Source organism: Glandiceps talaboti, chromosome 2, assembly GCF_964340395.1.
Source record: "Glandiceps talaboti chromosome 2, keGlaTala1.1, whole genome shotgun sequence".
Classification (NCBI taxonomy): Eukaryota; Metazoa; Hemichordata; class Enteropneusta; family Spengelidae; genus Glandiceps; species Glandiceps talaboti.
In genome coordinates this window covers 18,699,176-18,804,175 of record NC_135550.1, presented here as the reverse complement: position 1 = coordinate 18,804,175, position 105,000 = coordinate 18,699,176, and the positions used below count along the sequence as shown (strand labels likewise).

Sequence of the window (105,000 nt, the reverse complement as noted above, 5' to 3'; positions counted from 1 at the left end):
ATGATGATAACAAGGCGATAGAAGCTGGTTTAGGTTGATATGTAATACAGCAGGTCGACGTCAACATGTGCACTCGCACAAGAAGTAGTACCTGACCTGACTGACCCATTGGAAATACGCGTTCGTTTTCCTCGCGTTTTTGTTCCTAAAGCTGTTATGCTCACGCTCACATTATAGTGTACCATCTTATTTCAATTCTGGTCAGTTTCACAATAATGAATGTAATTGTTATTGATGCAACAAACTTTAGTTGTTTTAGATTAACTACCATTACCCTTTGCACATGGATCGTGTCGTGTCCTACGTACTACATGATCATGTAATATCATACATGCGGTCATAACCTTAACGTAACGGTGTACACATGTATGTACGCGGCTGAAGTCGCGGTTGTTGGAAAAAACAGATACTATCACACGTAAATTAACAGTTTTGAGATCTAATATAATGTTTGAGTGACCAATTTCGAAGGTAATGAGAAGGTGTATTTGACGCCGAAACACGTCGTAATGGATGTCGAAGGACATGCCTGTCACGAGCACGACGTACTCGTGACAGGCGCTGGTCATCAGACTCGGCCAAAAAAAAAAGTTGGGAAGAAAAAAAAAAAAAAAGTTGAAATTTTTTTTTTTAAATTAAAAAATAAAATAAAAAACTTTAACAAAAAATATATATTTTTATATAATTCTGGTTTGACGAAAAATAAAACAATATTCTCAAATAAATGCAAACTTATTTCAATTCAAATAATGTGAACATGGAATAAAAGTACATAAACTGTTAAAATTAGTTTGTAAGTACGAAAAATATAAAATACTATAGCAAAAATAAAAAAATACTTTTGGCCTGAACGGCTTCCCATAGCCTTTGTGCTATCACAGAACTAAAGTATTTTTCACTCTTCAATATGTATTTGCCTAAACACGTCTATATTATCGACATTTTACTGTATTCTGATAAAAAAAATACTCCACGGCATATCTCGAGAACCTTGTCCCTGTGGACACCTGACCCACCGCGTCACGACGACTAATATAACGCGACCCAGCGTTCATGAATTGTAATAATAATCAGACAATGTAGTCATGCAAGTAAACTCAGGGCAGCTTGATATATTGTGGAATTTTGCTGGAAATAAAATACATGCCAACACGGCTTTATTATAGCGATGATCTTGACGACATTATCTTATACAGCCATGATTATATGTACGCGTACCAGGATGTGATGATGCACTGCAGCCTAAAAATGGAAAATTTACCATATGATCGCACGTCAAGTATCGAAGTCTATGAATTCGGAGAGGGGTATGTGTTGAACTATTTAGCGAGCTGGGCATTTGCTAACGTTCCTTCCACAAATATTTGTAATCTATTGATAATTGAAAGTGAATTTGGTTGTGTTCAGAGGCAAAACTTGTTTATACAGTGATTTTTCCCGAGTTGAGCCACTTTCTCCTGATAACGAGATAACGATCGGTACCATCGTCAAAATGAACGCATGACATGTCACTAAAGAGAAGCACAGTGAGGTCTACGTCTGCCATGCATTATCGTTGTACAATGTATCACGCCGTCGTGTTTCATTGCATGCCCTTGAATACGTGTAAATACCATCGCCAGTCGCACATTGAGCAGTTTATATTATATAGTCGCCTGCTGAGAGGTACATTTTTGTGGGATCGTCTGTCGACATTGAAGTGAAGTAGGTATAAATGTAGATGGGTAACTGATCACTCGATGTGACATTCACGCTCATCAGAACAAACATTACTGCCAAGATAGCCCTGTTTGCAGACGGTGTACGGTAACTTCCGTTGGTTTTAGTGAAGTCGCGTCCCAAATTCTCGCGTGATCTCGTCTCTTAAATGACGTGGCAATGGTGTCCAATCCATGACAAAATTACAACTCCTCATTTTGCTATTCTTATTTCAATTTTACAACTCAAATATCTATTTTTCTGTTCTATATTCCATTTTACAATTCGTCATTCCAAAACTGAATGCAATTAACCAACTGAACTTTCATTTCTGAATGAAATTTTACAACTCAACTTTAATTTTGTATTCTATTTTCCATGTTTAATTCTGTATTCTAATTGTACAGTTCGACATTCGATTACTATGCTTCCTGTTTCATTCGACTACTCATTCTTCTAAACCCAATTTCACAGTTACACATTTGATTTCAGGATTCCACAATTCGACATTCTATTTCTCAGTTCAACATTGTATTTCACAGTTCAACATTCAGACACACCTTCCCCTTTTAATACCTCCCGTACCCTTACGGGAGGTAAAAATGGAAAGTTGAGTTGAAAAATGTCATTCAGAAATGAAAGTTTGAGTTCGAAATTTTACTGCGAGGCAGTCAATGTTTTTTATGAACATTAACAATGTGTTGAGAACAATGGAATTTGACACTGATTGATGGGCAGTATGGCTTCGTGAGCATCCGTCAATAGGGAACTTCCAATCCAGACTGACCATGCTCAGATGCAAATGACTTTGGGCTTATCCGTGGTTATCGTAATACCTAATCTGGAGCTACCGATAAAAAAAACCTCCCACAATGGTCAGGGTTATGGATTATTTGTGGTTACAAACAATGTATCAACATTGTTTATAATGCTAATTGATGAGTATTTATTATCACATTTCCCATGATGCAACATTCAACATGGCGGGTTTGCAAATTCGCTATTCATGCTATTACAGTCCTCTATTGTTGCAACTGCGAAATTAACACACTGTAACAGTGGTGATTTGTGACAAATGTATTGTTGGTGTTAATTTGTACAATTTAAGTAGACAAGTTACCATATGACAAAATACGAAAGTTTGGAAGCAGTCAAAGCTCACCCTCAAAGCAGGAGCAGTCAACAAACAGGCGTCAATGTGCTACAGTCACACGTTTGGGGAAAAGATCATCAAATCACATCAGTGTCTCTGTTATGCATCTTTTGGGAATAGAATAGAAACTCCAGTTGGCTACAAAACAATTGATTTGACGAAACTTTTGGCGACAAGTTTTCACTGAGATGAATTTACGTGAGATGACTGACATACTCACAATATTCACAGTAACAGTAGTAACATCGTATGAAAATGATGTTACAAGGCTGACTTTCGTCTCAAAATAAAATACAAGCATGCAGTTTTAATATCCTGTTCACGATCAAGCGCGAAATTGCGCGAAATTCAAAATGCGCGAATAATTTCTGGGTATCACTATCTGTTTTCTGTCACAAGCTAAGATGTAAGCGAAATGACAAATAAAGTGAGTAGTTGGACATTGATATTCAATGATTGAGTCATCATTCACTAGAATATTGGAGAAACAAAATTGATTAACTATGTGGCCATGGCACTCAAGGTATTTTCCAATCAGAAATTAGGACTCCTTAGGATGTGTTAAAGTGTTTCAAAAATTATGTCGTGGGCACGAGATACTATCTCGTATTTCTGTACTTTTTGGTATTTTGAATAACTTGACGACCCTTGAATCCGCATTATGCCTGACCATTGTGGGAGGTTTATCATTCACACAAATGGACAGAGAGTCGTCATTTTGCAATATCATTCATCTTATTGTATATTTCTATAACTTAATTATATATAAATTACAGAATCAGTTGTATATGTGGCATTTTAGACTCCTTATACGCAGTCAGTTTCGGAGTACGTAGGATCTGTCAAGAAGAGCAATCCTGCTTTCAGACCTTCATAATTCTCAGTTACTGTTGGGAATATCTCTTCCTCTGGTAATAAGAAGCCATAATCACCGTCGTCACGGAGTTCGATGGTGTATGCGTTTCGTATTCCTTGTTGACCAAATGCCCAATCTCTGCTACCTCCAGAAACAATGTCTGTTGAAAAGAACAAAGAAAATCAATCAAAAGATTTCTATGTGTAAAGATGTTTTAATCAGTTGTAGAGTAAAACAGTGCCCATGTCATGTTAGTGTTCTTGTCTGCCTCTATTTGAGGTATGTTGCGATCGTGGTATCTTGATTTCGGTTTGGTTGTATCAAACAAAGCTAGTAAACACTGACATGGAGTGGGATTCACGTACTCGCAGAGCGACATACATACGAATACATACACACGTCAATCATTCATACTACTTTTTTGACATTTTACAATTTCGTAACTAGTTTATAGCTGCTTTGGAAACAGTTGCAATTTGATAACCTTTTCGTGACATATAAACACTTGTCTCCCAAGAAGTCCAGTGAGGGCCATCCCTCATGCGTTCAGTGTTAATACAGAGGAAACCAGAGTACCGGGGGGGGGGGGGAAACCTGCATTGTCGGTAGAGTCAAACTGAATGACACTCTTCTTACTTACAACATGGTAAAATTTAATCAAATCCTGAATGGGTTCAAACCCCGACTGCCGTCGTAAGGGGCAAGTGGTTTAACCACTCGGACACAGACAAATGCTACGTTGTGCAAAAGTTAGTTCGTACACGTAAGTCAATATGAACCTCAAAGTCTGTGTATACTGTATTCTCACCCATTGAAGGCACTGCTGTACGATCACTGTCTCTTTTCAATCGTGATTAAACCAACCTCTTTCTCGTGCATGCATATCTCTACCTGTCAATCGATATACTTACACAGAACATGGGAACCAGGACCATATTCATATTGCACTCCATATACTTCACGGATAGCATCAGTATGTACTGTCATGTGAGCATGCTGTGTAGAAAAAGAAAATATACAGACTTACTTTCTAAACAATGACAGAACATTGCAATTTACAAAAAAAATATGAGTGACCTACATTCTATATTTCTGTATTTTTAGTAATTTGATACATATTGAATCGTAATAACGCCAACTGCGTATCATAATCTCGTAAGATATGTCCGAATGATGGTCATTTTGTCGTAAATGTCCACAATTGACTTCTTTCGAGACTTCTTTCGTCGTAGCTGCTTTAGTTGATGTCGAGTAAGTCATAAAAAGTCTATTTCACCAACTCAACATGCACAACTTTTATGACAAAATTTATGAAAATTCTTCAAAGTACGCATGAACTGGCTGTACACTAAGGTAGGGAATTCTGGGATTGGTGCCCGGTTAATTATGCTGGTGTTCAGTGTCCCCATTACGCCGATCAGTTTGTCTATTGTTTCAACCTTATCGAAACCCGTAAGGTAAAAACAATGGGTACATACACTATAATGCTGTTGGTGACATCAGCATAGGTAATATTGCGAACCAATCCCAGAAGCAGATCTATGTGTGTGTGTGTGTGTGTGTGTGTGTGTGAGCGCGTGCGTGTGGTTTGTCACCCGTGATACTCCAAATGCGACTTTTACATTTGTCCAACAAATGTTATGACTTTTGACAATAATATATCTGATCATCTTGTGACAATCCGCTTTCTACTTTTTATCACAACTTTATTGTCCACTTACCATGAGGCCGTAGTCCAAGGGATCGGGGCAGTCTTGGGTGTATCCCCATGGTGACAACATCATTTGGCCGTAACTATGGTAGTCGATATATAAATCAAATGTTTGTTCTTGAGCTTGCTGTTCTATGAACTCTACAACAGACCTGACCTCAATCTCGGACAGTGGATCAGGACCACGGTACGTAGAAGCACAGGAAATATCACTGGAACCTTCTCCTATAACAAGTGAGACATAACCAGATTTAAACTGAATGCCTTCTGTAAGGGAATCACTAATTATGGAAATTACTCATTAAAACTAAAAATCTATGGTAACAGGCTTTTTTTGGACAAGTTTGGTTTCTTAGGTTAATGTTTATGCCAAATATGTAGTAAATTATATTGAAATTTAAGTATACAGTCTTAAGATATAGCCTAATTACCGAAAATAATCAATTATGCAAATTATTCACCAAATCTTTAAGCGAAAACAACAACTTTTATAGGACATATGCACTCTATTATGTTTAACTTATTTACTAAATTGTATTAAAATTGAAGTGTGCAGTCTTAAGATATAGCCTAATTACCGAAAATAATTAATTATGCAAATTTTATAGGACAAATGCACTTTGTTATTTTTAACAAATACACTAAATTACATTGAAATTGAAGTATGCTATATTGCTTAATTAGTTGATTTCATTAATATGCAAATTTCCCTTATTAACATGAACAGATCTCGCTCTAAAACTAATCAAACCCAACTATATGTACCAAATTTCATTTTAATTGAGTCAGCCGTTTTAAAGAAAATGATGACACAGACAGACACACACACACACACACACACTGACGGACGGACACATGGACAGACATCGCCATTTTATTACCTTCCCCCTTACGGGAGGTAAAAACAAATTGCAAGTTAATCGCGATGGGATGTCTAGTCAGTCTCTTCATCAGCCATATGACCCTGCTGTCTATTGAACATTTCGATCCCAATTGACTTTGACATTTCATTACACCAATCGCAGAGGTCATATGTTTATCTGTTGTTTTACTTACAAGACTTTAGTTACAACAAACCAAGCACGCGACCAAGAAACAGAAACATGCCTGCATTTATAAGCATGACAGGCACGAACAACATAGTGCAATGCATTAATGCAATATCAATGTCAGCCTTTCTATGTAAAGAATACTATCACGAACTCAACGTCCTATGCATTATGCATACATGTAAGATGACGGGTTTGATAATAAAGGAGAGGAGGTAGAATTTATTTCAATACAACTATATATATATATATATATATATATATATATATATATATATATATATATATATATATATATATATATATATATATATATATATATATATATATATATATATATATAACTCGGTGAGTATCAATCTGCTATAAGACAGTGCTCTATACCGCAGTGGCAGAGCGTAATAGTTTTGGTCGTACTGGAACTCTTTCTTGGGTGTAACTCGGAGTTTCACGCATATTGCGATCATCAGACACTCAGTGTGTGATGATCGCAATATGCGTGAAACTCCGAGTTACACCCAAGAAAGAGTTCCAGTACTACCAAAACTATATATATATATATATATATATATATATATATATATATATATATATATATACATATACATATATATATATATATATACATATACATATATATATATATATATATATATATATATATATATATATTACTATACAATATTTAACTTTACATTGAGGTTCTGTCTATAAATAATACCGTGAATCATACGGTTCTAACCCAAATATTTCATAGAGACTGAGTTCCTCTTACAATATTTTATATACTTACATTTAATTGTTTCCCCTCATTTTGTAGTTGTCTTGTTTTCTGAATCATTTATCAACTCCCATTCCCCCGTGAACAGACAACAAAAGATGAGATGTCATACATACAGACACTTACCTCCCCACATATATGGGAAATTTCTGTTGCCATCAGTACCTATGCACACGTCATCATCGTGATGGCTTCTTGTTTTACGCCACATGCGATCCTACAAATAACGGAAGTGAAGTAAATGAACTGTCAAACGACCGAAGGAAGGAAGGAACACATAAAAAATCTGGTTGTCGGCACTCATATTTTAAATGTACATTCATTTTTTCTATACTTTGTCTGGTGAAATTTGAATAATGCCCCATTTTTATATGTAGACCTTACTGTTACTCAGTTATTGATTATAACATCTCAATCAATAGTTAGACGATACAACCCGTTAATCAACCATCCAAAATGTTGACGGTTCTTCATCCATGACTGGCCACCTTCAACATGTTGAAGATTTTGGCCAGTAGGCGCACAACAAAAATGAGGATGATCAAAGCAGATGTGACTCGAAGTCAAGAAAGAAAGAAAGAAAGAAAGAAAGAAAGAAAGAAAGAAAGAAAGAAAGAAAGAAAGAAAGAAAGAAAGAAAGAGGTAGTTATTGTATTTAGTTGTACAAGTGTGATGCCACTTGAGACTTGAAAGCATCGCAACGTCACACTACTTACATCAGTCCAGGAGTACTCGTATCCATCTGGATTCATGACAACTAAGATATAGAAGTCGTAGTACTCCATCAAGAATGTCACATCGGGATCACTTCCATCAGTGTAATCAGCCATCAACTACAATATGAGCATGAGACACGCGTCATTGTAAATGTTCTACACTAAATGCATCATGTTACTATGGATTCTGCCAATGCTAGAGGCATTGTATATCAAATCTACTTAGTTTCTCCTAGTTTGTTAGAAAACGTTAGATCTTTCTGTAACAAGTCACTCTGACTGGTTTATACTATGTCAAATGTTGGATTTGTCTCTTACAGAGCCGATGACTATTATAGTATTCCCCATTTTAATTTGCAAGGTCATGCAACTCCTCGTATTGTACTGCGACAGCTCAGTTCTAAACATACTAATGCAACAAATATAAGCATATCTCAGAAAACTCACTGCCTAAAGTTAGAGATTGTATATTTTATTGTCAACATTTATAGGATATCATATTCCACACTTATAGCGGGTGTATTCGAACAATATTTTATATCTGTAATTCTTACAGTTTTGCATGTGACCTAAACAAAACCTTGTGCAAAACTTCCGCGTTGTCTACGGACTAAAGGCTGCCGATAGCTTGGGCTTAGGATATGATACCCATTCACTGCATCTTCCAGTCAGACACAGTGTGTTTCTCCTTGCCAACATCTTATTGAGGAAATAGAAAAATAGACGTTGAGAGTCGTGCTTTAGTGAAGTGAAGTGAAGTGAAGTGAAGTGAAGTGAAGTGAAGTGAAGTGAAGTGAAGAAATATAATCCCACCCATCCCAACCTCGCTACCATCCCTATCCCTACCAGCATTTTGCTGTCCAAACTGAGAATTGCAAACATACCTGATTAGTCATCCAGATAACTGTGGCTGGGGATACCCATTCACGTGCATGGATTGCACTATTCAGCCAGATGGCGTGCTTCTCCTTGCCTTCTTCTACAGGAGCACCAACCTAATAAGATTGTCATATAGTTCAAAGAATCATATCTGTATAATATACCCCTACACTCAGGGCATGTCAATATGGTCATCCTTATCAACCTTTACCAGAATTGCAACTATTTTGGGGTAATTTGCATATAGTAGTCGTCTTGGTGAAAACAGTTATTTTTCCCAACCTGCAATATTGTATTTGGCATATTCAGGCCTTTCATTTAAATAGTAAATTGCAACATCGCCAAACGCACTAATGATACAGGTTTCTAAATTTCTTTAATTTTTACCTTTTCTGAAAGTTACGTGTTCATAGATGGGAAAAACTGGGAATATCGTTTTTAAAAAATACACATTTCCTGTGGAGCTTTTATTAATTACGAGGGATAGGAGGACGGGAAGGGCTATATTTTAGAAAATTGGATTAATGGGGTCACATTTTTGGCATTATTCTTTTTTAATTGTTGGCATCCCACTGCAGCAACCAGTTCCACATCGTACTATACTGCCACATTGGTTACGGTTAGGGTTGGAGCTAGGGTTAGGTACTGTAATACCAGACCAAGTCAATCAAATTGCTACTGATAACAACGCAATGAATCAATAGTCAATTATGATGTAAGGAGAGGAGTGGGTCTCAAAGGAGTAAAACGGGAACAGTTGGGAGGGCCGCGTAATAGCACGACGGGCGGGAAGGGTCATATTGTACGCAACAGACTCCCCCATGTAATTACTGAAAGCTCCCTTAGAGTGATAATGACTTTGAGGTTCACCTCTCTGATGCCCCTGACTAACTCTCTCCTTTACTAACAATTTCTGTTAACTAGCTTACATGTCCTCTGTAAAGCAGCTGACATGGGATTTCTCTGATGCCATCTCAGACTTTGACGCTATAACAACCTTATTGGAAATTTAGCTGTTATGGACAATATAACCAGTTAAAGCTGGATCTAAATTGTAAATACTTTGTAAATTAGATGACTCGATTATTTAAAACAATATATGACGGTAGCTTTTTAATTTCTCTTGATTTGTTGCTCCATTCCAAAATCTTACCTTATCACTGGTCTTAAAACTGATTTGCGCTGTAACACACTTCCCCCGCTCGATATATTTATGAATACTTAATCAAAAATGTGCTTTTTCCAAGATTAAGAAATTGCCGGAAGCTGATTTTGAGGCATCAGAGAAATGACCCGTAAGCTATTTTAGAGGCATCAGAAAAATGTTCATGCTGTTAAACTTTTTATAGACTACTATCCATAGCCATAGAGCATAACTATGCAATTACCTTCATTAATTTCAGATCCCGACCTTCAGTGGATTCCCCAATACTGAAGGATCCTGCTAGTGTTGGGTAAGTTGCAACTGCAGCATCGATCCATTCCATCAACTAGGGAATCAAAGTAAAGGCGAAAGGTCAATTTCATTGCCAATTTGAGCAGAGGACATTCGATGAATCAGAACGATTTAATTTGTATATATGTTCAATCAACTTTGGTAAATTAAATATTCATCCTTGTTTGGTCATTCATAATAAAAGTTTACCTCATGTTGATGAAAAGGTTCAGGTGTGGTAATGATATGCAAAAGAACAAATACCAGATTTAAACTGAATGCCTCCCGTAAGGGAATCACTAATTATGCAAATGACTCATTAAACTAAAAAAATATGGTAACAGGCTTTGTTTTTTGGACAAGCATGCTTTCTTAGGTTAATGTATGTAAGAGTGTATGATACTGCTTAATTACTGAATATCGTTCATTATTCAAAATACTCATTAAAGGAAAAAAGTTGTAGCAACAAACTTCATAGGACAGGTGCGTATTATTATGGTTGATGTACGTATCATATTGTACGAAATTTTTAAGATACAACCTAGTTTCCTAAAATCATTAATTATGCAAATTTGTCATTAAAACTAAGCTATATAAAAGATTTTATAGGACATATCCGCTTTGTTATGGTTAACGTATGTACTAAATTGTATTGAAATTGAAGTATGCAGTCTTAAGATATAGCCTAATTACCGAAAATCATTAATTATGCAAATTATTCATTAACATTGTAAGGTACATCAACTAACTACTTTATGGGACATACACAATTTGTTATGGTTAATGTATGTACTGAATTGTATTGAAATTGAAGTATGCAGTCGTAAGATATAGCCTAATTACCAAGAATCATGAATTATGCAAATTATTCATTAACACTGAAAGGTAAACCAACAAGCTTTACAGGATATATGTGATTGTTATGGTTAACGTGTGTACTGAATTATATTGGAATTCAAGTATGTATTCTTAAGATATAGCCTAATTACCGAAAATCATTAATTATGCAAATTATTCATTAACACTGTAAGATACATCAACGAATTTTATAGGACAAATGTATGTTGTTATGTTTAATCAATATACTAAATTATATTGAAATTGAAGTGTGCAGTCTTAAGATATTGCCTAATTAGTTGATTTCATTAATATGCAAATTTCTCTAATTAAACATTAACTCATCTGGCTCAAAACCTAATCAGGTCTAGCTATTACCCTAAAGATTATATATCCCAAATTTCATTACAATTGAGCCAGCCGATTTTTAGAAAATGATGACACAGACAGACAGACAGACAGACAGACAGACAGACAGACAGACAGACAGACAGACAGACAGACAGACAGACAGACAGACAGACAAAAGCATAACATAACCCTTCCTTACGGAAGGTAAAAACTACCTGTAAAATAATTAAAGCAAATGAAGAATAGCTCATGACTGCATGAGTGACATCTTCATTAAGCCTACCTCATCGTAAGTATGGTACACATAGTAATCAAATCCTTCCACGTCAGTTTTTGGCTTACTAGCAACATTGTCTATCCTTGTCTGTACGTCCTCGATCCAGACTTTATATTCAATATTGTTGGCTTTCAGTTGTAAGTCTATCTGATCCATAAGTTCGGGTGAGACCATCAAATCATTTGGGAAATCCCAGAAGTCCAGCTGAGTGGCAACCAATTCAACACAGATACATTAATTCAAGTGAACGCACACAAGTACGACATAGTCTTTGAAAATATAACTTAGACATAAATATCAGTGTCGGGTAGGATAAAGTGAAAAAAATTTTTTTTAAGACTTTTGATATTCTTCAGAGTAAAATTTGTAATCGAAAGTAAATTCCTGTGATAGAGTTTCCTGGTCATGTTCTCCATAAACAACGACTGAATAGTCAAGTGTTTATATTCTTGTAAAGGATGGCGTCTTCGACTGAATAATCGGATCTGGGAAAATGCATATCCGTGAAGGAACTCTTAACAACGCCATGCCTAATAGTTCCTTGAAATGTGGTAAAAAACTTCAATAAAAAAAAAAAAATATGTATTAGCACAGACATACCAACAAACTTTCCTCCATAGAAGCAAGCACCTGTACTTGCTGCTGATTTAGATTGTCCATACGAAGAACTTTGTGGCTGCAAATGAGAATTAATATTAATTTCTCTGAAATAAATATACCGAAGTAAGTTCTGTTGGTAGAACATATATGTTACACTTTCATTAATAACAATGGTGGTAGTCAGTGATTCGATGTTGGCAATGTTTTGAACAGCAAACAATCTTAGCATTGCTTCTTTGATATGTAAGGACTCAGACCAATTTTAATAGTTTGAGGTAAACAGGACAATGTACAACCATTTCAATTTCATGAAAATATAATTTTGAAAAAGTGAGACAACAATCGCGTCAAAAGTTGTCGTCACTTCACGACCCCGTCACACATACTACTTTGTAGTATAACTCCTGAAGTTCTTAGTTCTTGTATTGTAATGAATGGAGCTTGAGCATTTTTCGTGTACAAAAAAGTTTTCGTTTTTTAGCTTTTTCGAAATGTTTCAAAATTGTTGAATAGTACAGTTCAACTGAGCGATAATTGAGTCAAACTATCACAATATAAGCACATACAATGATATTGTTTTAGCTAGGCCATTAGTAGTGAGATCTGATTAATGTTTTGGGTGGGTGACATGACGTATTACCCTTTTCACGCCATCTATTGCATATCCTCTTTTCTTGGGCAGAATACTTTATTATTCAATTCTTATATATGCGAAAAACAGTATCATTGAAAGGAAGATTTCTATTTAAAAAAAGATGGTGGAAATGTCATTTGTAGTAGAAACTAACTTATTCATCTTTCTGCTTTCAAACGATCTTTTATGAGCATAGCGAATTATCAGGTGTAAGTGGATTTTTAGAAAGTTATGTATTGTACATATGCTGTCAGACAGTTGTTAAAATGTTTCGTGAATAGACGAATGTCTTCTATTTTTCTCTTCATTTAGTTTTCTTGGTTGAATGACTCAAATATATCAGTGTTGTAAATGAAATCTGATTTTTTTTTCAATGGACAAGAAATTGGCTCATGCATTTTTAACATTGCATTTAATACATTTAATACATTCCAGTATCGGGAGACGGTATGGGACCTTGCATTTAATACATTTAATACATTCTAGAGTTGCACGAAATACATTCTAGTATCGGGAGACGGTACGGGACCTTGCATTTAATACATTTAATACATTCTAGAGTTGCATGAAATACATTCTAGTATCGGGAGACGGTACGGGACCTTGCATTTAATACATTTAATACATTCTAGAGTTGCATGAAATACATTCTAGTATCGGGAGACGGTACGGGACCTTGCATTTAATACATTTAATACATTCTACAGTTGCACGAAATACATTCTGGTATCGGGAGACGGTACGGGACCTTGCATTTAATACATTTAATACATTCTAGAGTTGCACGAAATACATTCCAGTATTCGGAGACGGTACGGGACCTTCTATTTAATACATTTAATACATTCTAGAGTTACCCGGAGCTACCCGGATCATCACCGAGAAATAGAATGTATTTCGTGCACATCTAGAATTTATTAAATGCATTAAATGTATTAAATATTAAATGTATTAAATGCAAGCTACCCGGACCATCGCCGAGAAATATAATGCATTTCGTGCACCTCTAGAATGTATTAAATGTATTAAATGCATTAAATGTATTAAAGGCAAGCTACCCGGACCATCGCCGAGAAATAGAATGTATTTCGTGCACCTCTAGAATGTATTAAATGCATGAAATGTATTAAATGTATTAAATGCAAGCTACCCGGACCATCGCCAAGAAATAGAATGTATTTCGTGCACCTCCAGAATGTATTAAATGTATTAAATGCATTTCGTGCAGCCTTAGAAGGTAAAAATGTATTAAATGTAAAATAGTAAAGTAATGGCCATAGCTCAAGATTTTATTGTGTGATTACTGGCGTCACTGTGAAAATATTGAACTATCACAGATGGCAATATGTCAAACTAAACAAATTGATAACATATTTGATAAAGTAACATTATCGACGAAAATTGGAAATCACGCGATCGTCCATGTTATGGGGATAAGAGAGGGACTGTGCGCAAATGGTTGGACAAATTCAAGATATGCGATCATACCTACCACCTACATACAGTAAGTAGCGTGCCATTGTTATCTTATCCATGTGTGAAGCTACGAAACGTGTACAGGTGGAATGATAATAAAGCGATAAATCAAACCACCTGTAGGATTATAGCAACGTTTTATATATCACGATGGAAATTTGCCAATTTTTCTCAACTTTGACACTACAGGCTTGGCGTCATCATCTGTTTGAAACCCCCGTAAACCATGTGCTATAAACTTTAGAGTATTTCTGACGAGGAGAATTAGATTTTTTTTTATAATATGAAGTAGATATATGTTGATAAAGAACAGACTATAACCAAAATTTAAGTCGTTTTAGCGGGTCGTATATTAAACGAGGTTGACAATGTATATATGCACATCGAAAACCTTCGTTTTCATTGATAATGTTAGAATATGTGGAATGGAAGAATAGACGGGTGATGATTTGCGTCGAGTATACAGTGCATAAATGCAGTAACGTTTGAATTGTAATGAAACGGGAGAAACTCTCCACTTACCCATCATAACTTTTCATGGGCATACAAGCGCCAATACAGAGGCACAAAAACAGCAGAGTCAGCATCTTGATCTGTATCATCAACTGTGTCAGTTCCGATACCAATAGAACAGGTTGTGGTAATTAAACTGTTTGGTACGAAATTTATACTTACTGTTGGCACTCCCTTACATTTTGTACAGTAACATCAATAGCTGTCCTTAAACGACTGTCCCCCGGTATAGTATATATGATGTCCCCCGGACACGTCAGTGAAGCGTGCCAATGTCGGTACGGTGTAGTGTGAACATTTACATGAAAATGAATGTCCACGAAGCTATTTGTGTGACGAGAAGCATCAACAGTAAAGCTATTCTCTTCAGTACACTTAACAGTAAACATGTCTATCTACCTAATTAATGCCAGTTTTAGTAGACCTTGGAAGCTTCAAACTTTTCTCAAACAAGCAGGGAATTTCCAGGCTTCTTTTCATTACAAAGAAATACATTTCAGACAAATGATCAATGACTGTCGGCAAGACGTAGCTTCAAAAAAGTCCTTGAATAAGTCATTACTGGTACCATTAAAAACCTGAGTCAGTCAGATATGATAACTCCCAATAAAACAAAACAATGATAGTGGTTCCCATTGTTAGAACCTGACCGTACACTATATCTACTATATACTATATACTGTATACTTTATCCGTACACTGATTCTAAACCACGGTTATTCATTTAACGTCTGCACTCACATATTTTGGGCCCAAAACAAATCTGTCCTTTGTGTTTTGCCTAAATTATTTCATCTAAAACTAGGAGTTGGCCTGTTTGCTTATGTAGTGGTTGATATGGTGTTTTATGGCGTCTAGACTCACTGGGCTTATCTGTGAATATGTCGGGAAGATCTCTAACCTTTCAAAGATTTGAAATACTGTCGTCATATTATTCCATCCGTCCACTTGAGTGGTGGCGATATTTATGTTTAGTGAAAAATAATTTACACATTCGAGCAAATTAATTTCTCTCCCATTTACAACTAATAATTCAACGTCTGCGTGCCCAATGGCATTTCACAGGCGGTTCTCGATGCTAACACTCTAGGCCAAAACATAGCCCCATTGAATTTCTATGTATTACATGTAAAGTTCTCTTTGGCACATAACTATGCTCCAGTTTTATGAGTTTCCGTGTGATTAGTAAGCGATTGTCTGTGATTTGATGTATTACTTTTACTGTTAAAGGATGGCTTTTATTAACTTGCAAGGGTGCGTTTTGAAGGAGATCAATTCTTCAAGGGATGGGAAGAGTGGTAACAAACCATGCCACTATTCCTTGAAAAAACAACATTATTATTATTATTATATTGACAGTCTATTGTCGCTCTTCTGCTACAACCCGTGAAAAAACATGGGTTTGTTTGCTCGTGGTAAGTCTGAATAAGACAAGTTTCATGCAAAGACATACAATATAATGTAATTAGCCTTGGTAACTTATCAAAGTATAAGTACCACAGGAGCCAGGATCCAATAACAATAACTGTTTACTGATAGAATGCTACATGTTATAACAATCTAAAACGACTGTTAGTGTTATATTATAACTTTCACAGATAAAAAAAAACTCGCCTGAATCATCTACATCAAAGGCACCCTGTTATTTTTTCTATCAGTTGTATTGTTTTGAAATCCCCCATTGACCATTTCTTACTGAATAACAAACATAGCTGAAATACATGAAATATTTCAGACATATTATTACACTTGAATGATACACTTTTTTTATTCTGATCGGCATTAAATGTTTATATGTATCATGCTACTTTCTATCTATCCAATTTCCCTTGGGTGGTAACCAGCTTAACTTAAGTTATATATTTAGCATTTTACGGTATATGTTTATACATCTGGTGGAATTAATACACTGTCATTTAGATAAGAGAATGCAGATAAGTGTTGTGAATTATATCTAATGGACAGGAAAGATGGGTGGGTGTCACTTAATTATCTGATATCGTGATATTGGTGATGTCGGCCTAACAATGAAACATGATAACCCACATCCAATATGTTTACACTTAAGAAATGATCACCTGCTGTGAATCACACGATGTCAGATAACTGGGTGACATCTATCCTTCCTGTCCAGTGGATACTGTCATAGACGTTGATTCAAAAGATGATACACAAATCCTATCAGTGACGTTAGAAAGAAGGTCGATAGTATATGCTCTTCAGACAGGGACAGATGGAGAACACATGAACTGGGTCGGTTTAGATTCATATATCTATGTGTTCCTTGCATGTATCCTATAAGAATGTGTTTTACCTTTACTGTCTAACGTTTAAGTGGCATAAGTTGAGTTTGAACACTTTTACTCGAATGAAAATATTGACATAAACCCTCAATCAAACTATCCTGGTATAATATCGATGCATGCCTTCTAGAAGAGTTACATTACAATTGTCTGCGGGTATTGTTCAAACAGTGTATTGCATAGTAAGGATTTCAATCCAATTTTTTAATGCGTATGATAAATTACGTCATCGGTTCGTTTACAAGTTAGACTTTAACACCAGAATTGAGTTAAGTCAATTACGAGTGGTGGTGGTTAAGTATTTGTTATTAAGTAGGATATAGTCAGTACCTTTTAGATATACAGCAAATCTTACGACCAAAAACGCATAAACTCAGCTTCTGCCCATTTTAATTGGTAAAAAGTCTTATTGTTTAGTTTGAGAGCGTCCAGGTTTAGTAGTCTTGTTTATTGTCGTATTTTTATTGTTGTATATGAAATTGATTTTAATCAAACAATCAAATAATGTATGCTAATACATACCAAGTATACAATTACAACTCAGCAAACAAACACCCAACCTGACAAACAGCCAGACAAGCACAACAGGCAAACAAACAAACAAACAAACAAACAAACAAACAAACAAACAAATAACCAACCAACCACAGAGACATAATTAAAACACATACAAACGAACGAACGAACAAACGTACACACACACACACAAACATACACACACATACATACATACACACATACATACATACACACATACATACATACATACATACATACATACATACATACATACGTACATACGTACATACATACATACATACATACATACATACATACATACATACATACATACATACATACATAAATGTATTTTATTTTATTTATTTGTGATCTACACCGTTTCTAGCGTTGACCACAAAAGTGGATTTTCTAGATAGTTTACAACTGCTGACAGCAGACAGTGTTCAAACGGAATCTGTTATACACAAACAGGCAAAGTAAGCAACTGAATTCGATTAATATCACTTGACTCAGCATGTTGGATGTACAGAGACTTATATTACATTTCATCCTTTGATAAGAACACCTGTATGGCCGCTTTACATAATAGTTCTCGTTCACAAATTAGAAGTTCCCCTGGCATTTCTTAAACACATAAAGAGGCCATAAAACTATTCTCATCAAACCATATAATGTAATACAAGCCGAACCTGATGTGCCAAGTGTTATTAAACCCAATTCATTTGTTTGTTTTCTTGTTTGTAACAGCTTCTGTTTGTCCACAGTCTGATGTCAACAGTTGTAATATAAAGCCATCTTTGACATATTGAAGCTTATTCTTGATCATTTTGAATTGATTTTAGAAATTTGAGGGTCCACCATCTTGCTTTCAGTGAAATTGACTGGTCTTTTATCTCCTATAGAGTGAAAGTTGGTATAACTGCAATTGGCCCATGGCACGTTTTTTGGGAAATGTTTAGTTAGGTACAATAACTTACTCGTAAAATCGTACACCCTGATCAGTATTGCATCACCTGTGGGTAAGCGTATTTCTGTGGCTGTTTACACGATAAATCAAATCGAATTGATTTTTCGGTCCTCACCCAAAAACAAACGCCCTCAACGGCGCTCATGAATTCATCCATCCTATTTCAGTACTACATACACCCACTAATTAAAATGTACAATGTCTAATTATTGGTATTTTGACAATTTTCAGCTAATTATTGTGGTTTTCTGATCGAACAATTATACTCCAGTTACAACCTAGTGCAGTTTTCACGTGGCGACATATTCAAAACCATTGGAAGCTTTTTGCTCAAGATTTAGATTGTCACTTACTTGATGAAAAAAATGTCCAAGTTGCAGCTTTTTTGGATTCTGAAATTGGTTAGGGTTAGGGTTTAGAGTTATTTTGACTTGTAATAAAAACATGGCGTGGTGACTCCTCATTGTTTCTTGATTTCAAGTGAAAATATAATTATTGGGGGTTTTTCTTGAACAAAGTAACAGCAAAAGTTTACAAGTTTTATTTCCGAGACACACATCATGTTAATTGCTAGAACAATGAGACGGTACACACTATGACAAGTGAGAAAGAGACATTATGCTTTGATACGCAGTCTGTATGATCACTTTATTTAGTACTTCAGTGTCAAAGACAGACACATTTACAATTTCCACAATATCAAGAGAGATATGGTCATTATGATATTTAGAGTAATAATTGTACTTGAAAATCTACGGATTATTCATTAAGTATCGGATAGCTGCTTTGAGACCTTGGTAGGTTTCCTCCGAGGTTGGCACGATCTGATCTTCAGGGAGGACGAAACCGTACTCTCCAGTATCGCGAAGTTCTATAGTGTAGGAATACGTAATACCTGCTTTATCATAGCCCCAATCCTGTGCTGTTCCTGATCCTGCATCTGGAATTTAGCAACACAGGAGAATAAGTACATTTAATGAACAGATTGTTATGGTATTATACAGATGATATGATTTGCAAGAATTAAGTTTGGTTTATATTGTCCTTTTAAGTTGATTTCGGTTTCTGCGTCCACTATTTCTGGCGAGACTTCACACAATTTTCATGATTTTGTTATTTTTCTTTCGAATATGTAAAAAAAAAACTAGGTGGGGTAGGGTAACCGGAACCAAACAGTTATTATTATTTTGGGCCTTATTGATACATCAATGACGAATAATGTACTCTAATACTTTATTACCATAAGTTAGGAACATTTGACTCTCCAGTAAGGTTTAACAAAGATTGCCTTATCAAACTTCTGATATGGAAAGACAATGATTGGTACTCACATAAGAGTGCATAGAAAGTATCAACAAGGTAACTTGTTCCATAAACTAATCCAATAGCTGCGGCACCATCATTGGCAAGTGCAATCTGTAAGATGGAGCGAAACAGGGATACAGTGATATAGTGTTGTGTGATCTTATGTGGTGTGGTGTGATGATGTTATGTGTATTTATGTTGTATGGTCGCAATAATAGTAATAATTAAATAATAATAGTAATGTTTTTTATCCAAATAAATTCGGACATTCTTTAATGATTGCCACAGCAGTAATAATGTAATGTGATGTAATGTAGTGTGATGTAAAGTACTGTAATCGGGCTGGCACTCTTTACCAAGCCTTTGGCTTGGACATCATCAAAATTTTGGTAAAGAGTGCCAACCCTTGTGCAGGCACTAAATTGTGATATTGCCCTCGCTGGCATGTGTTATTAATATTATTTAATTATCAATCTTGCCATACCATGAACATATTAAAGAAGATTACTCACTCTTTATCAAGGGCACATGAACATTTTTTTTTAAATTGACATACATTTGCTTACCTGTGTACCATGATCAACACACCACTCTGGCTGGTAGCCATACGGGTTTAACCAAAACTGACTATAACTGTGCATATCTATGAACATTCGAAACGTCTGCTGTAGCGATGCTTGTTCAATGAATGCAACAGCGCCTTTCACTTCTGGCTCCGAGTGTGCACTGTCTCCGTGATAAGTACTTGCACAGGGATTGGAGCTGGCACCCTCTTCTGTACATATAAATATACATACCGAAATTTTCTTCGATAAGTCAAACAAAGAAACGTGTATTGTTTATATTTAAATGCTTGTATTTGAAGTCGATAGCAACTTCTATGTGAATACAGCTAGATTGTAAACCCGTGACCACACCTCCGGTTAACCTTGAAACGTCGTACGCAAGACACCCTAGCCTTTACCCGTTTTGGCTTAATTTGTGATTTCGGATATACCCTCTCTTGTGTAACGTAAAACTATGAGGAGTGAATTGCATCCTACCCAAACCATTGTATTCATCAGATCAGAGCATCAGATCACGTGATAAAATGCAACGTGTGCTTATATTTGATTAGTCAGTGATCAAACTTGCGAGTCTCACAAGACAAAACGCCGTGACACTGAGACCAATTACATCCATCTCTTTAACAAATTAACACACAGAGAGAGAGAGAGTGTGTGTGTGTGTGTGTGTGTGTGTGTGCGTGCGTGCGTGTGTGTGTGTGTGTGTGTGTGTGTGTGTGTGTGTGTGTGTGTGTGTGTGTGTGCGTGTCCCAATCCGTGACAATCGCTATCAACTATTTTGATATTGCAGTGTTCATAACAAGCTGGTTAATCTTGTTATATTGACGATTCACTGCTCGAGCAACGGTCGTAAATAATTAGTCTAGCAGAACTGAATAAACGTTTGTACCTCCCCACATGACATCCCAGTTCCTATTTGCGTCTGTACCAATGCAAGGTGAACCTTCATTCGGGGAGCGAGTTTTCCGCCACAGTCTGTCCTAGAGGAAGATATCAACAGACAGATACTTCGATGGCATATTTCGATCAAAACTTATCTACGATGTGGTTCCATGTGGTAAATGTGCTATGCTCTTTCCATATATTCATGAATCAAGCCATAGCTTGTTTGACCACCGCTACTATTGTTGCTATGCTCTTTCTTTTATGATTTCGAATAACGAGTTAACCCGACCCTCTACTCGCTCATAACAACATTTCATTGTCAGCCAAATTTCTTTCCTACACAAGATTTTATTTCAAGGTTATTTGGGATAATACGCAGCAGCCAAGCATTCAGGTAGAACAGTCGAAATCAATACACATGGGGTGACCCTAAAACGAATGACAATCCGAATGACGGAAAACGATTGACAGCATTTCCAGTATGTAAACAGTGGAATGACACCCTTTTCTGCATTCAGTTAGTTGAATGACACCCTCTGAACTTTAAAACAAGTGGAATGACAACTGCCACTCTATAAAATAAGTGGAATGACAGCATTTTCAATGCTTTGGAACTGGAATGACAGCATTTCCAGAATGTAAACAGTAGAATGACACCCTTTTCTGCATTCAGTTAGTTGAATGACACCCTCTGCACTGTAAAACAAGAGGAATGACAGCCGCCACTCTATAAAATACATGGAATGACAGCATGTCCAATGCTTTGGAACTGGAATGACAGCATTCACAGTGGGTAAACAGTGGAATGACACCCTTTTCTACATTCAGTTAGTTGAATGACACTCTCTGAACTTTAAAACAAGTGGAATGACAGCCGCCACTCTATAAATTAAGTGGAATGACAGCATTTTCAATGCTTTGGAACTGGAATGACAGCATGTCCAGAATGTAAACAGTGGAATGGCACCCTTTTCTACATTCAGTTAGTTGAATGACACCATCTGCACTATAAAACAAATGGAATGACAGCCGCTACTGTATAAATAGGTGGAATGACAGCATTTCCAATGCCTTGGAACTGGAATGACAGCATTTCCAGAATGTAAACAGTTGAATGACACCCTTTTCTGCAATTACTTAGTTGACTTACACCCTACAGTATTTCACTCACCTCCAACGTATGGCTATAGCCATCAGTGTTGAAAACTGGAAGTACATAAATATCATACTGGTCCAACATTGCCCTCACTTCTTCATCCGTAAGATAATCTTCAAGCAACTGTGGGAATTGAAAAGAGGATAACTGAGTTACTAGTTAGTTCACATCATTCACACCGAAGACATTTTTTTCAAGTTATGTCAAGAAAGCTTGGCTAATATAACAGTCTTTAGTTAGTCCACAAATGTTTTGACGAATTACATGCAATATAATAACCGAATTTACATATTTTACTCATATATGATTTGGTAAAATATTTTACTCATACATGTTTTGGTATATCAGTCAACGGTAAGCATTTCTGCTTCTACGAAACACTACAAAAATAGATCTACACTCAACTTGTATCTCTCACCAATAACATCTTCACCAATAACATCTTCATACGAATGTTTTCTTTTCAAAAACATTCTTCCAGCCCCACCCACCGTAAATTCTGCTCGTTCCTATAGGGTAAAGACCGGACATTTCGCAACTTCTTCTGTATGCTAAGGAATAGGCTTGTTAGTAGTTATATTCGTGTCAGTAAATAAAAACATTTTGTGTAATAGACTGACCTGATTGGTCATCCACATAACGGTGGCTGGTGAAATCCATTCACGAGCGTGAATACCACCCTGGATCCATATGGCTTCTTTTGGCGTCTCCGAGTCAGTTCCGACCTAAACGGAAAACATATATTTTAGCAGCAAATGTTTACACAAAACTGAAACGCTCTAATCTTTGCAGTTTTCACCATAGGTGATATTTAATGAAAGGCAACAAGCGTTCTAGACTATATATATTGCTGAGTATACTCATGGTTGTTTGTTGAAAGTCATGGCTGTTTTTTTAAAAGACTGCACGTGAGTTATAATTAGTGAAATTACCTCTCCTGTTTTCATGTTTATGTCGAAGAGATGTGGTAAAACTACCAGTCTGTTTACGGCAACAATGCGACATCCGCTAACAGATGAACTATTTCTGCGAGAGCGGAAAAATTCTCCGACTTGAGTCTGAGAGAATTGTTCGTCGTTGTACAAGGTCATGAAGAGAAAAGCCACTTTATCAAAAACTTTACATCAAAAGCCACATAATTCAGGAAAATTGAATACAGCAATTCACAATTTCACAACGCAGCAAAAAATTAAATGAGCGCACAGACATTTTAAGAGTCTCGTACAATCTTACCTGTAGTGCATTTAATTCTCTCCCTTCATAGCTGTTTGTCACTAAAAAGTGTTTTGCCCGATCTGGAAATCTGTCGGCAGTATCAAACACCCATTGTTGAATCTAAAACAAAAATTGTGTTAATAAATTATAGGAAGTGCGGTTAAGTCATGTTTATAAACCTATCAAGTTCAATGTCATAAACTGCAATGACATATATTTCAGCTTACCTCTTCATAAGTATGATACACTGAATAGTCGAACTCTTCAACTTGACCTTGACGACGTGGTGAGAACTGGTTGTCAATCAAGTCCTGTACATTACTTATCCATGTATGATATTGTATGTTGTTTGTACGGAGAAGATCTTTGATTTGTTTCTGACTTGATGGTGATACCATGACGTCACGAGGAAAGTCCCAAAAGTCAACCACTGTCTGTTGAGAGAAGGTATGTTGGAGTGAAGGAGTGAGTGGGCATAAATACTAGTGTAATGTTGTCTTGTCCCCTTCTTACTTCGACCAAAACATATTAAATGCATTTTCTGTTATTGTAGAAGGGCAATTGATGGCGTTTGTTTGTTTGTTTGTTTGTTTGTTTGTTTGTTTGTTTGTTTGAGTATATGTGTTTATGTGTGTGTGTGTGTGTGTGTGTGTGTGAGAGAGTATGTGTGGGGGTTCATGTGTGTCGTGTTAGTTTGATGTTTTGAGTCAGCCTAATATCATTTCTTTGTCATTTATAGTCCCTTACAATGTGTCCACTTTACGTCAACTAAATACAAACATAAAAAAAGAAGAAAGGTATCTGCTCAATACACTGACTAAATGCAAATACTATAGTCTGCATATCAGTATAGTCCTTGTCCGTTCTCTACACTGAACGGACGTGGATGGATGGATGGAAACCAGCTATGCTATGCTTAGTCAATGATTAGTCTAGTAAGCAACTTATCCCGTGACCTGGTCAGTTCTGTAAAATACTGTAAAATCATATAAAGAAAGAAACTATTTATTTATACGTGTCTCACCTCGTCCATATCAAGCAAGCCTTTCAGGATCCGAACGTCGCCATCTTTCTTAACGTCGACCCGTAGGACTTCATATCTACAACATGTATTAGTCACATAGATTTTGGTCAATAGTTATTTTGAATGAATGGAAGTCTGGAAGGTTGATACGATGTTTACCAGCCCTGGGGGTAAATGTGATGCGCATCTGAATATATCACGCACTCGCCGCTTTGACACACAACGTATTTATGAGAACCAGCAAAGCAACCACCCCCACCCCCACCCCCGCACCCTCATCACACCCATCCCGAACAAAAGTCTAACGTGATAATACAAACTGTACTTTTCATCTCAAATATTTTTGTTGAATGTTCTCGCAAGTAAACTATTCGAATAACTGCGCTTCACTGCTGTATTGCACGATTAAGTATAAATATTTGTTAACACGGATTTTTTTCTGGCAGAAATTTGAATGGAGGTGTCTGGATACATTTTCACAAAAGAGCACAAAATAAACGCACCCATCATATCGTTTCACTCCGATACAGGAGCCGGCAACAAGTAGTAGAAACAGAATATTCAGCATGTTTCTTGCTTGCTGGACAGTCGTAATCTGTTACTATCGGGTCAGTTCTACCTGACCAACTTCAACTTACGAACTCAGGTGTGACTATGTTCTCCATATCGCTAGAAAGACACGCAATTCATCAAATTGATTTATTGGAGATTTGGTTAAGATAGATTTGGGATTTTCATTGAAGTGCGCCACCTGTGGTTGGCCAGATGAAGTTGCGTTAAAACATCTATCGATGGAATATGTGAGACATACAGTCACTTGTGCGCTATTCCAGGATGATACTTTACGATACCAGTATTTTTTGAATATCGTAAATACCTAATAACGTCATTATTTTGTATCATAATCATCCTAAAATAGAATATTATCATCATGGAAAAGAATATTAGCTCACGAGTGACTGTGGTAAAGACAGACCTATCAATTAGAAATAATGAGAAATAATGAGAAAAAAACTAGATACATATACAAATTATGTATTTAGTAATTATTTTCTAAATATCAAATGAAATATTCGCCAGTTTTTTTATATTTGAACATTCTTTTATCATAATAATATTGAACTCTTCAACTTAACTTTGACGACGGGATGAGAATTGGTTGTCAATCAAGTCATATACATTACTTATCCAGGTATTATATTGTATGTCAATTTGTTTGTATGGAAAAGATCTTTGATTTGTTTCTGGCTTGGTGGTGATATCATGGCGTCATGAGGAAAGTCCCAAAAGTCAACCGCTGTCTGTTGTGAGATCTCAGGGAGGGGAGGGGGGTATGTGTTGGAATGAAGGAGTGGGGAAGATAAATTGTAGTATTATATCCTCACCTGGGATTTAAAAAAACCCTCAAATCCAACACAACCCGGCCTACCTATCTCAATTTAAGTAAGCTTGCATTTCAAGTCAATATTCGACATAAAAACCAGCATAACAGAATGTAATGAATCTAAATACGATCCGACCTCACCAGACAAGACCTACAAAACATAGTATACTGCATTGGTATACACGTTCTAATGAAAATCTACTAATTTAAAAGTTGTATGTGTCTCACCTCGTCCATATCAAGCAAGCCTTTCAGGATCCGAACGTCGCCATCTTTCTTAACGTCAACTCGTACGACTTCATATCTACAACATGTATTATAATTAGTCACATAGATTTTGGTCAATAGTTAATATTTTGAATGAATGGAAGTCTAGAAGGTTGATGCGATGTTTACCAGCCCTGGGGGTAAATGCGCATTCGATTATTGACCATTATTAGTAGCGAAAGTGATAATGACTTCATTTTTGCAGGTTCGCTATGACGTGTGAAGGTATAACACGTAAGGAGACGGTGTACTATTATTATATTATTGATTAATTGATTGATTGATTGGTTGGTTGGTTGGTTGGTTGGTTGGTTGGTTGGTTGGTTGGTTGGTTGGTTGGTTGGTTGGTTGGTTGATTGGTTGGTTGGTTGGTTGGTTGGTTGGTTGGTTGGTTGGTTGATTGATTGATTGATTGATTGGTTGGTTGGTTGGTTGGTTGGTTGGTTGGTTGGTTGGTTGGTTGGTTGGTTGGTTGGTTGGTTGGTTGGTTGGTTGGTTGGTTGGTTGGTTGATTGGTTGGTTGGTTGATTGATTTATTGATTGACTGATTGATTGATTGATTGATTGATTGATTGATTGATTGATTGATTGATTGATTGATTGATTGATTGATTGATTGATTGATTGATTGTTGATTTTTAGTTGTGGAAAGAGGACAATAAAACGAAAGAAGTGGGCACGGTGGTGAGTTGTAAAGTTTCAATATATCAAAACGTATAGGTGGTAAACATTCAAATAAAACTGTCAATCTTAAGACGCATTTACATTGCTTACTTTAATAGATCAATTTGAGATAAGATATGAGCTGGCCCTTCCCCATACCACGAACACATTCTTCAGAATAACCGCGCCTCTGTGACAGAAAATGAAGATAATACCATTGGTGGTGATTTGTTCGTCTGTCTTGTTGTTATCACCCACCGTGGTTAGCAAGACCCAGAGACGATATGATGGGTAGGTCAAATAACACATCTGTTCATTTTATGAGTGGGGGAAAAATAGTCATCGCACATAAAGGACAAAGTCCGTGGTAAATGTCACAGTTGTCAGGGCCACACAGTATAGTGTAATAGGTTCGAACTTGAGTTCCCAGACTCGGTGTTAACTATGTGCGATTTCCTAAACACTAGCTTCAAAGAAGGATTCTAGACTTCTACATGAAAATGATCAGTACACTTTCTGAACTCAAAACTTTGGTTGGTTGTATTCGTAGCCCCGGTGTTTGGTTACTCTCGTGTCTACAGGTTGTTGAAATATAGTTGTAATGTATTTTAAGCGCTGAATCAGTTAACTGTGACGTGTACGACTGATAAAACAACTTTACTTGATGAAATATTAGAACCGGATCATTAATCACTTCTACATCAGATCATGCAGGCATCGTAGAGTTATAATTCTACAGAAAAAAAATGCAGTTTGCATGAAAATTCAATAAATTGGATATGCGTTTGGTGTATTTAATCACAGATAAAATGATTTAATCTTGTTTATATTTGCACTTGGACACGTCCCCGCCCAAAATATATCAAAATAATGCGTAAGTTTTTATGTCTGGATAATTTTTAGACAAACCTCTTCCTTGATATAGTAGTTCCCTAATAAAACTGTCAGTTCGACTTGTTTTAATAATATAACTGCCAAAACGGGTAAAGTGTTTTACACCAACTTGACTACTATTAACATGACGATGAATGTATGTGCTACAAATATTGTGTAATCTGTTCGTTGATCATCTACTGTGAACTGATGACTCATCGGTTACGACGATCGCTATCGAACATACCAAGATTGGATACATGAACAAGACTTGGTTTGAGGAGCTAAACTGATGTCATGCATGTGGTCATATATACACATCATACAGGTGGCGATACAATTGGGCCATATTGAAACTTCTATCACAGGGACTGTGGCAACAAGAAACTTGCTACAGTGTAATCAATCTGATTAAAATCCGATGTAGATGTCGGCTAATCGTTCACTGCTATTTTACCTTCGTTATTTTGCCTGAATTGACCTTCTTGGTACATGACGACGCGAGCAGGCTAAAAAATGTAAACATGTACCAAGAAGGTAAATTCAGGCCAAATAACGAAGGTAAAATAGCAATGAACGATAAGCTGACATCTACATCGGATTTTAATCATGTGCTTTACGGTTACCCTCTCACATGTATCGATGACAATAACAATTCATTTCTATATAGCAACGACTACAAGTTATTAAGAAAATAGATTTCATTTTGCAAGTAACTCAATGGCTCTTTAGTGTAATAATAGACGCACATTGAAATTGACACTAATTGATAGAAAAGTTTGTTTCAAAGTTGTGTCGATAGATGGCGCTATATAGTATCAATTGAGAACAGCGTTATTTTCTAGTGCCACGTTACGTCACATGAATATACCTATTAGTCATAATGTTCATTTTCTTTATACCAGGAATCAAGTTTTCCGACTGTCTGTAAACACTGCAGATGACGTAAAAGTTCTGACGTCATTGGAGGAATCTAACAAGGAGGTATGCTACGTTATACATACATTGAAAGGGAAGCACTGGAATAAATAAATTATGAAAATTTAGCTATTTAAAAATATTGACTATAATGAAATATTTCGATGGCTTATAATAAATCATAGCTAGGATGGGATGTTTTAAACAAGAGAACGAGTTCACGGACAATTGATTAAACCCAATATGATTAACATCTGATGTAATAATAATACCACTCGATTGCTATATTTACTTTTATTTCCCTGTCATTTGTTGTTATTTATTTTTGTACCGGGAGTAAGCGCCTCTACAAAATCAGATTTCATCGTTCGTTTTGTTTGTTCGTATTACGACGCTGAGACGCTGATTCATTTTGTCGTTGGTCACAAAAGGAGCGATTTGGTCAATGACACGAGGTAGTCCAAATTGATGGCCATCGAATATGAATAGCAAATCTAAATTGTTCAATTTAACCTGAAACAAGTATTTAAAATTGTAGCAGTGGGCTGAGATTCAACAGTATATATATATGAATTGCTTCTTATACACAGTTGGATTTCTGGGAGTTCCCTAACGACCTCATGGTACCATCGGACCAAATACAATCAGTGACAGATTTCTTAAACAGTCATGGAATTGAATTCACTGTCTGGATAAATGATGTCCAGAAACTAATTGATGGTCAAACCATCCCAAAGGAGAAAGCTATCTCAGCGAGTGACGTGTCTATTAGTACCTATAACTTCAACTATGAAGTTTACCATAGGTGGGCAGAGGTAAGTCAATCTCTTTCAGACAAGACTGGTTAGTTCCATTCTCATTTTTGTTATCGTTGGTTGGTTGAATGTCAAAGAATAGTGTACAGATACAAGAGTCAATCCCAGTATATCAAGTTAGAGCTATTTCATCAATGGAGCCATATGGAGCAGGTGTGATCATTCTTTTTTTCTTCAGATCCAACTTTTTTACAATTCTGCCAGACGACTCTTTTTCAAACCTAATGAACTGTCCTAATCTGAACTGAAAAAAATACAACAACACAGAAAAACATTTAATATCGAAAATCAGTTATTTTAGGCTTTTTTAAAACTAGAATTATGAAATGACTGGCGAATAACTCGACCCGGCACGGCCCCATCCGGCCACACCCGATCCAATCCGACGCCACTCGGTCCAACAGCTCCGATCCAACCCGACTCAACTATTTAAAGTTGATGGACCGATCAAACGATTCGTATACATTAATATATGCTTTTGTAAATATTGTAGATCGACCAATGGGTAAAAGACACTGCTGCTAGGTACCCTGACTTGGCAAAAGAATTCATCATCGGTAAATCTTATGAAAACAGAGTGATGAGGGCGCTAAAGGTAGGAAGAAAACAGAACACGTGACGATCAACATATTGACTGCCAGTCTTTGTAAATAAACATACATGTACACTAGCTGCAACTGGGGTATTATTTTTCCTATCAAATAACAAAGATATATTTACTGAAAATGTTAAAATATTAATAATTAAAAATTGTACATGTCAATTAGCGGTCTATTGTATCTATAAATAGTATATAATAGTAAGAAATTGAAATCGTGATTCCTTGTTGGGCGCTGATTTTTGTGTGCGGACCCGAAAATTAAGTTGATTGGATATACGCTTATTGTTACGTGCTATGTGTACAGCTACACACATATGTTTAAACACAGGTGATTCGATGCTATATCAAGGTGTAAAATAATATTATTAATATCAAAATGCGTCTTTAAAAGTATATGCAATGTGATTATCATGGCCACAACTTCAGAGGACTATTGCAGCAAGGAGAATGTATTATGATTTTGAAGGACAAAATCCACTTCTCTCTGAAACACTGACTCGGAGTAACAAGAGTCGCTCCACGTTACTGTTTATGTGTGTGCTTCCCTGTAAAACGTTTTTTGTGACTTTTGCGAGTGAAAATCAGCTAAAATTTCATCTGAGAAATAGAAATGTCATATTTTACCTTCTTGGCGTACATAATGTATACAATAAATCACCGTTTATACTTTCTTTTTGCCAACAATTGCCAGATTGGTGTCGATACCGGATCTGACAAATATGCAGTTTGGTATAATGGTGGTATCCATGCACGTGAATGGGTTTCCCCGGCAACCGTAATGTGGATGACAAACCAGGTAAGATATCTAACATTTAACAATCGCTCAGACCAGTCTGAGACTATCGTTGCTGCTATGAATGGACAACTGGAAAACGTACAAGAAACGTCGCTGTCATATTTGATGACTATGGTTAAAACTGAACAAGAAATTTCGATGCTATATTTGAAGATATTTGGAAACCCACAATCATAATCAATGTTTTTCAATAATATTCAATTGTTACCTCCCAACATCTCATGTTTTCTGTCTAGTTTCTCGAAGACTACACTAATGATGTTGCGCAAGTCAAGACCTTGCTCGAGACCTTTGACCTCTACGTCTTGCCTGTGATGAATCCAGATGGTTACGATTACACTTGGACAAATGTAAGTAACCTAAAATTTAATAAATTTGTGTGCTTGGTTTTGGTTATATTCAATTTATGGGGTCATCGGATAAATTTTGCACATGGAGACCAAAAATATCACTGAAAATTAAGACATTTGAGAATCCAATATGGCCGCCATGGCACAGTGGTCACTGTATGGAAAAGTAAAGCTTACCGATTGCCTTGAAATCAAGATGGTGACCCCCCCCCCCCCCAATTTCGTTTGCTATTTCAAAAAGACCAGGAACGAAGAGAAGCAATGTTTTGAAGAGACTTGATGATGATTTGATTTTCATTCAGAGAAATACGCCCCCGAACCATTGGAAAGTTCCTTCTCTTCAGTTTTCATCATAATTATTAATAGGACATAATCCAATACATGTCCACCCTCCTCGATGTGATTATTTCAACATTAAGTTTATGACATTGTGTACCATTTACAATACGCCACTAGTAGTGTGGTCCTAATAAAACTTAGCACAAGTTATTATTTGTTTAACAGGAGCGATTGTGGAGGAAGACACGTTCGATAAATCTTGGCTCGGAATGCGTCGGGACGGATCCTAACAGAAACTTTGCATATGAATGGGGAGGTATGATGTACATACAGACACAAACCACGTATTTTATTTCAAAACGTGTTCACTTGAACTTGTCTGACAATGGCAAAATCTAGATATCCATATATACTCTTAATGAACACTCTTATGTCCTTATCAATTTGAAATGAATATATGATGTAACTTCTCAATGAATTCATTACATTTCCTTATATCTGACACTAAACGGACTTTCTTCCAATGAGAAACAATCCACATCCCAAACATTAAAGCCAATGATGGTGGTGGTGGTGGTGGTGGTGGTGGTGGTGGTGGTGGTGGTGGTGGTGGTGGTGGTGGTGGTGGTGGTGAGGTGAGGAGGAGGAGGAGGAGGAGGAGGAGGAGGAGGAGGTGGTGGTGGTGGTGGTGGTGGTGGTGGTGGTGGTGGTGGTGGTGGTGGTGGTGGAGGACAGGTTAAGCAATAATTAAATATTGGAAATGTTTACAGGCGATGGTTCAAGCGGTGATCCCTGCTCACTGATTTTCCGTGGACCATTTCCACTTTCCGAGGTTGAGATAAAAAGTGTGGCCGACTTCATCGAAGAGCAAGGGAAGCTTCAGCAGTTCAAAGTGTACATTGATTTCCATAGCTATTCTCAACTCTGGTTATCATCTTGGGGTTATACCTACGATCTACCACCCGAAGACGATTATGCTACCATGGTAATATTATTTCTTGTTTGTGCGGTTTTTTTGTTTTGGTTTGGTTTCCCTTTTCTTCTTCTTCTTCTTCTTCTGTTGTTGTTGTTGTTGTTGTTGTTGTTGTTGTTGTTGTTGTTGTTGTTGTTGTTGTTGGGTGGTGGTGGTGGTGGTGGTGGGTTTTTTTGGGTTGTTTTTGTTTTGTTTTTTGTTGTTGTTGGGTTGTTTTTGTTTTTGTTTTTGTTTTTTTTGGGGGGACCATAGAAAAATTGCTCCTGAATTTAAGAATAATCCAATCAACTTCATCGATAAGATAGCGCTAGCGTCAGAACCTGGAATGGAATCTTGAGCTTTTTTCAATTCTCACTATCAATTACCTGTACTGACGTGACTTGTGCGAGTCGTTCCCTGAAAAGCCACGTTGTGGTTTTGTTAATTCATCAGAAGTAAACATGATGGACGCCCTAGCAGTTGTTTCCTTCAACAACAAAAAACACCCTCGGGAAAGTGATACTTTCATTCGAATAGAAAACACGCCGATAGCTGTGGTGGATTGACACTGCGCTTACTTTCCAAAGAGTTTATATACACATTGTATCGTTGTCTGGGACGCAATGGTGTTTTCATAAAATCACAACCGAGAGAAGTTTGTAAAGCTCTCCATTCACGTGATAATGAGTGACATGAATATATATGAAACCGTAGACCGTTGATTAACTCAGTATATACTAGTGCTGTACACCAAGCTGATAATCTTTTTGATCTGCTTTTTTTTTCTTACCAGTATGAACAAATGACGCACGGTTGCGAGGCCATTCATGACGTTCATGGTACTAACTACACCTATGGGGCAGGCTCCACCATCTTATGTGAGTAACAAGTGGGATCCCTGTATAACAAAATACATATGCCAATTGTCCAGACGTCTGGGTAATAAGCCGGTAAATAATGCTAAGAGTAACTCAAGCATGCTGAAGGCGTGTAAATACTTTTTATCCGTACTGTTGCTTGGCAACAACAATCATTGAATTTGCCTACTCAATCTCACCCTTGTGGATGTGTTATCACGGCTAATTTTACAGTTAACCGAACAAGAAGGCCGTTGTCCAGTAGAGCTATACAATAGGAGAAAATTAGTTCTGAATAGAAGTATGATCCTCTGTGATCCTTATGTCTCTACTGATAAACATAACACTACCGCGAGAACCTGAGATTGAAACACAGTAAATACAGGCATTTATCATATAATAGCCATACGTTTATCTATTTATGTCTTTTACTATAGATACGTCTGCTGGTTCAAGTAAGGACTGGGCGTACGGTATGATGGGAATCGTTTATGCATACACTGTGGAACTACGTGATACCGGTGAATATGGTTTCCTCCTCCCCGAAGACCAAATACTGGAAACCGCCCAAGAAATGTACGCTGGTTTCAAAGCAGCATTGCAGTATAACATTGACTCGCCATATCCATAAAGACGAAGTTCAATGCCAATCACCTCGCATGACATTATTTTTTTTACCGTTCGATATGTCAAGTATGTACTACTGAAATGTTACACTGCAGCAAGGTACAGACATGTTTCCTTTCAGTTAAGAAATAAAACTCAATTTGAATAACTTCATAAGATCAGGACGTGGTATTTATTGTACAATAAGCATTGTGGTTAAAGAATCCACAAGAATGGCTGAACTAACCAATAGTTGCATACGTCATCTATTTGTATATGGAAGAAAACTTCACTAATCAGAGCTTAAAGGTAAATGTGTCAACTGAAAGGATTGGTTCTTAGTTGCTTATGTATATCAAACAATTCTACATTCAACATCTCTATCCGAAGGCATGTACATGAAGAGCTACCTTGCTTTCTTGTGTTACTATTTTGGAAGAAACTCGGGACTTTTAGTACGAGTAATACAGACTTCAAGAAATAAACTGTAATTACGTACAAAAAAACTACTTTAAGAAACCAACTAATACAGGTAATACGGCCCACTCGAACCCCTCACCCCACCCACCCCATCCCCACCCCTATACCCCACCCCAACGCAGACATATAAGCTTACGTGTACATAGTAACTGCTAAACCAGGCTTTCGGCAAATTGGAGCGAGGGCTGGCGGCAAGGAATGTAAATTTGCGTCCCAAGAAACCTTGCGTGGTGTCATAAACAACAATTCGTCATTATGGGTTCGGTGTGTGAAACTCAGAAATAGTAATGACAGTAAATGTGACAGGTCCCACAGTAACGGCATCGTTGACGTCAGTTTTGCCGATAGACGGTAAGGGGTAACTTCAACGATTTGTATGAAATCGACAAGGAATTTTACAAGTCATAATAAGTTACTGTGTGGTGATAGCACACACGACACGGACATTTGTGGCAGTGGTGGTTCGCCCCATGCCCTCGTTATTCTGTGCAGTTACTTGTAGTAATCATTTCTGCGAATATGTATTTCTTTCTTAGCCCTTTCACTGTGCATGTGCCACTATTTGGAACAGTTTTGGTTACTTAATGATTACATGATTAATATCAATACTCAGAATTCGTGTTCACATAACGTGTATTCATTTCACTCAATCATTTTATGTTGAATAATAGTAATAGCAATTTGTCAGCTGAAATCAAACACACTTGAAGATTAAAATGCAAACAACCAAGTAACGAATCGTTCAACTGTTCCTAGTAATTCTAAGTAAATTTGCAAACTTGAGAACTGACGAGTATAGTACTACATGGTATTGTTTTTCCTGTGTTCAGGTACGGACTTTGGTGTAGCTACAAACAGTTCTGTACTGCTGACAACGACTGGTGTTCCTGTAGTCACAAATCTCCCATCGGAAGATGGCGGATATGATATCGAAGACGAATTGCTTATCAAAGGTGCCGTGGCGGCTGGTTATGCTATCGTCTTAGCATGTTTCGTTGCCATAGTAATCGTCATGTGCTATTACAGGTAAAGATCAGATAACGGCAGCAATTTCTATTTATTTTGTGTAAAGTTGGTTATTTTCTCTGTAAAAATTACTTGACACTAATGACCTATGCAAACAAAATTCTATCCCTAGTATCCCCCTACATCATATTTACATGGCTTGACAAATATGATTTCGACAAATGAAAAATATCTTTACTCGTGTCTTCGCGGTTTTAATAAGCTCCCATAAATTCCGGAAGAGAAATTCGTTCATGGAAATTATAATTCAAATCGCCTCCCCTAAAACTGGCTTCAGAGCGATAATCACAAGCTGAGACAATAGAATTATCTTTCGTTAAAATTAAATCTAAGTTTCATTTTTTCTTTCACAGTAGACCCTCACCCTGATATTGAACTTTATGTAAATTATACAGTTCTCGACTAATAGTCTAGTGCTTGTACAAGCAACGGGTGGGCTTTCGTAAATTACATGCCCGAGGGTGCAACCATGGAGAAATTGTGACGATGAACTTTGACATCGCCAACCCCCACCCCATCCCTACGCTGCCACATCAGCCCCAGCCAACCAATGTATCAAATTCCTTTAGTAAGATCATACAGTTTTTGGCCAATTATTTCATTGGTACCCAAATACTATTGTTGACAATCATAAAGGTGTGTTTGTAGTTAAAACTTTTTGTTCATAAACCGTTATACCCTCAAGTTTGTACATTACTTTTAGAAGAGTGTGAAAACCCGTAAAATTCTGACCAAAGTGTCGATAGGAATTTTTTTTTAAAAACAAAATAAAATCCTATCAACATTGATAATCCTACGAATATTACGGCTATTTTTTGTTGGCAGTTGTCGTAAACATTCGAACAAAGTCGAACCAGACGTGGAATTACTGCGATATGAAAACTTTAACAAGTCAGTGCAGGTAGACATCAGAGACCTAGGTGTAAGTGAATCCGAGGTGAAGGCAACACCGCCCCCAATGCCGAGAGTTGCCGAAGAGGACAACGATGACGACACCAACCCGAATCACTGGAGTCGGGGCGTAGACTACAACTCACCACATCGATATCGAACGCTCCTACCCCCAAATATGATCGTCAAGAAAGGAATTCATTATTTTTACTAGCACTAGCAGTTTCAAATATTAATAACAAGAAACATTTACATTGTGAACTTTTGTGGATAAAACATTGAACTGTGTATGTAAACATTTTTATCAGATTCTACTAGCACATACTAAGTCAAGGTTGGTATGAAACGTGTCATGATGCCGTTGGTGGCGTATTAGGGTATTATGAAAGGTTTTGTTCCTATGTTGTCGTTGAATATACAGTAATTACCTGGTAAGGACAATATATTGCTTATTGAACGACTGGAACACGATTAATCAAATGACTACTGACTTATAGACACAGTGTACTGAAAGTCATTTTCATTATCAAACTGACATACTCAACTACAGACTGGCGCACTATAATCATTGCATTTCAATGCTTCAGCGCAGACTACACAATGATTCCCTTCATTCTATTGTTTCGTGGAACTTCGTCTTTTCCCGCGTCTCGGCATCCTAGGTTCTACTTTTCTTTTCTTGGGATCAATCGCCTTACTTTCCCTTTCACTCTTTGTGGAACTACGAGTGAATATCCGTCGTCTGCGTCCTGGAACTTGTCCTATCACTGGCTGCTTTTGACTTTCATCAGAGTCTTGTTGACAAGTAAGATGGAATACTGGGTGAAAAAAGACAGTATAAGTTCAATTTAGTCATAAAATTAACAACAACGTGCTATTTATACAGTTTCTCACTACAACGTCTAATATTCATTCTCATATGACCGCCTGTAATTCCGTATATATTTACCGAAAACCAGACATTTGAGGAAATCTTGCTCTAGTATGGGCTACACATCGATTTTCTCTTTGATTTGTGCATTTCATTTTGTCCAAATTTGTTTCATGATACATCATTCTAGAGAAATCTGAAAGCACCTTGTTATACTTTGGTAAATATTGCACTGTGGTAATTTGGTAGTTACGACTAGAGCAGTCATGTGCTACGACTAGAAGCATAATCCAAGTCCGGCAATTTCATTTAAATAATACAAATGTACGACGTCCCATATGGAACTGATAGTAATTGTAGAATTGACAGTAAATATTCCAGATAAAATTATTGTTACATTCCGTTTAATAATTAGAAAACAATTTAGCAAAATAATTGTCGGTTTTCCAGCGTTTTGATTTTGTTTATTGACATTCGACGAGTTTTCTGGGACTTGGTGGAAATTGAGTCATGGTGATTCTATATGGCACGGTACTTCCGGAAACCATTCACAATCTTGCCAGGCAATGACACCTTGAAAATGTCGTTGTCTACTTTGACTTCGGAATTCTTCGACGGTATCTACTACCCATTTTAACGACGCGTGTCGTCTTACCTTGTTCCGATCCTCTGCTCGCTTCTGTCGGATAATTTATCGGCGTCGCAGTTCTCATAGTTTGTACCAGCTCATCTGGATCTCTCTGGTTCTCAGTTCTAAGGTGCGTTAAGTTTCTAAATCGAAGGTTTAAATCTGGAGGAACTTCAGACAGGGCGTTGTTATCTATCCCTAACATTCTTAACCCTCTCAGCTGATAGAGAGACTGTGGTAACTTTTCAATCGAATTAAATGAAAAGAAAAGTTCTCGGAGCATCTTAATTTTCCCTAGACTTGTTGGCAGTGCGTTTAGCTGGTTGTAACTTACGTTTAAGTGGGTTAGTCGTTTCAAATTGACGATTGAATTCGGCAGGGTTGTTAGTCGATTTTTGCTAACGCTCAGGACACACAGCTGTTTCAAATTTGATATTTCATCTGGCATCGCAGAAATCATATTTCCATCTAATTTCAGAATTTTCAGGTTTGTCATGGAGGTCAAGACCATAGGAAACGTCACAAAGGCATTATTTTCAAGTTCAAGAGCCCTTAGGTTGTTTAAGCTATCAATACCAGGGGGTAGACTTTTTAGAAAATTCTGCGAGGCCCGAATGATAGATAGTGTTTGCAGTTGACAAACTACTTTTGGTAACTGTTTGAATTTGTTGTTCTGTATTTCTAATTCAACAATTTGGTGCAAACTGTCAAGGTCTACAGGCAGGTCTTCTAGTCGGTTATATTGTACTTGTAGGTGTTCGACGTCCGTCGCTTGACTTACGAGCTCTGGGGGTAACACTTCGGCATCCATGTCAGCATAGTAGCATTGGAGGCCGTCGGGACTAAAGAATGGGGGTTCACACGATGACGTCATTTTAGTGATGTAACTTGACTTAACGACGTCCCTGAAACAGACAAATAAAGAGAAGACTTGTACTCGTCAGTTTGGAGATAATCTAAAATGCAGAGCTCTGCTAAAATGTCATTTTTTTATTAAATATTTATTATCGTGTCGTTTACTTGACTGTACATACAATAATTCATTGGGACATCGCACTCATTTCGATATCACCATAATAACTTCCACGGATGTCGACAACTTTTTTTTGTAACTCTTTTTTTGTAATCGCAGTATTCTGTAGACTTCCTGACATCTCTCACATCTCCATTTCTGCGCTGGTCTAACATCGCCACGTTATATCGTACGCGTGTCGCATTGTAGCTATAACATAGGTTGTAAACAATAGTTTATTCACCATACTTGTCAGCATAGTCCTATAAAGATTGCCACGTTTCATGCCACATTTATTTGAATTTTTAATACATAAATACAAAGCAGTACAGAAAGGTCACCATCGGGGGTCTAAACGAGAGCATACTTGACAATAAAATCTGGCCGTTGGTGGCGCCCAGCCAGTTTCTGGTCTGATGTCGGGATGTCGAAGTCGATGTATGGTAAAGTGATAGATTCGTCGTTGTCAGTGCAGTACTGCAGTCCCTCTATCACGTGACCTAGGTATGTACCCACTCGGAAGCAATGGCATATATTTCTACTTATAGATTGCATAATCAATGAATGGAAGATCAGACATGACAGAGACCTGCGTCCTCAGAACACCAACTAGAGTTTCATGAGGTATTCTCTCCGTTCCAACAAGTTGGAAAATGCAAGTCAACTACTACTGAAGTCCCACTCTCTTTCTAGGGAATATTATCGGAATTATATTGTACTCCATACTTTTGTTACATACTGTATCAATATGTATGCCACTGAGCCAGATTTGTGTACATACACTATTATGTATAATAAAATATAGTTGCATTAGCTTATAGATTAACATATTTATTATTACACATACCAGTCACTGTGTTTGTTTTGGTATACATTCCTATTTCTATTTTTACCCATGAATTGTGTTTTCTTGGCACACAGTTTTGTGTCCAATAGATTATACTAATAGCATATACTATATGTAAAAACATAGAAACCCATTCAGTACACGTGCTCAGTTTGCATGAATATGTTCCGTAAATACGTAATTTCCTTTGCTGTGATACCATCTGACTGAGTGATCCGGCTGACAACGTTTAGTCTGTTCTCGAAAGAATGATAACTACAGTGATCAAAAAGTGTACAGATTATGGCATACTGACACGGGTTTAGGCACAAGAATCAATAGTGCCTGCAATAGCTTTGTTTGCTACTGTCTGGGCCATTGTGCAATAACTAACAGCATTCACTAGCTGGGTAATAAAAATTGCAATGCGGAGACTGGACACAAATGCGTGATTTTGATAGTGTCGAGCTATACATGTCTGTCATGCAATGGAATGTCATCAGACTTCTCGACACTGCCAGACGTATCAGCTAAATATACACGCAACTATGTGTGTAAATACAGGGACATGTTGGGTTGTACAAAGAGCGTCCGACAACACAGACAAATATATCTACGGGCGAAGTCTGGGCAATATTAAAAGTGGCATTTCAATCAGCAAAATAACAGGTCATTTTTACTTCCCTATTTGCAAGAAGAGTAACTTGGACATTCCCGGGGGAATGGACTGGTAGTTACTGACGCATTTCAAAGGTATGTGCAATATTATAATAGTATCGGCTATTTTGTGTTCCTGCTTCATACTAATATTCCTTGTTAATATTCTATTCTATTTATATCATTAAACTAAAAATCCTAATTGATGCACGTTTGTTTATCAAAATTAAAGGGTCATATTTGTCTGTATATAACGTTGGCAGTTTAGAGATCACCACATTTTAACTTGCTGAAACCCTATACACCACTTATAATGTAGGTCACTAAAATTAAGTACTAGTATCGCTGACTTGCAATGATTAATATCAACCAAGTCCTGCAAATAAAAATTTCGTTATATCCAACTATATAACTTACCCAGAAAATGCACAGCTCTTGCCAGATAAAAAAAAAAACACAGATGATGCTACTCTTTCGTTGTCAGTATATGTCACCAATAACGTGCAGACTATATCTCGAAAAAGCGTGCGCTCAAATATAAAAGTGACGCAAGTGGCGCGGAAATCCACGACGTGTCTGGACTTGCTCTGTTCTGTACGATCAGTTCCGGAGTGCGACCTTGTGAGCGCCCTCACTCGGATGTTTCCCTTAACACCTGATGCATAAATTTGTAATTATGTCATCGATATCATTACCGGAGTTCGTAAACAAAGGGATACGCCGTCCAAATAGTATGTATGTACACGTGAACTCGTACTAGAAACACAATATAAAACATGATAAGCAAACTCTCAACGCAGCAGATACAAACTAAACAAAAGTAGCAGAGATACACAAAATAAAACAACTTTTTAATAATTTTAAGATTACTATGAAGTTGTGTTCTGTGATCAACCAAATTCTGTCACGATTACTCAGTTATAGTAAAAATTGTTACACAAGAAGATTATTTTCGAAACTTAGATTCTTAACGATAACTATTTACGATGTCAGAGTTCATTGTACTAAAGCATATGAAATGTATTACTGTAAAAAAAATCATCCGAAATGGAGCGAAGTTTCAATCTGAAGATTTCGTTCAATATTAAACTTTTAGTACAAAATATTTGGCGCCAACTGTCGATCCCGCTTTACGATCCGCATGAATTGTTTAGACTCGGCCGTTACCCAGCCTCACGTACCGCTGACGGTTTACTTCATGGCCGAGCTGGGGTGTGGTCAGAGTCTGGGTAAATTATACAAGACTACATGAATTATTTGTTTTCTATGTATCGAGGACCGACAAGGGGTAATTTTTTTTTACCTCATAACCACCAGTCCTCTTTTATACCCATTCATCGTAAACGGTAAAAACTTCATAATAAAGATCGTCAAACCGTAATTTCATGTCCGTCGCACTTCGTAGTCACCGATTTCTTTTCTACGCCACTCGTTAAAAAAAGTATAAACTGTTTTCTACGTAAACATACAAGAAGTTTATGCTATGACGTCATGGAAACTATGTTTTTGTTGTTTCTTTGTAAAACGTAATAAAGAAGCTTTATCGTCCGTATATCGTACATGTAAGTCATCTCTTCTAGTAATTCACTAATTGTACAAAAAGTGTTTACTCTTTACCTATAATCTGATCTTTACACTTTTGTTTTCTTCGGTAAAGTGCACTACCACATAGCCCCCTCTCCTCCCCTACCCACCCTCATAATTACTTCAAGACTGTCTACATCACCATCACCAGACAATATTTAGTAGCCGATGAAAACGTTTCAGAAGACCTATACACAGTAATCGTATATTTTTAAAAAGTTAAAAGAGCTTTGGTGACGGATCTACATAACCCATCCAACCGTTGTTGTTGTTGTTGTTGTTGTTGTTCGAGATTGCCTATGAGTACTGATTACCACAGAATACTATCAATATTCAAATAGTTGCATACTTACATTTCCAGACAATTTACGTTACTGATTTAATTTTTTTCTATATAACACTTTAAAAACGTGGTGTTTGAATATTTTGATAAAAACTTTCCTTTTAAACCGTAAAATAAATGTGTCTCTCACATTAGTCTTAGAGTGGTCCTAACTAGTAGGCGAACTGTTGCGACACTGTTTTTATATTCGCACTATTGTTCACTTTGTTTTGGCCCGAGTAATATGTACATCTCAAGTTTGCAAATGTTTCATTGAATTGATCCAGTTTTAGAGCTTCTACCTCCCAATCGTTTTCCAAAGACTTAAAAAGTGTTACTCATTCAGCCTTGATTATGCTTTGAAAACGTAACTATGTGACTAGTTGAAGCCTGATCAACACTGCTGGGATGTACTAGTAAGTGTATGATGGACAACGTTATTCCAAAGCAATCACCCCGGCCTGTACTAGTACTGTAATTATTCTGTTTTCATACGTTTAGCGTCGCCGGTTTCGTCTTCTTGACTTGCTTCTGTGTTTCTCTTTTCGGCAACAGTTTGGCCGCTGTCCTTTTCTTCTTCAGTTTCTTTATCATCTTCAATGACTTTTTCTGTAAATTCATGAAATATTGGAAATATTGCGCCATTGTGATTTAGTAGGACTAACTAGAATTCAATGTGAAAGATACTAGTTTATATATATATATATATATATATATATATATATATATATATATATATATATATATATATATATATATATATTCAATATTATTCTACATGAGTATCTTCTATTCATATCAATCTTACTTACCTTGTAATACCCTAATAAGTTACTTTTTTCCCCTTTCTACTACCACTAGAATCCCAGATTACGTCACGTGGTGGGTCACAGACAAACTGTGGTTGTGTATAAATGAACTTAAATGTAGACAGGGCGGATGGACAGTGCATGTCACTGTATAAATTAAATAATGACGCTTTACAACTACTACATCTTATTTCCATTCGTCCCGTCCACTTACTTTTACACGCACACACGTATTACAGACATACATACATACATACATACATACATACATACATACATACATACATACATACATACACACACACACACACACACAGACAGACAGACAGACAGACAGACAGACAGACAGACATACATACATACATACATACATACATACATACATACATACATACATACATACATACATACATACATACATACATACATACATACATACATACATACATACATACATACCTCGAATCCCACCCGTTAGGTTTTGTCGTTCGAATTCTCGCAGTTCCTTCAATCCCCGTTGAAGAACATCCATTGGTGGACAGACCAATTCGTTGTACTCGAACGAAAATGTCTGTAATCGCTTTAGTTTGGTGAAAAACTGGTTTGGTAGATTCTTCAATAAGTTCTCAGAAGCAATGACAATACGTAAAGTTGTGACTTCACAGATTGTCTCCGGCAATTCCTCCAACCTGTTGTTCTCTAATCGCAACGAATACAGCTTCTTTAGTTGATTTATTTTCTTCGGTAAGGCAACCAGTTTGTTATGAGAAACGATAAGGTGCTTGAGACTTTTCATCTCACAAATTTCTTCTGGCAGTTGGACGATTTCGTTACCGTATAAATCAAGTTCGACCAGCCTCGTCAATGACGATATCGTCGCCGGTAGATGTTGTAACTTGTTAATATTTAAGGACAGTTCCAACAACGACACAAGCTTCGAGATTACGTCCGGAAAAGTTGCCAAACCGTTTCCGATCAAACGAAAATCTTGGAGGAATTTCAAATTTGTCATGGCCATTGGTAAATCAGTTACATGGTTATCGTTAAAATGTAAACTTCTCAGTTTCTTTAATTTGCATACAACCACGGGTAAATGATCAAAATCATTGGCTGATAGATTAATATGTGTCAATTCTTTCAAAGTTGACACGGAGTCGGGCAAATCTTTCAAGCAGTTTTGTTGAAGATCTAACCGTTTTATATCAGTGCGCTTGCAAACTTCTGGTGGCAAAGTTGACAACTTTCGATTGCCGAGGTGGCATTTATCTCCCTTGTAAAATGGTGCTATTGGCGAAGACATGTCTGCTGTCGTTCCAATCGTTACCTTTTGATATTATAAAATAAAAATAATATTTAAAAAAACACGTAAGGAAGCAGTTGGTTAGACTTTTCAGTTTTTAGCAACACAAAGAAAACTCTGAAGATCGTTTTGAGTCTACATTATAATAATTTGTAATATTAATGTTTATCGTCGATCGAGATCAATAAGATCAATGTAGGATACTACTAAAACATTTGAAATCGGTTGTGCTGTCTGAAATAATTTTCAATTTTGGCCTTAAGTAAGTTAGAAGGGGAGCACCCCCTGACGATGCTGACGAGACCGTCGTCAGCTAACATTTGGGATTCACTTCCAAGAAATTTTTGACTCTGAGTAAAAATTTTCATTACTGAAAGAATTTAGTGTTATTTTATCCTACATTGCACTATTTGATCTAGCCCCTAACTTTTACTAAAACACTGCAAAACTGATCCTAATTTGTGACAATTGGCAAGAGATTCTTCAATTGGTAGATGGACTCATTTTAATATACGTGACATTATTTCACAATATAATTGTGTTCTTTTCTAAATCGTTTGTATGTCTACTGCCATGGAAATAACGAACTGTGGTACTGCCAGACTAGCCTACCTGTAGACTTCAAAGACTATCGCTACTCTCAGACCACAATAAAGATTATCCTCTCGAGCGAAAATTCAAAAAAATAAAAATGTCAGTTTGGATATTGGGATAGTGTAGCAGTGGTCTGAGAGTAGCATTAGTAAGCTTACACGATAGATCTACCGTCCGATAGAGTTCCGTTTGAAAGAAGTTATATTCCCATACATTAATAACACCTACATTTTACAACAAAAACATACAGCTAGCTCAGAATAGTAAAAAATTCGTTATCAGCGCATTGTAATTAATACATTGAAATTGTGGAGTCTGTACATCGACTTGGCACGAATTATAACCGGTACCTGAGGTGGGCATCGAAACTGCTTGCCCCTGTGACGACAATGGCATGTTTTTCAGTATCAAATACAACCAACAATGTACGCCGTGAATGGCCAACATATAATGTGTATAAAAGTCATTGAAAGTGCATTCACTCTGGACACCCCTCTGACCGCCATCTGACTTTGCAGCTCTGCACCAGTTCGTTCATGCAGTCACATACAAGTAAGAAATGCAGTTGATTGACCTATGTCTATGCGCAGACAGCGAAAATAATTTGCATAAAACTACGTCCATATTTGGGCATCTACTCATCTAGATGTTTGTGTGTATACAATATTGAATATACTGCACTGTTACTGACCAAATGGTAATGTGATCAGGTGATGTAGGACAGTAGTTACACTTACCGAGTAGAGGTTAACTTACGGATAATACCATGTGTGGATATATACATATACACACATAGAGTACCCCGGGATAGTACCATTGGCATGTAAACACATGTAAAAATTGTGTACAGCGAACCCAGTCACATCTATCCAGCCCGTATAACCACACACTGACTCACATTCAATGAATTTGACATACTAATTTTTATGTTACAAGTCATTTCTACAACAGACAGATGACTAACAACTGCAGAATCAAGTGCAGGGCGCCAACAGGGGAAGGAACTTGACCTGTAGCAACCTATTAAAAACTCACCTTTTACTTACCGCGGCTGAGTTGGAGTTGTTGGGTAGTGTGCCCTCTAGCGTTCAATAGGGGATATACTTGTATAATGGGTGTGTGAGCTGTTTGTTTGTTTGTGTCACATTGTGTGTGTATGTATCTATGGTATGCATGTGTGTGTGTGTGTGTGTGTGTAACATCAATGCTTCATTTGTTATGTTTTCTTGCCAATGTCACTTCTTGTGTACACAGGTTAATAAAAATTAAATAAATAAAATATGTATGCTAGCTGCATGCATGTTTTATGAAACATTGCATATTGAACAAGTACAGTAATTTGTCTTTTCCAAAAGAAGGCTAAGGTACTCAAAGACAGGTTTAAGATTTTTATGGGATATTGTTGCATATTTAAAATATATCACTTTTATTTCCAAATTCTAGAACATGTCAACATAGGTCTAGCAACTATTAGAGCAATCACCAGGGAATCCAGGCATATTAAATACTAAGAATGAAAAAAAACACACCATATGTGTTGGTAAGTATAGTGTAGTTCCAATACGATCCATGTTATGATTTAAATTAGGTTTATCTTCTGTTGGAACTAGACAAGGTTTAATAGTAATCCTCCTTTTACAGACTTCACCTTTTACCACACAGTGTTGACGCCAGTTTGCACTTATGAATTTTAATTGTGTAAAAACTAAGTATGTTTGCATACACAAACTTAACAGCTGAAAAAATGTGTCTAATGTCTCTACCATACAGCCAAGTCAGTATGAGTTGAGAAGAACGGAATTTAAAAAAAATATAAATTAATCAAAAGACAAGACAATATCAGTTTACTACATCTCTTTATTTCTCTGACTTTTTTTTGGTGATTTTTATACTTATAGACCTTCTCCAAAAATGTTCTCAAATTTGAAGTTTTTAAAAATTGCACTGATTTTCATCAAGGCAGAACTTAAGGAGTTGGTTCACAACAACACTGCACCTTACATATAACTTACAGACACCACATTTCAGCTTGATTCAACTCTGGTAAATCAAGGCTTTGGTTTTAGTATACTAAGATATACACAAACTAATTGTTCTTCAATGTGGTAGATTTTTACACAAGTGGGTGATAGCAGTTCCTCTGTTGAGCAATTCTAATCTCCTTGTGATCAAGACAGTGTAAATATTGGAAGTCCCAAAACAGTACACTGCAAGTTTATGGAACTACTGAGCTTTCAGAGAGCCCAACCCCACCCCCCACTGAGACTATGCTTAAACCAACACCCATTCAATATCTTACCAATGTGTTGTATCAACAAGTTGTGACAATAGTATAATTTGTGTCTATCTTAGTAAACTGAAGCCTTGATTATGAGAGTAATATAACATAATGTATGGGCTGGATAGCTGGCTGGCTGGCTGACCCCTACTTGTGTGGCTCTGTAACTACACTCAGAAATGAGTCACATTCACACAAGTAGGCTATGATGTAAGGATCTTTAATCAGTGTAACTGTAGGGGTTAATGATTTGCTTATAGAATACATTTCAAAAGGGAGTCAATTTTCATTAATTAGCAGCACTACTTTACATACAGTATATTTGAAAAATTGAACCATAACAATACAGTATCACTTGTACATTTCTTCTTTTCAATCTATTTCTTGATCTGTATCTCTACCTATGTTTCTGTGTCTTTTGTGCCTCGTTTTATCTAAACCTCAACCCCACCCTTCCCTTGGGCTCCATCATCTGAGTAAATTACACAATGCATGTATATGATACCATTAACTTAATTGCAGAAATTAATTTAGCAGAGAATTTTAAAATGAAATGTAGAACATGCCAGATGGTACCAGGCTTTTTTACTTGATTACTACATTTTTTAATAACAATGGAAAAATACCAGGTACACTCACTATTAATACTATGATTAATAATGCATGTGAAATGCAGAAACAACAAGTCTTGTAGAAGACATAGCACCCAACCTATGAATGGATTTGTATGTTTGGGCTGTGTCTGCTTGAATTTGACTTATAAATAGAGCGCAACACACATGAATTTCAATGCATCAATATTATTTCTCGCCTGAATCAACCACATTAAGAATGTTGAGAGTAAGACACATGAGACAACATAAACACATACAAAGCAATGTCCCTCTTGTCTTCTGTTGAAATTATGTGATATGCAACCTATGCATACAGGGCCGTAGCCTGCCCGAATTGCTAGGGGGGCAGAACTTTGTCTTGGTGCAATCATGCATTTAAAATTTAGAAAAGTGACTTATTTACATAAATTTGCATGTAGTTTACATAATATCTATTTTAGCATACGCAATTAAATATCATATGTAAGGCTAGAAAAAATTAAAAAGCGGGTCAACGGGCAACCTAACCCATCACATTGGGTAGGTAGGTCGATTTCATTTTTTCACAATGCTTGACAAGAATAAAACAAACCATATATAATGATAGCAAAATATTTCAGATCAAGTTTAGATAGAACTTATTCAGTCATCTTGATACTATCTCTTGCAATTTGTCTGCATAGCTACAGTTAGGAAATGTACACAATTTACGGTTAAACAAATGTTGTAGCTCCTCTCACCCTCTCTTCTCAAAAAATGTTAAGCCCTGCCAAATGAAACTAAAGCATTATTTTAACCACCCCTTCTGTCACCTACACTAAAGTGGAGATATAAAATTATGTGGTACAATATGATATATTAAAATAACAGTGATAGCCAACAACAATAATACTCTGAATGAGATTACTTTCCACAGGATGTGGATTTCACACGCATACGGAGATGTCTCTAATTAGTTCTAACCTATACAGGGAAATACTTAGCCAGACACCATCCATCTTGTTTTGGGAGAAAGACAGTTATCACCTTGATTGCTACTGATTGGGCACACAACTCCAAAGGTGAAAAAAATAAGACAGTGTAGGAGGCCATTTAGAGGCATAAAATATCAAACCATAGACATAATTTAAAGTCTTGAATATGGTAATAAAATACTAGAATTGAAACAATTATGCTATACATTACATATTATCTGAAAGTGTATTTTGTTTTGGCAAAGCTGAAAGATATTTTGCGGATGTGCACTTGGTAAATGACTTCTCCTGAAGTTTAATTTGGTTCCAAAAAATCCCGAATAAAGAGCAAAACATTTCAAGACTTTCAGACTTTGATGGCCCAATGACTGCCCACTCCCATGGTCGTAAACTTTTGCTCAATTCTTTTTAGTGCACATTGGATATGCAACAGCTTAATTTAATCTCAATTCATGCTTGTATGCATCAGCAAAGCCAAGTAAACGACTGTATAAGACATCATATAATTTAGAATAGACTCAAATGTATATTTTTACATGTACTATTCAGAAAATATAAAGAAATATCCTTAATTTGAAAAAAAATGCGAAGCCCGCATGAGGATATATTGCCCATCACCAAAAAAAATATATGGGTAGGTTGAACAGCGTTTTCATTTTTCCTGGCCTAATGTCACATCTTTCAAAGTAGTTGCCGAAAAGATGTCACATTCAAAGTAAAAAAAAACAAAAAACTTTTAAATAAAAAAAAAAATTGGATGGTGCTTTCTCAAATAAGTAACACAACAAAACAATCATTCTACCTCGTTATCCCGTACTAAGGGATCACGTGAGAAAGCATTGCGGCTGCGTGAACTTCACAACACAACAAACCAATCATTTTCTTTACCCTACTCCCAACACTTTTATGGCCCTCCTTTATGTTGGAACCCAAGGAGAACTCAGTGAATTCTCCTTGTCATTATCATTATAATGGAAATAATTGAAGTTTGGATTTTGATGTCGAAGGTACAGCTCTGTTTACAAATTCAGGGCCATTCTTTCCATAGCAAGTTGTCTGTTCAAAATGAATTGCGTAATAACGCTAGTGTCAGTGCAATGAGATAATTATATCAAACAACATTGTAACCAAAGACAACGTCGAACACAATTATTGAAAGTGGATCTTTAAAGAGTGGATCTTAAATTGCGTACCTAGTTTAATAGTTTTTCAGAGCCACCAAATATTCCAAAAAGAGGTCTGCCGTTTTATCAGTAAATGTTTTAATATAAGGAACAAGATGTAAATGAGGTCAAGTGCATCTTCGGAGTCACTGCATGCAACAGGTGACCTCACGTTGAACAACATTTTCCTTCTTTTTTGGGGGGAGTTTCTCTCTCTGACATTATTGCGACTTACTATCTTCAAATGAAGGAGACTTTCAAGACTACTGTTACTCACAGAAAATGCACAGTGCATGTGAACTTCTTTTGTACTTTCCCGCAAAAAGAATTTTTAAAGTTGCAATTTTTAACTGGACACATTTTTTTATTCAAAGTTAAGCCAATGTACAATAGAGATATAAGATACATATTAGTGAGGAGTCAGTGTACAGTCACTTTTGACTTTAGTGAACCATCAATTTAAATCGCGCATGTTAGGAATCATCACGTAAATAACAATTTTAATAACATCACTATGTATTCAAAAAGTCACTTTTTTCCTTGCTTTTTTTCCAAAATCTCAGGGGGGCAGGCTATGGTACTGGCATAGGTACTAAATGCGAGAAATAACATTATCTTGACATTTGACCTTGGAGGTCAAGGTCAGGGTCAATTTGCATACTTTCCAACCAAAGTTCAACCCAGTCAATGTGGATATAGACTTCACCATACAGTAGAATAAAGTCTTGATGTACTATACTTTCTCAAGTGTTGTACAAAAAATGGCTGCCATTTGGCTAAATTTGACATGACAAAGACAGAGTGACATAAATATGCCCTACATAGCATCTCAACTGTAAGCCTGAGTTTTGAAAAAATATGGCTCTGGGCAGCGAAATAGCTGCAGATGCACAGATGGATGGAAATAAATCCAGTACTGGTAACCCCTCCAAGGCTTATGTGTAGAAAGATAATGAGAATTGCTAACTGTTCTTTACACTATTTGAGGTTTTCATTCCACCAGATGTCTCCTTTTGTGACTCATAGCTCCACACCCAAACATCAGCATATTGTATATACTCCTGCCTTACAACACAGATAGCCCATTACTGGTTCAATTTGTGCAACATCCACATGCATCGTACCATTACATTGTAAATCAAAGCCAACACATACACTCAAAATACATTTATTCTTCATGTAGGACCACAGCCTAACAACATAACATATTTGCACACACACACAAATACTACAGCACAATTAAAAAAAAAATACTAAAAAAAAATACTAGAGCACAATTAGGTCACTTAAACTCGTACATCAGCAACAATAAAATTTAACTTCATGGTAAAGTTTATATACACAGCCCGACTTTTAAATTATATGATAATAAGTTTTTAAGATTGGTATGTATACAATACTTTTTGAAGGTTCAACAGTGTAACAACCATTGCTTATCATTCATCACCCTCAATCATGAAGAAGACTTCAATGTAAATATTACATGGTTATCTGAGACATGCATTCTTGTCTTCCTTTTTTTTTTAGCTTTGTTTTATTTTAATTTGTTTATTATCAGTGGTAATGAAACTGACAAACTCGGGTTTAACTCAAAAACAATAACGATCCTTACAACAGATTGTGGAGATGTCTGTCATTACACAATATCGTCATCTTGTATTAATTTCATAACTGCACAGGTATCATGTGGTGTGCCTTACTCCTGTGTTTTTTATTTTGAAGTTTTTTGCCACAAGACTAACTCAAACTCCTAGATGGGTAATTTGCAACATAATATGGACATCACATCATATCTCTTATCACATTAAAAATTCATGTAACCTTGGACAATGGTATTTCAAAGCAAACCGTCATTACATAATGGTTATTGGATTACATGGTGAAATTGCCATCAATTCCACATTGAGATCATATTACTTTTACTGCTACATTGGTTTTATCTTCCATTGCTCATTATAATTCTTCATATATATTTACATATTCTGTGTGTCTGAATTATTAAATATCATATCATTTTGGCAATGAGTTCATTTGGCTTATACACAAGTCATACAAAACATTTGCCTCTACTTCCAACATATAGAGTACCCATTTTTCGCATTTCTGCACACTTTTAATTTACAAAAGAGAAATGTAACAGTACCCAGTTCTTACATAACCAAGGACAATTTATTTCATTTGTTACAACTAGTTTCATTATATTCTAACAGTCTGTAATTTGCACTGAGGTTCACTTAATTACAGAGAAAAAAACAAAGACTGGAATTACAGAGGCTATCAACAGAACATTGCTCTTGATACACTCTGACAGCTGAGTTTGCCAGTTTCATAACCACACTCTCTTGAATGCTAATATATAATTCACTTTCTATCTCTTTTTATTTCTGTGCTAAGGAAAAAAAGAACAGAATAGAGGGTTGTCACTGAATGTGGGGCAGAATCAGAAACTTCCAAGAGTCAAGTGTAGAATCGTTGTTGAAGACAAAGCAATGATTTGCATGTACAACATAAAAAGTGCTATCTTGGTCCATAGTCTTAAACCAAAAATGGCCTTGAACTCTCAGACAGAGAAAATCTAAGTCTCCATAGAACAGAATCCAAAAGAGTTGGGACATTTCTCGGTATTCCATATGATGTACAGTCCTATATCATCAAAGGTGAACTGTATATCATCATTGGTGAATTGTATATCATCACAGGGGAGTCCTATATCAGCACAATTGAGTCATATATCATCATAGTTGAATAGCATAATAATGTAAATGTCTCTCTATATTTATCTTTGTGTTAGGGGGGTTTTGGTGCTGCTCCTAGATGGTAATCTGTGCCATGCATCTCTGGTGTATATGTCAGTAGCACCACCATCACCCATAGATGTAAAAGAATCTGAAAGTACAAACCAATCAATAGTAAAGTCTGTGTGTCCTGCCATGGTACATCGATTGCTGGTCATATACGGTTCATAGTATATAAAAATTATGATAAATAGAAAATATCCTACACCAACGCTAACACTAACTACCAAGTGACTGTCTGCATACATCATAATTCTGCTATCCCTGAGGAAGATCTCTTGTGACTCTGAGGTATGAAATATTTGAAGTTTTGAACAAGACTTTATGTAATTGTTGCATTTATTATAAATAGATAAAATGTCCTATATGAAAGTTAAACAGCTCTAAGACATTTATAGAATTGGTGGAAAAAATGATGCTACTGTTGACTGTTCGGGCTAAAAGCATTCCCTCAATCAAACTCAACAAACAAACAAACAATATGGTCATTGATTTCAGTACGAGATGTTAAAATATGACAGAACTGGAGTGAAAATTGCAATATGTGTATCAACCGATGTATAACAACTAGTGCATATCTAATATATTATGCACCTGTTTCTCATTCTGGTATACAATTCTACTGAATTATCAGTATGGTGAATTATTTAATGACTCGACTTACCATGTAAAATATGACAAATAATCTGGCTATGGGATATCTTCTCAGGAAAATGCCTAGTTTGACACTAAATCTGTCCAATGTATTGGCAGCTTTCTTCATCCCTCTTGTAACACCAGTGTCATTTGGTGACTCGTACAAAAACATTGGCATATTGCGTTGTCGTATTCCTGAGAAGCAGATAAAAAACACAACAAATTTTACATACATCAAGGGAGCTCACTTCTGAAGAAACCCGACTCTGTAGATCAGTTTATCGTCTTTGACAAATCTTGCTGCCACTTGCATTGGTTGTTAATTGTAAGAAACTCTACATTGCATTTACAATGATTTTGGAGTAAGCAAGGCCATGCAGACATTACCAAATCAAAGTATAACGGGAAAATCAAAGTATTATATATAAGGGTTGACCATTCAAGGTGTTCAAACTCTGAGTGACAAAACATCTCAAGTCATCTATTTTATATACAGTATCACTTCACTCACAAAACTTTACTACCTTTGAGATCATCATTAGCAATTAAGCTAGGGTGTTAGGTATAGGACACCCTAGTATACAGTTGATTAATATATCACTGCCTATAAGTGGTCAAATACAGTGTTCTGTATCTTAGTATACAGATAAATTCATTATCATGTCCACAGTTTCCTCACCCAAGTCTTATGAGAGGCCCCATAATATACTCTCAATTTGTATCAAAGTGGTCAAATACACTAACAATGGTGTGTATCTGGACAGAAATCAAAACTATGTTTTCAGCAAACCAAGATACATGTAGGTAATCACAGATAGGACCCTCTAACATACAATGAATCTGTATCTTCATCAATGAGGTCAACAATTTTGAAAAATGCGAATCTGGGTAGAAAGATAAAACATTACCTTCTTCAGATTCTTCCATCTGTATTGACATTGTATGGTTATGACTGCTAGTTCTAATAGCTGTAACTGCTTGGGCTTCATCACGCTGTCTCTGACAGAAGCAATACAAAACAAACTCTGAGTACATTTATAGGGATTGTTAGCACTCAAATGTAACATATTATCTGTATTTAGGTTCTCAAAAACTTTCATTTGTAAATTGTATTTGTAAGTTCATATTACAAACAGAAACTCATATAGGATATTGTAATGTGTTAAAACGAGTAGAAAATTGTAACATATTCAGCAGATAATAATTGTCAACATTTTTGATATAAGAAAGGCTCAAAACCTGAAATATAAACCAATCCTGTATCTTAGCTCATTTAGAAATTTCAGACAGAACACTGCAGCTGCTCTTTTTGGATGCTGAGATAAAGTGAGTGGATCAAGTCTTTTAAACAGTGTATACTTTAAACCTGTATATTAAAGTTATTGACATGTTCTAATTTTCTTACCTCCAACCGTTCAAGTTGAACCACCAATGAATTCTTCTCTGTACTGAGTGCTTCAAGCATGGTTTGTTTTTGAATCAGACTCTCTGTCAGGGCATGTAATCTGTTTTCTAGTTCACTCTGTGTTGTCGTGCTCATCGTTTTGGTAGTCAGCTATCACAGACAAATTTATACACAGTAGACACATGTTATTTTAGCTTTCGCAAACAAATTTATACACACAGTAGAAAACATATTTTAGGTATGAAATGCAAGCTATCTTTTTAGAAAGATGTTCAGTGTTGTTTTGCACATGAATTATACTTGTGTTTTGTATAGCACATTGAGATATTTTCATGGAATGTGCTATACGAGAACAGTAGATTAGATTAGATTAGATTAGATTAGATTAGATTAGATTAGATTATAATGTAAGCTAATTTACTGACACAGTTGCAAGACACAGCAGAGAAGTGCAGATAGATTGTCTGTAATTCAGGACCTACTCTCTGAAAAAAAAAAACCTGCAGCGTGTACAGCGACAACAATGACCATAGCAAATACCTGATGTCTTAGTTTCTGTATTTCATCTTCTCTATCTTGTATCCGTACTTGGAAGTTTGTCTTTTGCCTGTGTAGTTCTTGCTGGTTGTACTTCAATTCATCAGTTTTCTCAGCCAGTTCTGTCACTAATTCTTTATGCTGTCTTCGTTCATCACTTAACTGGGACTCCAAATCTTGAATTTGTTCTTGTGCCATGTCAGAATCGGTCTGTGACTGAAACTCCAAATCCTGGGGGTACAGCAGATTTTAATCTGAGAGTTAGTCTCAGCTGGTGTTGGGAAAATATCATTATTGTCAAATTGTATATTCTTAGTGACAGTAAGTACTTGGTGCAAGATGTCACGGAAATTTTAAAACATGCATAGCACTGGTTTCATGAATGAGAAGTAAGTGACTGTATTTGTAAACATAATTCCCCACTACAGCACACAAAAGTGTTTGTTTTTTCTAATTTGTTGCTAACGGCTAGTAAACTAGTAATCAGTATAGGCTAACACACAGTGCTGTTCTCACTTATAGAGCTTTTCAGAAACCCAATTCTTTACCTGTAACTCTGAACGCAACTGTTCAATTTTCATTTTGGACTGCTGTAACTCTTCCTTCATATCTTCTTTTTCTTGTTGTATTTCTTCCAACTCAATGCCAGCTAATACTCCTTGATCCCCAGATGGATTACCTTCTTTCAAGCTGTTTATCAATTTGTCCTTGGACTTGTTTTAAAAAAACGCAAAAAAAAAATCAATTTATTTTGTAATTTCACACTGACATTACTTAAAACTTCATTCAATCTCATGATCAAGCATAATGTTTCTACTCAAGCAACAGTTATATTTTTTGGATATACTGTCTGGTATTTACACGATAGCTTCTTTATACCTCCAAAAAATATATACTCTGGTCATTCTACATCACGACAGCACACATCTATGTCATGACAGTGCATGTCTATAACACTGGTTCTGCTGTGTTCGAAATCTGAGTCAAAACATTCAAAATTACCATTACTTTGCCGATTTTCCTTTGATATTACTGACACTTGTATAATTATATTATCCTCCAATATTTTCCTTCATTCAGTCATAAAATTCTCATGACCTAAGGGTTGTCACTACTCGTCCAGCAACTCGTAGTGACAAATCCCCCTTAGATCACTTGTATTTTCCTTGGCTGAACTAAGAAAAATATTGGGGAGTAACATCAAAGTGTAACTATGATAAAAATTATCATATCAAAATGAATGTCTGGCAATATTATAAACCAAAGTCCACTACAACTTCTTGGTTTTGTCTTGTCTTACCTGTAGTATCCTGGTGGCTTTTTGTTTGTAGTCATTCAATTCTTGTTTGACAGAATCTAGGTTACCCTTGGCTGTTTTCAACTGCATGGCCAGTTCATGGACGCGAGCTGTTTTCATGTCAGTTAAAGTCAATGTACTTTGATCTGGAGCAGAATTTTGTAAAATCAGCATGCACTGATAGATTTACAAATGTATGCTATTATCTTCACAGACATCAATAAAAACTATTATACCATGCAGGAGCCAGGTTCAACAAATAAATATGGAATATATATACGCTGGTTGTTCTACATCATGACAATACATGTCTACATCATTGGTTCCACTGTATTCGAAATACGAGTCAAAACACTAAAAATTGCCATTACTTTCCCCTGTTTTTTTCATATTACTGACAAATGGTTAGTCAATGGTATAATTATATTATTCCCCAATATTTTTCTTCATTCAGCTGGAAAATACTCGTGACCTAAGGGTTGTCACTAATCGTCTAGTGACTTGTAGTAACCAGGGCCCCTTAGGTCACTCATATTTTCCTTGATTGAACATTTGGAAAATATTAGGAATATGTAATTGTGCAAAAAATGTCTATCCAACATGGAATTTGATGTACATGTCTAAAGGAAGTCAATTCAATCAGTCATTTCATTTCATTTTATGATTATTTTTCTTTAAATCTGTTAACAAAGTACAAAGAATTTGTGTGCCGTCAAAATGTCAAAATGATGATGATGATGATGATGATGATGATGATGATGATGATACAGATAATTTTACAATTATTACAAAATTTTTAAAACACATTTTGAGAACCTATTGAACACTTGATATGCAATTTTATCCAGAAATTGTTTGAAATTCATTAGTTTTAGATAAATAACATCAACACTATATCTCAAATGTCACAACAAAAGATACATTTTTCACTATTGTATTTCTTCTGCATTGTTGTAAGGGTTTCCGCAAGACTTCTATGTTCCCCTTCCAGCCTGGTCTGCCTTGTCATGGCTTCAGCCTGTCAGTACAAACAAAGAAAATGTATATGATGTTATGGCTATGATCCAATAGATATGACATGACAAAATAAACCGTATATAGTTATATGCAACATATGTGTACAATATAGACAACTGTATGGCCATTTAAAAACTGATGTGATAGTGGGTATGACAAACAATTCAAATACAGTGTGCAGGAGGGCAATCACTGCCATAGTTCATCAGCATCACATTTCTACCAATCGTACTATCGTACTAGATTTCACAAATATTGGATAGCACTAGGTTTTGAAAAAAGAGCACAGATAAAATCAGTTGCCTAACTCATTTATAAACACAGAAGTCCTGTAAAGAACAAATTCAGTTGACTAACTGTGCTATTCTGCAAACAGACAAATTATGTCGACAACAACCAACTCAGTTACCTGTGCTATTTTGTAAACAGATAATTCCTGTACACAACAACCAGCTCCTTGCATAAGTGTGCTATTTTGAATTCTGACAAATTCAGTTGCCTATTTGCCACTATTTTCAAACAGCCTGTGTAGTTAGCGAGCCCTAAGCCCTGTAGCTATCATTTGTTTCTGAATGGCTAAAGTCCTTGGGCATGATTTGACCCATGACTGTGCCTCAGTCAACCCTGCTATATAATTGGGAATCTGGTAGGATAAAGGCTTCAAGGTGAACGCTTTAATCCTATGCTTTTATAGAGGCTGCAATGGATTGTATGCTTCCCAGGGAGTTGAGGAAGTATACAGGGCCACTGTGCCATCACTGATCCATGCCACGGGTAATAATTGTGAGTACCTTGAGCTCTCAGGAGAAAAGGAGCATTATTTGCATTATTAGACAATAAATTCATTTACCTAACTGTGCTATTTTGTCAGTAGACAACATCTAACACAGTCACCTACCTGTGCTATTTTGTAATCAGCCAAATCCTGTACATAGACAACCACCAACTCAGTTAGGGTACCTACCTGTGCTATTTTGAATGACTCCTGTTCTCGCTTTAATGCTGCTTCTGTTTCATGAAATTTCTCTCTAATAGAATCCATAGCTTGGCCCTGTATCCCACTGGAGTCATCGTGGTCTTTTAGTATCCTATATATTCAAAACAAATCAAATATTCACCAATAAACACTAATGTATATGTTGTTGTTTCATCTTCTTATTTTAAAACCTGTTCTACCAAGATAATTCTTGGGACAATTGGTACTAAGATAGAACACCTGTACCATTGTTTATAGCATTCATATCAAGTGTAAAAGTATACTGTTTCAATTGGTTTATTTACAAGCCTTGACCACATTAGAAAGGCTACATGCTAGAGCATGTAGCCTTTCTCTAGCATGTAGCCTTTCTAATGTGGTCAATTAGCACATGATATAGTATACATATTACTTTTACACTTGATGTTGATGGTATAAACAATTGTGGCACATACAGATAACACTTTACTTTGCTGTTCTGTAAATCCACATGATTTTTGAATGAATAGCTGTGTTGTTAGTAATGTTTCTACCATTTTGTGATTCTCTGTGTGATATGGACAAATACATGTTATGAATTCATAATATATTAATGACGATGAGTTCTCTAATTGTATTTTAAATGATTACTTGCACATTATGGAAATGTATCAAAAAGTATTCCCTCTTTGGTTCACAGTTTCTGTTCATTGGCAATACTGCTTAGCATTCAGCAGTTTATAATCTTACAACATTACCTTTCATTTTCTGATCGTAAATTTGCAATAACATGTGTTTTGGCTTTGACTTCTTTGTCAGCATCCTCCAGTCTTACTCTCAACACAGCTAGCTGTGAATCTTTGGCAGCTAAGGCCTCTGACATGTCATCTTCCCTGGATCTCATTTGACGCAGTACACTATCAGATTCAGTCATTTGAGAGCTCTTGTTCCGTATTTGATGTCGAAGTCTACTAACCTCTGAAAAGCAACAATTTCCAATACTCTTTGTCACGATTTTGAAGACAAAAGTGAGATATATGCCATATTTATGTTGGAATATCAGTTATCCACAAATTTTCATCATCTTACAATTTTACATCAAACTCAGTCTTTTTTATCCTAAATCCCATGCTTGCTATGAATGAATAGTTCACAGTAGTGTGACATACTGCAGTAAAAGATTTAGGTTTTTGCTTGAAGTTTCACATATGAACACATTTTACATTTTATTATTTTGATGGCAAGTGTAACTGTATCATATTTACCAATACTCGAATGAATAATGCTGACTCAGTGGTAAAATTTATGAGCAACACTGCCTGGTGCTAATATTCATGAGCATCAAAATAATTTTTACTACCCGGTATTAGACAGTCTAAGTTGTCGGCCATTGGGCAAATGAATAATATAAGAACAATAGGACTTGTTTGTGCATGTTATGAGGTTTTGGGGAACTGGTAATGTACCTTCTTGCGCTGACTTGGCTCTCTGTACAACTGATGCCATTTCTTGATTCAGTGATGATACTTCATTTTTCAATAATTTATTTTCCAATTCCAGTGATGAGAGTTGTTGTGAGTGTGCATTCACCATATGTTCATGTTGTTGTTCTGGTGTGGCAGTCTGTACAGAGTCAATAGTATCATTACCTACTGCACTATCACTCCCATCAGTGTGGTCATCTGCTGAAATATCAAGTATTGATAAAATGAACAACTTATACTGAAAATACAATGTCTTGACATTCATTATTCATCACAGGCTTATCTTACTTTATCCTAGACTTGCAATCATTCACTTTGATTGATTTTCAAAATCAGGTCAACTCTATGGTTAGAAACTATAGCACTACAAACTAAGTTTGCTTCAGTTGACTGTTGACAAATTGTGTACACCAATCTTCAGTCTATCTGTGACATTCTTCAAATGTTTGATTCTCCTACAAGGAGGCAATGTGTGTGTGTGTGTGTGTGTGTGTGTGTGTGTGTGTGTGTGTGTGTGTGTGTGTGTGTGTGTGTGTGTGTGTGTGTGTGTGTAATAACACATATTGACAGCTTAGCAAAATATTTGCAAGTCATACATATTTGGTCAATTTGCAAAATTAGTCCAGCAAAAGTGATTTGTTGGTAAACTTCGAAACTATTTCTTCTAAATTGATACCTGCTGCACAAATGACAAATGGATCACTGTCTGGCTGAGTGGTCAGACACGATTTCTAACACAACAACATGAACAGTACCCTTACCTGAATGATCAACGTTAATAGTAATTCCAACACTACCAGGATTGGAGATATTATCTGTTTTATCAGTTTTGACACTTCTGATTGATGTCGTAGATGACGTACTAGACTGTCTTGAATGTTTCCCATTCATTTTTTTCTTTTCCTTTCTTTCAGTACTTAGTGTTTCTGGGCTATTCAGAAATTCAAACAACTTTTCATCCTCCACCTCTCTCTTTGGTTTCGACTGGAAAGTCCTCACAGCTTTCTGTGGTGATTGGGCTTGTTGGTTCAATGGATTCTCAGTGTTTGCTCTTTTGATGTTACTTGTATTTGCTAAATAAGTTGCAAGATTACCAGTGGATACACTTTTGTTTATGTAAGCTGCTTGGAGGTCTTGCTGATTAACACTTGCCGTACTGTTGTCAGGTTTGTTGTAACCTTTCTGATAGGCAGTTTGAGGATGCAAACTTGATCCTCCTGTTGGGATGTTGTCTTTTGCCAAGACCTCAGATGCGGACTGGTCCACTTTATTTAAAAGGTCCTCTGCTTTCCCCAAAAGCCAGGCCATATCTTGCAATTCTTATAACCTAAACCCTCCAGTCTGCTATAATATATTAGGTATGGATTGGTTTACATATACATTTATTTGAATTGAGTTGGTGTTATGCTGTCTGCGTCAACCTTATTCAGGTCCTTCAAATACAATCATAAGAATATTATTATTAAATTACAGACCCACTTGAATCACCAAAAACAATCGTTCGTCTGGTCATTGCATACTTGTGAGGCGAAGGTGCATATCTCCAGTGCGATGAACAATTTTGATTACAAAACTGCGCATACCCAAGCCAAAGGAAAGGTGTCAATTTATGTTATGACGAATTTTATCAAGCAAGAATGTAATTATCTATTTGACACCATTTGTGTCATTGACGACAGTGTTTCTCGATTAATCACTTTGACTATACCCCCGGTGAATGTCTGTTTATTCTTACCTGCTTGGTGTATAGTTTTTACACAATTCTTTGACTTGGAAAAATGTGATATCTAACTTTGAAACTCCATTTTTTATAAACCATAACAGGACGACGTGGAGCGACTAATCTGCGCATGCTCTATGACTTACCCAGAATTCTCAGTAAATTTAACCTTCAACCTCGGTCGTGACCTCTTATCTGTAAAAGACATGACGAGTGTGAAGCTACCATCATATTCATATTCATATTCACTTTCAAAAGTTGACCCCTAAGCTCAATCTCAATATGATGATGGCTTCACACGTTCATCATCAGATTCGAAGTCTTCCGAATGGGTACGAATGCGAGTTCGGCAAATCACATAAAACCGTCATTGGCAGGTTGAAATCATGCGATTGTGATTACTTTTCACTTGAATTGCATGGATTTGCATGCTCCCTTTTTATTTTTGCCAGAGTATCCAATTTGCTCCATGAATTACTGTTGTCATGGACCATTATTTTTTAACAGCAGCAAGTTCGAATCTGTTGATGACAGTCCGGTTGTTGGTGATTTCTCTACTCACATCGACGAGCGAGCAAGCATAGTTGAAATCATGGAAAGGTAAATATATCAGGCGAGTTGATTTCTTACATTAGCTTTCATAAGATCAGTTGTTACTTGGCGAAAACATTCGTGCACATGGTCCAAGCCTTTCGTCTCGATCGAGGTCTCATCACGGAAAGTAGTTGTGCATACGATACTCCCATTTGCACATGTACTTGTTTTTGTTTACAAATACTACGTCGTGTACTTGTTCAGTTCAGGTCAGCGGTATTTGCCAGGACAAGTTGTAATCATTAGGAATTGATCTATACTAAAGCAACCCTCTGATCCCTAAGTAAGCATTGCCAAACCTAGTCTGGATGCCAACTGTTGCATGTTGTTTCTAACCCTAATAACTCTCTATGGTGAGTCGTGGCAGGTACTATACAGATACTGTATAGTATTACGAACTACACTACGCCAAATAACACCATCATGGCAACCAATCATTACAGTGTAACGGAGATTATATGTCTTTTATACCAATTACAGAAACAGAGGGTGTATTACTACCCATATATCTGTATACTCTACAAAATAGTTGTGATATACTTTCTTCTATTGTATCCATTCATGTGATGTTGATGTCAATAAATTTTCTTTTACTTTTCAGACCCAGACAAGTATGGAGTAAGTTTTGGAAAAGGAATAGAAAGTCATTAAAGGATAATTGCATGTATAGTGGATCTGGAAGTTTATTTCTGAACACAACAAGACTGCAAAATATCAACAAATACCATAGATATGTTTACTGTTAATGTATAAATAAAAGCCACACTAATTAACTAATTTGGATTTATCAGTATGATTCTGTGACAAATACTAGTGAAAATGGCCACTCTTTAATTTTAAATGTACACACTTGGGGAAAAATAGGAAACAACAATTTAAAAAAATAGTGTCAATGACATTGTGTATAACTGATATTGAAATTCAAGTTATTATCAGAACAGGATGTTCAATTGAATATGTATATCTGCCAGGTAGTTTTGAAGTTGCACATTTTTTTTATAAGATCTCAGAAATAGTATATAAACAATTTTGTATTCGTTTCATCAACAGTTTTCTTCATCTAGATTGCTCCCTAACATTCTGACAAAATTTTAATGTAATTACATGTACGCATTTAGTTATGTAGTTTTAGCCTCTTGACAAGAAATACCATTTTAGGCTTTTAAGGTGTTATTGGCTTGAATGATTCTTCACCTGGACACACCTACAAAAATTTCCGTCAAGTTTAAGATTAATTTGCCCAGTACTCCTCAAATTGAACTTTTTTGATAAAATATCACATTTTTAAAATTTTAAGTGCTTCAGTATTATCAGATCATCATGAGTATAGGTATGAACATTTCCAAACTAGAAAACCTAAATAAAATCCTCGCCAACAACCAACACACGTTTCACCAGTCAGGCAATGGCACTATAGTTTTGTATTGTACCTTACATGAGGTGTGTGTAGACCTTGACTTGAGTGATGTAATATCATACTGGATGACCTTGCATTGGCTGGTTTCATGGTAAATCACTCTTTTTGATACAAGTGTGGCCCTATTTTTTGTGTTTCATAACTTTTTCATGCCAACTATGGGCCGGTAAGTCAATTTTTAAAAAAGATAAAGAATAAAAAATCATCTTTTTCATGTTTCTCAGGCTCTCCTTTTCCTCCTCTCTATCTTACTTTTATGGGATTCCTGGTAACAAGCCCATTCCCAATTTCAGCCCCCTGCTTTCATACTGTCCGCCATGAAAGAAATGCTCTTTGTGAACAAATGTTGCCACCACCACCCCATGTACATGTAAATGGCATCAACAAGTCAAGATTCTTGTTTATTCTTGCTGTTCCACAAAATATTAAGGGTGGGAGAAAACAAAAGTTTTTTTTTTTTATTTTGATGTGGGAACTGAAAATTTGGGTTGGTTGGGTACTGAGAACCAGAACAAACAAGTGGATCACCTAAACATGATTTCTCCAGTCTGTACACACTCAGTACAATACCCTGTACAATCCAAACCAAATATCTAAACATTCTGGCAACTTTGTTTTATAAGTCATATACACACAGAGAGGTACTTGCATTCAAAACATTTTGCCATGCTTATATCACTTTTGGATTCTCAAATATCCAGTATACATGTACTAATATTTTGGTGTAATTTGGAATATTGACATCAGTTGTCTTGGTAACAGATTATTGCTACAAAACAACTTCATATGCAAAATGAATGCTGTTTTCACATTTCTCTAAATGTATGTACATTTGGCTTTTTACAGACTGATTTTCAGCTTTACCAGTCATATTTCAGTATTCAAAAATGTTTCAGGGAAGTTTCGAGAAAGTGCAAAACAAATTATGATGGCCTTGAAGTTCCACTATGACCTTCAGCTTGAATCAAAAGGGTCATGTGATCATTGAGTTCCCTGTTCCCTAATCACATATGTACACTTACTTTAATTACGACTAAAATATTTGTGGGCCCACCGTCTCCAGTGAGTTTGCATAAGAGAATCAAGAGTGGCAACAACAGTTTTCTGAGAGCCCAGATGTGAGTTTTATTTATTTATTTATTTTATCAGATGACCACTACTTTGTCATGAAATTAATTGATGTGCATCTGTCCCATATAATGTGTTAACTTTGTGCAAAGACTGAGAAATGACAGTGCATGCATAGAAAGACAGATGGAGGGAACCAATTGTGATTTAACTCTCTTGAGTGTCGCCCATTGGAGGTTAATACTGATCACAAACCCACAAAACAGAAATACAAGCAATACAATATTCATTTTCGAAAATTTATTTCTTAACAAAATAAGTTGCAATACACAACTGATATTAATTTTAAAGTTTTAAAAAAAAATATTTAAAAAATCTTAAGCATCACTTGGTGTTATTTAAAATAAGCAATAATAATAATAATAATACTTTATTTTTCTATAGCGACTTCCATCAAAACAATAACAAACCGCTTCACAATAAAATATATAACAAATGATTTAAAAATACAATGATAAAAGTAAGACCAGCTCGATACTTGTCAATACTTGCATTGTATTGACATTACATGACTTATATTGGCTAACTTAACAACAATAACATTATTACAAAAATATACATGGCTACAATGTTTCCTGAAATGTATCTTGCCATTATATACAGTATGTACATGTGTATGGTATATCATTTGGCAATTTGAGCATATATTGTACTGAAATTAGCAGAAACATGGACATCTTACTGCGAAAAGCAAGATTTCAGCGGACAAAGAGAGACTGACTAAAAAACAAAAGTGTTGTTCTTACATTTGCTAGATTACATGAGTCAATGATTCCAGTGGTGTTTTTGTCATGTGGATCATAATCCTGGAACTAAGCTAGTGTAGAGACATTGGAAGTCTGTACAAATGACTGCGGGAGCCCCCCCCCCCCCCCCCCCCCCTCGCTAGCTCTCTCAATTCTTCCCATCAGAAACATGAGCCTACTGTGAGCATAGACTTACATCAATGTCCTATTATTTATGACCTATATCTGCAATAATAAATTATAATTTACTGCTACCCTAGTTAATAGCTTTAGTCTGGCTCGCTGCACTCACACTTTTACAAATCAACCATCTTGCACAACCAGTAACTCTGGTACATCTTGATTCCTGAAAAAGGCAAGAAAATATGACATCTATTAATTCAATGAAACCAATCCTTAATAAAACCAAATTCTGCTTTTTTGCACATACAGTGTTTGTCTATAATTTTGACTGGTTAATGGGAAAAAATACAAGTCTTTGTTGAGGACACACTCCTCCAGAACTACTTTACTTCTATGTAACTGAATGTGACATGATTTTAGAACAACTTTGTAGTAATAAATAAACATTACAATGTTTCTTTGGTTGAGAAATTACATAGAGTGTAACTTCACTGTAAGCACTTGTTTCTCTGTCTGTCTCCCCTCCCTCCCTTTAATATATCTCCCCTTGCCCCTCCACTCTCTTGCCTCTCCCTCTTTCTCACTTATTGATGACTTAGTGATATCTGTCAATGTACTAGTATACATAAATATTTTGAAGCCTAGTAGTTGAACTTGTTATGGAAACTGAACAAAACAATGCATAATGGGGTGGTCCAACATATGTGACATATAATAAAAATGTACATGAAATTCCTTTCTCATTATCAGGTTATTCAGGGTAGTTGTTCCTTATAATATATTTCAGCATGAAACGTTATCAGATGATTATTGATTAAATATGTACATAGAGTTTTGTTTAGAACATGCCATTGAGTGATTCTACAAAAATAAGGATAATGATATTTGAAATGTAAAACTTTTTTCAAAGTATGTATAAAATAACGGTACACCAATACAATAGCCACATTAGTATCAGAAATCTTGTATAATGTAATAATTTGTATGTTTATCATATGATGTGGATTTCATGGTATTCTTCTGTCATTCTAATACTTCAGTCAAGTGATTGAAAAATGTGAAAAAGTGCAAATGTGTGCTATGAAACTGCTTCGTGATGAGTTAGATTCCAAAGCATACAAGAATTACAGTCGAACAGTTCAGAGGTATTATCTATGTGTTAAAATCTTTTTGATTAATTTATCAAAATCATTCTATGCTATGAATGAAAATAATTCATTCATGTGAGCAGATACAAAAACAGGAAGTTCAGTTTGAGTTGTAGCATTGTTCTTATCATTGGGTTTTCACCAGCTAATGTAGCACCAAAAAGAAGAAATCATGTTTATGTTGTTTGCGGTTACAAAATGGAATCATTACAATGTAACTTTATGATCGTAGATGTACACACAACAATACTGTTAAGTGGTCATCGCGTATGTTGAACTTTAAGGGTAACATGATGATGTAGAGCAACAATCAACCATAGACAGTGCTCCACTGTCTGTGAATCAACATACATTTTCAAAATACAATACAATAGGTATGTTCAGATAATTACATGAAGGACCAGCTGGCTCCTTTCATATAGGTTAGTCCTAATAGTAACTATTAGTTACGGCCAAAACACTGGTCTGAGGGGAACTGAACAATTACAAGTATAGTATTAGTACATCAACCACTACATGATGTAATATTTGCTTGTAAGTTGTAAACAAAAACAAAGATCATGGGAGTATTGCAACCCGCAAAGTACAACTACTTTCCGTGATGAGACCTCGATCGTGACGAAAGCCTTAGACCACGAATGTTTTCGCCAAGTAACAACTGATCTTATGAAAGCTAATGTAAGAAATCAACTCGACTGATATATTTACCTTTCCATGATCTCAACTATGCTTGCTCGCTCGTCGATGTGAGTAGAGAAATCACCAACAACCGGACTGTCATCAACAGATTCGAACTTGCTGCTGTTAAAAAATAATGGTCCATGACAACAGTAATTCATGGAGCAAATTGGATACTCTGGCAAAAATAAAAAGGGAGCATGCAAATCCATGCAATTCAAGTGAAAAGTAATCACAATCGTATGATTTCAACCTGCCAATGACGGTTTTATGTGATTTACCGAACTCGCATTCGTACCCATTCGGAAGACTTCGAATCTGATGATGAACGTGTGAAGCCATCATCATATTGAGATTGAGCTTAGGGGTCAACTTTTGAAAATGAATATGAATATGAATATGATGGTAGCTTCACACTCGTAAAGACATGTGGCGTTCAGGAGTATCGTATATCGTATTTCGTGATGCAAAAACTGGAAATATTTGAGTGTGTTTCATATCAACCATCAATAAATGAACAACGTAATTTACCATTTTTCACCAATTACCCGCTGCGCTAGCTGAGGAAAAGAAAAGTGTGTACAAGAACGAAGGAGAAGTACAGTGCATTGGATCAAGGTCAAAGGTCATTTCTGCCTGCTTCCAATGTCTAGTGTGCTGTCGACCAGTCTAAGCTGCCTGCATCAACTTTAGTCTTATTCATATGTAAATGATATATTATACATATTCATATAGTATTATTGAAAGGAAGAGAGTTGTCGGCTCAGGACCACATACGCCAGCCTACTCTATGAGATAACTACAGAATTTGCGGGTTCCCGTTACATTGTTATCACTGTACGTATCAGTACTACTTTAAATCGCTCACTTCGTGTGAAAGCTGCAAACATGAGAGTCGTGGCACTTGTCAGGTGAGTTAATGACAAAATTTATGTAAAGACTCCAGATATTTTTTGCCATTTATTTTAACATAATTTTCTAGATATTCAAGGTAAAAAGTTAAGAAATATATTCTAACAATCACAAAACCATGTTACTCACTGTATTGATTACATATGTAGGTGTTGTATACTACATGCACATAGGAAGACATGTTACCCCTTCCCTTTTTTTAAAGGAAGAGATGTATTTAGTGGGTGGAAGTCTGTGTGTGTGTCTGTCTGTGTGTGTGTCTGTCTGTCTGTGTGTGTGTCTGTCTGTCTGTGTCATTGTTTTCTCCATAACGGTTTGCTCAATTCAAGCGAAATTTTGAAAACGTATTCCATAGGGTAATGGCAAGACTTGATTAGGTTTTGCTAAAAAAAATGAATATTAATGAGCAATTTACGTAATTAATGGTTTTCGGTAATTAGGCTATATCTCAAGAATGCATGCTTCAAATTCATTATAACTTGGTACATACATTTGCGATACCAAAATACACCTGTCCTGAAAATATTACTAATGTAGCTTTTAGTTTTAATAAGTTATTGGCATATTTTGGGTAGGCCACAAAAAGAAAAAAATAGTTTCTCGTCAGGAAATGTCTAAAGTGGTGCAACTTTATCACCATTTTCTAAAACACGACTGCCTCAATTCAAACGAAATTTATTGCATGTGTTCTGTAGGGTAGTGACAAGAACTGATTAGGTTTTGGTAAACATCCCATGAATATTAACGAGCAATTTACATAATTAATGGTTTTCGGTAATTAGGCTATATCTCAAGAATGCACACTTCAAATTCAATATAATTTGATACATACATTTGCGATACCAAAGCACACTTGTCCTGAAAATATTATTGATGTAGCTTTTAGTTTTAATAAGTTATTGGCATATTTTTGTAGGCCACTAAAAAGGAAAAAATAGTTTCTCGTCAGGAAATGTTGTCTAAAGTGGTGCAATGATGCGCTTATTTTTTTTACATTCTCAACAAATGTTAATCAATCTACTTATCATTGCAGTTACTGTTCTTTTTATTTAGTACTTTACAGCAAGTGTGTATGTGGGGCAGATGTCATAGGTTAGTTCATCATTAGTTTTGCAGTTGTCTTCACTGGTGGCAATTAATGTAGAAGAAAAAATTAATGCGGGAAGGGGGGTACTTAAGTGATGGGCACTGACCAGAAACAATTTTTTTTTGGCCCTTAAAACTCTTTCTATGGTGAGTGCTATGCTACAACATTCTATAAAGCTTCACGTTACATGTTGTGGTTGGCCAGGAGATCACTAACAGCAATGAGCAAATAAAAATCAATGAGAAAAAATAACTTATTGCATATGTTCTGTTGTATTCAAAACTTTGCCCTTACGGAAGGCATTCAGTTTAAATCTGGTTATTCAGGTGAATGAGCTGAACAAGAAAAAATAGGTTAATGGTGAATATTTTGAGAATTATTGATTTCCCCCCACAAAAGCCAATTTATAAGCTATCATTTTGTAATACTGACAGTAGGGGATAGGGGTAAAGTATCTTCTTCTGTGCATCTTAGGTGCATACTAATACTTTCACATATTGGAAGTTACAATATAAATGTAAATATAAGTCATTTACCATTCTTTAAAAAAAATGTCATTGCCTCTTCTTTCCTTTCCTTTTTTTTCAGTGGTGGTAAAGATAGCTGTTACAATATGATGCAGTGTGTGGCTGAGGGTCATACAATTGTAGCATTGGCCAATCTTCGACCTGAGAAGAAAGGTATCATAATAATCTTATTTCAAATCAATTGCCATATTTGTATATATTTTAGTAATCAAATTAATTTTAAAGTCACTTTATTACTCTGCTGCTTGTTCTGTACTGAAATCAAGGTAAAATGAAAATAAGTTGGCAGGAATATAAATAAAGAAATGTGGAAATAACTTGTAAAAAGTTGAGGATTTTTTCATATTCCATTTTTTTTTCTTCAGATGAAATTGACAGTTACATGTTCCAAACAGTTGGCCATGATGCCATTGATCTGTATGCAAAAGCCATGGACATCCCACTGTATAGACGCACCTTGTTTGGTGAATCTGTAGTGCTAGACAGGGATTATATTCCTGATCCAATGGATGAAGTGGAAGATCTCTTTCAACTCCTCCACAACATGCAGGTATATTTGTCTATATTATCTACAATTGCTATCATCCAATCACATTTGGATTTAGATCTAACAGTAACAATTTACCATGCTCTGATATTTGTATACTCATTAACATAGTGTTTGTCATCGAAAGTCTTGTGAATTTTTTTCCCTTAACCAACAGAATGTTGAACTTATAAACACACCTACGATATCAAATCAATCATTGCAAGGTTGTCTGGACTGTATTGTACATGTACTTTAATACAGATATTTAAAGTGAATGAAGACGACCTTGACTTTACTATTGTCATGAAGATGTATAGCCCTCATTGACAATACTGGACCATGCATTCTTGAACCATTGAACTGTGAGGGCACATAAGTTCAATGTGAAGGTGATACTAAGACGGACAGAGTTCATCACTTACCCTTTGGTTTGTTTATGCTATAGTATCTGCAAACCGGATGAGATTGATGAGACATGATATTGTATCAGCAATCATAATTTTGTGCATGTCAGTGGAAATTTACAATATAGAGAAAAGAGCATATTTCATTGGTGGTAGTTGGAAGTCTGTACAGTTGACCTAATAGTATTGTGAAGCTAACTGCTGGATTCAACCACCATGGATCTATAATAGATCCGTGATTCAACAAACAATAGAGTCATGTCATTATCACTTAAATGAATGTAATATGCACCATTCAAAAATAAAATTGGCTGGTAGTGTTGTGAAATAGCTATCTATCAAATTTCTAGTATTTGAAAATGTATATGTACATTGGCTTGAAATTAAATTTATTAGAGTCAAATTCAGAAATTCTCTACCAGCCTTCTTGGCCTATTTTAAGCATTTGAAGTATGTCATTGTCTATATGCAGACAATGGCACCTTGGTACATTTATTTCTAAACACTTCAAAACAGCTGTTGTTCACTTGTAAACGATCATTGAGACAAAAGTGCAACAAACCCAAAGAAAAGTTGACAGTATACTGATGTTTACTGGAAAATGTAATCATGCAGTCCATTGCCTGTTATGATTAAAATATGGATATGCATGACTTTTGGTTACATACATGTCAATAGCTTTTGGAAAGGGATGTTTTGTTAATTCTCATGGCTAGCTGCATGTATCACCCTTCCACCAGTCTGCTGCTCTTTTGCAAATCTCCTCTTGTCCCCAAAGACAAGGTTATATACATTATATGTGTTTATCTACCTTGTAAGGTTTGTTTCAACAACTGTCTGAAGTATCTTAAGCAGAAAAGAAAATAATACCTTTTAAAGAAGGTTTTTTTTTAAAGAAGACAATTAACAAAAGCAAGATAATAGTTCTCAGATTGGCTAAAGCCTAAAAAAAAAAAAAAAAATTGGTTTCTGTTCCCCAAGCCCCACCTACTTTTTCACTGCTGACCCTAAACTTCTTCTTTTCTTTTTTTTACATATTTGAGAAAAAATAATAACATTGTGAACATTGTGAAGTCTTGCAAGAAATAGTGGATGTGGAAACATCAACTTAAAACAGATATTATAACTGTTCTTCCAATCTGTAATGGCTGTACATCTGATGGGAATAAATCAATAACACAGACCATATGGAAAACAACAGAAAACATAACTAACTGAACTAGACACTCACACATGAAGCATTTTTTTTAAATCTACCTACCCCACCTATTCTAAAATTGAGCGTTATCGGAACCACACAGTTTTTTTTTGGTGTAAAGAGTACAATATGTAATTTCTCTATTAAACTGAAATAAACATAAGTTCAAATGTTACAACTCTTGCAGAGAATAAAATCAAACATATCATATTTAAAAAGGATGAGCTCATATGGAAAGAAAACATGACAAAAAACTCTAGTCTTACCCATTACCATAAATTTAAAACAACTTTAGAAACCAGAAGAGTATCTTAAATCTTTTACTAATTTTAAAGGGTCACGTTTGAAATTTAAGACAAGATCATATTCTCTTGATCTTGCAAATGAAAAGAGACCAGATGTAAACTGAATGTCTGCCATAAGGGCAAAGTTTTGAGATTGTCGTTCCTACAGACAATTGTTGGAATACAACAGAACATATGTAATAAGTTATTTTTTCTCATTGATTGCTATTTGCTCATTGCTGTTAGTGATCTCCTGGCCAACCACAACATGTACTGTGACATTTGTTGAGAATGTAAAAAAAAAAAAATAAGCGCATCATCGTACCACTTTAGACAACATTTCCTGACGAGAAACTATTTTTTCCTTTTTAGTGGCCTACAAAAATATGCCAATAATTTATTAAAACTAAAAGCTACATCAATAATATTTTCAGGACAAGTGTGCTTTGGTATCGCAAATGCATGTATCAAATTATATTGAATTTGAAGTGTGCATTCTTGAGATATAGCCTAATTACAGAAAACCATTAATTATGTAAATTTCTTGTTAATATTCTTGGGATGTTTACCGAAACCTAATCAGTTCTTGTCACTACCCTACAGAACACATGCAATAAATTTTGTTTGAATTGAGCCAGTCGTGTTTTAGAGAATGGTGATAAAGTCGCACCACTTTAGACGACATTTCCTGATGAGAAACTATTTTTTTCTTTTTTGTGGCCAATCGAAAATATGCCAATAACTTATTAAAACTAAAAGCTACATTAGTAATATTTTCAGGACAGGTGCACTTTGGTATCGCAAATGTATGTACCAAGTTATAATGAATTTGAAGCATGCATTCTTGAGATATAGCCTAATTACCGAAAATCATTAATTACGTAAATTGCTCATTAATATTCACGGGATTTTAACCAAAACCTAATCAAGTCTTGCCATTACCCTACGGAATACGTCTTCAGAATTTCGTTTGAATTGAGCAAGCCATTATGGAGAAAACGATGACACAGACAGACAGACAGACACACACACAGACACACAGACTTCTACCCATAAATATATCTCTTCCTTACGGAAGAAAAAATGGGAAAATTGTAATGATGATTGTACATGTCCTTGTTGTGGAAAAGCTGATAAGACACTTGAACACTTTCTTTTTACATGTGAAAGCCATTCTACACAACGACAGATCTTAATGAAAGGAACAGAAGAACTATTACCCAACAATGCAGAGTTGAACTTATATCAAGGGAAAGAATACTCTTTATTTATCTTTATTTATAGGAGATTATAAATATGAAACACTACAATGAGTCTATAAGTAAACAAATAGATAAACTTGTCAAACAATACCTTATTGAAGCAATTGAAAACAGAAAAGTTTTTGTTAAAACTAATATAGAATAGTTTAGCTGTTAGATTTTCTGACAGCTAACATTTGAAGCATATATTTTTATTTTCGTTTTACCAATATTCCATTTTGCACTCAGTTACCAATGTCAGTCAGTCTGCCTGACCATCTGTCTGTCTGTATGTCTGTATGTATAAACATAGACAGTGGTATAAACAACATAAGTTGAAATCTGCTGAGCATATTGCCATGATATTTCATGGGATATTACCTTTGGTGTTGTTGTTTTGAATTTGTACAAGGCAAAGTGATCAGATCTGCAATATACAATAAAACACATATCATGCAAATTATGTCTAAAAATGTGGTTTTCAGTGAAAGAAAAATGCTGGAATGAAAAAATTACTCGGTAAATTGGTCTGAATTTGATGGGGATGTTCCTAGTGGTGTCTAAATGAAAGACAAGATGATCACATATTGAAACCTTCCAAAAAACTTAGTGTCCAATGTTGGATCTTTGCCTGTATTGCAACTAATGGCAGGCATTATTTTCATGTTATTGTGTAAACTTGTTGCATCTTAAGCTAAAGCAGATTTTGCATCAATTTTGACTGACTTTGTCTGTACAGTGAAATTTTAAAAACAAGCAGTAAGCCATATGATAATGGATGAACAATATAGTATGAAATAACTGTTTGGGTAACGACGTAAAATATGTACAGATATCTTACACAGTTGTTTGACTAGTTGAATGTAAATGATCAAACTCGATCTTTAACCTGTCTGCAATGATTACAATATTCCCATGTTACAATCAGCTATTTATAAATTTTGACAAATGACAGCACCTGACCCATGCATGTACATGTATGTACCTGCATAGAGTTTAATAGTAGATGCATGTATGTACATAGACAGGATAATTATACACCAGACAGAACTGTAAATCATGTTATTTTGATTCAAATAGTAACATAGAGTTTAGACTCCGGAGTAATTGTTCCTGTCCCACGCAATTGTTCTAAAATTGTGCACACTAAGCAGCTGTGTTCACAGTAGCACTAAATAACCTGACATATGGCACTTGATTACCTGGCCTGTGACCACATCAATTTATGAATTTACGGAGAAAAATGCTAAATTAGATACAAGACACAAGAAATGTTCATATGAGTAATTATGGTGATGTGGTGTTTCCCCCCCCCCCCCCCCCCCGCATCAAATGCAAATAAAAGGTACAGAAAAGTAAATATTAAAAGTATACATACATTATTATAATATTGATTTTTAAAAGCAAAGAACAGTCCACAAACCTCCAGAATGCATAGTTAAAAGATACACAGTTCAAACAACAAAATTCTGCCACTTAATTCTGCTGCTTAAACTACAGAGATGCTTTTGTGCACATATGCTAACAATACTATGACTTGCACGCTAATAATGTAGAAATAATTTATACAATTCATCCATTTTAAGGATTCTCACTGAGGGAGGTAGCATTTCATTTTCAAAATGTGTAAGGGGGCATCAATCATTTTATTGTTGCATTTTTGGTTGTTAATTGTGACTCCATTTTGAATCTTTGCTCATTATGGACTCTATTTACACATTTTGAAAATGATCCCCTTTCAGCAGCATTTTCTAATTATTGTAATTGCATGTGTGTTTTCAGTGTCCCACAGGAGGGGTAAACACAACAAAATAGCTATGTTTTCATTTCATTTGTAATCAGCATCATTTAGATTGGGGCTAAAAATAGGAATTGGTAAGCGCAACAATAAAGAACTAACTCTTTTCATTTTTCAATATTTTATCAGCTACTTTTTAATATTCTTATTCTCGTGACTATTACAGTATTCAATCCCTCCAACCTTTCCATCAAAATGAATACCTCGATAGATGTGTCAATATTACATATACTGAACATGCTACATGTATTTTCAGTGAAATGAAATGAAATTCGGACTGTGTGATTATAATTTTCCAGCAATTTCAAATACCAGAATTTAGATAATCTCAGATATGATAGACAACATGAAAAAAAAAATAACTTTACAAATTGAAACAATGTTTATGGCTGTGATTAACATTAACAGATTTCATAAAATTTTGGTTTGTTTTTTTTCTCCATATTTTGCATATGCAGAGGAATATTGATTTTGAAGGTGTATCAGTTGGAGCTGTTTTGTCAGACTATCAGAGAGTGAGAGTTGAAAGCGTGTAAGTATTATCTCTAGTAATATCATCATATGGTAGAATTGTTGCATGTTGCGATTTCCCAAATTCTTAACATCACACGCAAAAAAATTAATATTACATGTAGCGAGAATTCATAATTCAGAAATAAGAACTATTTATGATAATTTATCCCAACATTTCAACCGGCAACCTTTTATACTTTCCGGCATCGGATTTAATGTCCATATTGGTTTTTTTTTGCGGTATCTCTGAGCTAATACTAGTAATGGGATTTCTAGTCATATTGTTGAGTTTCCGTAATCAGTCATAAAACCAGTCATCATGACGTCCCACACATACAAGATGATACCCTATTCCCATATATTCTACTTTGCCGCATATAGGAAACGATATTAAAATATTGATGTTTTTTGTCGACTTTATTTTCATCTTTTAAGCTTTTTGGGTTATTTATTGAAATATATGGTAAATGTTATTTTCTAGTTTCAAAAGCCCCATCTACACATAGGTCATCCTACCTGAGGTAGGATAGATTTGTGTCTACACGTAGGAAGGTTACGGCATAAATGTCGCACATTCCCTCCTGCAGCTGATGACTCCGTCCTGACAGTTACATAGCATGAAGTCAGGAGGGTTTCAGGAAACCTCTTGAAGGTGACCTAAGTCTGGATTGATTCAGGGCAGTTTGAGGACACGTTTACATCTACATTTTTAGTGCCATGTACAATGTAGATGGGGCTAATGAGTATACTTAAAAAGCAAAATTAGTATATATGTAGTTTGGAAATTAGTTCTTAATGTTATGGCATGTCTATAGTTTTGCAATATGCAGGTGTGCACTTCTAGTAAAGCAATACTTAGTAGTTTGGAAACAAGGACCTAAAAAAATAATTGTTTGATTCTGGTTACCCGACTCAACCTAACTCTTCACTGCCGACCCTCAACTTTTTTTTTATGTATTTGAGAAAAAAGTAATGAAATCGCAAAAATTGTGAAGTCTCACGAGCAGTAGTGGATGCAGAAACTGACATCAACTTAAAAAGACAAAATAAAACTCTTCTTCCAATCTGTAATGGCTGTACATCTGATAGGAAGAAATAAACAACTCAGAGACCATTTGGAAAACAATGGAAAACCTGAACTAGACACTCACACAGAAAAAAATATATAACAAAATAAAATAAAAAATCTACCTACCCACCTATTCTAAAATTGAGCTTAATCAGGGCCACACAATTTTGTTAATGGGCCTAGTCCTGCATCATCAACTTGTTTAGTTTTACAATGTGCGTACTTCTGATAAAGAAAAACTAGTCCTTTAAGAAACTATTGGTGTGACATAACCCTTAAACCATATTGTCTATTTTATTACGTTAGATGTAGCAGACTTGGGCTTACATCATTATCGTATCTATGGAGACGAAGTCAACAAGAACTGCTGTTAGAAATGATAGCATGTCAGGTCAAAGCCATTGTCATTAAAGTCGCAGCTCTAGGTGAGATATCAGATCTAAATAATAATTAACATATTCTACATTAAAGCTACATTAGACAACTATACCACACCTTACTTCATTATACTACGCTGCATTACACTGAGCTACATGTACACCACACTGCACTACACTACACTTCATTACACTACACCACATCACACTACATTATACGTACTACACTACATTACACTGAGCTACATGTACACCACACTGCACTACACCACATTACACTACATTATACTACACTACATTACACTGAGCTACATGTACACCACACTGCACTACACTACACTACACTACATTACACTACACTACATCACACTACATTACACTACGCTGCATTACACTGAGCTACATGTACACTGCACTACACTACACTACATTACACTACACTACATCACACTACATTATACTACACTACATTACACTGAGCTACATGTACACCACACTGCACTACACTACACTACACTACATTACACTACACTACATCACACTACATTATACTACGCTGCATTACACTGAGCTACATGTACACCACACTGCACTACACTACACTTCATTACACTGCACCACATCACACTACATTATACTACACTGCATTACACCACACTGCACTACACTGCATTACACCACACTGCACTACACTACATTACACTGCACCACATCACACTACATTATACTACACTGCATTACACTGAGCTACATGTACACCACACTGCACTACACTACACTACATTACACTACACCACATCACACTACATTATACTACACTGCATTACACTGCATTATATTATAATACTATACTACACTACACTACCTATCAGTGTGTGATAGATTACTAATGACATGCACTATTCACCCTTTACCCAGTAGGAAATTTTACTAGCTAGATTTTTGGTAGATTATATTCACATTTGACTAGCATGGAGAGAAAATCAAGCCCATGGATAGCTTCTAGACTACCTTTCTTATCACAGGCCATTACATTCAATTTGGGATAAAAGATTTCAATAGGTTCATATCCTCTGCTGTTTTTAAAGTAAACCTGGATGAAAGCCTTTCTGCAGGTTATTCTTCATTGAGTGGTCCATTCATTACATAATCTATGCTGAGCTTGAGGCATTATTGTGGCACTGGTAGTGTCCCCAACCATATATATAGTACATTGTGCCATTTTCACACAGACCGAAGTAAAGAGTATTAATCATACCATATACATGTAAACCACTGTACATGTTCAGACAAGTATGTACAAAATCACCAGATTCTATTTTCCAATTTAGATTGAAATATTATAAGGTACAATCAAAGCAGAACTCATCAGTAATGTACATAATTAGCATTGTGCATATACAACTGTATTATTCAACTTTTAAAACTGAGCCAAATTTAACAGTGGCATAATTAAACCCCCCTCTCTGATAAATCTACATTGATGTTACCATTATAACAATATTGTAAAGGGGACTTTGATAATATTGTGAACGGATTATGATAAACAATAATATTGATGAAAATTGGTCAGATTGCAACAGCTTGCAAAAACTAAAACAAATTTTATTTCAAACTCAAAATATTTTTAAAATTATTTAACATATGAACAAGAAAGACAATCAAGATGTTCAGTTTATTGTTGACTGGCTAGACCTTGACAGGGTGCCATTACTCTAGACATGTATGATCTGCAGCCTTCATGTGGATATCATGTATCAGTTTTTCAGAAAGTAAACAATGCAGGACATGAATTGTTGGTGAGATGTCATGCAGTGCATGAAATTATAATACTGTTACTAAGAATGTGTAATTTAAACTGTTTGAGCTCAGCCAACGATTTTCAAATTCTTATTTCATTCCAAAGTTTGAACATTTTTATTACTATGAGTATTATTTCAAATAATTGATTATTGTAATTTAACGACAGATCCTTCTGAAAATTAACGAGAATGTTTTTAGATGTGTCCAGATGCAGAATTAGTAAAGACAACACGACCCGATTGTTAATATGCAAACATAAAAGCCTAAAAAAAACATAGGTGAAGGGCATGTTGATGAAACAATTAATATACAATCATTGATATGCATATTATTTATGAGTTTTTGTAAAATTTCAAACTTTGAAACTTTGACAGATCAACATACTAAAAGGAATACCTTCTTTATAAAATAACTGCTTGGATTTCAATATGCAGACAAATTTGGCAACCAGCATGTGATAACTATTAAATGAAAGTGAAAGCTATATAAGTCTGTGTTTTGTCTATCAGTGAAGGTTACAACTTTCTAACAAATTACTTTCTCTATGGGTGGCAGGCAAGACATGACAAATTTATCTATGGTGAACCACATATTTTCAATACCATGTGTTGAAATGGAATGGACTTTACTTTAGCATGTAATTATACAGTATATATTCATAGTTTTGTTTGCGGCGTCTGTTTTAGCTTATCGTTAGTTTAGTGTATTAATATGTTGAAAGTCTTCTTCAACTCAGAACCTTTCATCAATTTTTTTTTTTTTTTTTTTTTTTTTTTTGGGGGGGGGAATTTTCTCTCAGTGATTTTCATTTTATGCATGAGAGGCCTTCAGACATGTACACAATCACACATTTCTACTAAAATCCAGTCATGTTGTGGACCATGTGATAGGGCTATTATGTTACACACCCCATATCACATTGCTAGAACTGTCAAGGCTATCTCTGAGTCAGTACACAGGCTATCCCGGAGTCACCCAGGCCTGGCAATGCAGAGTGGGCAATGCATAGCACCTGCAGGCTCCATGTTTGTTAAATCGATTCCTTGATTGTTGATTTCGAGTCATTACTCTAGGGCCCCAAATTTACACTTGTATTGTGAGTGAGACGACTGAGTGATACGTCAGCCTTCCCATCAAGTTTATATAAATCTCACCCTGGGTTTGGGTCAGTCACAGAAAAATCCTTTGACTCTACATGGCCATGAGCTACTAACTGATATAAATATAATCTATCAGTGCACACTAACCACTACTCTACAGGGAGCAGTGTAAAACGGTATCATGACATTTCATTTTCCCCTGAATGCAGAATGATGCTACAAGACATCAATGAAAATTTTAAATACATTTTCTAAAAAAAACATTGACTCTATGAGTAAAAATGATGGGAGGTAATAGTGAAAGGTGCAAACTTACAGACTGTCACCAAATATGGCAGGGACATATTGATAGTGTTAACATGCATGGGATATCCTGTGTGTATTGTATGTAGCCAAGGTGACTTTATTTGTCTAGAAGTATGTTTGTACAAACTCTAAGTTGTGAAGATGACAGTTATACAAATATAATAATCACAATGTGTTTATTATGAAATTGCTCCAAAACATGTGTTTTACTTCATGAATCATGCAATGGCCTTCCTTAATGTACACAGAATTGAGGTCAATTCATGCAAACAAGTTTGTCCTCAGGGGTTTGTTTTTTCGTTTTTCGTGAACAACTATGCACTAACAATTGAAAGCAAAGTGGACCCATTGTTTTTGTGAACAATTATGCACTTACAATTGAAAGCAAAGTGACCCATTGTTTTTGTGAACAATTATGCACTAACAATTGAAAGCAAATTGACCCATTTTATACTAAATGGAAGTTATATACTGCCTTGAACTTAAAAGGTCTGTCAATGGATAAAGATAACATGTTATCACATAAATGCATGCACATTTAACACTGCCATGGCATAAATATAACTGTTATAAATGCTTCTATTGTGACTGGGAGTATGTTCAAATGTACAAAGTAATTGGACACCTCTTAATAATGGGATAGTAATATTAATGTATCCATTTTGTGTTTCTGTAGGACTGGACCCATCCAAACACCTTGGTAAGACCATTGAAGACATTTACCCACACATGTGTGCAATGGTAAGTACCTTACAGCTCATTCAGGTTGTACAGTTTAGCATATGATTAGTACATTATGCCTTCATAGATATACAGTCAGTGTTGTTGGTATTCTTTCTGGTTACAGAAACTCAAGTATGGATTGAATGTATGTGGTGAGGGTGGTGAATATGAAACGTTTACATTGGACTGTCCACTGTTTAAGAAGAAACTTGTAGTGTAAGTATCAGTAAATGTTTTGTTGTTTGTCTCTTTCATATTCTTATAGTTATACTATAGACTTTCATCAGATTTTAGTGGCAGACTCAGCTCTGGCGAATTATCCCAAAGACTTGGTTCTCTGACTTCACATACTGGCTCAACACACAGTTTTGGTGAGGGTCATTGTCAATAAGCCAGATATGCTATCCTAACTAGCTTTCCTTGTTCTCTAGTTCAGATGTAAAAAAGCAAAATTAATCTGATTGGCTATAATATTGCACCATACTATGTCAGGGGTAGGTAACAAATATTAGTCTAGAGCACGATCGATATAGTGACAAGTACAAATATAAAAGTTGCGGGAAAATTCTACATAGTACCTGGTACAAGTCGTTTAGTTACGAGAAAAGTCTATATTGCGACGAACACAAAGTCCTGATTTTCGCAGCGTCCATTGCGTATTCAACATGGCGGCAAGTAACATCGACAATCCTGATGGTAAGAATCAGTCGATTTCTACTACTAAAAATCGAAAATACGTATTCCTATAGCGTGCGTTCTGGGAAGAATTGGTTGGAGGAACAACAGGGAAAATTTCATTGATCGATTCCACCGTTTGTGGGAGGAGTTAGCGAAAAACTTTTTCTACCGACGGACGTCCTATTCTAAAACACACGTCCCTATACGAATGCATGTACATACGTATATTGAACCACTGATCTTCTACCAGCGTACTGTGGGGTTCGTTAGCTGGCTGGCTGTAAATATTGTATGCTTTACATTTTACATAGAATTTGCAGGCAACATATGGGTTTGTTATTCCGTCTACATAAAATATAGTACTACTGTTAATATTGTACATGCATTCATATAGGGACGTGTGTTTAGAATAGGACATCTGTCGGTAGAAAAAGTTTTTCGCTAACTCCTCCCACAAACGATGGAATCGATCAATGAAATTTTCCCTGATGTTCCTCCAACCAATTCTTCCCAGAACGCACGCTACAGGAATACGTATTTTCGATTTTTAGTAGTAGAAATCGACTGATTCTTACCATCAGGATTGTCGATGTTACTTGCCGCCATGTTGAATACGCAATGGACGCTGGGAAAATCAGGACTTTGTGTTCGTCGCAATATAGACTTTTCTCGTAACTAAACGACTTGTACCAGGTACTATGTAGAATTTTCCCGCAACTTTTATTTTTGTACTTGTTACTATATCGATCGTGCTCTAGACTAATATTTGTTACCTACCCCTGTATGTGTACTGCTGCATATGATTTACCCACATGTGATTCAATACCATGCTGGGTGTGTACTGTGTCGATTGTTGCGTATTAAGTACATGTAATTATACCTAATAGTAAAAAAGTTTCAACCAAAAAAAAACCTGCACACAAAATGGGATATGTTAATCTAACCCTGAATTCCCAATAGCTTTTTAATAAAATAACTGTTATAATTAGCAATATTCATTGTTCTGAGTTTGTATGCATGCTTTCAATATTTCTCACTATCTCTCTGCTGGTAATGGTTCATATAGAATATGGGAAAGCTTGTCTCTTTCTTTGTCTCTGCCAAGGTCACAAATTCCTTCCATTGTAAATTGAACTTCATTTAAAAGTCTAAATTTCTACCTTGCTTTCGACATTATTTAAAGATTCAGTATGAAATACGCTATACAATGTATTATCAATTGTAGTGAACATTTCTTGACTATTTTGTAAGTACCAAATAAGAAGTACAGTAGTAGACAAACAAGTATTGCAAAATATTCATGTTCATCAAATATTCAGGTTTGAATTCAAAATTTGCATGTAACCTTGGTAACCTTAAAGTTGATGACCTTCTGACCAATAATTACAATTAATAATTATCAAACTACCACAACATTTCAAGACTGGTATTTTTTTCGTATATAAGACATTGTCACAATCCCAGAGGGAAATTCAGTAGAACTCTCCATGTATACCTCTAGATGTAAAAATAGTATTGGCCATCTGTCAGGTTTCATGTTATTTAGTATTGTAAATTTTGAGTGGCTAGACTAGAATAGTTAATATGCTAGTATTTTCTAGGCTCTCACCCTACAGTAATTCTCGGTACCGGAAATAGACTATTACTGCGCAGGTGCATCATTAAAATAAGGAAACATTGGTTTTTCTGGTCGACACCATAACTTGCTCTCCATGTGCTTCACTTGCATTAATCTAAGTGTGCATGAGAATAAGTAAACCTTCTTGTTCTATTTTGACCCCCTGGCATAAAGGGAAAAGCTAGTGCAGGTACCGAGAATGAATCAACCTTCTGTTCTATTTTGACCCTCTAGCATGAGGGAAAAAGCTATTGCAGGTACCAAGAGTAAATCAACCTTCTTGTCCAGTTTTTGACCCTCTAGCATTAGGGGGAAAAGCTCTTGTAGGTACTGAGAATTTTCAATTTTCAATATGGGTGAATAACGGGTACCGTTTAATTCAATTCAATGCAGTTCAATTCAATTTATCAGTTCCTTCAAATATAAAATACCACAAACATTAATTTAGATTATAGTCCCAATATTTTCCTCTGTTCGGTCTTGAAAAATACGAGCAAGAAACAAAATTGACATGAAAATTCCACAAGATAGTATGGTAGCATTAATTATCCTAATCCTAATATGCAAATTTTTTCATCCTGCACTACTAAAAGATGAAAGAAAGAAATGAAAATAGCCATAGTTGTATTGACATCAAATGTCTGGCAAGTCACTACATAATGAATCACTATAACACAATTTATCAGACATTTTCAATCTTAATAAATTATAAAAACCCTTTCAATTTCATGCAGATATCAAATTTCGCTCACTTTACAAACAACACACTTTGTTATATTATGCAAGTTTGTTTGTTGTTGTTGTTCTTTGTTGCCATGGAAATGTGTCACTCCAGTGCTTTCAAGTAATCTTAATATTGTACACTCCTGTGTTTAATTTCAGTTCATAACTTGTTTTCACTATCTTTAGTAATTGCACAGAACTTTTTCAATTTGTAGTTACAATTTTAATGTGTTGCTATATTGATTCTGATGATGGTTACTAATCCCTGCACTTGAAGGCTAAGTCTCTCTGAAATCATCATATCACATTACTGACATCACAGTTTCAAGTTCACAATCTGGGTGCAAGCCCATCTGATTTCCAGACAGTCTGAGGTCATTTGATATCATTGCAATCCATTACAAATACTTAGTGATCAGCTGTCTCTCTAATGTGAGCTTGTATGTTTTTAGTCTACATCCAAAGGTCATACCAAGATATCAAATGATTTCACCAGGTCCTGGTCATTGCCATTCATTCTGCTGTATGGCCTGCAGTACGTATTTATAGTGTATTTTAAAATGAAGCATTTAAAGGTATTGGGGCCAAAGAAGGTGACAATGTGAAAATATTACAAATTTGCATATATTAAATATTCATGTCTCAGATGACCATTTTTTGCAAACTTAGACTGGTCTCAGATGGATATTTTTTGCAAACTGAGACTCTTAGTTCATGGTCTCAGTTTAACGTTTTAGGTACCCTTTACATACCTCTAATAAGTAGTGTATATAATACTAAAAGTACCAAAAAGAAATAGAGATGTTATTCCCCAATAATTTTCTTTCGTCATCCGTGGAAAATACTCTGACAAAATTGTCAAGTTGATGATTGACACATCTGTTATATGTCGTGAATATTTTCTGGCTGAATGGAGAAAATATACTTGCACAAGCTTTGTCAATGAAATATATGTAATTAGGAAAATTATAGTGGCCATATGGATGAAAAATAGGTATTTATTTTGGATTATTAATTTATAAAACAATACTGTACTATGTTTGAAATATCAATGTGGAAAAGCATCACCCAAGTCTGCATTTGTACATCGATATATTTGCGAAAAGTTAAAAAAAAAAAAAAGTGAGTAAAATGTTTGTTATTGTACATAAAATAACCATAGACAGTGGAGAGGAGATCTCCTCTCCACTGTCTATGAAAAAACGAACACTTTACAACAGATTGAGTTACAAAACACAAGCTTGATATTATGTTGCTTCATACTATTTCCTCATATAGATTAACATGGTAATGTTTTTTTATCAAACAATCTAAATTAAATACACAATTTTGTTATGCACTTTAGATGACCCCACTTTGTCACTCAATCAATCAATCAAAGAGATTTATATAGTGCCAAACTCCACTACGCAGTAATGTTCAATGGCGCTTTACAAAAGTGTGGGTATATAGAGATGTCAGTAGGCTCTGCTAAACAGATAAGTCTTGATGCGCTTCTTAAAAATATCAAGGCTGGGGGACTGGTGCACTTCTAGAGGGACATTGTCCTCTATGAGATCTAAACAGGAATTGAAACTCTATACGTATTTCATGTATTTGACAAGTGCAACCTCTATCCATATTTGCATATCGTAACGTTTCAACTACTGGTAATATGATCACTTTATGAAACCTTATCAGCCAAAGAACTAGATCTCTCTATAGCCATGGATAGCATCTAAACTAAGAATCTCTAGATCTCTATATAGCCATGGATAGCATCTAAACTAAGAATCTCTAGATCTCTATATAGCCATGGATAGCATCTAAACTAAGAATCTCTAGATCTCTATATAGCCATGGACAGCATCTAAACTAAGAATCTCTAGATCTCTCTATAGCCATGGATAGCATCTAAACTAAGAATCTCTAGATCTCTATATATAGCCATGGATAGCATCTAAACTAAGAATCTCTAGATCTCTATATAGCCATGGATAGCATCTAAACTAAGAATCTCTAGATCTCTATATAGCCATGGACAGCATCTAAACTAAGAATCTCTAGATCTCTCTATAGCCATGGACAGCATCTAAACTAAGAATCTCTAGATCTCTATATAGCCATGGATAGCATCTAAACTAAGAATCTCTAGATCTCTATATAGCCATGGATAGCATCTAAACTAAGAATCTCTAGATCTCTCTATAGCCATGGATAGCATCTAAACTAAGAATCTCTAGATCTCTCTATAGCCATGGATAGCATCTAAACTAAGAATCTCTAGATCTCTATATAGCCATGGATAGCATCTAAACTAAGAATCTCTAGATCTCTATATAGCCATGGACAGCATCTAAACTAAGAATCTCTAGATCTCTCTATAGCCATGGATAGCATCTAAACTAAGAATCTCTAGATCTCTATATAGCCATGGATAGCATCTAAACTAAGAATCTCTAGATCTCTATATAGCCATGGATAGCATCTAAACTAAGAATCTCTAGATCTCTCTATAGCCATGGATAGCATCTAAACTAAGAATCTCTAGATCTCTATATAGCCATGGATAGCATCTAAACTAAGAATCTCTAGATCTCTATATAGCCATGGATAGCATCTAAACTAAGAATCTCTAGATCTCTCTATAGCCATGGATAGCATCTAAACTAAGAATCTCTAGATCTCTCTATAGCCATGGATAGCATCTAAACTAAGAATCTCTAGATCTCTCTATAGCCATGGATAGCATCTAAACTAAGAATCTCTAGATCTCTCTATAGCCATGGATGGCATCTAAACTAAGAATCTCTAGATCTCTATATAGCCATGGACAGCATCTAAACTAAGAATCTCTAGATCTCTCTATAGCCATGGATAGCATCTAAACTAAGAATCTCTAGATCTCTATATAGCCATGGATAGCATCTAAACTAAGAATCTCTAGATCTCTATATAGCCATGGACAGCATCTAAACTAAGAATCTCTAGATCTCTATATAGCCATGGATAGCATCTAAACTAAGAATCTCTAGATCTCTATATAGCCATGGACAGCATCTAAACTAAGAATCTCTAGATCTCTCTATAGCCATGGACAGCATCTAAACTAAGAATCTCTAGATCTCTCTATAGCCATGGATAGCATCTAAACTAAGAATCTCTAGATCTCTATATAGCCATGGACAGCATCTAAACTAAGAATCTCTAGATCTCTCTATAGCCATGGATAGCATCTAAACTAAGAATCTCTAGATCTCTATATAGCCATGGATAGCATCTAAACTAAGAATCTCTAGATCTCTATATAGCCATGGACAGCATCTAAACTAAGAATCTCTAGATCTCTATATAGCCATATGGATAGCATCTAAACTAAGAATCTCTAGATCTCTCTATATAGCCATGGATAGCATCTAAACTAAGAATCTCTAGATCTCTCTATATAGCCATGGATAGCATCTAAACTAAGATTCTCTAGATCTCTCTATATAGCCATGGATAGCATCTAAACTAAGAATCTCTAGATCTCTATATAGCCATGGATAGCATCTAAACTAAGAATCTCTAGATCTCTATATAGCCATGGATAGCATCTAAACTAAGATTCTCTAGATCTCTCTATATAGCCATGGATAGCATCTAAACTAAGAATCTCTAGATCTCTATATAGCCCTGGATAGCATCTAGACTAACAATCTCGAGCTCTCTATAGCCATGGATAGCATCTAAACTAAAAAGTTCTACTAAGTTCTAGACGAACAATATCAGTAAACTGCTATAAAGTCACTTCAGATATTGCAAAAGTATAGAAACAGATGTAGAAATAATCATCACAACAAATGGATGTTGTAAAAAATACTTGTATGTTTGAATGATATAAAAATGTTTTATGCGAAACTTTTAATTTGTTACACACATCTATTTATGGCAAAAGAATACACATATGAGGGTATGCACAATTTCATGAATTGTACAAAATGGTCGTATGGATGAACATTTGGTACTATTTTGGCTTTTTAATTTATAAAACATTTGCATCATGCAGCCTAAGTAAATCAATATGAAACAACATTTGCCAAGTTGTTGTTTGTAACTCAATAAATGGCAAAAAGATTAATATGTATGACTGTGCAATCACAACTTTTTACATTTCTTTTTAGCTTTTTTGCAATGTAATGAGTTGCATACAAGGACTTGGTCTATGCTGTTTCAGATTTATTTTTCAAATAGGAAGATATGATGAAATTGTTTTATAAATGAAAAATCAAAAATAAATACCAAATCCTCATCCATATGGCCACTTTAAGACAATACCCTAATTAGTATGATGCTGTGCAATAATATTCTTGTCTTTTGATTCAGAAGAAAAATACTACACTGTCTGAATAAGAAATTTCAAGGTCATTATGAAGCAGGATTTTTCCTAAAAAATTACCATTTTGAAAATCATTTGTTTGGAAACAGAGCATTTTTCAAAGGCAGCATCAATATATACCAACCATAAATCACTGTTGAATTGTAAACTTTGACCTTTGACCTTAGAAGTAACACTCTTTTTTATTCCTGAATTTTTTATTCATGTTTACAGATATGAAACTGTGAAAGTTACTCACTCTGATAACCCCATCACACCAGTTGCATACCTGAAACTGACGAATGTTGGATTGGAAGAGAAATCTGTCGTAAGTTATCAAATATTAGTCTAAATCCATCTTTGTGGCATATTTTAATGTAGTTCATTTTCATCTGTTTAGGCAAAAATTTAAAAATATGCGTGTTTCTGATAACATGACTTCAGAAAATAGGGTAAGTAAGTTGTGGTTTTATTTTAATTTCCAGTTTTTTTAATTACTTTGATGAGATACTTGTTGGTCACAATACTTCCGTAACACTGAGTTGATGAGGTGTAAAAGAAGTAAATGAAGACAATTTTGTGATTCAGAAGTAGACAAACACAATATACAGACTGTGCTGTTATAGGCTGAAATGACATCATTCCTCTCTGGAATGTGATTTTTTTAAAAAGTAACCAAAGATACTTTGGTAAGAAAATATACAGGGAAATAGAAGTAAATTGTCATAATTTTACCTTTTTGCATGTAAAAAATGTTTAGGGTTCAGCCTAGGGTCAGCCAGGTTATCGGAAACACACTTTTTTTTTTCTTTTTTTTTTCTTTTTTTTTCTTTTTTTTTTTTTTTTTTTTTTTGGGGGGGGGGGGGGGGGGGGGGGGGGTTGGCTGGCTTATGAGACCATGCAGTGTTTCCTGATCAAAATACAGCAGTTACCTTTTCTTATCACTTGTTTTGTATTATTGCCATAATTTGCTTTTTTGTTGTTGTTGTTGTTTTGGGGGGGAGTGTCCCATACATATTTTAGATGGCATAGTATATAAGATAGAACTATGTAAAGTCATTATGGTCATTATTCCTTAATCTACATGTTGGTGGTCTAAACCTTCCTGCTGCCAGTTGTTTCATTTTGGGTCATTGCTCAATCAATTGCAAGCTTAGTGTTGAACCACCACTATGTCTCAGCCAATCCAGCTGTATAAACGGGGACCTGTGATAGGGCAGAGATTGTTATGTGAAGGATTTACGTACAAATTTCAAACCTTGTGTTTGTACATCATTGTAATGATCTCTATGTCCTGTGTTGTTGAATCTTCATGTTAGGATGTGATTCTCAGCATGCAGGAGCGAATACAGGGGCTACAAATGAAAACAAGCCGTCAATTACATCAAGAACTCATCCTGACTAATGAACCACAGGAAGAACTACAACCTGGACCAATAGCATGGACTCCTTCAATCAAAACTAACACATGGCAACAAAAGACAGGTACCAGCATAAAATGAATATTGAATGAATGCTGACTCAAGAATCTTTTTCATTTCCAAATCTTAATTATTCCTTCTGTGGATCCGGAATTTTAATTTTTGTGAATATTTAGTGATAAAATTTGTTTGCAATAATGTCACCAGATAGTTACTTGTCTAACGTCAATCTCAATATGTTACTTACTGCTTTGACTCAATATCACTTGATATCACTCACACCACATTTGAATGTTATGTTTCAATGTTATCATTATGTTAAAACACATTTTGTTTATGTGTTATAGAAATTGGCCATTTCATGCACTGAATAATTTTTCTTTACCAATTTCATGACTTGGGTAGCAAGATTGCCCACTTCATGAACTGTTCAATTTAACCTACCCATTTCATAAAATGGACAGATTGGGTGTAATATAGTGTAACACATATATATTACAGTTTATATGTATGCCGTTGAGGGCGCTCTATAGGTTATTACCCAGGAACACGTCCACCAACCTTTAATCCCATGCTACGTTTTTGACTGGTACAATTTATATCACTTTGTTAACTCAAATTTATCTTTCACTTGAGGATTGGAAACATTTTGTAAGCAGGGGAAATAGAGACACATTTATCGACCCCCATCTTTTAATAGGTTTTTTTTCAGGTGAAAAAGTGGACTCGTACGTGTGTCAGAATTTTTCATGAAATATAGTGACCCAGTTGGGCAGTGTAAATATCCCTGTTTCTACTAAAGGGAGTATTGTTTCCCGTGGCCAATGATTTGTAGTTGTGATGGTTCAAAAAAAACTATCCAATGATTATCTTATTTATGGAAGCTTGGCTTTTGTGTTGTTTTTTTAATAACATATCAAATAATCACTCTTTAAATTCAGGTTTGTCTGGGGAGCTGACATGTAAACATTACAATGGTTATCTATGTGTGTCAGGAATCACTGCTACAGGAGACGAGGTTGATCTTAGTACTCTCACAACAACCGCCATGGATCAACTCAAAGGTACATTTTATATTATTTTAATAAAATTACGATCATAAATATTATACATCCCATACCCATATCATTTTGTTTCAGATATTGTTGACTATAAAATTTTACTATCCTTGTGATATCGGATGGTAAATATGATATTTCTTACTTGATAAGAAACAAATAATTGTTATAGCCCAGAGACATGTCTTGGTGTGTACTATCTCAAGAAGCTGTCTACACCAAGTCAAGGGGGGTTTTTTTTGCCCTTGGAAATACAGTAACCTGTTTTGAATTTGCAATGATCTCCAACAGCTGTTAAATCTAAGTGGATATTATGTAAATCTATAAATGTACTTGGTAGCCCCCAAGTGACTTTAATTGGGAGGATAGCTAGTCTATTGCAAGTGCCTGAAGATCCACAGCTGTTGGTCGGAATGTCCAAATCAGATCATATTTCTGTGCTTCCAAGGGCAAATGTCTTGACTTTGTGGAGAGAGAGCTTCTTGACATTGTAACACCAAGACAAGTCTGTGAGCTATGATTCTTGATAAATACTACCAAAATACTAGTCACGGAGCATCACTTCCATTGTTATGACAGTTGACCACTAATAATTATTCAAAAAAGTTTTGACTACCGGTAAAATATCAATCCATACCCAAAGGGTACCATACTCATACATGTATTTGTGATTGTAAATTGATTCAGTTTTGTAATCAAACTTTGCAGGAGTACTTCACACAAAGTCATAAATCAGCCTTCTACCACTGTAATCATCCATTCCCATACTTTTGATCGATCGCTTACAGTAAATATCATCTGATATTTCTTTTGACAGGCACATTACACAACAATGGAATGGATATGTCACACATCTTTCTTGTTCACCTTTACGTCAAAAACATGGCAAAGTTTGTGGAGATCAACTCGGTGTATCGCCAGTATTTTACTATCAATCCACCTGCTAGGTATGTATAAAACTGGTAACCTGGCGAAGTTAAGATTTAGAGTGTCATGGAAGATTGTTCCATAATAAGAATGTTGATGTATTATATGCAGTCACTTCCAATACTTAGTAGACAAGTTTTATCAGTTGTTGAATTTACCATGCAATATTAATCCAACTGCATTGTGACACAATGATTTTCTTTTACAGGGTTTGTGTACAAGCTGCGTTGCCTGGCAACACTCAACTACAAATAGACTACCAGGCACACAGAGCTACAGACCCTAACACAATAGATATTGTGATGGCAAGGAATACAATGCATGTCCAGAGTCTGTCTCACTGGGCACCAGCAAACATAGGTCCATACAGCCAAGCTACTCAGGTAAGAGAAACAACATGAGTTGCAACTTTCAATGTACTACATAAGAACAAGTATTTCATGGTTTTTTTGTAAAACTTCTGTTAATCATGCATACACACCCAGACAAAGCCTAAAGAATGATCTGTTAAAAACGAGCTGTCTTAATATGGAAGGGGGAGGGGGGCAAGAGTAGCTGCTGTTCAGATGTAAGAGATCAGAGTTTAAGAATTGTGTTACTTACTATCATGAATTTAAAGATATATATTAGACACAGTGATTTTTTCAATAGTCCAATTTTTTTTTCAGAAAACTTGACCAACATTTGAAACTAGTATCCTACAAAGTATCATGTAAATTAGACAATATGCCTGACTATATATATAAACCTTATATCGTAAATCATGAATGTATATATACAGTGTGTTGCTGATGGGAAGGAGGGATATGTACTAGAGAGTATATGGAAGATCTAGCAATGATTGGGTTTGCACCATAAATGAAATGGACTTTGATATAGCAAAATTAGGTTTTTCAACACATTGTCAGTGAAATTTTCTATTTGACATGACAACATTTCATGTTTCAGATTGGCAATGCATATTTCTTGGCTGGCCAGATTGGTATGTGTCCTGCAAATCTAGAGCTGATAGAGGGCGGTATACATCCCCAAGCTAGGTTGTCAGTTCGTAGCGTGGGCAGAGTTCTGGAGGCAATGAATCCAAAGTTGGACATTTCATCGGCAATGCAGGTTGTCTGTTATGTCACACATCAAAATTTTATACCGGTTGCGGAAAAAGAATGGATGTATGCATTAGAACGCACAGAAATGGTATGTGAAAGTAAAGTAAAGAAATAAATCTCAACCTTTTTAAATGATTAGATCGTACACCAACAGAACAGTATGTGTTCACTTTATGTCAGTGGGTGCACAAACAGCAAGAGTTGACTTATTACATGGTGGAGTAGAAGATATCAGTCGTAAAGTAAAGATCTAAGAATCAAGCAAAAGATAAGAAGTTATAAATAAATGATGATATAACTAAAATGCCAAAAGAAGAACAAAATGAAACACATAATTTCAAATTATAAAATGCCAACTGCCACAGCTCCAATCTTCAAAAAAACAAAATAAGTATATTCTCTCTTCTTTTTTTTTAAAGTTGGATATTGTAGGAATGTAAATCATTATTTTTGCTGGGTTTTAAAACATCTTTATTCATTTATGAGAGACAGTCTCAGCTTCTCTGTAATTCCCTTTTCAATCCCACACACACTGTATGTTATAAATCATTGATTCAATTGATACCATAGGATTTGAATTTTTAATAAGCATGTTCATCTTTTAACCCATTTTGGTCAGTTTTACTACCAACTATATTTTCAGTTAAGCGTAGAGCTAACGTAAATCACCGTCTGTCATTATTTTGATTGACAGTTGTTTATTTATTTGATGGTATTAATTTAATTTTTTTTTTTACATTACAGAGAGATGGTTACTCTGGTGAAGAGTGCGCCACCAGTGGTGTGATCACATATATAGTTGTACCAAGTTTACCAAAGAAGGCATTGATAGAATGGCACGTCATTGCTCATTCAAACAAACCAACCTGGAAATGTAAGTTGAATGTCTAAATCAGATTTTATTCTAGTAATATGGAAAGTGTGTGATTTAATGAACATATTAAAGAAAAAAAGTATATATTGACTGAGATGATGACGTAGCTTGTGTGGTCGGTCGGAGGGAGGGGGTGCACAAATGCTACAAAAAATTTTAAAATAGGGGTCAATAGTCTATATTTCAGCCAGAAACTGGAGGTTGAAATGTCTACATTCAGCCAGACAATAGAAGTCAAACATCTTGAAAAAATTTTGAAAATCTTTGAAACTGCCCTATCCATAATATGGAATCAAAAAGTTTTATATGCATTCAAAGAGGGGATCAAACCCTGAACCTCTCCATACTGCTTAAAAAGTGTACAAAGTCTACATGAGTCAAACAAAGAAAGGAGGGGTTCAAAACCACAGTACATATGTATAAACCATATCTATGTGAATACCCACCTCTGGAGCTAGTGTTCACCAAGCGACCGTATTGTAGGTATTGAAATAGGAAGAAAAAGTAAAACCAAGATTACCTTTAAATGAAAGAATTTGTAGCAGTTGTAATAGTAATGAAATAGATGATGAATTTCATTTATTATTTTCATGTGATGTGCATAGATCTGATAGAACCATTTTATTTAAGAGTTGCAATTTAAATAATTGTATTTTTTCTATTGCAGAGAAAGAAAAAATATTAAAACTAATATTGGAATATAATTATTTAGATATGGCAATATTTTTAAGAAACACTGCTACATGCTATACCCTCCAGTCATTCCATGTACAAGTTAAACAATTTTTGTAAATTGTTCATACAATACAGTTTTGTATTATTTGTGAATTGTAATACCATACACCACACTCTCTGATAGTGTGAGTTGGCGGTACTAAAAGAATTGATTCAAATTGAATTAGTGTTCACTGTATGAAAAAATGTAATTTGCAAAAAAAAAAATGTTGCTCAGTTATGCCATCTCTACTTAGGTATGATATTGAAAATTATTGCCCAGTTATGCAAATTAATTTGTGTACCTATAGGTATGATATTGAAAATTATTGCCCAGTTATGCAAATTAATCTGTGTACCTATAGGTATGATATTAAAAGTTATTAACCAGTTGTAGAATGTGTATGTGTATCTGGGTATGATGTTGAAAGTTATTACACAATTATAGAATATGTACGTAGGTATAATATTAAAATGTATTGCCTTGAAATGCGTTCATTCCATATTACAAAGGATATCGTAATAGTAAGCTGAGATTTAGTATCTATATAAAAAGGCTAATAAATGACATAATACATGTAAAGTCTTTTTCAAATGTGACAGCAGCTAATATAGATATGAGAGTGATTGTTTTATTACTCATCAAAACACACTGTGATATTAATGACAGCATGCAGCTGGTTATTCAAACAAAGCCAACACTTGATGTATATACATCTGTGAATAACTTGTCATTCAGCCACCAGGATGCTATTTTTACAGTCGAGCAGGGGATTATGAGTTAACTGTTAGTTTACAGCTTGTACTGCCAAACATAGACCTGGACCTATAGAACTAGGTTCATTCCAGGGTCTGGAGAGTATTGACTGGATAATAATGTGTTGTTATGTAAATTGCTGTACAATGTGTCAATGGTTTGATAGCATGTACAATGAGTAACACTGAAGTAAAACACTTTCTCTTTATGCTCCACTAGTTCTCAGCATCCATATCAAGTGTTAAAGTATACTGTTTCAATTGGTTTATTTTCAAACCTAGCATGTGGCCTTTCTAATGTGGTCTATTAGTAAATGAAACAGTATACTATTACACTTGATATAGATGCTATAAATGATTGTGGTACATACAGAAAACACTTTACTTTGGTGTTATGGGTTACACTTGATATGGATGCTATGAACGATTGTGGTACATACAGAAAACACTTTACTTTGGTGTTATGGGTTGTACTTGATATGGATGCTATGAACGATTGTGGTACATACAGAAAATGCTTTACTTTGGTGTTATGGGTTGTACTTGATATGGATGCTATAAATGATTGTGGTACATACAGAAAACACTTTACTTTGGTGTTATGGGTTGTATAAGATTTACCATAATAATTGACAACACATGTATGACATTTATAGGCATCAATGAGATGCAAATGTTATTAATAGTAGTCACAGTGGTGAAATCATCTGACATTTTGAAGTACAACCATTTTACAAAATGTTTTGAAGTGTGACCCAAAGCCTTTTACAAATGAAGGAGGGGAGTATAATGATGACCAGTCCATGTGTAATAGTATTAAACACCACAGATATTTCAGTCCTCAAAGGGGAAGTGTGATGAAACACATAAATGAAAATAAAGAGTTACCCCATTGATATCCGAGGATTATTCAGCTTGCTGTTGTAGAAATCAGTCATAATTATTTGTGATTTCTTGTAGATTCCCAACGGAGGCCTACAGACTGGAGTAATTATACACTTACTTGTGAGACATGTTACAGTCTGGATGATTCTCTTGGGGCAATGCAAGTATCAGTAGGTCAGTGTATTTACTAGAATCAAATATATTCTCCAAATTCACTGTAAATTTTAAAATCGGAATTATTTTTGCAATGTCTTGGAATTACACTAATTTTGTCAAATGGTATCTCCTATCCAGAGGTAACTAGGGATGGTGAAGACCTTAATCTCCAGGAGATGACTAAGAAACTTTTAGATGTCGTACGAAAAGAAGGGTTGCCATGGAAACAGATGATGGTACTCAGGATTTTCTACCACAGCGATGTATTCAAGCATGGAGAGCTTTACAGCAGTGAGTGTTAACTATTGATTATTTTTGTCTATTAGATGTATTTGAAAGTGGAAGTGCTGGAATGAAGTTTATTTCCTGACTGAGAATTAGCCCCTTTGTGCTTTGAGTTCTTCAGTGATTGTCCAGGATCCTGGCTTTAAGAGAATGAAACATTTAGTTTCAAAGCTGTTTTCCCTTTTCCATTTACAGTCTGGGTGTTGTTATACAACTTTTTAATTCAGGAAATAGCTTGATTTAGATACGTATGAATAGCAGATTCCTTTGTGTATTTGTTATATACAGTTTACAATCGTTGTATCATGTATTACTTTGATCCAAATCAAAAGAGTAGAAAAAAGGTACAAGAAAAAAAATACTATTTTAGGCAAATTGTGACAGTTGGAAACTAGTATTGAGTACATGACACAACATTTTACATTTAATGTGTAATTCATGATTGTTGAATTCTAAATATCAGTTTTCCTCCAACTTTTTCTGTAAGTTTCTTTTTTGATAATTAAATTACTTCGGCACAAGTTTCGATAATTTCCAGCATCTAACATCATTTTTCTTTAAAAATTTTAATTTAAGGAAAATGTGATTGTGTTTTTACTATTTCTAGCTTTTGAGGAATGTTTGGAGGAAGTGAGTGAAGATATGCCCGCTTTCAGCTTGGTTCCAGCAGTGGGTCTTAGAGGCAGAAATGTGCTGTCTGTATGCTGCTGGATGCAGGGATAAGTAACAAACAGTGACAAGATGTAACACCAGCCCTATACGTAATGTGCAACTTACAGTGAAATTATTTTATCCTATCCTCATCCCTTCTTACTCCACCTCAAAACAAATAAATAAAATATTTCACAGACAATATGGTATTACCCAAATAGTGACCTGAAAGGTCCAGTTCGGCTTTAGATTAAAATGTAGGTTACAATATTTCAAACATGTTGTGATCAACTTTGATATTGTATGAGTTAAGTATCAAATGAAATATTGTGAATATTTTATGCTTTTAATAACCAGGCAAGATTTATGCTGCATATTTAAAAAGTCGCTGCTTTCTACTTTCAATTCTACTTTCGGAAGCGTATACTTAACCATCACTTGCAACTAACTGAACTCAAACCTGGTATTAAGATATACTTAGTAACTTATAAACAGAATTTTTTTATATGTATAAAAAAAATGTTGAGGAATCCATACAATTGTAATGTCATAGATAGAAGGCATGCATAGACATTAACGTTATACTAGAATATGGTAGTTTAATCAAAGTTCTATACATTAAGTATTTTCATTCGAGTAAAAGTTTTTATAAACTCAGCTTGTGCCACTTTAAATTTTGGATTTAGGATTAAAAATCTTGGTGTGACAAAACAGCTGTTTTGAAGAACTACAGAAAGAGTTGGTCCACTGAAGAAATAAAATAATCCTATTTCATTATTGTGGTGTCACTGATGAGATTACATTGATAAAGAGTACCTGGGATGTGTCGTGACACATTTATTATATTTAAATAAGATGGCAGAAAAAAAAGAGCCGTGCTTTGTTTTCTTCCATTTCTGAAGAAGATATATCAATGCTAGTACTGGATAGCTGTACAAAATAAGAAATTAACAACACATGTGAAAAAGTGGTCCGGTTTATGTGAATTATTCAAAAACTTGTAATCTGCCTTTTCTTGCTTGAAATGTACCCCTTTGTGAGTCCAAATGGCAATAAAGAAAAAAAATAATTCTGAAATACAAAAAAAAAGAGTACCTGTGATTGAAACCCTGGCCTTTAATACCAGATGTCAGTTATCAAAGAATCAAGTTCAGGGTGTCAAGGTTGGCTTAAAGTACTCAAAGTGCCACAAGAAATGTTAGTATGTAAAGTTTGTAGTTGTATGTCACACTCATAGATAATAGATAATATATATATATTGGGTCAAAAGACCTCAAGAAATACTTGAAATATATGTGGTTATAAGGTTTAGAACAAACAAAAAAAGGACTTTTGAACTAGTATTTGTAGGATTGAGAAGTTTGTGTAGTGTATGTTTGATTTGAAATGTCAGATTTTTAACACAACTGACCAAAGGTTCAAAAGGGATCTATGAAAATGCTTATCTGTATACTATATATAATAGCTGCCCAAGACCATGTCAGGAGCAACAGCAAACACCAATGGCATTTGTCAAAAGAAATCTAGTTATGAGTGTTCAAGGAAATAAGCTTTGATGGATGAAAATGGTAACCACAATCATGGCAATTAACTACAACTTAAAAAATAGAGTATTTTTGTTGTATGACATATAAACATATGAGTGTTCGTGCCTTCAATTGAACATTCCTAAAAGGAAGACATAAATCCATGACTCATAAAGTGAAATTTTTGTTTTGTTTTTGACTGGTAAGAAATAATCAAACTCATGACACTGATAAAGTTACTTAATCAGATTGCAACCCTTAATTGTAATCATTGCTATTTCGAATTCTCGGACCTCAATATGAAATAGCAACCATTGACTAAAATAACAGCCACAGACTTTACACTGTTATAGTTATGTTTATTTTTGAGTACTAGATGAAATAAAACTATTATTGGCAAGTGTCAGTTTATTTTGCTATTGTGTAGTTTAACATTGCTAAATTTTTATCATGAACCCATATTGGATTAAACTTTAAACATAACTAGATCCTCTCTCTCTCTGTCTCTCTCTCTCTTTCTGTCTCTCTCTCTCTGTCTCTCTCTGTCTCTCTCGCTCCTCTCTCTCTCTCTCGCTCTCTCTCTCTCTCTCTCTCTCTCTCTCTCTCTCTCTCTCTCTCTCTCTCTCTCTCTCTCTCTCTCTCTCTCTCTCTCTCGCTCTCTCTTTCTATCTCTATATCACTCCATTCAGTAAAAAATATGTCACTGTTCATTTAATTCTCATGGTGTGTTTTCTGTGTCAGTTTTTGTATTCACAAGGTATGTACATTCCATACACTTTTCCATCTATAATACATACATCATTCACAAATTCTTTACTTTTGAACTGTGCTCAGACTTGGTGTCCCCATGTTATTGAGTCAAGTCATAAAGACATCAATGAAATATTGAATTACTTTCTCATATTATTATTAAAATCAACTTTACGACATCAGTGAAATTAAGAGCCATGTAACATTCTGAACTTGTCTAATAAAATGAATAGATAAATGGCTTTATTCCATCAAGAGTTTCAAACACAATTAACACACAAATTTGAAAACTGTATTAATTTGATCTGAGGAACTACCTGGTTATTTTATTTTGCAACAGATCATGTAAACTAAAAATGACAAACTATAGGGGACACCGTATATTATATACCTCTGCCAATGCTAAAGCAGTTCTCCGGTTGAAAACCTAACCGCCAACGGTAGTAACATTTTAGTTACCATGGTAACCATGCATATCTTGGGAAGTCATTAGATTCATTACTCACTGAACTCCATGGATACATATAATTTTTATGCCATCTTGACTCCTTTTCATGATTTTGCACAAGTGGGCTTTAATTTTTTTGTCTCGGTCACTACAGTAACTATGGTAACTAACAGTCACAGTGAAACCCAACACTGTCTAATGCTCCTTGGCAGAGATAATTATCAAGATTATTTGTTCATCTATACAAATAGATATTAGATAGACTTTCATCAGGGTTAATCATCCTTCAAGCACTATACATAATTTAAAATTGTATAGTCAGATACAAAATGTTTACAAACAATGTTTTGACCCACAAACTATAAAAGTTCCAGTCTCATGAATAATATACATAGAAGCTGTCCATGTGAATGTTAGTCCTGGCAACCCGGATTATGTTGTCATTCCAATTATGAAATATACATAGCAGATACTTTTCATCATGAGATTCCTGTAAACACATGCATGGCAAATATTGCATTTAATCCCCATGAGCCAAAACTCAGAACACATACATGCATACATACATACATACATAAATACATACATACATGTACATACATACATACATACATACATACATACATACATACATACATACATACATACATGTACATACATACATACATACATACATACATACATACATACATACATACATACATACATGCATTCATGCATACATACATACATACATACATGCATGCATACATACATACATACATACATGCATACATACATACATACATACATACATACATACATACATACATGCATTGCTGATGACTGATGCGCTAAAAGTAACTGACATTGCTGTGATCAATCACTTAGCAACAACATCCTTTCTAGATGAGATAAAAATCACTATCTGTATCCGTGTATGTCTTATATCACCATAAAGTGCCCTCCCAAGTATTCCTCTGGCACTCACAGCCGTGATATCTTAGTATTAGATGGCCCATAACCTGTAATATCACCATTAGTTTATCTGAAGGACTGTGCAATCACACAAACTGTGATGCTACATTGAATACATACCCACTAACTATTATCAGATCAGATCTCTGTGAGGTGACAATCAGCCAAGAAAGTTACACCTCACTATCGTGCCTTTGCTACTGCTAATAGAATCACTGAGATGCAAGTTTTGGTTACCTCAGATTCTCTTACATACAATTGTGTGGCCTATACCAGCTACAAATTATGCTTACTTGGTGTTATAGTACGATACAATGTGGCTTCTACCAGCTAAAGCTGTGTACATATATAGTGACCTGTGGGGCTGTGTCGATGGACAATCACACAATGTTACACATGCCCAATACATGTCATAGAACTTTCTTCATTTAGGGAGTGTCCAGATTTTACTTGGGGGGGGGGGGGATCAATTTTATCCAGGAAAAATTGGGGGGGGTGGGGGTTAAACAAAAATTTCACAAATCTTCTAGGGGTCATGGAAAAACCATGACTATTTAATGCAACATAAATCGATCTGCAATTCTGCCACTTCTCAAAGTAACTTGTCCACGAGGATGTGCAAGACTTGTTTCATCACTATCAGTGTCATCATCAGTACATGAATTTTCTGAGCTATCAATATCACAATTGTCACGAGTCTCCATCACTTTCAGTCTCTGAGTCACAACTATCTGTTTCACTCATACCCATGATATTAGTTTTAATTTCATATGCAGTCATTTTTCTCGATCTAAATTCTGGTGTTCCTATTATGTGAGTGGATATTATGTCTAATTTTTCACTTTTAAATTTTCTCTGTTTTGGTAATTTATGCTCATCGAGATATTTATCCAACTCTTTCACTTTCATTTTTTCAAGAGTTCCACTCAAGAACAACTTCAACCAGTCATAGTCATTATAGTTAGGAGAAAGGGTAGGATAGCTGTAAGTAGCGATGGTTCTTCAAGTCTACAGATAGGCTAGCTACTAGTAATAGAATAGTATATGGTACATGAAATGGCTTTATCCTTTGTTCTGTATTTTGTGATCGATTGGCATCTTGAAAATCATTGTCAATTTTCAATCATAATTTCATCAAGTAAAATTTGATGCAAGTGAATGAAAATCTCTTGATTTTTTTTACAATCAGTGATCATTGTGTTTTTATGTCGCGCGACAGCCCATCACTCGACTCAAAATTTGGTGACGGGAAATATCATATACCTCTCTGGAATCGAGAATATTTTATGATAGCCAATGCATTGTTTACGCTCGGATTTAAGTTCTAAGAAAGATGTTATTTCAACGAAAATGGTGCCAATCCTAAAGTATTCTGCCAAAGTTTTGACAGGCAGCCATTTCCATTTCATAATGAGTTTGAATTATCAACATATTCACATTCAGATTCATAACCGAACCATTGGTGCTAGTTTTATACGTAGAAACTTTTAAGGGTTTTTGAAGTTTTCATTGGTAGAGAAGGATTAGCACTTTACAATAAAGTGTTCTTGTTCATTGTGAGGTTTGTACTCTTTTGTTATTGTATGCATGCATGCATGCATACATACATACATACATACATACATACATACATACATACATACATACATACATACATACATACATAGACACATACATACATACATACATACATACATACATACATACATACATACATACATACATACATACATACATACATACATACATACATACATACATGTACATTGTGTATGCATAGTGTGTTTGTGTATGTGTGTAAGTCTATGGATGGGGGCATGGAAAAAAATCAAGAACTTGCAGGGGGGGGGGGGGCATAAATTTTTCCCAAGCTTTTGTGGGGGGGGGGGGGGGGGCATGAAAAAAATAAACAAGGAAAAAGGGAAATCCTCCAGGGTCCCCCTGGGGGTAAAATCTGGACACTCCCTTTATAGGACAAAAAAAACACTAAACGAATGTTCACAAGTGCAACATCAACATATTTATATACGATGTAAATCACGATTAAAATTGTAGCGGTCACACAACTACAGTCAAATGCAATGTAAAAACATGATAAACACATAAAAATACTATCGGAAACTCAGCACCATATCTCACATTAGAAGTAAATTTTAATCAACTTATCATGTCAGTCATAAATACAGAACATGTTATCATTGAAGGTGTGAAAGTTTTCGAAATTTTAATCTGTCTGTTAAAAAGTGTCTTGTATGAGGGTATGAATTGTGAATATGATGACATTTTGACACAAGCTAGCATATTCATCAAAACTGTGAAATTATGTACATGCCAGTGGGTCAACGAGCTGACAGGATTTACAATGTACTGTGTGTGACTAGTAAATTACATTTTAATAGTCATGATAAATGTTCATGTTGATGGACTACGGGTTCATTACTTAAATTGGAGTACACCCCTGACAATGCTGATGAGACATCTGCAAAAAATTTGGAATTTGCTATAAAGCAATTTTTTTGACTCTGTGAGTAGAAATTGTCATTAACTATACATTTTAATAGTGACGATAAATTCACCCTAACATATCCATTCATTTCGACATTGACAAAAAACCAGGACAGGTCACGTGACAGGGATAATACGAGCGATGGGTGTCCATCATACTGCTGTGATCATTTAATACAAAACGCTATGTTCTCATTCTTGAAATACAAAGTAAGAGACAAAACCATCTATGGACAAATATACATTGGAGTACATTATTTGAAGACCCTAACCCCTAATCCTGCACTGACAGGAAATCAGCAGCTGCCAGACAGCTGTTTCCTACACTTTCCATTTTAATGGAGACTATTTGTTGCTGGAATCTCATCACCAAATAGTTGTACTTCCTTTTGCAAATTTGTCTGAAATATTAAATCAGATTTATTGTGTGTGTTCATAAATACCAATGGAAAGCTGATTGTCATGGTAACATAAGGTCATAATTGTCACAATGATACGGACATACCCCGGTGTGTGTGTGTATATATATATATATATATATATATATATATATATATATATATATATATATATATATATATATATATATATATATATATATATAATTATAATCAAAGTAGGTTGGTTGGAACTTGAGGTGCTTGGTTGTAACTCCGAGTTTCACGCTCAATGCGTTCATCAGACAACTGTCAGCTACTCGTTGTGTTACTGTATTTATATGTGTAAGGTGTGAAAGAATTTATTGGCAGTTAATTGTGTATTGTTTCTATGATACTATTTACTATATATATATATATATA

The 105,000-nt window shown here is 35.4% G+C and overlaps 6 protein-coding genes and 1 long non-coding RNA gene across 8 annotated transcripts; 2 read left to right on the top strand and 5 right to left on the bottom strand.

Annotated features, from left to right (window-relative positions):
- Positions 1 to 3,658: 3,658 nt before the first annotated feature.
- Positions 3,659 to 15,040, bottom strand: LOC144445113 (carboxypeptidase B-like). The gene is made up of 10 exons (XM_078134670.1): positions 14,976 to 15,040; positions 12,344 to 12,419; positions 11,750 to 11,947; positions 10,232 to 10,333; positions 8,849 to 8,959; positions 7,965 to 8,081; positions 7,375 to 7,465; positions 5,429 to 5,643; positions 4,619 to 4,703; positions 3,659 to 3,867 (listed from the first exon to the last, which is right to left on the bottom strand). The coding sequence occupies exons 1-10, from the start codon at positions 15,038 to 15,040 to the stop codon at positions 3,659 to 3,661; spliced, it is 1,269 nt and encodes a 422-aa protein (XP_077990796.1).
- Positions 15,041 to 19,510: 4,470 nt separating this feature from the next.
- LOC144445103 (carboxypeptidase B-like) lies at positions 19,511 to 25,477 on the bottom strand. Its single transcript, XM_078134661.1, has 11 exons — positions 25,413 to 25,477; positions 24,910 to 24,985; positions 24,113 to 24,319; positions 23,904 to 24,005; positions 23,291 to 23,395; positions 22,686 to 22,793; positions 22,634 to 22,636; positions 21,519 to 21,609; positions 20,630 to 20,838; positions 20,090 to 20,174; positions 19,511 to 19,698 (listed from the first exon to the last, which is right to left on the bottom strand). Exons 1-11 carry the CDS (start codon positions 25,475 to 25,477, stop codon positions 19,511 to 19,513), a joined length of 1,239 nt encoding a protein of 412 aa, XP_077990787.1.
- Positions 25,478 to 28,241: 2,764 nt separating this feature from the next.
- On the top strand, positions 28,242 to 34,295 carry LOC144445095 (carboxypeptidase B-like). Its single transcript, XM_078134650.1, has 10 exons — positions 28,242 to 28,273; positions 29,002 to 29,080; positions 29,605 to 29,829; positions 30,323 to 30,424; positions 31,122 to 31,226; positions 31,463 to 31,576; positions 32,081 to 32,171; positions 32,626 to 32,840; positions 33,601 to 33,685; positions 34,102 to 34,295. Exons 1-10 carry the CDS (start codon positions 28,242 to 28,244, stop codon positions 34,293 to 34,295), a joined length of 1,242 nt encoding a protein of 413 aa, XP_077990776.1.
- Positions 34,296 to 36,895: 2,600 nt separating this feature from the next.
- Positions 36,896 to 39,052, bottom strand: LOC144453738 (uncharacterized). The gene is made up of 2 exons (XM_078145078.1): positions 38,194 to 39,052; positions 36,896 to 37,485 (listed from the first exon to the last, which is right to left on the bottom strand). The coding sequence occupies exons 1-2, from the start codon at positions 39,038 to 39,040 to the stop codon at positions 37,283 to 37,285; spliced, it is 1,050 nt and encodes a 349-aa protein (XP_078001204.1). The 5' UTR covers positions 39,041 to 39,052; the 3' UTR covers positions 36,896 to 37,282.
- A 3,803-nt stretch (positions 39,053 to 42,855) lies between these two features.
- LOC144447626 (uncharacterized) lies at positions 42,856 to 44,013 on the bottom strand. The gene is made up of 2 exons (XR_013482039.1): positions 43,836 to 44,013; positions 42,856 to 43,176 (listed from the first exon to the last, which is right to left on the bottom strand). It is a non-coding gene; the product is annotated as an uncharacterized LOC144447626 (long non-coding RNA).
- Positions 44,014 to 50,591: 6,578 nt separating this feature from the next.
- On the bottom strand, positions 50,592 to 62,239 carry LOC144449714 (golgin subfamily A member 5-like). 2 transcript variants are annotated; one of them, XM_078140295.1, is made up of 13 exons: positions 62,140 to 62,239; positions 61,166 to 61,837; positions 60,387 to 60,605; positions 59,679 to 59,898; positions 58,930 to 59,053; positions 57,870 to 57,966; positions 56,952 to 57,058; positions 56,200 to 56,364; positions 55,655 to 55,882; positions 55,115 to 55,264; positions 54,618 to 54,708; positions 53,738 to 53,904; positions 50,592 to 53,164 (listed from the first exon to the last, which is right to left on the bottom strand). In XM_078140295.1, the coding sequence occupies exons 2-13, from the start codon at positions 61,710 to 61,712 to the stop codon at positions 53,066 to 53,068; spliced, it is 2,214 nt and encodes a 737-aa protein (XP_077996421.1). In that variant the 5' UTR covers positions 61,713 to 61,837; positions 62,140 to 62,239; the 3' UTR covers positions 50,592 to 53,065. The 2 variants fall into 2 exon arrangements, with proteins under 2 accessions (XP_077996421.1, XP_077996427.1); XM_078140301.1 differs by having other exon boundaries at positions 60,387 to 60,602.
- A 6,387-nt stretch (positions 62,240 to 68,626) lies between these two features.
- Positions 68,627 to 99,931, top strand: LOC144451142 (uncharacterized). The gene is made up of 17 exons (XM_078141925.1): positions 68,627 to 68,869; positions 70,546 to 70,637; positions 70,850 to 71,034; positions 76,397 to 76,470; positions 77,827 to 77,945; positions 81,783 to 81,847; positions 81,954 to 82,045; positions 89,419 to 89,512; positions 90,504 to 90,669; positions 91,547 to 91,669; positions 92,481 to 92,610; positions 92,799 to 92,973; positions 93,539 to 93,781; positions 94,438 to 94,567; positions 96,998 to 97,096; positions 97,217 to 97,369; positions 97,971 to 99,931. Exons 1-17 carry the CDS (start codon positions 68,847 to 68,849, stop codon positions 98,084 to 98,086), a joined length of 2,079 nt encoding a protein of 692 aa, XP_077998051.1. The 5' UTR covers positions 68,627 to 68,846; the 3' UTR covers positions 98,087 to 99,931.
- The last annotated feature ends 5,069 nt before the right edge of the window (positions 99,932 to 105,000 follow it).

Excerpts from the sequence above, each read along its gene's own strand:
- LOC144445113 (XM_078134670.1), bottom strand. The coding sequence starts at position 15,040 with ATGCTGACTCTGCTGTTTTTGTGCCTCTGTATTGGCGCTTGTATGCCC. Across the intron at positions 8,082-8,848 it reads TTATCTGGATGACTAATCAG|TTGATGGCTGATTACACTGA; the intron begins GTATGTTTGCAA and ends CTCATATTGTAG. Across the intron at positions 3,868-4,618 it reads TCCTGGTTCCCATGTTCTGT|ACATTGTTTCTGGAGGTAGC; the intron begins GTAAGTATATCG and ends TCTTTTCAACAG.
- LOC144445103 (XM_078134661.1), bottom strand. The coding sequence starts at position 25,477 with ATGCTGAATATTCTGTTTCTACTACTTGTTGCCGGCTCCTGTATCGGA. Across the intron at positions 24,986-25,412 it reads GGAGTGAAACGATATGATGG|ATATGAAGTCCTACGGGTCG; the intron begins GTGCGTTTATTT and ends TACATGTTGTAG. Across the intron at positions 20,839-21,518 it reads CTGGGATGTCATGTGGGGAG|AAGAGGGTGCCAGCTCCAAT; the intron begins GTACAAACGTTT and ends TTATATGTACAG.
- LOC144445095 (XM_078134650.1), top strand. The coding sequence starts at position 28,242 with ATGACGATGAATGTATGTGCTACAAATATTGT. Across the intron at positions 29,830-30,322 it reads TTTACCATAGGTGGGCAGAG|ATCGACCAATGGGTAAAAGA; the intron begins GTAAGTCAATCT and ends TAAATATTGTAG. Across the intron at positions 31,577-32,080 it reads ACGATTACACTTGGACAAAT|GAGCGATTGTGGAGGAAGAC; the intron begins GTAAGTAACCTA and ends TTTGTTTAACAG.
- LOC144453738 (XM_078145078.1), bottom strand. The coding sequence starts at position 39,040 with ATGACGTCATCGTGTGAACCCCCATTCTTTAGTCCCGACGGCCTCCAA. Across the intron at positions 37,486-38,193 it reads GAGCAGAGGATCGGAACAAG|TATTCCATCTTACTTGTCAA; the intron begins GTAAGACGACAC and ends TTTTTCACCCAG.
- LOC144449714 (XM_078140295.1), bottom strand. The coding sequence starts at position 61,712 with ATGGCCTGGCTTTTGGGGAAAGCAGAGGACCTTTTAAATAAAGTGGAC. Across the intron at positions 59,054-59,678 it reads TTACGATCAGAAAATGAAAG|GATACTAAAAGACCACGATG; the intron begins GTAATGTTGTAA and ends TTGAATATATAG. Across the intron at positions 57,059-57,869 it reads GAAATACAATAGTGAAAAAT|CTCGCGTCCATGAACTGGCC; the intron begins GTATCTTTTGTT and ends ACATGAAAACAG.
- LOC144451142 (XM_078141925.1), top strand. The coding sequence starts at position 68,847 with ATGAGAGTCGTGGCACTTGTCAG. Across the intron at positions 70,638-70,849 it reads TCTTCGACCTGAGAAGAAAG|ATGAAATTGACAGTTACATG; the intron begins GTATCATAATAA and ends TTTTTTCTTCAG. Across the intron at positions 97,370-97,970 it reads GCATGGAGAGCTTTACAGCA|CTTTTGAGGAATGTTTGGAG; the intron begins GTGAGTGTTAAC and ends TACTATTTCTAG.